General features: G+C 38.3%; 2 protein-coding genes across 2 annotated transcripts in view; one reads left to right on the top strand and one right to left on the bottom strand.

Annotated features, from left to right (window-relative positions):
• Nucleotides 1-5,233, bottom strand: part of LOC130265466 (cryptic protein-like) — a 6,048-nt gene extending 815 nt beyond the window's left edge. Inside the window, exons 1-6 of the mRNA XM_056514566.1 lie at nucleotides 5,146-5,233; nucleotides 2,674-2,776; nucleotides 2,440-2,489; nucleotides 2,148-2,324; nucleotides 1,152-1,266; nucleotides 952-1,061 (exon numbers count right to left, since the gene is read on the bottom strand). Coding sequence (XP_056370541.1) covers nucleotides 952-1,061; nucleotides 1,152-1,266; nucleotides 2,148-2,324; nucleotides 2,440-2,489; nucleotides 2,674-2,776; nucleotides 5,146-5,233 — 643 coding nt within the window. The remainder of the gene's footprint in view (nucleotides 1-951; nucleotides 1,062-1,151; nucleotides 1,267-2,147; nucleotides 2,325-2,439; nucleotides 2,490-2,673; nucleotides 2,777-5,145) is intronic.
• Nucleotides 5,234-42,451: 37,218 nt separating this feature from the next.
• Nucleotides 42,452-123,724, top strand: LRRC2 (leucine rich repeat containing 2). The gene is given in 9 exon segments (XM_056513638.1): nucleotides 42,452-42,538; nucleotides 54,193-54,338; nucleotides 66,481-66,691; nucleotides 80,433-80,598; nucleotides 94,260-94,396; nucleotides 115,122-115,267; nucleotides 117,397-117,552; nucleotides 119,362-119,498; nucleotides 120,721-123,724. Coding segments are annotated over 8 exon segments (1,128 nt in total). The 5' UTR covers nucleotides 42,452-42,538; nucleotides 54,193-54,213; the 3' UTR covers nucleotides 120,771-123,724.
• The last annotated feature ends 20,455 nt before the right edge of the window (nucleotides 123,725-144,179 follow it).

Raw genomic sequence — 144,179 nt, 5'->3', positions numbered from 1 at the left:
GGGTGCAAATGAATCTTGAAACCCTTTAGGTCTGCTGTTTCCTTACCCTGCTAAGTAGTTATGTTGGCACAACTGAAGAAAAGCACAAGACGGGATTGAGATACTGAAGAGAAAACATTATTAAATCCTTATCAGTGCTCTCAAGAATATGAGAGCAGTCTGGATCAGTTAGCTCTCCATGGAAAATAATATTAGTATAGCAATTCTTTAAATCTTTTTTAAATGCTAGTTAATACACCATTTCCAAAAATATTCAACCATTTATTCAAGGAATTTCACAGGCTGATATTGAAGGCTTGACTTAAAATGATAATAGTGCTTTTGAGGAGACTAGGTGGCCTTACTTTACACTGATCAGGATACTGGCTACATAATTTTTTTGGTGGAGTGTGTTCAGTCTTAAAACTCCTACAACAATATTCTGAAGATTGAGATAGAGATCTTAAAAAATGATTCAGATTAGGTTTGTGTCATTTATGTACGATGATTGATGATTCTGTGTGTTAAGTAGACACAACATTTCCTCTAATGTAATACCAGTTTTTACTTCTATCACAACAGTATACACTACTGTTTTTTCCTCTTTATCTATGAAACATGTTTATGTGCTTGGATTTAGTTTTATTGTAGAAATTGTTCCAGTTAAACGGGAAGTAACAGATGTACAGATTTTGCAGAACAGAGAAGTATTTAACCTCTGTAATCTTCAACTATAATGCTGGGAAATTTCCAGTTTACAGAATTATGAACATCTGAAAGTGTCTTATGTGTTGCACTGTACAGTCACGAGCAGTGCTGTTTACTGTCTCACTGATGCATTCTCTGAAGCAAAGCAACCCACTGTTAAAGTCCAGCTGGTGCCCATACAGCATCCTCCCAGTACCCCACCACTGCAGAAGGCAATTCTGTCACCCACGGAATAAGAGTGTTTGGTTTCATGCCATTTCTTACCACAGTTTCCGCGCATTACTTCAGAGAGACAGTGCAGAGTACCATAGCCACAGCGACAAAGCCAGCAGCCCTTCAGCACCCAGAGGCCGTGGGGAATGCTGCCACAGCTGCTGCCAGCAAGGGAGAGAGACATTAGGTACACAGGAAACAGCCACCCAGAGCACCCCACCCATTTCCTTGATTTTGGCCTGGCTTTTTACCCTAGCCGCTCATCGTGTTCACAGTATCTGCCACTGAAGTGCTTTAGGCAGGCACAGAAGGTCCCCAGGATGCAAGTCCCTCCATTCTGGCAGCAGCGTCTGTTCAGTTTCTTACCTGCAAGACAATATTGCAGAAGTTAACAAGCATCTCAGGGGCTCTGAACCTCACCTTTTCCTCACTTGTTCTCTCAGGTCTCTGCAGTTCCCAAAGTCTCTTAAGGATATCTAATTTTATTGTCTTTAGAGACAATAAAATTATATGCCTGTTAGGAGTGTTTGTTCAGCTAAACCCAGTTTGTTTAGTTAAGGATTAGAAACAAGCTACTAGGGATTAGAGGATGTTGAAGAAGCAAGCCTGGCAAATTCTGTGGCAGCATGTGTTCGAGTGAAATATTTCACTTTGACAGATGCACGTTTCAATTACACTAAGAAACTGGGCATTTTTACTGGGAAGTGATGCTTATTTTTGAATAAAGAGGTTTTGTTGCTAGGAAGTTACTTGGTTTTGAGGTGGGGAGAATGCTCCCTTAAGCCTTTCTCAGAGTCCTGGGATTGAGCACCAATCTAAAACTTTATATATACGGGAGGAAACAGAATATGTTTTTTTTTTTTTTTGTTTGTTTTGTTTTTTTTTTTTCCCCTGTTAGTACTGTTGCTTTCAGGCAGCTCGAACCTTTTTTGTAAAATTAACATTTTTATGGTCCTGAAATACCGTGAATTTTAAAAAATGAACAGAATGTGACAACATTTCACAGATGTTCTTGTAAACATAAAGGGCCAAACACGTCTTCATTCTTAGTACGCTTTCCTATTTTTCCTTAACACATTTTGCAACTGAGAGACCTTCAGTTCTACCTTAAATTTTTATCACCATTTACGAAGTAAATAGGGTAAAATTTAAACGGGTGACCACAGAAAACCAATAGGCTGGAATCTTCCAGCACAATAGTTAGAACATGACTATACTATATTTTTAAAAAAAGAAATGTTACCTACTTTCTGTTATTCCAGTGAAAGGTACGAATGACCTGGGACTCTGTTGCTTTCTACTTTCATAACTCTGATTCATGTCACTGCTCACATTTATAAAGGTCCCTTCGTTCTTGGGCTGCTGCTTTTGTGCCGTGGCATTGAGACTTTCCACATCTTCTTTACGTTCTTCTCTTACAGGACCTTGACAAGAAGTGCAAATATGTAAGGGAAGCGTAGTTTATAATAAAGAAATGCACATTGTAAATGCAGAAAAAAAAACACGGCGGGGCGGGAAGAAACATGAAGTTTCCCTTACCTTTTTCTGAATGAACAGCCTGCCAGACCAGAGTCACAGTGAATAGAACTCTGGGAAAAAAATTAAAAAAAAAAAAAGAGAGAGAAAGAGAGAAAGAGGAAAAAAAAAATCAAACCAGAAATTAATTTGTGCTAATGCGACACAAACACTGAAAAGAATGGTGAGTTTGTGAAGTTTTAAAAGGAATAAGCACCCTTGCCTAGAGAAGGTCCCCGGCATCTCAGGCAAACTTACCTAACGTGATTTGCCCCGTACATCGTCCTGCAGCCTGAACCAGCGGTGAGGTCCTGCGGGAGAGCTTGAGCAGAAGGGAGATGTCCAGAGCCCGCAGCTGGGGCTGTGGCATGCGGCAGAACTCACAGGGTGGGAAGAGAAAGCGGGACTGCCGGAGCGCTCCTGCTGCCGTCCAGCTCACTGCTAGGCTTAGTCCTCGGCTAGGCTGAGCCTTGCCGGGCGCCAGGAGCATCCCAGGGGACTCCTGGCCAGCCCCCGATTTACATGCACTGCTGGAGGGTGGAGCAAGGTGAGGGCATCTCAGCAGGGGGGAGGACTCAGAGCCCATCAGCTCCACAAAAAGCCCACGGCAGGAAGATCTCAGGTCCCGTGTGTCTCTCAAGACAGAAGACTTTGTATCACCATTCGTAGGGAAAAGCGAGCAAGTGTTCTACAGAGCAGCAATAAGTGTATCATAAACTGAAGCAGGTATAAATAATAAAGGTTAAAAAGCCTCAGCTCTACCTACATGCCTACAGGTCACTGCCAGGGTTTTCCACCAGGGATCTGCTTTATGAGATTGTACTACTTTGCAGCAGAGATCCTTAAAACCTGCTTTAGAGATTTCTATTAAAAATACTGGGAAAAGCAGTATAAGGTCCTTGAGGGAGGATTGTTGTCTCATCAGTGGTGTTAATAACATTTTGAAACATTTTCTGAAAATTTTTACTGTTAGTAAAATTAGGCCCATTGGTGGGTATTCCTAGTCTGAGTTTGTGCAGTATCAGCAGATACCTAGATATTATTTACTGTGTGTACTGAAATGGGCTAGGACAGACTCACAGAGCTTTTCTTTGGCTCAGAATCATGAGCAAAAAGACCTGCAGCTGGGCAGTGCTAAAAAGGCAGGTCTGGGCAGGCTTTTCTCATCACACTCCCACATTTTGTACCACTGAATGCATGTGGCCTTTACTTAAGTTGTGGCAGGAAACTGCAGCAATACAACCTGTTTTATTTTGGAGGAGCATGTAGAAGAGGGATGTTCTCACTGTGTCACTGCAAATCAAGCTAGTACAAATTTCACCTTGGCTAGATACAAGATCACATCAGAAGTATGGGCAGATCCTCACTGAAGAAATGGCTGCACTGACTAAAGACATTATCATCCCTTGTTTCAAAGTCCCTGTGGCTGTCACTTGTCAGATTTACCCCAACTGAACTAATGGTTTGGAAGCTGTGATAACTTCTTATCCAATTTGGTACAAAGGCTGGCTTAATTTACAAAGACAGCTGTCCTAATTAAAGTCAACCCTCTTGGCACTAAAGCAGATGGAGAGTGTTTTGAAGACATGTTCTCTTACACAACTGTACACAGCATGGGTAACAAGCAAGTGAAGTTGGAAGTAATTGTGAAATTAGAAAATTGCTATCATGGAAACACTGGGAAAAGTCATACAACTGGAGCACTGCAATCAAGACCTACAAGCTATTCAGAAGTTCTTTATCTCCAAACTGGAGATGAGTGGATTTGATGGATGGATGAGGGACACTGCCATGGATAAGGAATTGGCTGGCTGGCTGGATGTAGCCAGAGAGTTGTGGTCAATGCCTCTGTGTTGAGATAGATGCCAGTGATGAGTGATGTTCCTCAGGCTCTGTTTTGGGACAGGTTGTGCAGTGTCTGCTGCAATGACGTAGACAGTGTGCACCCTCAGCAAGTTTCCAAATGACAAATCTGAGCAGTGTAGTTGACACAACAGAAGGAATGGATGCCATCCAAAGGGATCTGGACAAGCTTGAGAATTGAGCCCATGATAACCTTGTGAAGTTCAACAAATCCAAGTGCAAGGTGCTGCACCTGGGCTGGGGCACTCCCAGACATGAGCACAAATGGGGAGTTGTTGTAGGAAGCAGCCCTTACAGGACGGACTGGGGGATTCTTGAGGGTGAAGAGCTGGACATGAGCCAACAGTTCATTTACTGCCTAGGGGTGTATCCAAAACAGCATGTCCAGCAGGTCAAGGGAGCTCCCTCTGCTGCACTCTTCTGAGACCCTACCTGGAACACTGCATCCAGTTCTGGGGGTCCCCAGCACAGGAGGGATGTGGTCCTGTTAAGAGTAGGTCCAGAGGAAGCCACGAGGTAGGCACAAGGGATAGATGCTCTCTCCTGTGAAGAGAGGCAGAGAGATTTGGGGCAGTTCAGGCTGGAGAAGGCTCTTGGAAGACCTCATTATAATCTTCCAGTACCTTAGGAGAACTTGTAAAGAGGAGGGTGAGGACCTTTTCATGTGGTGAGATAGTGACAGGACAGAAGACAATGGCTTTAAACTGAAGAAGGGCAGGTTTGGATTAGCTGTTAGGAGGATATCCTTTACTGTGAGGGTGCAGAAGCACTGGTATAGACGGCCCAGAGAAGTTGTGGATTACCTATCCCCAGCTGTGTTCAAGGATGTGGATGAGGCCCTTAGCAACCCAGTGGAAGGTCCCTGACTATGTGAGGGGGGTAGGAACTCAGCAATCTTTGGAGTCCCTTCCAGCTCCAGCACATTCTGTGAGTCTGTGATGACATGATCTTTCATGTCTCCTGTGGGTACACTGGTCTTCAACAAGTGGACAGAAGAGCATTGCTGAAGATTTAAAATGGCTGTTTCCACAGGGAATGCTTGCAGGGAGTGCTCTGCAGGGCTGCACCAATCTTAGGGGATAAAGCATTCTCTGGGCTGCTACAGTTATTGGCTCCAATTGCTCTAAGTTAAATCATTTTCTTGTAGATACAGGCTAATGCTTTATCTTCATGGCATCTTGTTTCATGGTGTCCTTTATATTTGTTACTAACTTAAACAAATTTAGATGAAACTATATTCTTGTTCCAGACTTTATTGAAGTACCGTGGCCTTTAGAATTGAGAGTCTGTGACATACACTTGTGTGCAATTCAGCTAATTCAGCAACTTTTATCTTAACGTTTGTGGGCAAGATGCTTTGCAGAAAGTGTGTTATGATAAAAATCACAACGTGCTAATTTAGGAAGGGATTTTTGTTTTCCTATCTTAAATAGCAGCAACTTTGAAGAGATTACTCTCACCATTATGCTGTCTGCCTCCACCTGCTGTGATTGACAAAGACTTCTAAACTAAACATGCTAAAGTTTAGGTGCTTGCTTAGAACCTAAGTATCATATTTTAAAGTACTGTCATAACGACAGTTACTGTTCTGAATTAGGACTATAAAATGTTTCACACAAATAAAAAAGATGTCATTTCTGTATTCAGAAAACATGTATGTATTATCCACACCTGAAAAATACTCGGACACACTTGGAAAATACTTACAATTTGAACAACTCTTGTTTTCATTTGGGCTCTCTAGCTGTATAATGGGGCTGGTATTTTGACTTTAAAAAGAAGAGTTGCAGTTACATTTGTTCTAGGGTTGCTTTGCTCGTACATTAAGAAAGAAAATATTAATTTTCAGTTAGATATAATTGGTGGTATCACTTTAAGTTACAATATTCAGGTGCTTAAATGCTGTCATTTACTATTTAGCTTCTTGCTTCCCCTCTCCATAGATGGACGGGAGAAAAACTACAAACAGAGATAAGTAAACACAGGAACATCATACAGTGGCACTTTATACTAAAACACAGTGTCAATATAGCTCTCTTGGAGAGTTTTTTGGGTACCAAATTCCCAGCCCTATACTGGAGACAATACAAAAGTACAAAATACAGCTCCTGGGGAAGAACTATCGATCAGTTTTCACACCCTGTGCCATTTGCTTAAGATCAGAAGTCATTCCTGTAACTGCAAGAGCTATCAACCTGGGAGAACTGTAAAGCAGCCTGCAGTAAACATTTCTTGCTTTTGATACCTCTTTTCTTCCCTCTCCCTATAGCCTCACCATCAAGGCAAGCAGAGGAGGGGACAGAGAAAACTGCTGGAACTGCTGCTGCCTGACCGCAGCAGAGGTGAGATTGGTGTGACACTGCAGAAAAGTGCTGCTGTTTGTTGTTGACAGGATCTGCCAGAGAGTGATTGCTTCTGCCCAGGGATTGGTGAGGAGCGGCAGTGAGGGTAGACACACTGCTTTTATCAGCATGAGCAAGATAAGAGTGGAGCCAACCAAAGGGCTGGTCCTGAGCATTTCAATCAAGCCCTGCATACACAGGAGATGGCTGACCAACAATTAGGGGTGTTCAGCACAGCAAATTCTGGCTACAGATCAGCTAGCCTGTGTGGCCAAGTGGGCTAGGAAAATGTAGTTCTGCGTTATTGGTGCACAAAATTCCTCTCTAGCTCATACCAGGAACTATAGGTCTGTGGCCTGCATCTTCTGGCACTCTCCCAAAATGCAAGTGAACCTCTACACTGAGAGCTGAAGTATGGATAATATGTGCTGGGTTTTGGTGTATTAGTGTTTCATACCAACTGTATTGCTCTGTAGACACTCTGTATTTCTGAAAACTTGAGGATAAATAGATGTCTAAAGACTGGACGTAGCATTGGAAAAATCAGAGGCAGGGATGAAGAAAATGTGAGTGTCCCTGATTTCTGGGAACCCTTTGAATAACAGCTCAGGACTTGCTCAACTATGGCCAGTGCAGCCAAAATATCTGCTGACTAGAAATCTTTGGATTCAAAAATTCCAGCTTTGGGTTAGGCCTAGATCTCTAATCATACTGGGCATTTTGAAATCAGCTATGCAGAATATTATGGAAAATAATGAAAAACAATTAGCCTACATGAAAATTTATTGAAATCTTGGAATTATAGACTTCTGTGAACCAAAATAGTTCTCTGAGGAAAGGGCAGACCCTGGGCAATCTAGACAGGGATGTCTCAGAGTGTGTTTAACTCATTAAATATTGATAATAGTGGATAGAAAGACCTAATACTAGCCAGCCTGAGAGTTATTTGTTTATATTTTATGTTCTTTGGCTTGATACTAAGGCTTTTGACATCTACCCAGTGTTTTTTCTTTCTAAAGACTATGTAAAACTTCAACACAGTTGAACTGAATGATTTTTTCAGTATCACAGAACTTTCTCAACACAAGCTGATCAGTTCTTATTAATGTCAGGAGTTTCCTGCAGGATCATGTGGAGGTTGCTGATGGTGCCTCTGCATTTCTGTGTGTGCATGCACAGTGTGAATGAGCAGTATGAATTACCCAAATAGCTTTTTGCGCTCCATGTTAAGAATGGCTTACACTGGCTTAGTTGGAATTGGCCACTAATTGACTTGAGAAAGTAATATTCAGGAAAGTTAGATAATCCATATTGTGACTGGCACCACTTAACTAGAGCCACAGCTCCTTGATGAACTTAAGCAGGATAAATGGCTGCTGTTGCTAAAAGGGTGAGTCCTGCTTTGTCTTACACCATGAGTCTCTCATGCCATCACTGCTGTTTGTGCTGCCATGAATGAGCTGAAGTAGGGAGTTTATCTGAATGAAAACTCAGCTTTGGAAAAAAAAAATCGTTTCTGCTGGATTTGTTCGCTGATGTGATTTGCCAGATGAACACTAGGACTGGCAGACACAGAAGGCAGGGAGAAGCAGCTGTGGCTGTGTGACAAGCAGACACTTTCTGTAGCTGAGCTAATTTATAACTGATTAAATTGACTATGGAGTGTGTAAATAGATTTAAGTTCCTATATTTAAATTGTTTTTCACTTCCCTAGAAAATAAACCATAGGTAATGTATTCATTGATAGGATGCTGCCTTCAATGCTCTCATCCTATTAGCATTAAACAGAGGAGTAGAGCAGTCATCCCACATCTCTCTGGCAACATGTGGGTGAAGTTTAGTTCAAATGAGATGGGAGCAATATTACCAAATGAAAGGTAACATCTACAGCTCTCCCTTGGAAAGTGTATCTTATGCAGATATCATACAAAGATGTAATGCACTGTCACAAATTTATAGAATAAATCAAGACTCAGAGCTTATGTAGCTTTTCCTTCCTTTAAGTCCAATGGTTAGTCATTAACAAAATGCAATATGATTTTGTGAAGATTTTGTAATGAAAATTAATGTGGTTCATGTCTTTTTTGTGTGGAGAGAAAAATAAAAATAAAAAGGAAAATTTGCCAGAACACATGGGAAGTGATTAAGAAGATCCCTGTTATCCTCCTCTGAGGGAAAGGTTCTTTGGCAAATAAATCAACACCAATACCAAGAGACTGGAAGACAGAGACTTTTTTGCTTCCTCTTCTTCTTTTTCGAGAAAAAGTTTTAGTATTTTATTGAAGAAAAACTTAGTAGTGAGGGAAAAGAAATTTTGCACAATTATTTATTTTGAATTTAGATAAGATGATGCTTTTAGCCTCCACAGACTCTGCAGGGAGACAGAAAGTTTTTTGCAGAATTAGTCGTGTTGTGCTGTAATTTCTGAGGACACTTCTCTTCCATGTGCTTTCTGGTGTGTATCTCTGTCTTGTTAACCATACAGGAAGTTATCTCAACCTCTCAGTTTGAGCATGGGCTCTTTGTGTCTGCATAAAACTTGAAAGTCTTGTGGTGTTGTTATGGGGCCATGTGGGGATGCAGTATTAGTGCAATCATGCACTTAAGCTATATTTCTCTTGCAAAATTACCTGAAAATCTATCTTAGCCATGGACAAAATACAATTGTGTGAGTTTAATGGCATATTTGACCTGGCTCTGCAGTCTTGTTTGGTGCTGTCAGCTGAAACTAGAGTGAAATTTTTACCCAGTGAAGTGATTCACCCTAGCAGTAAAGACAGAAACAGTTTGAAGGTTGAATGTCTGTCAGTTGTTTTCCCCACTGTTTTCATTTGGAAGTATTTCAGCGTGGCTTAGCCTGCTGTTAGCAGTGCTGCAGTAGGATACAGCCCCAGTAAGCTTTCTGGGTTTATGCAGCAAGTTACAAACTCTGAATTTCATAGCAGCCTTGAAGGAATCCCAGAGGAAGTGGTGATCCCACAGCCTAATTCAGGGAGGTAGATGCATATCCCAGGCAGCCATGAATGGAAATCTCTGCATAGATCTTGCATTTGATCTTTAAGCTAGTCAAATATGCTGCAAATTCTTTAAGATGAAGCTGCACATTAAAGCTGAAACAATGATAGACAGCTAATTCCCAAGTCAGGCATACACTGAGATTTGCATTGGTGTTAGTGGCATTTGACCTCTTATGGAGATGAATGCATTTGTTTACCTGGAATAAGCCTATCTGGTGGTGTTTTGTTTTGTTTTGTTTTGTTTTGTTTTGTTTTGTTTTGTTTTGTTTTTCCTCTGGGCTATTTTTCTAGCTTATGAGTTGAAGCATCTCAGCAAGAGGTCCAGTAGGGAAAGAGGGAGTGAGGGAATACGTGGCTGAGAGCTAGACATTGAAGGAAGGAGGTGGACAGGACACCTTTCCATGAGTTATGACCTATCAGGTTATCCTAAAAAATCTTCTATGCCCTACTTAATCCTTCTTTTCCCCCCTTACTTGAATTCAAATCCGAAGTAGAAAACAACTTGTATGCATATGCATACAAGAGCCACCTTACATAAATGGGTATTGCTGATGTGATGTAAGTAAGGAATGGGTGTGACAATTTGTGGACTTAACCTTCTAGGCACCAGGGCTAGCAGGCAAAAATGAGAGATTCAGCAGTTATTTTAATCTGTGGTGACAGCACCCAAATGTTAGTGTCAATTTAAATAGAAACAAACCACTATATCATAATCTGTAGTGCTGTCAGCAGGCCAGCCCTTCCTTTTGTCTCCAGCCTATTGCTACACTTGAGGGATCCTGTCCTTTGTGCCAGCCCGGGGCTGCAGCTTGGCCTTGGCCCAACAATCCAAAATGTGCTCTGTGTGACATTGTTTGCAGATGGCTTGTGCTCGAAGTGAGAGGTGTGTGTTGAAGCTGAACTTCTGCCACCTCATTTCTGCTCCATACTAGCTCGGGAACTGCAGGAGTTGAACTGCGGCTGTGGAGGTCAACCTCTCTAAAAAACCATGCATGCAGCAGATGTAGTATATATGTAATATGCCTGGGAAAAGCTGCAAACCCAAACTTTAATATCTTCATCCAGGCATTCAGAACGGGGTGCTGTCTAAAAGTGCAATTTCTAAAGTTTCTAGGTTGTGGGTGTTAGGCACACCCTGAGAATAAAAAAATCCTATGATAAAGAGCAAGCTATAAACCCCATGAAAGACATCTGGAATACAAGGGTTGTTTTAAGGAATGAGATTGCACAGAAGGAAAGGAGATCTCTCTCTTTCAGCACTTCTTGACTCCAGCATGCTGGAGGGCTGTATGCTGGCAGTAGGATCAGTGTAGGAGAAAGCAAATACAAAGCTGGGATCTGCTCAGACAGAGTCATGCTCTTAAGTACACATCTCAGCATACTGTTGACTTGCGGCATTAGTTTTCCCTTCTGGTTTGGGAAGAGTAATTACAGATTTAAAGAAAAGTGAATAGTGGCATTCCATAATCTGTTACTAAATTCAAACAGTAAAACTTACTCTTGTTTTTCAAGCTACATGGTGAGAGGAAACAGCTATGAATAACATAACTAATTATGACAAACTATGCTTGATGGCATTTGTTGGTTGAGAATGGATAGGTGGATTGTGAAAACCCAATATTCTAGGTACTCTTCAGGTTAGGAATGTAACACTGGCATTGTAGATAGTCATTCTACCACAGAAGCCAGTGGTTTTGGCATGAGCATTGTTAATATGATTCCCTGAAGACTGTAGGGTAGAAAAAGTCTGAGTCACATAACACTGGCATATTGTAAGCAGTAATATTAATGATGTGATTGCTGTAATGTTAAACATCCTGAGGAGGTATTTCTTTAACCTGGGAATGGTAAATCAAGAGAAGCTTTTTCTGGAACACAATCATTCTTGATGATGAGGACTATAAAGGGCACAAGCCAGGATGCCTGCTGCAGTTTCACACTGTGATATACACATGTATATTAGTGCAAATTTTTTTCTCTCAGGAAAGCTGATTTTTATGAGCTCTCTGACTTACTTCTCCTCTCATAAACTCTGTCTCAGCTGTGCTGCCAGATCAGTATGGACATCATTCACAGCAGAGTAAAGAATAAAGTTTCCAATTACTTAATCTAAATTTGGTCTTTTTACAGATCAAGCATAGATGGCAGCATCTCAAAAAAATTTGAATCTACATGACTGTATTCAAAGGAAATCTTCATTCATGTGCTCAGATTGTTTGAATATGGCACATCTGAACAGCTGAAGAAGAAAACAGAGCTACTGGAAATACGGTGATTTTTCAGTAGTGTTTACCTTAACCACCTTTAGGGTAAAAAAAAAAAAAAATTGGGACAGTTTAATAGATTACCACAGTGTCCTGAATCTCCAAGAGACGCAGAGTCCTGAAATGAGAGCTCAGTGTATGTGCATTTTGATAATGTCATTTTGTGTGTCTAAAAATGAAAAAGAAATAGCTGGGGAATTCTAGTGTGCAATAAACTTTATCTCAGGCAATGACAGCAAGAAAATATCTGCAAATTTGGGATGACTTTACAGTTTGAGTGTGTGTTTAACATTTATGGTGAAAATTGGCCTGGCTTAATTCATTTCCACTGGTGCATAATGGTTGCTCTGGGAACAGTCGTAAATTTCCTTTTTAAGTGAAAATCTACAATTTTCTCTGTTAAATCTTCCTGAGTTTACAGGGACACAGGAAGATTTCCAGAAGGCTGTGGCAGTTTATCATTTAGAAAACTGCCTTTCATTTCTACACATAAAAATTGACATGACAAAAGTGCTTTCTTTTCTTTGTAAATTGTGCTGATGTTTATCTAGTGATATAAAATCTCTTCCTTGGCCCTTTTTCTGGTTATGTGTGTATTTGTAATGGATTAAATCTATTAAGTGGGACAGATTCTGCTCACAAAAATGAAGCCGCAAACACTTGTGGGAGACAAGCACAATCCCTGATGTAGGTGAAGGATTCATATCTTCATGATACACCCTCTGATATAAGGAAGTGTTGTATTAGCTGGAGCTGATCTCACTGATACAGCCCTGTTCACCAATCCCACAGTGATAAATCTGTATCTGCATCCATGTGTCTTATGTGCTGTTGCCAAAATTATGGCTGTCTTCTTTAAACTACTGCAAAACATCTGGCAAGAGAATTAGCAAATTAGATGCAGACCTACATTAGTGCATGTATAGTCTAGCACTGCTTTCTGGGTCATTTTAGCACCCACATAATGTTCTGATCCAAAGCCCATATATGCATGTCTGACCTTGAGTGATTACATCATGATCATTTTTATGTGTCTTGTCTTCACTGCTATTTTATTCTGAGAGAGCTCTCCCCAGTTAGCCTTGTGCTTTCCCTAAAAATACCACAGCTGAGTACGCAGATATCTGCTGAGGTGAAGCCACATTGCTATGTTAACTATTTAGGCAGTGACTGGAGTTTCTCTGTGCTTGAATCACAAAGATAGGCCATTCCTCTTCTTTTGCCCTGTGTTGGGATTGGAGGCTAGTGTGTCTTCCTGCACACACGAAGGACCAAAGTGAGTTGTTTTGATTTTTTTAACCCCTTCCTACACTGACTGTGCTGGCTGGTCGGTATTTATCATAGTGGCTGAAGGCTCATCAGGATGTCCCAAGGTAAACCTCTCACCAGTCAATATAGTTTGCATTTTATGTTTCTGCTGGGCATTACTTCTCAGTTTGGCTGCTGTCAGCCAGGGCCTTGTCATTTTCTAGGACTCTGTTGGGGATAGATGCAGCCAGCTGCTGACAAGTAAGAAAGTCTCTGGTCTATAAAGCTTGTAGATCACTAGGTTCTCAGAGCAACACTTAGTGTCATGACTTTTTAAGTTAACAAGTGAGAATAGTGGAAATAAATACATTAATAAATAAATAGCTGCATTTCAATGCAATGGTCCACCTGCTGATCCCATTTCTTGATCTTCAGTCTGGTTGTTTTTCCTTCTCCTGGACTGAATTCTTCCTACCCCAAACTTGTCCTAGTATTAACATTTTAATGTAGTGGTGTGTATCCTTCTCAGGCCTGTGCATGGGATTGCAGATGTTGGTGGGTGTCTGTCCTTGCTGTCCTTCAGGCTGTGCAGAGGAGCACGGCCAAGAAGGGATCAGCAGAGGGTCCCAGGGGTGTACAGAGTCACTCTCTGCAAAGTCAGTCCAGCTCTTCATTAGTAACTGAGAGTTTTGCAGCATTAGGAGCTTTGGGGAAGCATCTATAATCTTCTGCAGATAAAAGGACCAGAACAGTATCTCATTTTATACAAAACAGCTCTTCCAATGAGCCATGCCCCTTCTGGTCCCTTCTGCCCACTTTGTCACATTCCTGCTAACAAGAGACTTTTATATATATTTACACTAAGAAGACAGAATGCCAAGCATCCTCAAAAAGTAATTTGGGAGATTTGGTCCTACAGGGCTCCCTTTTACAGGCTTTGAATATCTACCTCCTCTTGCAGCTGTCAAAAGAGTCCCTGTACAAAAATTGCCATCTCAGGAGGTCTCAGTCTAGCAACTCCTAATACTGGGTGGCAACATTAGACAAAAGTGTTGTCTAATGAAGAAATTATTCTCAAAAAAGAAAAATAAAAGAGAAATCACAGGGATTACTTTAGTGATGCATGGAAAGAAAAGGGCAATTAATATATATTCCAAGGTGATAAAACCTGTAGTCAGTATACTATGCTACTACATACACTAGAAATAGTTAATTTGTCTGTATTAGGTGAGTGGTACTTGATGCTTAGATCACAAAAGGCAATGCCAGTGTCATTAATGCTACAGGCTTGGTTTTGCTAGAGGATTCTACTATGCTTCAACACAGCTCTGAGAAGCTAGGTTTGCTGGTGTGATATTATCATGGAACAGAAAAGATTGAATGTGAGCCTTAAGTTGCCTGTGTCTGGTCAGCCTGAGCAAGAAAAGACTTCAGGCTAGAGGTCAGCGAAACTGTGAACAAGAACTTCTTGGTCTCTACTCAACTTTGTGTCTTGTAGATAGTGAGCTGTCTTTACCAAAAAAAGGGAGGTAGATTGACAAAAGGTTTTGCAACAGTTTATTTTCCAGTCCAATTGCTTTGTCCAGTCTGGTTTACAGCACAGCTTCCCAAATACTTGAGAAGAAAGGTGAATACCTGAGAGAAAGGTGAAGCATGCTGGGGAGATTGAAGGAAGGAGGAGAGGAAATGGGAATATTGATAGGTGTTGCTCCAGAAAGGGGAAAATGAATCTCTAGTAGGAATAAAAGACAGAAAAATCACAACCAAATTGAAAATAGTCAATTGCCAAAAATTCAAATAAAGAGTTGTTTTTGATCTTTTAAAAACAGAGTCCTATTGTCAATAGAGCTTATTCTGTGTAAAGTTTTCATTCTGTCAGAAGTTATGTCCATTCCCAAGTGTCCATTTAGCAGAAAGAAGACTCATCTTTGGAGGGAAAGATAAAAAATAAAATGCTCTGTGTTTATGACAGGTAGAATTTCTGGGCTTGCATAGAGTTACCTTCAGGCAACCATTCCACGAGGCTGACAATAAGCATGCAGTCTGTAACTATGTTTGTTTGGAAACGTGACAAATTGGAGAGGGCCTGTTTTCTAAATGAGATGCTGTGGAAATGTATTGTTTTGACAGAGTATTGTTCAGGAAGAAGGAGTCACCTTCAAAAAAAGGAATTAACTCGACAGTTGAAGCTCTCTGTTGGGATTTGTGAGACCTAGGTTTGAATTCCTGCTTTTTCTGATTTAGCCTAAGGACTGCAGTCAGACTTTCCCAAAATATAGTTTTAGTGACCTATCCCAAAAACTATCAGCTATTTCAAAACCTGTCTCTGCTCATCTGTTTCTGTCTTCCTCTATTTTTTTCCAGATTATTTTTTGTGTTTTTTAATAATAATAGTAAAAAAAAAGAGAAAGTAAATCCTTGGCTTTATCCTGGTGCAAGACAGGAATATGTTTTACATCACAACATTTGCGGGACAGGGAATCAATTTTCTGCCTGGCTCTGTCTGGAATATAATTATGGCAATTTTAATATCCTTAACTTTAATTCTTTTTATTGATCCTGTTATTGACCTGTGTCTGCTTGTTACTGTGCAAATACTGGCAAAGAAACTGGTAAAAAAACAACAGTTACCAGGTGGCACTAAATTAATTTTTAAAAATTTTCCGAAAGGAGAAGGAAAGAATTTTTTTTCTGTGAAAGTCCTAATCTTTTCCATTATCTTCAGTGTAATCTTCAGTCCCCAGTGTAATCATACCCTTTTGGTTGCAAGTATGTTCTAACTCTACTCTCAGATTCACACTAGTGTCTAAAAATTCTGTCTAAAAAGAACTGGGGGGACATCATAAGACAAAAAAATGTTCTATGTCCATTTTGAAATCATAATATAGGGGAAAAAGTCAGTAAAGGACACTGAACTGACTGCAAGGATTTCCATGGTGAGTCTGGGTTTGTTTTTCAATTATTACAACAGAATTAACTGTTTTGCTGAATGGCTGCAGAAGTCAGGGGTGGAAAGGAGGTAGGATATCCTCACTCTGACTGTGGGTTTGCACCTGATACAAGTTCAAGGATGGCTGCATCTGGGCCATTTCTGAGCTTCTTTGTTTCAGATGTCAGAGCATGTCTGGCATCCAGTGCATACATACCACAGCCCTTGGATCCCTTCTGTTTAAGTGTGCTTTGTGCATAAGTAAATGGGTTGAGGATAGATTGTCTTTGTCAAGCAACCTGGCAGATTGCTTCTCCTGCATGGCCAACATGAGAAAAAATTTCTATGCCCATATGTGCAGTCATACAGACACTTGTTTGTCAGAAAGGCACAGGTTTTTTCAGGATAGTCAAAGCCAGCTCTTTCCACAAAAACTAACTGCAGCTAAACTGTTGGATTTGAGCAGGATTATTTTTTACTCATTTTATTCTAGAAGAATTACCTCATTAATAACTAACAAGTCATTCTGTTTGTTTTCATGGTGGAAGTGAATGGCTTTGATACAAGCAGTGTGTTGCAAACACAAATGAATTAAACAAATGAAGGCTGGGTCACACCCCAGGACAAATTTTCAGAAGGGGTCTTTTTTGCTGCTCTGAGCTTTTGTCGCTACTGCCAGTACTTTCTTCTGATTTCTTTCCCTGTAGGCAAGGGAAGGTGGAGGGAGGCAAACTGTAGTGCAACGTAGGGGTTAAAGGATGTGAAATTCTATCATGTGCTTGCTGTGCACAAAGGTGACCAGGACTGTGCTCTCTGCATCTGGCCTTGGAGGTGCATTAGGCAGCTGTTTTGGGGAAAGACAAGAATGCTGCCTCAGCTGTGGGCACTGGGACAGCCACAGCCACAGCTCCAATGCATGTCTGTAGTCAGTAGAGATCAGCACTTAACTCACTGACAAAATGACAAAATGTAAAAACCAAAGAAAGGTTCTGTGGTTCAGAAATGCAGTTTTTCTGAGACCATGTGACAAAATATAAGATAAAATAATAGTGAAAACCAACAGAAGTCTTCAGAGGAAACAAGGGATTATGTTTGGTTGGAAGTGTAGGGACAGAAAGGCTAAAAGTAAAGTCTACAGGCAATGAAATTAAACCTAATCTGTTTGCCTCTCTGTGGGACCTCTGGACTGGTTTCTAATGTCTGTTTGCATCACATTGCTTTCCAAGGATGGAATTTTAAAATTAACTCTTGTTAATTATTTTTCTTATTTTGCAACTGCTATTCTTTGCTCCCATCATGAAAGATTTGTGAGTTGTGTGGTCTGGCTTTCTCACACATATGTTGTCTTAATTTTGTCATTATGGACAATAAAAAGAAAGTTATGAAATCCAGATTCAGCTCATTTCTGAATTTACATATTTGGAAAAGAGTGGGATAAGCAAAAAGGCTTTCTTGAAGTTAGCATTTTTGGTTTTATAGATTTTTTCCCTTTTGAAATTGTTGTTTGGACAAACCAAAACATGACAAATATCATGAGGAGAGGGATAAGCAGAAAATTTAAGTATCTTCTTAGAAATTTGAAAAGGTTAGGAATATTTTGGGTCTGGTGTGCCCTGCCAAACTTTTTCCATAGAACTTGTCTTTTGTAGTACTGATCTTCACACTCAGTTTAAAATCCTGAATTCATGAGGTTGTCTTCTTCTCCATCCATGCACCTCAATATAGGCAATGACTTATAAAGCATTTTGCTCTAAGCAGTGGTTTCCCTGAAAGTGGGAACACCAAAAACTTCAGAGCTGATTAATAGTCTCTTCTCTTCCTAAATGAGTTCAAATGAAATAGATATAAAATGCACATTGTCTTGGATATTCTAGTATATTTTGTGAGGCACAGGCAGGGTCACATGAAAATATTACCTTCTGGAATTGAAAGTGTCTCTTTCCCTTTTTTTCATCAGAGGGCAGTGGACTTCATATTCACTACATAATCAGAACAAGTATCTGTTCAATTACTGTGAAAGAGCCACCATGTGAATATTTATTTCATGCCTTTCAGGGCTCTGACATCTTGGTGTGGGAAATTACTGCCCAAATGGTAACCACAGTGAGCATAAAATGTGTGGGACATGCTGATCAGTCTGTGTAAGGAGTGGAAAGTATAGGGGCTATAAATTCCCAACATCACACACAGATAAAAGAAAATGGATTTGAGGGTGTGCACATCCAGGAGGTATCAAAAAGCCCTATGAGCTATAAAGAACTAGAAAAATTAGTCAGTAGTCCTTGTGTGGTGACAAATGTATGTATTTTTATCACAACTGTCTCTATGTAAATCAGAAAGAAATCTGTAAATGGATACAGGCAGAGCAGACCTCTGCTTTGAAAAGGAGTGCACTTAGCACCAAAGTAAATCAAAAGTATAACTCCCTAGTTCCTCACTTGTCCAGTGAGCTTTCATGCTGGCACAGCTTCAGCAGCTGCAGAAAAGGATGCCCCTACTGATAACCTCTAGCATTGTGCTTACAGCCCTCAGCTTGGGAGTGAGAGAGGTGAATGTGAGTTGCTCTGCTAAGAAACAGATTTTCCATTTCTAGATGAGCAGCTGTTTGCATAAAGATGGATATCAGAATCAAGAAATTATTTAAATGCAATCAGCTGAAGAGGTATGATGACATGATTCCCTAAAGAATGTAGTATATTTTTGTTAGCTATGCACATCAGTGTAATAGAAAGAAAGGGACAACCCAGTTTTGACACTAATCTAGGCAATGTTTGCCTATGAATAATGACAAGGAAGTCAATAACAGGTAGCCTACATTTTGAATTATAGCTCTTCTTTACACCTGTTCAATTTTTCACAATCACTATCTAATACCCAGGATGGATTTATATATAATTTCATTGTAGATAAATCTTTTTAGAGAGGAGTCTGTCTTCAGCTGGAGAGGTTAGCACTTTTCAACTAAAGTCTCTTGTGCTCTCAACTCACTTGACTAACTTCTGAAGAAGTGATTTGGTCTCAAGCAGAGGGAAATATGTGGAATGACTCCTGGGGCCTATGCACCTGATGAAACCTAGCTGGTACACAAATACTTTTATCCTAAGGGTCAAAATGGATGAAAATATAGAAGGAATAATTTTTTTTTCACTCTCTGAAGATACTGGCTGAGACATACTGACATAACCAGTAGAAGCAGGTATTTAAGAGTGGATTTTTCATTTTTTAAAGAGGGGACTTTGGCCCTCAACCTGCCCCTATCCAAACTTTTAAACTTCCTTAGAGGTCAGAATGAAATAAAATCCTGCAATAAGACTTTAATGTGGCTTTATACAACATTTTTTTAGAAAGTCTAAGAGCAGATTTGGTGTTACTGTAAATATGGAATGTTCTTTCTGAATTGAGTCCTGAGGGGCACTGTAGTAAAACAACACAGATCGTATTGCTCTTTAAGTTTGTGCAAGTTTTGCTGTTGAGGCAGACAATAGGTGCATCCACCTTGCCTTCCCCCAGGTCTAAGCCGTGTAAATGACCTTAGGGAAAAGCCAAGGCTGGTGCCAGCCTCAGTGAGAGGGTGTAGCATCTTCACACCGGGGCTGCCCTGCACGGGATAATACCTGTGAATCCTAATTCCTTTAGAGAGACAACTACCCGGCAGAGGTCTGCAGTCCTTGAGAAAACCTTTCTGCAGAGAAGAAATATGTGAGATATCTCAGCAAGAGAATTTAACTGATCAAAACTTTAAAGCGTTTTCTTGTTACAATCATTTCGGTGAAGGCTGTGATCACTTTATATTAATCCTTATGTGCTTTTGCATTTATACTGCAGTTAAGATACTCAAACTATTGAATTGTTCAGGAATAATTATGAACAAGTTTTTACTGCTGTAACTTAATCTTATTTAAGTTATTGGTACAGATTTAGTCTACCTGATTAGGCAACACATAAATATTAACTATGTAGGTAATATGGCATCTGTCTCCAAACAGCAGGATAAATTCTAATGACTTTCATCAGATGGATTCATTTTTTGGAAAGCCTGAACCAATCCATAAAGAGGTATTTAGAGTGATATAACTTGCAAAATCTCAGCATATATCATTTTTTCTCATTCTGAAGCAAAGGGTGAATGGGAAGGGAAGCTTTCTTTCCACTTATAAAATAAATACATTGCCATGAGCTAAAAAGAAAAAAAAGAAAAAGATTTTCAGTTCTAAAAAGGTCAAGCAAACAATTTATGTTAAGTCTCTACACCAGCATAAGCAGCTCAAGATGATCACTCAGCCTTTTCAAGAGACAATCAGCTCATGAGATGGATGTATTATCTATAGATTTATTTTTGGAAAAATGGCACTCATCAACAGACCCCCTGAGATCCAAAAATTTAAAAAAACCTACAAATCAGACAAAAACTGAACCAAATAAAAAAAGTATTTGCCCAGTGGAAAGAAAGATAATGTATTATTACATCAGCATACTATTCAGTTACGAAAAATTCAAAGTATGAAGCCAGTTGCAGAGATTTTGTAGAGAGTGGGTTAATTTTAAACATATGGGAAAAAAACAGACTTTGTCACAAAATATCCTGTGAGCTTGCAGCCTGGCACCAGCTCCTGCTGTGCACAGCAGGAATTTCCCCTGCAAACTAGAGCATATACTCACAAGACACTAAGGAGGATCAGAATTTCTCCTGATCTCCCCTTGACAAATACATATTACCTCTGGCTTTGTCAAGAGGATATAGATCAATCCTGAAATGGGATTGAAAAAAGCATTTATAAGCAACAAGATAGACATGGATTCAGTATTAAACATGCTAGTCCTGAGTTTTGCTAGCAAAAAAATTCACCCAAGTAGTTTAACTGAAGACAATCAAACATTCAAAATTCTGTAAAATCCGTCCTTTTTTCCTTCCTTCCTGCCTTCCTAGTGCAAAGTTCTGCTGATACAGAGATTTTCTATAGAAAATCTACCATAGGTGTAATCATACCAGCAAAACACTTTTCCCCCCTCGAGAATCATCAAAATCCATACTTGTATTTTCAGCTACCTCAGAGGGAGATAAAGCAATAGAGAATCCATGTCATGGCTAGAGCTGCAGTGAAAAAGTTGATAGATACTGCTGAAGGTAATTTTGTCAGGCAGCAAAACTCACAGGTCACAATGAGAAATGTATGAAAGAGTTTCTTCAGTGAGACCTGTGCTGCCAAAATCGCTCTAAGATCAGCTTTGTATTAGTGCTGGGGGTCTTTGCAGTCACTTACTCATGCTCACAGTGGTGGTGGTGCTGTATTTCTTGCTGGTTCTAGATGTTTGTTTATACTATATGTCTCTGTGATACTTTTTGGAGAAGCAGAAAGCCAGAACTTTGACTTTAAACCTCTTTTGTACCTTCACAAAGAGGTAGATTTGGTGTGAAGTGTTAGTTCTCTTCCAGGTTTTCCTCTAGTACATCACAATGAAATGAAAACAGTTCTGAGGTTTTAGTCAGAATCTCCTGCTAAAGCACAGTGTCCTGTGTCCTGAAAGAAATCGCCAAAGAAAGGGTTACCTCGTCAGAGGAAGCTTCTTTGCTTTGGTTTATGTCACCGGTATTGTTAATTACAGTGTCATTTCAGACAAGGCTCTAACATACCTCAAAATCCAGCAATGTAAGTTGCTTGGATAGCAGTCTTGCTGTTTAGTAGCACCTGCTACTATTGGACATCTGGAAGCCAAATCTAAACCTACAGAAATAACTGAATGCCTTGGTGTCAGTCTGTCTTCTCCTCTTCAGGGATGTCCACCACAAAAAAGGTCTGTCTTGGTTCAAGAAGGGCAGCAAGGCCCCTTTTGTTTTCAAATTTTTGGCCTACTGTATTCTTTAACATAATTATGAAATAACCCAAAGGCATGAACATGTTTTACTTTTTCTTCTGAACTGAAAGGAGGCCAATACCAAATCATCGGGGAGAATCGAGACCTAGTTATCCAAGATGCAAGATCGTTGGACCTTTCAGTTCACCTGCTGAAAAGACTGGGTCTGACAATAATTAATCAGCAGTGATTATTTCTGTTTAATATGCCTCTACTTGAATATTTGGGTGTTTTTTTCTGTTCTAAGCACTTGAAAAGAAAATTTAAAACTCCCATTTTTGGTTGCATGTGAGGCAAGATAATTGAACAGCTCAGAAAAGAGCCACAGACCATGACCCCATATTCGGTTTGTCCCACTGGGTAAAGGTGCTTAGTGCTAACATTTTGATTCAAGCCCCATCTCCACTTTAAAGCTTCACTTGACTGCTTTAAACAGAAGAGTGATTGCCTAGATGGATTTCCAGTGCTCCACAGCAGCAGTCTATTAACCTATTTAGATGGTGTCTAAGGTAGTAATGAGATTAGAAAGGAGAAAGGAAACTGGGAGGGAGGAAAGTCAAGAAACTCAAAAGCCGGTTGAAATTTTGGTGCTTTTTATGAAAGCACCAGAAATAAGGGTCCTGCAAGGGAGTGTGTCCAGTTGATATGAGGTAATCCTTCAAAGACAGTAATGTACTAGCTATAAGTCTGAAAGAGGCTAATACCAAGATAACACTGAATTATTAGAAGATGTTATGCATTTCTCTCCAGTGGCATCTCCTCATAGACTAACTGAAGCTCTTGGGAACACTCTGTTTGCAATAAAACTAGTTTTTCTGGATTACAAATCTGTACTTTCCAAACTTTCACTAAGGACATTAAGTACAAACTTACTTCAGCAATTAAATTTTCATCAAACTCCCAATTCGACAGCCACTGCCCCAGGGCAGAGCCACCGTTCTGGACTTCAGACAGTCAAGTGCTGCTTTCTCCAAGAGTACATTTTGTTTCAGAGCTATGCTGTCTTTGGATCCAAGTTTTGCACCTTTAAGGCAGTAGTGAATTTTAATTAATTCCTAATTTATCTGTTGTCATCTTCACAACAGTAGGATCTCTTTCTCCCTCTCTTTGTATTGGACCCATCTTTGTGAGATCTTGATGTTGTTTGTAAGCAAATGAGATGTTATTGTAAATCAGGTTTGCAAAACTTGTAGCTGCTAATTTTCAGGGAATCCCTTCAGGTCAGCAGTTTGGGAGTTGTACTGGAAGCTGGGATCAGAGCCTTTCCACAATAGGTCATTGTAGCTATACTTTGCCACTGCTTTGCTTAAAACAAAGGCCAAACATTCTACAGCCCTGCAGCAGGAGGCAATTTGTTTTTCATGGAAAACCACAGCCTATTTGCAGTTGTGAGCCCAAGCTATTGCCCATTACAGCCATTCTTAGAGAAGATTGCATGTGTACACACATGGAAAATTCTTCTGATTCACTTGGACTATACAAATCAGGGAATGGCCACACTTAGATCGAAATCAGCCTTGTTTAAAAATTTGCCACTCAGCAAAAAGTCCAGCAAGTCCTATGTTGTAAAAAAACTTTTACAGAGGAGATATTCTCAAAGATATCCTAAAAACAGAAAGTAGGTATCAACTGTGGACAAATGTGAAGTTTGAAAACTGGGAATAATTCAAGGAGTAACAGGGAAAACTTAAATTTTTTTTTTCCTTTTAAATATAAGCTCCTATTAAGAGGTAAATGTTTTAAGGGAGGCCCTGAGATGGTATGATTCTGTTTATTTTGCCATGATTGAAGTACAGACTTTGAGATAGCTAAAAGAGCAGGTTACACAATTAGATTTGTAAATCTTTACCGAATTGGCACATGCACGGCAGGAACTGTTTCTGACCATAGAAGGTGATATGTATACACACAAAAGTAAGCATGGCATTCAAATTAAACATCTTGATGAGGCAGGAGAAACAAAATTTTCAAGGTGTGAGAAATAGTCACCTCAGTTATCTGATGAAGAGTCATAACAAAAGTAATCTAGTTGTCTAGGAAAAAGAAGTGTTTATCAAGTAGTTATTTGAACTATGTGAGTGAGTACTGCATTATTTAATTTGACATTTTAACCTTTTTATCATTCATTGAAACCGGTATATTATAACCCTAGATTCTTTCCTAAAGAAAATATCTTTCAGTTCTTGTGAGGAAAAAACGCTGCTTAGGGAATTCCGTTGCTTTCAAGGAAGATAATCTGGGCAATTAGAGAGATACTAACAGGCCTGTCAGATGTCCATGAAAAAAACTGTGGATATTTAAGGGAACAATTATGTTCTCTATACACTGTAGAAAATGACATCCTGTGTAAAAAATCTCTATTTGTCTCTCCCCATCCCCCTTCCCCTTTTTCCCCCCTCACAAAAGAGTGTGAAGATCCCCGGATAGCGACTTGAGGTATACTGACAATCAGCTTGATTTTTCTATTACACCTTCCACAGTGGTAGATGCAGATCTCTGCAGGTACAGAAAAACACGGCATTAGAATAAAAATGTCATTCAGTTTCTCAGGACTGTTAAAACATCCGGAAGAAGCCAATATTGCTAGTTAGGTACTACTAAAATTTTCTATAAAAAGAAGAAAAAACAACCCTGAAATCACACTTTCAAGCCCAAAGAAAAGTGTGAACTTTCTGTTCTGCTCCCATTCTGGAAAGCAGAGCACAACGAGTGTGGAAATAACCACAGATGTTTTCTGTTGGTAAGGCACCGGGAAAGTATTTTGAGAATCTCTTCATCCTTACTTTATTTGAGAAGCCGAAATCAAAAGGAGGAATTCTTTCTGCAGTGAACATGCACATTTTCCCCTTCTATTCAAAAACCTTTTTGAGCCATTGGAATGCATTTCTGGCGGGCACTCAGGAGCACAGGGAATTTGAAAGGAGCTGTGAATAGCTGTTAACAGTTGCATTCAGAAGAGAGAAGATAGTGGAAGCTAGCAAAGCTAGAGCAGCAGTTTGTTCCTTACCTAATAGGCAAAAGTCAGATTTTTGGCTTTCTACATTGCTTTCTAAAAGAATCTGTTTATAAACCTAGTTTTTTCCCTATTTCATTGTTTTAGCAAGACCATTGACTTAGCATTTTCACCCTCAATTAATCAGACAGTTGTCCTGTAGTATGAGGTTTCTCCAAGACGCTTTTTTGGTATATTTGTTGTCCTTATAATAATGTTGATGTCAGCAGCCTTCTGCAACCTAGTGGCTTAGGATCCTGCTTAGTGAGAAAATGCACACTATATATCTGCTGTCTCAACCCCTAAAACTAATTTACTTGCCACAATCATCCTGAAATACCTGCTATGCTATGCAGAGTCCTACAAACACACTTGTATGGCAAGGAAACATTTTCTCTTTACCATGGATAACAGCATCACTGTCTCTGCTAAGCACAGAGAAAACAAAGTCCTTATTTTACAACCAGCCTATAGTAAACCAGTAGAACAAAGACTTCTCTTGAAAATTTCCATTATGTTTTTCATGTTTCTATGTTTTCACTGCGACTATGTCCATCAGTCACATTACCAGCCACAGAAGTGTTAAGACATCAAACTCCCCCAAAAACACAAAGTAAACCAACTCCCCAAGATACAAGTTTTTAATTTTTTCAGCAAAGCTTAGAGTTCAAAAACTTATTTGTAAAATTCAGTTGAAAATAGTCCTCCTCTCCTGAATCCTACCTTCACACATATATTTGTGTTTTGTTGTGCATTTCAGTACATTAGTTTTTGTGATCACCTGAAAGTTATAAATAGTGAATTTCCTTCAACTGTATGGAAAAACAAAACAAAACAAAATATTTTGAAATAGAGAAATACTGGAAATGTCTCTTGTACAAGGATTAGATTTCTTTTGGACATTTTTATCCTGTCCTGGGCCACAGGGCAGGATGATAAGATAACCTCTTGATATCTTGCCTTCCCTTTTTTGTAGCTCTGTAATTGCTTGATACTCTTGCAGCAGAAACTGAGAAACAGGGTTGTCCTTCAGTATTGTATTTTCCTTATGTTATTGCTTAACTCAGATTGAAGTGGGTGACAGGAGGAAATGGTTCTGTATCACCCTGTTTAGTAAAAATTCACCTTTGAGATCAGGGAGCTGTACTAATTTTTTGCCAGCAACGTTTTGGTGAGAATACAGGGAAAACTTGAGAGTCTTTTTCAAGTAAGAGTGCACCTTAAAAATTATTTTTAAGTGAAGAAAAGTTTGGTATCACCAAAATTTTAAAATATGATTGTAAAAGGCCGTTTCCCTCACTCGTTAGTGGCTTTTGCCTATCAAGGCTCTTCTACTAAAAAAATTATCTTTTTCAGACACAGCATGTATATTTCACTTCCCAAATTACTTTTCCCTTTTAAAAAATATATTCTTCAAGTGGTTGGAAAATAGGTCCTTTGAAAACAGCAAAGTTTGGCTAGTTGGCTTCCAGCATGCAAAACTTTTAATAGCTTTAAGCAGAGGTTAGTGGACACCCAGCAAGGTTACACATTTGTCATAACTAGTAGTTCTCCTTTGTATTAAGTTTTCTAAAGTGAGAAAGCTTACCATCTGCAAAAATACTTTCCTACAAGAATAACCCCAGAAAATTTGAGATATTTTGTTGTAATTATCTTAAAATAAGACAAATAATCTAAATTAATGACTAGAAACATTAAGAGAATTATAGAGGTCAAATATAAATTTAGAAATTAGATAGAGATGGAGAGCTTAGTCTTTTATCAACTACTTGAAGGGTAAAGAAATTTGTTCACAGTAAGCAAATTACAAAGGAGGGGCAAAAGTCACTAAGGCAATTAGTGTGCATTATTCAGCCAAGCTGCCACCATTCCTATGGCAGAAAGCTGCTCCAGTGCATAACCTTTAATTATAGGGTGGCACAGGAACTTACTGTCTGTGAGGCCAGGCAGAGGTAGCTAGGTTATACCTTTGAAAATACTTTTTTTCTGTTAGTACTCTAGGGAGAATCCAAAATTTTTGTCCTGGTGAGACTGCCCATTTCTGTGGATGCCTTCTGCTGTGCTCTTAATTTTAAAAACAGAAAAATATACTATTAGAGAAAAAAGAGAGGGGAAAATATTTTCAAATCTTTCCTTACACACTGAGTGGGCAAGCCCTTACCAAACACCAGTCCCAGCTCCATTGTGTCAGACAGCAGAAGCAGAACAGGAATCCATGACACAAAAAAGAATTTCAGCAAAGGCAAGAAGGACAAGTCTAAGTTGCAGCATAGGTGAGAAAGGTGGATGAATTCCTCAAAAGTTGTATGTATGATAAAAAATTTATCAAAAATTCATGTAAACAAAATTTAATCCACTAGAAAACAGAGAAATCTTTCCCCTTCAGCTGCTAAAAATATAAGTCAAGAGCACTAACAGAGCTGTAAAAAGGATCTTGACCTTTCTAGCCTAGTAGGGAGGCTCTTTATTCATCAGCCTTCCGTATACTTTGAAAAGGAAGGAAGAAATAACAGCATATTCTGTTGTCAAGTCCCTCTAGCCGCTGCTTACCAATGTCTGTTTTCAAAAACAACTCGCAGTGAGAACTTGAAGCAGCTTTCCAAATTGTGTCCTGTAAGGCTTAAATGCTGCTACCTCTGCTTTCCTGCCTAGCGAGTTAGTCAATAAGCAATTGAAAGGCAATTATCACCTGTCTCCATCCCACTCCCAGTATGGATATTTCCACCACAGCTCACCTGAGTGAACATATGTCACAGCAGATACAGGCTGCCAGTGTTTCTGGCACAGAATGCCCCAGTACTGCACACATTTTGCAGCAGGTGTCAGAGGCAGATGTATTTTCACTGATATTCGTGGAACAAAGATTTATTTATACCTACACAGACATAATTGCCCCAGGAACATTTTAGAAAGCCAGCAGGTTGTGAAATACGATTTTTGTGAATGAAAAAACCCAAATCTGTAACACATTCAAGGAAATATGTAATTAAAAACTGAAAACTGCAGCAATGAATTGAATGATTTCTCATATTCAAAAGAATCCTAATTATATTAAGTCTAGGATGTCTAACAGCGTTGAGTCATGCAAAAGCAGACAACTTTAATCTAATTCCTTCCCTTCCAAACAGGAGCCCTGGCCATTGCTTGAGCATGAGCTGTAATGAAGTCTTTAGTCTGTGCTTCATGAAATCACAGGATCTCTAGGTAGGCTTAAGGATCTGTCAAGTCAATACAAAACATGCCTTGTATGCTAACCTTGCCTTGTATGCAGATGATGCCTGCCTCAAGGAAATTTGCACCTGTAAAGTTTAAATTTGAACAAATCATCAGGTGAATGTCAGGCAGGTGGCCAAGGCTCTTTAAGCCTAACACAAGTAATCGAAGCTTTGTGGGCATTGTAAATTACACATAAATTGCCATGTCAAAGGGCCCAGCCCTCTGGGAGAAATAGTTTGACAATATGGATTTATGCACTCATTTTGCAATACAAGGTCAAAACACAAGGTCAAGGCAATAGAGAATAAAGGACTAGAAGCCATGCCTCCATTATATTAAAGAAAATTTCAAATGTGGTCTAATAAGCAGTCAATTCCACTACAGTTGAAATTAGTGGTGGACCTTTGGGTTACCACTGCTTGTGCTTTGAGTACGCCATCATCTGCAGCTACTTGGGATGGATCTCACAGGACTTGTGTGGTTTACTGAGTGCACAACAGAGTGGCTGTACTGCAGTCTTTGGAAAAAAAAAAATAAAATCTTCTTTTTCTCATGTGCAAAGTGGTGAGAAAAATGCGCAATTACTTGCTAGGCAGCTTGGGGCTGCACTTCAAAGACCACATACAAGTATGTCATAACTAAAATTTAACTCTGGGGTACCAGGATTCCTTGGTCACTTATGCATATAAGGGCACACACACGGAGACACACATACACATATGCACACACAGATATATATATATATATATGTACATATATGCATGTAAAACAAAAAATCTGTGGAAATGGAGGAGCAATGTGTCTTCCAAGTTGTACTAAGAACTATCTTAAAGTCATGGGCTGTCTTGCAATGCTTGTATAGTTTTTTTTCAACTTTCTTTTTTACTAGCTGCAGCTTCTCGATATTAAATTGAGCTGGCACTGTTGCAGGCCATTTTAAATTGATACTTGCAGGACAGCAAGGAGTGTGAAGCTGCCAATGAAGAGTCAATGAGGAGCCAGTGATAGCAGTTATCAGCTTCTCCACACAAATGTCCTGAGTCTTCCAGCTGTGTGAGTCTTTCCAAGTTTGATTAGAAAGGGATTAATTTTCTTTTACACACACACTCACACACACACACCCACACACACACCCACCCCCATACCCACCACAAACACACGTATATTTTAAAACATATATATAACTGAGCCGGTTTATGTGGGGTTGCCAGTTACAACCCTTCAGGCAGATTTACATTTGAATGTACCCCTTTTCCCAGAGCGAGCTGTGGTTTCAAGCAGCAGTGAAAATTTTTGATCGGACGTGCTCATACAATTTTACAAGCGGTTTGCATCCTTTCATTGTTGAGCCAGAGCTGGGAGAGGCCATGCTTCAACAGTGAAGCCAGTGAGTTGGTTATGACATTATTCCTATCACGCTGAAAATACAGGAGGCTCCTGGTGTCTGAGTGAGGCAGAGTTTTTTAAATTCCCTTGGTATTCATTGCTATTGATGAGATGCAGGGCTTTTGGATTAGGGAGGGGAGGTCATTCCATTTAATAGGGAATATGTGAGCTGCTCCAATCCAGTGAGCTGCTCCTTGTCATTGGCAGGTCACCTTCTCAACCCTTCAGAGTAACAAAACAAAGTGTTTTTTCTCTCTTTGGTCTGTGACTTGAATTGGCTCATTTGATATCAGATTGGGTGTTTCTCGGTCAAAAGCGGGGGAAGTGAGAAAGGGATTTGGAAAAGCAGGAGTAGGAATCACAAGTTCAGTTGCTGTCAGTTTACCCTCTTCACCAGACCGACTGAAATCAGCCTTGGGAATAGAATTAGCTAAATATGTAAAGACAAAATGATGAATCAAAAATCTGGGTCAGAAACACCACAACCTCTCCCATCTGCAATGTGATGAGAGAACACAGTTCCCACGACCTCCATGTGAATGTGCTGGTACAAGGACTGGCCAGCAGGCCAACAGCATGTTTTTATTATGGATAGTATCTGTCAAGATGTACTGCCATTTTGCACCAGACTGGTTAGACAACATAGGAGGGGTATGTGCTGAGGTTGCTGGAACTATGTATGTTAAGTTCTCAGTTGTGTAAACTGGAATTTATTAAACTATGCTTTTCTCTGTATGTTTTCTGTATTCTTCAGGAAGAAGGGTGCCACAAATGAATCAAACATGAGCAGTAATACACAGATCCTGCAAAGCTATTTCTTCTGTAATCCATGTTTGTATTTGCAATTGCTGAGGTTTAAATCAAAGCAAAAAAGCCTGTGTCAGTAAATGTACTGTGAGTTTTCCCCTTGTGTAGCTGAAAATACATTTAAATCCTAGGGGAAGATAGAGATATAGAGTGTTAAATGATCCTAAATTAGATACTGAAGGACCAGGACTCCAGAGGAAAGACTGAATGTCCTGTCTTCCAAGAATGTCTCAGGCAATTATGACTTAAAACAAATGTTACTATGATATTCTTTCCCATCTCCCACCCTGATGACCAACCCCCCTCTCTCCCTAATCCTCTTCTCTTATTTTAAACTGGTTTCATATCCTGCTGAACTGAACATAAAAAATGTTTTCAGTGATGAGGTAAATCCCATGCTGTGATTCTTGAGGCTGTCCTCTACAGGAGTTTTACTTTGATGACCCTTGTGGGCTCTTTCCGACTCAGGATAGTCTATGATTCTACCCTATGGAATCTCCCTCTGGCTCCCTGCTTTATTTCTTTTCCCTCATCTGAGCAGCCCACTTGTGCTGATATGTGGTAGATCCAGAAATCCTGTTATAAACTAATTGCTTTCTCAAGGAAGCTGCTAATATATTTTGCTGGAACTCTTTCTTCTGAGTTAATTATAAGCCACAGAGAGGAACTGCTTACTGGCAGAGTTGGTACAAGGTAAAGGATGGAAGTATTCACCCAGGAACAGAGAAGGAACTAGGACTTTAAAGGAATTTTCATATAGCTTGCTGTGCTTTACTACCAAGGACTCTCCAGGTTGAAGTTTGCTTGTGCTTGTCTCTTGCTTTGGACCTGAACATATAAGGCAAAAGGAACAAAAAACTTTATCCCTTTTGATGAAATTGAGCTCAGTTCACCCTATCTCATGGAATCATGCCTCAAACACTACATTCAGGCTTGGACTACATACTGTCATGGAGAACTAAGACCTCTATACACCTGTATGTGCTACTCAGACCTTTGCCTGAAGGCAGAAACTGCTATTGTTCACTTCAGGAGAAGACATTGGGAAATTTTAGATTTGACACCCAAAATCTTGCACCAGCAAACTGTTGTCTGTGTGGAACAGACACAAACAGGGAAATAGTTGTTCCTAAGAGATGCCTTGCATACACAGGTCAGAAATAATGTAGAGCAATACAAAAGTCTGATGTGTTCGTTTACTGATTTTTAGCTGATGATAATTGCAGAGGACAAGCACAGCACAGTAGATACTTCTCACTGTATTGGAACATGTTCAAGATACTAGCATCCACACTTTATCCAGCCCTATCAATATTTGTAGTCAACATTCATTATTAAAAACATAAGATTTCGCAATCTCCTCATAGAAGACAAAAGGATCTTTGAGATCTCTGGAGCTTTTCTGAAGACCCTTAAGCCTCCTAGAATCTGCTCAGTAGCAGTACAATCACTAGCTCTCTAATCATCAGTCCAAAAAACTTGTGCTTGGTTCTCTGAGAGTGGGACTCCAGTTTCCCAAGAGTTGACCTAATTTGGCTTTGCCACAGTCCTGCTTAGCTAGAGCTGTGTCTGTTTGGGCTCTTCCCTTCTGCTGCAGATCTCTCTGCTTGCCGGGGACTGCCAGGTGTGCATTTCAGCCACAGAAATTGACACTGCCAAAAGCGACGGGATATTTTTCCTCTTATGCTTTACGTCCCCAAACTTGCTGCATCTGGAACAATGCATGTACCAGTGACAAAAAAAGAAAAGGGCAGATGGACTTGTCAAAGAGAAAGCTAAAATGACTGAAGGAGGTCTAGCAGGTTTTTTTTTCTGACAGATTTTATCCCAGCTTCTTCTGCCTCCTACTGGGGGCCTCATGTAGTCCTCCAAGAGATTAAAAACAACTTTTAATTAGTCACAAAGTGTCTTTTCATACTTAAAAAAGATCTCGTTTTGGTGCTCCTCCACTACTCACTTCATGCAAGAAGAATATAATATAATGCAGATCTCAAATCTCTGAAATACAGTCTTCCAGTAAGCCTTATTAGATTGAATGTAAAACTATTTAAAGCACTAACTACCTGGGAATGAATGACAGCCAGAAAACAGCTTATCAGGTCCCATTTTTTTTGGCACCCATTGCTTGTGCCAAGCAAAGTGCTGTCTAAATCCTTTTTTTCTTCTCCAGTATAGAGAAACAGAGGTTTTAATTATTCTGTTTTTCACAGTGTATATTTTACTCTGTTCATTTGGTCCTGGCATCCTGCATGGTTCGCAATTATTGCAGAGGCATGAAATCTGACTGATATATCCTTTATTCAGTTGCTGTGCTTTTGCAGGTCAAGGCTGTGCTAGCCTTTGCACAACCAGCACAAACTGGCTGTGAGTAATTATGGCTAGAACACAGAGAGAGGGCTTCTCACCTCCAAACAAATGAGATGCAGGAGACTGTTTTTCAATAGCACTGGAGGATTTTGATCAGCTAGTGAAAAACACTGACTGGTGCCTGCAGTAGTAAGAAACTTAGGTTCAAAAGATCCTGAAGTTAAAAGGGTCTTCCCAAAAGTTTCACAACAGTGACTATCTAGAAAATGCTGTTCCAGTGGTATCTCTTCTTTTTAGGATATTTTGTTATACCCATTGTGGCACTTAGGCGCTTCATATGACTTTTTGGATCTGTGTTAGAAACCCGTGTCCTAGTATAAATGTACATTTATCTGCTGTTGGAAATAGTTGAAAGCATAACAAAATATTTCCATCAAAATTATCCTCTGTGTCTCTGATTTTAAGCATTCTGATGAATCATTACCAGTCCTACTGATGAGTTCATTGTACTCAGATCTGTTCCACCTCAGACATTCATCTATAAACCTGTAATACAGTTATTAGAGCTGTGCTAAAGGTTGGGTTTATTAAAACTTCCTTTCCAAATCAAAATGATGAATTTGGGTCTTAATGAGATAGTTCATTTAAACAAATTAAACACCATTTAAACTGTTTTTAAAAATCATTACATTCTCCTAGGTTAATTATTTTAAAGTTATTGTTTAATCTGTATGAATTGCCCAGACAGAAGAGGGTTCTTCATCCTTTCTTACAATTCATCTTCTGCTGTGATAAACTACTTGTCTCCACTTATAATTACCTTCTGTAATTGCCACTGCCCCTTCTTATAATATTTACTTGACAGACTGAAAGCTAATATATATTTAATGATTGCAGCACCTTTAATATTTGCTGTTGTCAACAATACAAAGCTCAACTGTGTAAAGCTATACTGGTAATGGATAATGCTGTTGCTATAGTGCTGCTAGTAGTGAATGGGTGTGATGCTTTCATCTGCAAAGGCTGGCAAGGTCTCCAAGTGTGTCCTCTGTTTGAAGACTATGGCACACAAGACCTGATGGTGGGTCTGTGTTATCACAGCAAAAATTAACATGCCTGTCTGAGCTGTTAGAACCAGTGCCAGTAGTCATCCCTGAACCAAAGTACCTGCCAAACCCAGACCTGGTTCTTCTGTAGGTGGCTGGTGAGAGTTCTGGAACAGGGTGCCACATCCACCCTATGTACTATTCACAGAGCCTCCCAGATCCTCAGGCTCTCCATGGCATGAAGATATATATCTTGTGGCTTCTGGCTGTGTGAATATTTCTGAATTGTGGGGTCAGCAAACTTGATATCTCATCCCTGCAGTATAGAGGTTCTTTTGCAAAGACCCTGTACTCTGTTACAGCTAAATATTTGATTCTGATAACTAGCTCCATGAGTCATAGAAGAGATGCCTGATTGTTTCTGGGTGAATTACCTTATCAATATTAATGTGTGCTAAGAATGTTCAAAAAATTAAAACTTCCCATTAACCACCTTTGATACTCCATTCTTAATCTTATTCTTTGTATTTCTTTCCTTTTAAGTAAAAAACTTGTATTCTGTATAAAGGATAATCATTAACAACCCATTGGACTGGCACAATTAAGATATTTCTCTTCCTTTCAGGGCTCTTCCTGCAGTCTTTACAACTGCAGTGTTATTATGGTATGTTTTGAGGCTGCACTTTCATTCAGTGAGATTTCTTTCAGCTCTTTTCATAGTATAGATAATGAAATAAACTATACAGAGAAGCACTACAAAATTAACTTGACTCTGATGGCACAAGATCTGCAGTGACCACAAACTTCTCGTTACACCCTAGATTGAGCTTTATTGCCCTAGTTTGAGCTAGCTTCTTATGTGTCACTTTGAAACTAGGAATTATCTTACTCATATGGGCTCCAGGCATAAGAAATTCACTTGAACTCTTTAAATACTTATTAGGTCAGCCCAGTGCAATCTAAATTTAGTGTATAATCAGTAGCATAGCACTGAGTTGAGAAGTCACTTAGCGATTTTTTTCTGTGTTTATCTGAAAGTTGCTTCTCTTGAAAGATTTCATATTTACACTTCCTCTGCTTGAAATTTGTGGGTATGGACCAAAATTCCTTTTCCTCAAATCTCTGTCTTCCATTGTAAAGTTATGAAAAGAATTTTAAAAAACCTCAAAACCTTTTGTGCAGAAAGGGGCCGGAAGAGGTGGCTGGCAGCACATGAGCAATAAACAAGTTTTAATAACTCTCAAGGAAAATTTTTTCTTTAAGTCACCTGGGTTACACCTTTATTGTAATAAACTCTTTCTTCTGGCTCATGTGCCCTTCAAGAAGTGCCTCCTGAGTCAGCAAAACATTAAAACTACCTAGCATTTCTGCTGCCAGCACAAAATAATATCAACAAACATGCTTCAGAGCCCCTTTATAGTCTGCTTGTACCTCAAAACAGCTGGTGGGAAGCAGGCAGTGGGCAATGTAAGGGCATTTGTTATCGTGGCAGGCAACCCTTGGTCGTGAGTCAGAATCCCAAAGTGTCTCTAAGCCTTTATCCCAGCCTCCTCTGATTAAACGTGTGTCAGAATGGTGATATGAGGTCAGATTACACCTTCTTCCCTGTAAAAAAAGGAGTAGGCACATGGAACTGCAGGCCAAATTTGTTTTCTGATGTCACAGTTTTTCCTTGCTCGCTGGCCTGACTTATGACACGCTCATGAGTTCTCACTGATCTTTTGTTTCTTGCGTTTTTTTTTTTTTGTTTAATTCTTTGGTGCCTCTTTTCCTATATTTAATCCAATTGAAGTTCATTCCCCGTACATCAGAGGCTCTGAAAAGGTCAGTCTTATTTTCTTTTTTCTTTTTCTGTTGGCTTGTGACAATTATTTTCAAGCATGAGACAGTTAAGGAATGCCTACAAGGCATGTGGGCTACAAGGAAAAAAAAAAAAAAGGAAAGAAAAAAAGGAAATAAAAGCAAAAAGAGAAAGTAAATATTGCGTTGTTTATTGGTGAACCATTTAATTTATTAGCGAGAGGTCATGAATTAAAAAGAAAATCTTCTAGTAATAGATATGGGGAGCCCTCTAAGCTGCATACTGTGTATGAATGGCTCTGTGGTGGGATGGCTGGGATGAGGCAGTCATGCCAGAGGGTTACTCCGTGCTCTGGTAACACTCTTGCATGCACCTGCACTCTGTGAATAGACTGCCGAAGAAGATTTTTCTCTGAGGCTCCATGTGGCACACAGGAATTAAGGAAAAAGCAGGTATTTGTATTCATCTCTCCATAGTAGCAGTATAGTGGAAGGCAGGGCTCAATACCACAACTGCAAGGAAGTGGGTGTCCTGTAATTCGGACAATAGATGGCACCCTTTGTTTCTTTCTTGAAAACACCATCTTCTGCTGAGGTTTCATAAAGCAGCAAGCCTGCAGGAGGAGGGTGGCAACAGTGTGTGTGCCGCTTCCTAGCCAGCTCAGAATAGGAGCCTTTCTTTGTTTTCTTTATTGTACCACAGCAGAAAGCAGCGGGGCAAGAGCCGTAAATCTGTGTTGATCCATGGCGTGCTGTGGTTTTCACAGGGTAGAGAGCTGCTTTGTCCTCTCAGACACACTGCAGGAACAGATTGCTGTACTGATTTTGTGTGGCCAGGTTTTGGTAGTGAGGGGCTTCTGTGAGAAGCTGCTGAAAGGTTCCTTATGTTTGGCAGAGCCCAATCCTGTCTGCCCCAAAGCTGGACATGACACTGGCTGAGGCTGGGCCCATCAGAAATGGTGGGAACGCCTCTGGGATAACAGATTTAAGAGAATTAAGGGTTATTGTAGATGCAACTGTGGCAAGAGAAGAGCAGAGAGGTGCAACTCTGCAGGCACCAAGGTCAGTGCAGAAGGAGGGGCAGGAGCTGCTCCAGGCACAGGAGCTGACGTTCCCCTGCAGCTTCTGGTGCAGCAGCCCATGGAGAAGCAGCTGTGCCCCTGCAGCCATGGAGATCCATGGGGATGCAGAGATCACCCACAGCCCATGGAGAAGCAGCTGTGCCCCTGCAGCCATGGAGATCCATGGGGATGCAGAGATCACCCACAGCCCATGGAGAAGCAGCTGTGCCCCTGCAGCCATGGAGATCCATGGGGATGCAGAGATCACCCACAGCCCATGGAGGAGCCCCACATCAGGACAGGTGGATGCCTGAGATGAGGCCCATGGAGATGATGCCGTGGGAAATCTGTGCTGGAGCAGGCTGCTGGAAGGATCTGCAGACTTATGGAAAGAGGAGCCCAGACTGGATCAGGTGTCCTGGTAGGACTTGTAAACCCAGGAGGGACACACACAAGAGAAGCCTCTCCTTGAAGGACTTCACCCATGGAAGAGTGACCCGTGTTGGAGTAGCTTGTGGAGGACTGTGGCCTGTGGGATGGACTCAAACTGGAGAAGTTTGTGGAGAACTCTGTCCTATGGTACAATCCCCACACTGGAGCAGAGCCTGCTCCCTCAACAGGGAAGGACTACTCTCCCTGAGCAGTGGGAGAAACAGCTGTGATGAACTGACTATAATCCCTGTTTCCATTTCCTTTTGCGGCAAGGGTGGAGGAGGTAGGGCTGGAAAGGAGGAGGGGTAAGGGAAAGGTGTTTTTAAGACTTATTTTACTTCTCATTATCTGGCTCTGAGTTTCTTATTAATAAATTCACTTAATATACCCAGTTAATGCCTGTTTTTCCCAGGATTAATCCACTAGAGCTGCCTAGCTGCCTAGTGTGTTGCATTTGGCAGCCCAATGGTCTGTTTTCACCTGAACTCCTGGAAGGCAAAGGTGACTATGAATGGAGCCGAGTTTTACTATATTTCCCCTCCTTCTTCCAGGTTTAATTGTCCCTGGAAAGCTATGAGTTTTGTCCCTTGATAATGCCTTGTTACACCTTGAAGAAGATATGCACCCCCAAAGAGAGCTTGTACTATTTCTCCGACTTGGCCTGGATGGAGGAATAGCTATGGTTGGCTCCCTTTAATGACACATCTAATGAGGCTGTCTCCTAAGCCTGGCTCCTACCAAAAAGCCTCCTGTTCTCAGCAATTACTGGTCAATCAAATGTAACACACATCTAATTTCTGTTCATTCACACCAGAGGGCTCCTGGTGGGTTCTTGTGTCTTTAATTTGTTGCACAATTAAATGTAATGAGAGAGATCAATAGATGACATGCCCATTATTTAGTTCAGAAAATGTTTCTTAAATGAGGTGATTCAGTTCAGATCAGGTAAAAGTCTAAGTAGCTCTAAAATGAATCTGTGGTAGAGTAAAGCTGTGCTTCCACTTACAAATGTGTGAATCATTCACAGAGGGCTGATCATCATATGTTAATTCTAATGTAAATTCTGATAGGGATCTTTGGGAATCTTTATAACCTTATTAACCTCCCTATCCTGGGAGGACCTCAATCAGTCCTAGCCTTGTTGTATACTCAAAGTCTGTGGTGTCTTGTACAAGTCTGGATTCTGAGTGCTGCATTCCTTCCTCACAGTGCCTGCACAATCCTTCATGAACTCTTATTTGACATTCATGATTTGAATGCCCTTGCACATTTACTGAAGGTTGACTTAGCTCTGGACAAACAGTTTTAATGAGTTGAAATTATTTTTAAGGCATTTATGAAATTTTGGGGACAGATATGCAGATGTCTTGTTGTTCTGTGAGAGCTGCTTATTCCCAGATCACCTGGGACCTGCAATTTTGAGGATTTCTGTATTAAGTTAACAGAACCTCCAATGAAGACTCTAAAGAGCAGCAGAGGATGTGTTTGTTTTCAGAAGAGCTGTGCAATCTCAACAAAAAAAAAAATATAAGATGAACCACAAGCCAAGCCTGTGGAAGCACCTGTGTGACTGCAGAGGCAATTCTCACAAAAGAACTCGCAGCACAGGTAGGACAGCAACATAGTGTGACTCAGAGCCCAGAATTATGAACAATACTTGAGACTCAACTCATCATACTAATGCTCCAGGCACATTTCAGAGCAGTCATCTCTGGGCTGTAGCTTTGTCAGGAGTTATAAATTGGATCATTCTTTGGTGCATACTGAGATTGCATCAGAAAGGACTGACCCCTTAATACTGAAAGGTCACAGACACAAGAATCCAACCTGCTGAAGTGATTTCTAATGTGACTTATGGATTCTGCAGTGTTATTACATTTACTCAGCAGCTCTGACAGCTCATGACTGAAAGCCATATGGATAATATGAAAACAAAGCAACAAGCAAAATGTTTTATTTTTGCTGAACAGTTTTGTTCAGTACATGATAAATTACTGTAGCAAGTTCTATTCTTTCTTCAGCCTGACTTTGTGTAAGTCTTTGCATGGACTTTACTCTGTTGTGTATTTATGGGAAATATGTCCCTAAAAAAAGCTGTTACTTATCAAGTGTTTCCTTTTAGTAGATATTTTGATTACAGCTATGCTAGAATCACTCTCTTGTCAGTCTTTTAGGTCTGAACTGCTGTTGTGTAGGTGCCTTGTCTACACAAAAGGCTGCTCCCAGTTCTACTCCATGCTAGGTCTTGGCTGCAGCCTGTGTTACCCAGACACTGACCTTAACATTTAGAGTTTTCTACTGACCTTAATTTAATTGCATATTGCTATCCTTAGAATGAACAATGAAAATAGATCAGAAAAACAAGCACAGATATGCTTATATGGCAATTATTTATACAGCAGATTATGTTCTAGTATTTTTGTTGCCTTTACTTTGTGAGTTTTCTGTAAAGAAGAGATTGAGTTAAGTAGAGAAGTTTTGCTACAGCTAATGCACAAGTGGAAAAATATATATTCCTTGGTTTATTTGTTTATAGTCAATTCTCATTTACCTCAGTTGGATTATCTGAGTAGTGGATTTGTCAGTTTCATGGGTAGAGGATCTGCTATCCTAGGATAGCACACTGATTCATAATCAGTGCTGTTTTGATTTCAGAGAGAATTCATCACTAGAAGCATTACAGCTGCTGCCTCTGGAGCAGCTGGCTTCAAACTACAATAGCTTGGGCAGATTTGCAAGCTGTTTCCAAGGCTTGGATGTCAGGGGGTCCAGGGCTGGCTCCTTCTCTATTTCACAATAGCTCCAGTTTATGAGACTGATGAACTCCAGCAGCCGAAATGGACTGGGTCTCTTTATGAAATGGTTGTTTTTGTATCACTTCCCAGGCAATGGCCCTCATCCAGGAGGATGATTCAGTAGACTGCAGTGTCATATAAGTACACAGATGCTGGTCAGTCTACTGGATCACCTGGATGAAGAGCAGCTCCTGTGGGAATGCTGTGGCACGCACACACGTATGAGCCAAGGTCAGTTTGGCACTGTCAGATGAATACTCCTGGTGATGAACATTCCTGATGATGAGCTGGGATGCAGGATGCAGTAGGCAAACACCTTTGAACAAACTGGCTTCTGTCACTCTAGCATGCCTTAAATAGATTCAAGCCTGCCAATGGATTTTGTTGTTAGCAAGCAAGCCTTCTGTCAGTTCACTGGCCTGAGCAGTATGCTGCCTACTGCTCCCTTGCTTGTGGTATTTTCATACTATGCCAGCATTTATGTACTGACTTACAGTTTTCCTTTTCCTTAGTATTTTTTGTCAAGTACACTGAGATCCACAACTAAACAATATTATGGATTCTGTCTCTCTCTCCTCTTTTTCTCTCTTCCTAGTCAGTCACTTTTTAATACTCCTCTAAATCTTTCATGCTTTTCCTCAGTTGTTTTTCTATCCATAGTTCATTTTCTTTAATGGGATAGCCTCTTTTTTTTATTTATTTTTTTAAAATTTTTATTTTTATGTAGGTGATGCCTACTTCATCAGCTGATCTTTTTTCTTATTCCTTTTCCAGCAAACATCCCAAGCCTCTCCTTGTCATGGGTAAGCTATCAGTGCAGTTGGAAGGTTAACTGATCTATGAATCCTTGTCTAAGGCCAGGGAATTAGCTGCAAGCTCAGTTTTCTGTTACTGAAACACATTTCAGTATTTTAACACTTAAAGAACACAAGACCTCTTACTTTCCTTTGCCAAAATCAGCACCTATATAGCAAAGGATGGATCCTGAAAAAGTGAGGTGGAGGTCACTATTGTCTTAATATAATTACTAATTAATTATAATTTCAGGTTGTCACATTCTGAACAAAAACACAGCAACATGTTTTCCAAGGCAGTGTGCACAAAAGCAGGATTAGACCATGCTTTTGATAATAGGAGGGATGCACTTTCCCTGCTTCAAAGTATTGTTGTCTTATTGTCTCTCTCACTGATTTCTTCATCAGCTCTGGTGGCTGAACTTTGATAATGCTCATTACTGCACCATACACCTATATGGCAAAAAACCATGCAAATTTTTAAGCAGTTGTATCAGAAAATAAAAATGTATTAGAAAAATTGAATGTGGTGATCACTATTACTGACGTTTGTGAGGACTAAGATGACTGAACAGTAACAATATGTGATGCAGGATCCTTCAGGCATGTCACCAGACCTTGAAACACACTGCACTGAAAAAGACCAAAGTGAATTCTGATACTGCCTCCTTCAGACAAGACAAAATGGAATGTTTAAGCTCACAGCTCATTACTCTACCATTCCAATATGACATGATTTCAGCAAGACCATGAAAACACAGCAATGTAAAACTAGTATCTGAAGCTTAAGCCAAGACCGTAATTAATGTTTATTGTTACTGGCAGAGACAAGAAATAAGCAGAAATTGTTGAAAAAACTTTTTTTTTTTTTTTTTTTTTTTTTAAGCTTAAACTTAAAAATAAGAAGCAATTTTAATTGAAAAGCTGAATTGTAAGAGAATTAAATTAAGGCAGTTCTTGAAAATATTTCTGAAGAAAAACTATTTTTTGAAAATAAGCCTTCCTTCCTTCCTTCCTTCCTTCCTTCCTTCCTTCCTTCCTTCCTTCCTTCCTTCCTTCCTTCCTTCCTTCCTTCCTTCCTTCCTTCCTTCCTTCCTTCCTTCCTTCCTTCCTTCCTTCCTTCCTTCCTTCCTCCCTCCCTCCCTCCCTCCCTCCCTCCCTCCCTCCCTCCCTGTGTTCCTCCAAGATATAGTCAGAAAACAGCAACCATTCATGCTGTATTGCCAGGGAGGGTCCTGATTGGCTTCTATGTCCGTGTCCATCTTCCCTCTTGCCCCCTCAGGACCCTTCATTTTTGCCCACAGCTCAGGACCCCACATCAGTCCCTAGAGCTTATCAGCCCCTGCCCTGGCAATGCTGATTCTGCAGCAGGATGGTCTCTGCCTGCAAACAGCCCTGCCCTTCTGGTCCTCTAGCAGTAAGCAGGAATATTGCCGTCAGTGGCAAGCCACTATCAGCAAGAAAAAGCAGAATTTGCTGTAAATCAATCAGTCATGCAAACTGCACGGTGATAGTCTGTGTAGATATGTACATATTTATTTTAGAATTGAATGCACATAGGAAGGAAGCCTGTATAGCCTGTGCTAGAGGAGATCAGACCATGTATGTATTTTTGTTTTGTTCTCCTTGCCCTTTTCCAACAAATGTACATAAGCATGAGTAACATTAGCTCTGTCACACTTTCCTTGAAGAAAATGAGATGCTATCCTAGCGCTGTTGTTTCCATCCTGTGTTGAGTCATGCCGTGCAGACACTTTATCCTGCCCGTTTCTCTGCTGTGGGACCACAGATCATGTTATCACTTTACAAATATAGCATATTAGTATATCTGGAAGGCCAGTCACGCTGTGGGGTTCAAACAGATCTGGCTGGCCATGAGCTATGCTGTGCTATAAACAGCCTCAGTGTCCCACACTGAATAACTGCAGAGCACACTCAGGAGCTCTGGACACTTGTGCTCTTTAGTAGTAGGTAAGTGACAGTTTTGCTGATTATTGTGTTTCTTCAGATGTGTGGGGTCAAGGTGGACAATGGCAGGAAATGTGAGAAGTAGTTATCACATTGCTGCTATTGTGCTGTAGATCTTTAATACATGTGGGACAAATAGCTCAAACAGAGAGCATTTAGTCCAAGGCAGTATGTTTGGTGGATATCTTTAAAGAGAGTGCGATTCCCCATGCATAGTTCCTCTAAACAGATTTACACTTGTGACAAATCCAAACTTTATAATTTAGGAAACCTTTCAAGTTCCACTCTGTGACTCAGTTATAATAAACCATGCTATTACATCTCAAGGACATATGCTGGTGTGAGAATGATTTTCAATAAAAAAATGGTTTGAGAGGTCAGTCATTTATCTTTGTTGTCTGTCAAAATTTACAGTGGAATTTAAAAAGAGTTATAGAACTTCAGTTACTGAAGGCTACTTACAGTTAATCTAACTGGCATAGGAAATACAGCCTGCTACATTTTTGTGAACGCAGCCTATCATTTAAAGTCAAATATTGTCATTATTGTTGTTGTTGCTACCACAAGTATTTATGTGCTATCATTGACATGTTACTTTTTGTAGGTTAAAAGGTACTGACCAGCTCTTTTCCTCTCAACAGCAGTTAACTGAGTACAGTTTCAAGGATAAGGGATGGATGATAATACTTATAAACCAGAGGTAGATCATACCAAAGAGTTCCATTCACTTTGCTCTCCTCAGAGAGAAGGTCAAAGTGGAGAATTATTCCAAAGGAAGGTGTCCAGATGTCAATTTCACCCGTGTCTCCTATTTACAGGCATGGGAAAGTTTTGTGGGAAAAGCTAAAGACACAGCTGTAGTGAGAGAACTGATAAAATACAGATGCCACCTCACGACTGTGTGGTGGGTTTGGGCCATTAGAGCTAAAACAACTTGACTGCTGGAGTAGTTGAAAACAGCATAATCTCTTGCATATCTAAATTAGTTATAATATATATAGCTATATATATATTATATCTTAAGTCACACAATTTAACATCTTTGCAATTGGCTATGACCATTTTACTCATAATAAGACTAATGACCTTGTATCTAACATTGGAAATAGGACTGCTATAGGTCAGGCATAGGTTTTTGTTCTCCTGCAGTAGAGGCAGGATTGAATTCTTAGATCAATATATATAAAATAGCCCCTGGGGAGCAAAAGAAAATGTTAAATTTTGAGGGTCTTTAATTAGTGTTGGTTAGGACAGAGAATCTAAAATAACATTTATGCTGTGGTCATTCACAGAGATAACTTCAGAGGCTGTACCCTCTAAGGATACATGAAAGGCAAGTAATAGTAACCTCAGTTCTCGGGAATTGTTCAGGAACCTTAGGACAAATAAGAAGTCAATGAGACACTGTGCTAAAAACCACAATGGATAAACTACAAAGTTTGAGAAACCTGAGAGTGTAATGTTATGCTTAATTAAGATCATCTAATTGTATATAAAATCCTCAGTGTTTTGTTCAGTGACAATGAATGCAAATTTATTTGCCATGGGTCTGTGTAGGAGAATTTAAGGGGGACCTCTCTAATCAGTTCTTAGAACATGCTTTTAGTTTCACAGGACTCTGTTGTATGCTACCTAAGAAATTGTTTACACCTGCTGACTACAGCTGCATTCATAGATTCAACACTTTTACCAATACACTTTTGAGCTGATTTTCCTTTCATAAGAAACAATCTCAAAATACATGTCCATTTCAAATACATCCTCCTCCTCTCAGTCTTAAGAGAATTAGACCTCTCCAGTAATACCAGTGGGAAAAAAAAAAAAAGAATGGATTTTTGTCAGAGACATCAGTCCAGTGTTTCATTAGCTTCCCTGTCAGTGGAAGAATAATTAGTCAGCTCACTGAAGTGCTAGGGGAATACATCTGTAATAAATCCCCTTGCATATGTAACATCTATCATGCTTGATGGCAAACATATTAGTGTTACAAGAGTTGAGAAAGTATAAGGAATATTGTAATTCAGCTGCTAATTAATCCATAATTAAAGACCTAATTAATGAATAACCCTGTGAAAAATTGTCTAAAAATCAAGATGTGAAGACTGCAGTGATAAAGAGGACTCTTGTTTGTGAGACTGGTTAATTTACATCTAGAATAGGAACTGATTAATGAAAACTGTCAGTAAAGTATTAAGCTGCAGCACTAGACAAAGAGAAATATGCACATAAAAATGTGTGGAAACCAAATTCAGCCCTTGCATATCTGTTTTTAATTTTATAGTGTTCATAGCCATTTTTACTGAAATATAGTGAGTAGGTTAATAAAAGGATTTATTTTCTCTTAGTTGTGTTGTGTAAACAATGCAAAAGTTATTTATTTGTGTATGAAAAAGGCTAACATCAGATTCTATTCATAAATGTCTCTTTCCTGAAATAGCTGAAAAAGAAAACAAAAAATGACCTTAATTCATCAAAGCATTCATGATAAAGCACCGTGATGCAGAAATACACTAATTTCTGAAATTAACTTCACTGAAAGTTGGACTAATTAATAGCTTGAAAGTGTCACTGTCTGTCTGTGTTTGTTTATGTAGGAGCCAGCTGGCTGAGACTGCACTCTTGAGAGAGCAGGAAGGAACATTTCAAACTCCCAAAACATCTGGGCTCATGTCCAAGTGTCGGGGCTGCTTTCTCCAGCCCTGGAGCAGCTTGTCTCCTTCCTCTTGTATTTGTGCTGTAGCTACATTTGTTGGATCTCTGGGGACCCAGGCCTTCATGGGGACCCCACGCTGACCCACTGCATGCACTGCCCAGGACCCAGCAATCACACGTGTGCATGTGTATGTTCTGAAACACAGCCTGCCTTGGATCCCAGACCTCAAACAATCACTGTCAAATCTGCCCTTTTGGCGAGACTAGTGACAGATAAACCAAACAAATTAGCAGGAAGGATAATTCCCTGCTGGTGTGGAACAATCAGAGATTGTTACTAGAAGCAAAACAAGGTAGGAGAGAGCAACTTCCCTCTTTGCAGTCCTCTCCCACTCCTCAAGTGTCACAGAAAAGCACTACCCCACTTACAAGCTGTGCCCAGTTAGCAAAATAGAGTTTTATGTGGTGAACATTGCCACCATCTCTATTGCTCTTTCAATCACAGCATGTTTCTCTAATTTAATCTCTTCCTGATAACATAAAAAATGTGTTCAGTTGCTATCCAAATGTCAGGTTTCCTCTGAATTATTTAAAGACTTGAGAGATAAATGACTTGATAATTCTGAAGCACAGTGTGAGTGAGCTTATTTCCTAAGAAATTATTTGCAGGACTGGTAGGAAATATTTCACTCACATTTTCCCCCATGCAATCCTGCCAGCAATATTCATTAGAGTGCAGCAGATCTCCCACAATGATTATCTGAAAGAAAAAGAGCCCAAGTTTAGCAGATTGTTAAGCAAATTGAAGAAACTGAAACATTAATAATTTAATAACTCACGTAAAACAGCAGAGGAAAGTATACCCAGTGCTGTTTTTTTAGGACAACCAGGTGCAATGCAGGAGAGCTGCTAACAGAGACTAATACTGGCTGTATCTGTAGTATCAAAACTGTGTTGGACACTTTCAGACTCAAGAGAAGACACAGGTCTTGTCCTACAACTGTGAACATGCAAGTTGGCCAGCATTAGCACTGATGTCAGCTACGTTCAGAGGACTTTAAACTCTACTATAATAGAGCCAGTGTAATTGTGACTTATCACTGGCTGTGTTCTACTCACTGCTGAGAAGACAGATAATGTTGGTAAACAGGAAGGAGCTGTAGAAGAGTTTGGTACAGTTAATCTTGGCGGACCACAGAGTTATCATATCTAAAAATACTTCTCTTGTGCTCCACTACTTTTCTTTTCAAAGAAGAACTTACTTGCCTTGTCTTTATTTTTTTTTTTTTTTATTTTTTTTTTGGTAGTATGCTTCTCAAGGTATCTATGCATTGATTGATGTATCTCAGATGCTGAGATAACTGCAGAAAGGCTGGAAATTTTCAATGAAGTTGCTGATTTGAAAAGCACTTTTTCTCTGTGGAAGGCCTTCCATCCAGAATTCAGTTCTGCTTTTAGCTCATGTATCCTTAAATTGTTTTTTGAAGATCGGGTTGTCCATGGCAACTTGCTGTGAAAGTGCAGGTGACTGAAATGAAACTCCTTCAAGATTAAACACCAGGAGCTGCCAAAAGGCATCCTAATTTTGAAACCTAGTTGTCTCCAGTGGTCCTCCATACTCATGTTGGTGACACTTCATCATTTTCACACTTTATATTAAGCCAAGGGGTGAAAAAAAGAAAAAAAGAAAAAAAGAAAAAGGAAAAAGAACCAGTCATCAAATGCCTGCTCAGAGTTCAGAGGTCAAGTGGAAACAAATAAGTGGTCACGAGATCACTGGCTGCTATCAAAGATGTCTGTGGAACCATCTGTGGCAGACCTGTAAACGAGGGTTGGAGATATCAGTAGCTGAAGGGAGCAAGGGCATTTAAGGCACAGCACACTAAACCTTTTCAGTTTTACTGAACAGTTGGCATCCGAAGTATGAATATATTTGTAACAACAACATGAATAACAATAATAAAAATATTAAAGATCATAGACTTTGCAAGGTAGTTGTCTTCTTTTCCATCCTATATGTTTTCAATGCCTTGCTGACGAGTTTCTGTTTTAGAGTTTCTGAATCCTCCTATTATTTAAAAAAGAATGTCTGATATAGGTGCTGGAGACCTGTTTGCATATTTTTAGGTGAATTTACACAATGAAATAAAATAAATGATAATATAAAAGCTAAAATAAAAATAATCCATGTAGATACTTAGGCAGATGCTTTTACTAGCAATGTATTTGGCATAAATATTATATCATTTAAATAAAAACATATGATGAGGATCATCCCTAAGATTATGGGGTTTTACCAGCTAATCCTCCAAATGTCTAAGACTATCAATATCCTTATAGGCATGAGGACTGTGTTTGATTTTAATAGGCCTATTTATAGATACATTTAAATGGATAAAGTTACTGCAAGATTAAGGAAAGGTGTTTTCTTCTTTCTAAGACCAGAAATTGCATACAAGTGTCTGTAAAGGCAATTTTTTTGCTCTATGTGTGCAGGGGCAGCTCATGGGAATAGGGCACCCAAACCCAAATGCTGCAGCAAAAGAATGTTCTTACATAGCAAACACTTCCTTTCACCTTAGCTGGCCCAGAGAAGTGGAAGATTATTAAACTCACTTGGTAAGAAGATGGGTCTCAGTGTTGAGATGGGGTCTGCAATAGGAAGAGTCAGAGAGAATTGCTTAGTAAGAGAGGGGCTCTTGGTTACATGTTCTTAACGAAGTCACAGGACCCTGGAATGATGAAATTGAGAATATTTTGCAGGCTATTGTATCTTGAACTGAAAGCGCATCCCTGGAGAAGGAAAGCATCTGTGGTTGATAATGTAGAAGGAAAATTTTAGTTATACAGGCTCCTCTGATTTCCTTATTGTGGAAAACAGGGACAGGGTTGACATAGCCTGCTGGTTGAGGAAGAGACATTGCAAAGGCCATGGTGTTCAAAGTGACTTTTTATTCCCTCTCTTCCTAAAAAAAGAATAAAGAGAAGGAAGGAGTGAAGCCAGAGAAAATTTCTTTCCTATGCCACTAATACAAGTTTCTCTCATACACTCATTTCTCTCATACAAACTCTCATATCACTTTGCAAAGTAATGAAATGCGTATTAAAAAAAAAAAAATTTTTTTAATTTTGAGATGATTTTATTTATTTATTTATTTATTTACTTATTATATTACCTAAAAAATATTTCATTAAATGTAATGTGTAGCTGCTTCTGAAGAGGAAAAAAAAAAAAAAAAAAAAAAAGAAAAAGAAAAAAAGAAAAAGAAAAAAAAAAAAAGAAAAAAAGAGATATCCTGAATGGCCAACTTTGTTTCTGAGCTAATCGTTACAAAGAAGACAAGATCAGCTTGACTTCCCAGAATGTTGCCTTTTAAGGATATTGATTAAGGTCTGTCAGATCACTTCTTGGGAGATGTAAATAGCTAGGGATAAGATTATTTGCTTCTGTAGATACAGACAGAGAATTTGTTTCTCTGTATAAGATTTGCTTGTGAATGACATTGCCATCTTTTTGTGCTCCTGAATCTCTTTTCTCCTGGGAAGCTCTGTTCATTAATTATCATAAGTTACTGAATAGCCTTGTTTTGTCATCTCTCTCACAGATAACTCAAAAGTCTGATAAGTGTTATAACCATGCATTATCTAAGAAAGGTGTGTTGATGATCTACAGCATAATTTAGATGCAGATGTTACTCAAGTCAAGATGACTTTAAGTGGTAAACTCAGTGTAGTTATGAAGTAATTGAATGCAGGTCCATGACTGCTTTTGTGGTCAGGACTTGTCCTTAATGAAAGCAAGGTTGCCTGTTTCTTGGGTAAGAAACAATTTTTTGTTTTTCACTTACTGCCGTATGGGTGGGTCAGGTTATCCTCAGAAGTGTGACAAAAGCCTGTCCTTAATGATTTTGTGTAAGTATGGAATGAGAGAAAAGCAATGCTGCATTACAAAATGATGGGGAAGTTGGAACAGGAGGAGTGCTGCAGGATGTAAAGACTTGGGTCAATTACTATATGACTGCTTTGAGCAGAGCAGTCGGACAAGGTGACCTCCAGAGACCCTTTCTAACTTCACTGTGGCTTCTGACAATGGACAAAATGATAATAGCACTTACCTGTGAATAACCTAAGTGTGGGAGGAAACACATCTGTGCTCCTAGTCGAAGGGAAGAAGTTAGAAAAAAGTCTATTATTGAGACTTTTCTCTATCCAAATGTAGCAGCTTACCACCTGTGAATAACAGATGATAGCTTTGAGTTTTCCTCTACAGGCCTAATATGATGTTTGGAAGAAAGAAACTACCGCACATGAATTTGAACATGTATTTCTATAAGCTGAAATCATTATTAGCAGTTGCTTCTTCTGTCATAAATTCTTGCCATGCATGAGTAGGTATCTGAAGAGCCTACACTTAGTATTGGTTAAGCCTAGATTTAGCCAATTTTCCTTTCTGGGCAACGTATCATCAGGAAAATGGTGGTGCCTGAATTTTGGCATATACACATTCTGCCATCATATGTATCATCTGCTTGATACTTCATGCCCATTCTTTAGACAAGGGCATAGGATAAAGCAACTACCCAGTGAAGATTGCTGGGTGACCTTTTCAGAGTTGCAGATGTTGAAAAGCATTTCACATTTGTCCATTTGTCCTGATGCATATTTCTAGAGCCTTAGTCATCCTGTAATCTGATCAGGATTTGTGGCTTTGCTCCTTCTGAAGAGATTAATTCTGAGCTCCCACCTCCCCCCAAGTTCCTCCTCTGCGTGCTTTTACCATACAGGAAAGCCCCACAATGCCTTGCAGCTTAGTGCAATATGTGGATAAAATGAACTTTTCCAACCTAGTGTTTAATAAATCAGTGTCTCAATAAAGAACGGATGACTTAACCTGTGAGATGGAAAGGTGAGAAACAAGTCAAGGAAAAGGAGCACTTTCACAGTCTGCTCAGACTCTATGTTGATTAAGGCCATCTAGTTCCAACAGAGGTCAAGTGTCCAGCTGCAACTTCACTGACTTGCAACAATTCAGCTTCTGCAATAGCCTTTCTACCAAAACACACTTCTATGAATTGGTCTATTAAAATGAATTAGACCCTGCAGAGTGACTGCTGGTCTGCAGTTACTGTGAGGGTTGAAGTCCTTGTCACTGGGTTTCCTTCTCCTGTAAGCAGAGGTGAACATTTTATTTTATGAGGTAAACAGTTCCTGTAAATTAGTAGTGAATAAGTTTTAGAAGGACAAACCTTTCCACAGAGAATAAGGTCACTATTTTAATTACACTGTTTTAATGGGGTTTTGACTCAGCTGTTGTCAGCTGTTAGTTCCAGACAGGTTAGGAACTATTTTTGCCTCATTTTTAGTGTTAGCAAAGATAAACAAGCAATAGGTGCATCTTTATGAACAAAGATAACATTTTATATAAATATCCGAAGATAAAGAAGACTATGTAAAAATAAAGATACTGGTCCCTGACCAGTTTCTGAGCCAGTACTTGTTGGTATTTGAAAGGGCCTTTCTTACTGAGGTGACTAATCAGGTGAGCAGGTAGGAACCTTTGCTGTGGATGTACCGATGCATAATTCTTTTTTGTCCATACTGTGTATTTTCCAGAGGACATGAAGGTGTTTCCTTGGCTAGAACAAATTTTCCTTTATGTGTTATGTACTACAGAGGGATGTGTAGGTGAAAGGAGGTGAAAGAGAAAAGGGACAGTTGCAAAGTTGCAAGGGAAAAAATACAGAAGGGGGAATAATTTCCCCTTTGTCCTCAATATTATAACAGGAGGACAGATAACAAATAGCCCCAGCTGAAGGACACAATGCTTAGAAAAAATGATCACAGTAGCATCTGTAGCTTTCTGAGCACAATAATCACATCTGAGGAAAAAATCATAGATATGAGCTTGAAAACACACAGGAAAGGGAGGATTGCTCTTTAACTGATAAGTAGATGGTCAAACAGTGTTTTCTTCTACTGTGTTTTTCTTTCCCCTCCTGAACTTATAAATGGCATAATAAATGTGTTCTGTAATAAAACCTCACACAAAGTTCCAATAACTGACTTTTCTCTGCTAGTAATCCAGCTACATTTCATGAGAGCCAGCATACTGTGATGATTGTACCTCCACCAGTGAATCTGAGCAAGAAAGCATAGTTTCACCTCCTTTATCAAGGTTTGTTTGTGTAATTGCATTAGAGATTTAGTACGTGACTAATTTCCTGTGTTGGCACTGAACCGCTGTAAGGAACACCATCTTGGAAGTCATGCTGTGTTTCACACAGAGAATCACAGAATGGCTTGGGTTGAACAGGACTCTAAAGATCTTCCAGTTCCAGGGGAAGGATACCTTTCACTGGGCCAGGTTGCTCAGACCCCCATCCAGCCTGGTCTTTAGCATAGGTAGGTAATTCACAGCTTCTCTGGGCAACATGTTCCAGTGCCTCACTACCCTCACAGTAAAGAATATCTTCAGAACATCTATCTGAAAGAGATAAACTATCTCTTTCACTTTGAGTTCAGTTGAAACCATCTCTTTCAGGCTGAGCAATCTCAATTCTCTCAGTCTCTTCTTGAAGATGAGGTTTTCCATCCTTCTAATGTCCTGGTGGTCCTTCTCTAGACTAGCTTCAAAAGGTGCATGTCTTTCCTGTGCTGAGGAACACAGAGGAAGATGCAGCACTCCATGTTGGGTCCTCATGAGAGTGGAGTAGAAGGGAAGAATCCCCTCCCTCATGCTGCTGACCACTCCTTTGGATGCAGCCCAGGAAGGACATATTTGGCTTCCTGGGTTGGAAGTGCCATGGCTGGGTCATGTCCTGCCTCTCAGCCACCAGCACCCCCAAGTCCTTCTCACAGGGCTGCTCTGATCTGTTAATCTCCCAGCCTGGGTTTTAAGGGGCTGTACTGACCCAGGAACAACAGCTTGCCTTTGGTCTTCTTGCACTTGCACTTAGTGCAGAAAGTTGCATTTGTGCCTGTTGGGCAGTGGGAAAATAAGTGGAAAATTCCCATAAGCCCAATTCTCAAGCTTGTCAAGGTCCTTCTGGATGACACCCCATCTTTCAGGTGTGTCAACAGCACCACTCAGCTTGGTGTCCTCTAAAAATTTGCTTGAGGGTGATCTTGATCCTTTGGTACATGTCATGGTGCCAATGCAGACTCCTGCAGGACACTACTTGTCACTGATGTCCTTCAGGAATCCAAGTCATTGACCACTACTCTCTGGATGTGACTGTCCAGCCAATTCCTTATCCGTCCAACTGCCCACCTGTCAAATCCATGTCTTATCAGACTAGAAAGACATTATATCTGTAGCCCTTCCCTTGTCCACAGATGTAGTCAGTCCTTCATAGAAGGGGACAGGGTAGGTCAGGCAGGACTTGCCCTTGGTGAAGCCCTGCTGGCTATCACAAATTATCTTCCTGTTCTCTTTGTGCCTTAGCACTACTTGTAGGAGGATCTGTTCCAGGACTTTCCCAGAGACAGAGGTGAGGCTGACAGTTTGGTGATGCCCAAGGTCCTCCTTTTTAACCTTTTAAAAGATGGGTGCAGTGTTTCTCTTTTTCCATACACCAGGGACTTCTCTTGACTTCCATGACTCTCCAGATATCAGAGAGATTGGCTTGTCAACTGCCTCAGCCAATTCCCTCAGAACTCTGATATGCATCCCATCAGGCCCAAAGAACTTACATATGCTCAGGTTCCTCAAATGGTCATGAACCTGATCTTGTGGGAGGGAGTTTTCTCTTGTGGTCCACATCCTGCAGTCCACCCAGTCAGGACAGTGGGAAAAGAGGTTGCCATTAAGGAATGAGTAACTAAGCTTTGTCCTTGTCCACTGCTACCAGTTTTCCAGCATTTTATACCAGAGGAGTTACATATCCTTTGACCTTCCTTTTCTGGCTGACATCAGTTTTTGACTGCATGGAACCTGATATACTGATCCCAAGCCTTTGACTGTTGGAATGTGTTTCCATACGTGTCGTGGATTAGGAATGGTATTTCCCAGTTTGTTGTTCCTACTCAAAACACACCAGACCATGTGCTGTGCTCTCACTGCTTGCCTTCCCCTGTAGTAGGATCAAGAGAAGAATGGGAAGCACAAAAAGGTAAAGATCATGGATTGAGGTAAGAATGATTTACTAGAAACAGCCATGAAATAAAAAAAGTCAGACAGTAAAAACTATAGTAATAAACAGTGTACGACAAGTGAATGATTCACATGTGATTGCTCATTATGACCTGGCATTATGTGACTGTGCACTCCAATAAACTGAAAAAGGCAGGTGTGACTACCTCATCATGTGCTGAGGTGAATAACCTCAGGGTCCTGACTGTGACACTCCCAACTGCTGCAAAGTCAACCCTGTTGACTGGCCAAAATAAGGACATGTTTGTTAGTGGGGACCATGATGTGTTCACAAAACCTTCCCCGTGTCTTTGCCTTGGGTAAATTTGTGTGTTGTGGGGCTGGTCTTTCAAATATCTTCCATTGATAAGCACATACTTATAGGAACACTGGAATTTCACAAATTCCATTGAAATAAGATAGCTTGAGGTCGTAAAGATCAATACACAACAACTCCAGATGAAGTGCTTTTGCATGATTTAAAATGAATAAATTCTTTATGAGCATTCATTTTAATATTAGTCACAGAAATTATTAAAAATGCAAAGCCTTGAAAGCTATTTTCATCAGTGTTACTTAATCAAACCAGTGATTTTTGCAACTCTGTCTTTATCTTGAAAAGGAGAAGATGTAAGGAATACAAAAAATGCAAAGTGTAGCTGTTACCATGGATTTTATGTAAAAGTCAATTGTGTGCCACATTGATTACTGTCAGCACAAAACCCTAGATAAATTTGGTAAGATGGAAAACATACTATGTTAATATTTCCTATGACTTCAGCTCTTTTCCCCAGATAATTTTAATGAAACATGGTAGTTTGGATATTTGTTTTTCTTATTATTCCTTTTCTGAAGAGTTGTCTTGTTCTTGCAGGAGAAGCTTAATGTCAACAATATGGGGCATCAGGTGATAATATTTGACTTTTCTGTCATAAGAGGACTCTGGGAAACTCGAGTTAAGAAGAACAAAGAACGTCAGAGGAAGGAGAAAGAAAGATTAGAACAAAGTGCATTGGAGAGGTAAGAAAACTTGTGCATTGCTCATTTTAACCAAATCTGTTCTTATTATCCACTAACATTGCTATATACTAAATATAATAATTATAAATATATATATAATAAATATTATGGATATACGAAATAATAATTGATTATTGATGTTTTTTGGTTTGAGTTTGATTTCAATGACATCTTACTTCCTTTCCTCATATGATAGTAAGATAAATGTGGCACAAACAATACTTGTGTTTCATTAGTTTCTGCTCTTTCCTATGCATAATATATATGCATAATATATTTTATTGTTTACCATAAAAATAAATTGAAGAGAAAAATAACATATATATTTTATCTTTCTATTTCTCATATGCTGCATAAAAGTATGGATTATTAATTTTAGAATGTGTGAACACATGCTCTTAAGTTTCAGTATTAAGAAGTACTTTAAGAATTTTTGTTGTGTTGACAGGAGAAAGAAAAGGAGTTATATTAGTGGACACATTTAATTGCTTCTGAATAGGCAATAGCAAAGAGAATAAGAATTGTTAGGTTATTTTTTCTCGTTGGGGTATTAAAGAAGGCCTTGATATAATGCTTATACTCAATGATAATTTTATTGGTTTTATTATATTGATTTTTTTAAAACGATAATTTGCATCCCATAAGATGCTGTTAAATATTAAACTGTGTTGGCAAGTTTGGAAACATATGACTTAATCAATTTCCTCCCTCTGAGAAGAGAAAAAATAGAAATCACTTTCTATTTTAAAAACAGAATGCACAGGGTTAAACAGTGCCCTTGTTTAAGAACATAATTGCATTGAACCTTTGTGTGGTGTTCCAGTGCTCTCAGGATACCCTCACTAGTAGATTCTCACTGCCAGTGCAGCTGGTCTAAGAGGGGAGCAGGGTAATAAAAAGTCTAGCTGTCCTTTCAGTGGGACCTTTCTCTTCAAAACATCCATAGCAGCAGTCTTGGTTTTCCCATCCCCACCAAAGCTCACATTAAAAACTCTTATCCTAACCAAAACAGAAGAAAAAAAAAGAAACAAGAAGTTCACCCTCCAGACTGAATTCTCTAGCAAGGATAAGCTTTCTTTTTGGTGTGAGCTGTGCCCTGGTTTCAGCCAGGATAGTTAATTTTCTTCTTAGTAACTGGTACAGTGAGGTGTTTTGGATTCAGTATGAGAATAATGTTGATAACACACTGTTGTTTGGATTGTTGCTAAGTAGTGCTTATGCTAAGTCAAGGACTTTTCAGCCCCTCTGATAGTGAGGGGCTGAAAAAAGAGCTGGCAGGGAGCACAGCCAGGACACCTGACCTGAATGTGATATTCCATACCATAGAATTTTATTCTTGCAATGTAAATTGGTGGAGTTGGCCAGAGGTGAGTGATTGTTTCTCAGGAATCAACTAGGAATGGGTCAGCAAGTTGTGAGCAGTTGTATTCAACATTTGTTTCTCTTGGGTTTTCTTTCCCTCTTTTCATTACTATTACTATTATTATTATTACTATTATTATTATTATTATTATTATTATTATTATTATTATTATTATTATTATTATTATTATTACTATATTTTGCTTTGTTTCTATTATTAAGCTATCCTTAACTTACTTTATTTTTTTTTTTTTGTCTGACTCTCCCACCGGTCTCACCAGGGTTTTGGGCAGTAAATGTCTGTGTGGCACTTGGTTGCCATCTGGGGTTAAACTATGACAGCTGAGGGAGGGATGTTTGCTGTTTCCCTTATGTTAAAAAACACAAGTGAAAGGATTTGGGATCGAACTTGATCAAACCTTATTTCTCTCCTAATGTGGACACCATGTCAACATCCCCCTGCCACTTCTTCTTGTTTGTTTTGGTTTTCTGTGGTGCAGAAGATAACTTTTGGTTTCACTAGTGCAAAAGCAAATGATGCATGGTAAGTTCTCCCTGCTAGAGGGAAAGAGGGTAGCCTTATGTCCTCTGAGGTAGTTAATCTGAGCTGCCATGGCTTTTATCAGTAGCATATGTTAAGAGTAAGTTCTTACAGTGACTTGTATTTTCCATGAAAGCAAGGCATTCTCCCCGTTTTCTTCTGCCTGTGATTAATTGTTGTAGACACACTTCCATCTGAAAGAGTGGAGCTTCACTGCTTTTCCTGTGTTTTTTCCATTGTCTAAATTCATTCTCTTATCTTCCTGTACCACTATAGGAAATTTAAGATATAATGCACAGGAATAAAAGCTCCCAGGCACACTTGTTGGATGTGCAAAGGATTTTTGTTATCTTCCTTTGAATTGCAATTTGCATATTGTATTTTGAATAGCTGTGTGTCTTCATGCAGTCAGATTGCCTTCCAGTTAGTTCTATTCGTAAAGCTCCTGGAAAAAAAGGAGGAAATACATTAGACTTTGTCTCCTGAATATGAATGAACAGTGTTACACTCACTGAAACAAATGGCAAAGTTCATTTTTGTTCTCATGGTGCAGGCCTTATAGAATGTTCAAAGCTGATAGAGTAATGGTCAAAGTAATAAGAATATTAGCAATAAAGTGCCAAATTCAGTTAAAAGAAAATCCTTTTTGTTTTATGAGGTGTGCAGTGACCACTAGCATTTAGGTCCTAAATGTCAGCTCACAAGTTATTTCTTAAGTGCTTTTCAGTGGTCTCAAATGTTGGACCAAAAAAATTTGAGAAAACTTTACTTGTTATTAGCTTGAAAGTGCAAATAAAATTGGATTTCTAACTAAATAATAGAAATAATGTTTCTGTGTATAAATACATTTCATTATTTTATGGAGTTCTGCATTGACTAAGTTCAGGTATTATACTCAGGGATTAAAATTTTGCTATTGTCAGGTAGGTCCACTGACATCAATGCAAATTCATACTGTGCCACTGTACAAAAGTATTTTGGAAGCACTTTGATCCAAAATTATAATTCCCAGAAGACATTTAGAGATAGGACTTTCCTGAGATGAGGACTGCATACTGGCATTTATGTTTAAGGTTCTAGGTATTTACTTTGGCCAGAAGTCAGAGTGAATTCCTAAGTAGGGTTGAAAATAATAATTTCTCTGCAAATACAATCATGCAATAGAGTATGGAATCTGGCCTTTGGGGCTGCTTTGTTTTATCTTTTTTCTTTTTTTTTCTTTTTTTAACAAAACACATATTTTCTCAAAGAGGTTGTAATTTAGTAATGCCTTTGGGATTGTGCAGTTCCTTGATATGCTATATTACTATGTAAAATGACCTGATAATATACAGTGAAATGTAGTATGCATTATTTGAGGACAAAGTTCCCATTAACCTCTAGGGAACTTAGTTTGCCTTGGGGCAAGTAATTTAGTTCATGCAGCCTCATTAAACCTGTAAGACAGTTTTTGACTGAGGGTTTTCTTAAGATGAAAATCTCACAAATCAATGAAAAGCTTCAACTGCACATTAATTGGTGAGGTCTTGTAAAGATTTTTTTACGAGACAGATGTTTAAGCAACTGGCCAGTGGAAGCTGATTCTGGACAGCCAACTACTGAGAATACTGGCATTCTGAGATACTGGTATTAGATAAATTTTTGTGGATTTAATTCAGTTTGTTTTCTCTTTGGTTTTGTGGGACTATGAAACTATGGCAGTTTAAGGAACACATGTAAAAGAGCTACTGAATATAAAAGAAAAAGCAATGGAACAGTATTGGATAGGCTTATTTTCATTTTATGCCATGTTATTGATCCTGTCAGACAAGCCCATTTGAAATCTCCCATAGGATATGAACCACAAAATGTTACAAAAAGTGTGCACTGTCCTGAAATTTCCTATATGTTTATGAAAGTGCATATTATGGAAAGAAGTTTGTGTTTATAGCATTGTTTTATATTTCATCTTCTAGATCCTGGTAGTGGTGAATAGTCTTTTATTGTTATCCAAAATCCTGAATTTTTCAGATGACCTTAATCTAGTATGATGATTTTTTACATTGAGATCTCTTTCTTGTTTTCTTTTTCAGTCTTATTTCTCTTTTTCTTTTCTTTTTCTTTTTCTTTTTCTTTTTCTTTTTCTTTTTCTTTTTCTTTTTCTTTTCTTTTTCTTTTTCTTTTTCTTTTTCTTTTACTTTTTCTTTTTCTTTTTCTTTTTCTTTTTCTTTTTCTTTTTCTTTTTCTTTTTCTTTTTCTTTTTCTTTTTCTTTTTCTTTTTCTTTTTCTTTTTCTTTTTTTTTCTTTTCTTTTTCTTTTTCTTTTTCTTTTTCTTTTTCTTTTTCTTTTTCTTTTTCTTTTTCTTTCTTTTTCTTTTTCTTTTTCTTTTTCTTTTTCTTTTTCTTTTTCTTTCTTTTTCTTTTTCTTTTTCTTTTTCTTTTTCTTTCTTTTTCTTTTTCTTTTTCTTTTTCTTTTTCTTTTTCTTTTTCTTTTTCTTTTTCTTTTTCTTTTTCTTTTTCTTTTTCTTTTTTTTTCTTTTCTTTTTCTTTTTCTTTCTTTTTCTTTTTCTTTTTCTTTTTCTTTTTCTTTTTCTTTTTCTTTTTCTTTTTCTTTTTCTTTTTCTTTTTCTTTTTCTTTTTCTTTTTCTTTTTCTTTTTCTTTTTCTTTTTCTTTTTCTTTTTCTTTTTCTTTTTCTTTCTTTCTTTTTTTTTTTTTTTTAAGGGAATAAGAGAGAAAGTTTACAGTTAGATTTTTTTTTTGAGGGATTGCAACATGTTTGTTATTTGTGTGAAAAGCAGGTAAGATAAATCTGAAGGCAAACAAATTAAGCATTCAAGTGAGGAAATGCCAGAGCTGTTTGCCCAGATTAGCTATCTAAATCTTTGCTGCGAAATGGCACAGCCTCCTCTGTCCACCAACACATATGCAGCAAAAATAAAAGTTTGTTCAGCTACCTCTTCAAGTGTCTCTTTTATAAAAATTTGTTCTCAAAGTCTGGCTAATGAAAAATGCATGTTTTATTTTCTGAGTTATATACTCCCTGAATATGCAGGAAAACTACAATTTGCAGGCAGACTTTTTTTTCTCTGAGAGGTCACATGTTTGTTTAATAAAAAAGATTTGTCTCTATCTCTCTGCCAAACTTCAGTGTTATAACTCTATTTGTACCTGAACTAAGGTTTTATTTGTTATGTTTATCTTTATTCTCCTACTCAATACTCAATGCAGAACTTTTCCCAAGCTAGTCAAAAACTGAAGCTTTGGCCCCAAACACAAATTATAGTCAACGGTTTTGGTTTAGATCTGCAGCACTAATAAATATATTAAGTTATTTGCCTTTGTTTGCAGGCAGTTGTGCATACAGACCATGCATCTAAAGAAATGCAAAGAAGTGCATTGTAAGGTAAAAGCCAAGGTTCAGCCACAAGCCTTTAAAATGCATGGAAGAGCCTGGCAGTGACACTGAAATTGAATCAATCCAATTGAATTTGAAGCAAATGTTACTCATCCATCAGGAATATTATTCTGGGCTGAGCTCCAGTTTTACTGAGATGCTTCTCTAAAAATTCTATAGGATTATTTAATGATCCTGCATGGGTAGTGATTTTGATTTAAACATTGCTCAGGAGTTCTAAACTGTGTCACCATGTAGTGTCCCAGTCAATTCTTGTGTCCTGGTTTAGAGGGAGAAGTGCCATCTGACAAAACTTCCTTTCCTTACCTAGGAATCATAGCTTTTCCCCAAAATCCTCTAATCAGACATTGGACAGAAGTACCTGCAGAAGGAAGAGCAATTGGAAGAAACCCAGTTACTCCTCATTGTTTCAATGCATACTTCTTTTCCAAGCTCCTTTGAAAGGTCCAATCACTGAGTTTATTGTAGAGCAACTGTTTGCATCAGGTTGATTAGATTCATAATTTTGTTGCAGAGAAAAAAAATTTCAAACAGGGAACTCCCATGTCCTTGAAAAGAACTCTTATTCTTATTCTTATTCTTATTCTTATTCTTATTCTTATTCTTATTCTTATTCTTAATAATAATGATAATAATGATAATAATGATAATAATGATAATGATAATGATAATGATAATGATAATGATAATGATAATAATAATAATAATAAGAATAATAATAATAAATAATGCTGTGAATCTTTTTTCTGAAGGTATACTCCAGTAGTGAAGTAGTATTTGGGAAATGATTACCTAAGAAGGAATACAGCACTAACCAAAATGAAAATACTTGAATCTTCTATTTCTCTGCTGGTCTTGTTTCATAACTATATTGTTCTGGAAGCTTATTGTAAATAGGTAATATATTGGAAAATATATTGGAAAACTTGCCAGAGTAAAATTCCTCTATACCACTTACATCTGCCTATGAAATTTGACTTTTTTTTTTTTTTTTCTTGGACAGACAGCATGCAACCAGACTTTTTTACAATTAGTGGTACTATTTGAATGATTGCTATTTGAATGATTGAAGAGGAAATATTGTAATAGTTAGCTGAGTTGGAACCTTAGACCTCATTTGGGCCTTTTGTCCAAGAAAAATATTTTTTGTGTTCATACTGAGGTCAAATTAGGCCTGACTTAATTATCTTCAAATTTTTAATTGAAGAAAATAATTATTGTTTCTTTAATCTGACTTCAACTGTTTGATCAAGGCCTAGATGAAGATGAAAATATCTTATTGTTAAATACTATTAAAAAGACATGAACTTCAGGAGAGCTGTGGTTTTGTAACTTATCAGTTATATGTGGAAATGAGTTTCTGGAATATCATGAGTCTTTAAAGTGTCAAGACTGGAAATATAATTTCTCTAAAAGTATAGTAGTATTTAGAAGATAATTTTATTTGTGTGGATTTTTTTTTTCTTTTTGCCTCACTGGTTTAGATATTTTTCTTCTAGACCTCCTCCCTGAAGATTCATGTAATAGCCTCCAGATATGACAAACGTGGAGGAAATTCTGTCTAATTTGAGGATTGTCACCAAATGAAGACTTAAAAAGGTCTTTATTTTCATAATGATCCCTCAAAAAGTACCATCATCTCAATTTTTTGACAGTGACAGAGCAGAATGACAACCATGTAGCCAAATAGATCCCTTTGGTTTGATCTTAACTGAGCCTGCAAATTTACAGCTTTGTAATCTTCTCTTCATGATACTTATATCTGGCTTGATATAAGTTGTAGCTCCAGGCCAGTAAGGCTTATAATGACTAGTCTGGGTAGTACTCGAGGGTACAGCCAGGTGTTGTAAATTATTAGACCCTTTGCCCCTGGGAAATACAAAGTTTTCATACTGCGATATACTGTACAAAATTCTGCACTTTTGTTGCTCCATTATTAATTCACCTTCCATCTGTTCTAAATGTGCTTGTACACAATACTTGCATTCCTTAAAAACCTAACAGAGCACGTTACTGTAACTTAATATCTGAATGAAGAGGAAATTTGACACAGGATTTCTGTATCTGTGTGCAATATACCTGTTGAATTCCCTGGTAGGTTTAATTTTTAATCCCTGTCTTTCTTCTGAGGTTAATTATTTCACTGACTGATTTGCTTAACAGCTATTTTTGTTGTATGCCTTTTATTTTACTTGGCTAGCAATGACCTACCTCCTGAGTTTTGTGTTTTGTAATGTCATCAGAAGACTGTGAGAGGGCAGTTTGGTTTTTCAGCTTTAATGTAACTCCCTTAGCATTTTTGATACTCCTTGTTTTGAGATAGTAAAATTTTAGATCTGAGACCTCTACTCTAGTGTTCCTGGGATCTACCTGACAAAGACAGCCCTGATGACTAGTAATGCAGCTTACTTTTTATTGAGTTAGACTTTTTGACCTCTTTTTTCTGTTGTTTAAATTTTTAGCATTCTTAGAATTTATACTGTGAAGAATGAATCAGTCATTTTTGGGCTTGAAGGAAGAGCAATGAGTACAAAACCTGCCCATTTTATAGGCAACTTTTTTTCAGTGCACTGAATTATGCACTGAGTTAAATAGTTATTGCTTTGATAGAAAATGAAGGAATTCCACAGAAAGGAGAGGGGCAATAATGCAGAGTAAAGCTTCACAGTAGGGCAGAAAAGCTCTGTGTGGAGGACTGGAGCATGTGAGAAAGAGCAGTACAACAGTGGTAAATTTTGGAATATTTTGAAAAAAAGAATTCTAGGTATTTGGTTCTATAGTCCTTATGGCTTCTGCCTTTTAATTGTTCAGATAATTTTGTTCTCTTCCGTGAAATTCTGTTAACACCTTCCCCACACCACTTCACTTCCTAGCCATACAGAATTTTATAGCTATATAGATATAATCACTGGTAGACAGGTTTTGGATCAAAATATGAGGAGGTGGTTTGGGACTGTTTATTTTTCATAATATATGGTTTTTTTTTTTATAATATGTGAAAATATTGTTTTGTAGCTTTTTCTAGCAATCTCTTGCTTGCAATATCCATACTCTGCTGTGTTGGCAGTTTCTGGGGTACAAATGAGAGATTGAATAGCTAAGATCAACACTAAAAATTGAATTGGCTCATGTGCCAAAGAATTTGAAAGATTTTTGAACTGTCATGCCTTCTGATATGAAAAACTCTGTCATCTGAGCACTTCTAGACTGCAACTGATGGGGATACCCTTAGCAGGGCTGCTTAGTGAAATCAGGTGTTTGGATATCTCTCCCTCTGTAACAGATAATTTAGAAATATTAGCTACAGCTTGTTGACATATCACAGTGTGGGTAAAGGAGATGTATCTGCTTTAATCTATTTTTTTGTCTTTGTCATATCAAATAAACTCAGACAAGGTTTGTGGAGGTATTGTGCATAGTTGGTGGACTCTTCCTTGACTGTACTAACAGCTTTAGTGCACACTAGGGACTCCCTGGGCTGAATGCTTTTCTGTCTCTCCAGTTTATTTTTTCTTAACTCACTTACATATCACAGCTTGCTGTGACATTAAACATTCCACAACGCAGTAGACACTGAGAAAAACTGGGAGCTTTATTTCAAATATATTTTAGCATTCTTACACGTCCCCTATAAATACTTCTAATATCAGGGATTATTCCAGATGTTGACTTGAGAAGTGCATTGTGATCTCTCTAATGAAAACTGAAGCCAAGAATGGATAACATTTCTGCAGCTCTCAATAACTTCTATAACTATTCCTTCATTGCTCCTTTAATATTTTGAGAAGTTATTGTTCCCATCATCTCTGTGAAGCATGACATGATAAGAATCCTTTTCCTACTCATTTGTATACCTGCAGTAACTTAATTCGCTTTTTTTGGTGTTTATCAGAGCTTGTGTTTCCTTCATTTGAGGATAAATACAATTTCATATTTTAAAAAAATATTTATGTAATTTTTGAAAAAAGGGATAAAGAGATCCTTACTGTCTTTTCATTGGAATGTACTTAGTCTGAGTTTGTGCTGTCTTCATATTGTCTGTCAACATTTTATCCAGCGAGCTACATTTTAATCATGCTCACTGTTAATTCACCTCCTAAAATATTTGTAGAAGGTGCTTTTCTGTATTTTATAAGGATGTTACTTAGGAATACATTGCAGTGATTATTACAGAAGGGATTTTCTGCAGTTCTCTTATGTTCCATGTGTAGCGTGCTGTGCCTTGAAACTCTTCTCTGGTGGTCCCTCAGGCTTGCTCCTCTGATAAATGGTTATATATATTTTCCAAAAGTGTAGAAAGTGCCTGCAGTGTGCCCCTGTGCTCTGTGTCTTTGCCATTGCTCTGCTCTCTGCTTTTGAGTCTCTCTAAATTTCTCTGAGTGCCACAATGTATACAACTCACTCAATACTTTTCTATCTAGGCATGTGGTTTTGCTCTCTAAAGACTTATTTTGATAACATTAAGTCAACTATGACTTTTAATCTGGGCTACTGTATTTGCATAAGAGTACTCTGCAATGCAGCTTCATACCTTGTTATAGGCATCCAAAAGCTATTTATTTCAACAAGATTTTGGGACGTGCTTCTTGTACCTAAGTTTTTGACTGATTTCTTGTATGATGCTTAATACCAGACATTCTGGTTTTAATCCTGGCAAATCTGGGGACCTTTTTGATGGAGCCATGGCTTTGCTGGATAGGAGCAAAGCAATTAACATCATCTATCTGGACTCAACACAAAGCGTTCAGTGCTGTCTCACATGACATGTTTGACTCTAAATAGGGGGTCATGGGTTTGATGGATGGACTGCCTGGTGGATAAAGACCTGGCTGGACGGTCACATGTCACATGCAAAGTGTTAGACAATAGATCCATGACCAAGTGGAAACCAGTGAGGAGTGGTGTCCCTCAGGAGTCAGGGGTGGGGCTGATGCTGCTCAGCACCTTTGCTTTGGTGACAGTGGGATTGAGGACACCCTCAGCAAGTTCACTGACAACACCAAGCTGTGTGCTGCAGTCATGCTGGAGGGAAGGGATGCCACCCAGAGGGACCTTGACAGGCCTGAGAGGTGGGTTTGTGCAAAATGCATGAAATTCAACAAAGTGAAATGCAAGGACCTACACCTGGGTTGAGGCGATCCCAGACACATCTACAGGCTGAGCACAGAACTGATTGAGAGCAGCCCTGAGGAGAAGGACTGGTGGATAACATTTGACAAAAACAAGAAACATGAGACAGCAATGTGTGTTCACAGCCCAGAAAGCAACTGTCTGCTGGGCTGTGTCAAAAGCTGGTCTAGGGAGGTGATTCTATCCCTCTGCTCTGCTCTTGTGAGACTCCACATCCAGCTCTGGTGCTCACAAAATAAAACCATTGAACTGTTTGAACAAGTCCAGAGGAGGCCATGAAGTTGATAAGAGGACTGGAGCATACCTCTTGTGAAGACAGGCTGAGAAAAGCCTGAGAAAGCTTGGGTGGTTCAGCCTGTAGAAGAGAAAGTTGCTTGGAGGTCTTATGGCATCCTTCCAGTATCTGAAAAAGGGCCACAAGGAAGCCAGAGAGAGTCTCTTTATCAGGAGCTGTATGGACAAGGGAAGATCACTTCAGACTGAAAGAGAAGATATTAGAAGAAATTAGATTAGCTATTACGAAGGAATTCTTAACTGTGAGGGCGATGAGGCACTGAAACAAGTTGCTCAGAGAAGCTGTGGATGCTCCATCCCTGAAAGTGTTCAAGGCTCATTTGTGGCTGAGGGGAGAAATTGAGCAACCTGGCCTTGTGGAACATGTCCCAGCCCATGGCAGTGGGATTGGAACTAGATGATCTGCAGCATCTCTTCCAACCCAAATAATCCCATGATTCTATGATTCTATTTCTTGTGACACTCTTTTTTACATCTTAGCATTGTAGAGAAGAATTCCATGATTAAGTGGTAATACATGTAAAGGTTTTGTTACTTCCTGTTTGAGCTTTATAAACTTGCATGTGTTTCTCTAGGACATGATGTATTTACTTCCTATGGGGGTACTTTATTCTGAACTTTGTGTCTTTCTTAAGCTCTTAGTTTTCTTTAATCCTTTAGATTCAGGTTTCTATCAGAGGATGGAGATGACATAAATGAGTCCTATGTACCACAGGATATAGAATTCAAAGTGTGATGTCAGATTTATGATACAAGGGGCTCTGCAGAGTCTTATTTTGGCGTAAGGAAGGCTTGCTTCTGTTATTCAAGAGGTTCTTTAATTGACTAAGCTGAAATAAATCTCTCCTAACTACAAGCATGAGCTTTTGAGAATGCTTAATTATGCCAAACTGAATTTGTACCTGAAGTTATATGAGAAAAAGCTTACCTTGGAAGTGATGTAAAAGTTGCACTGAAACTGAATCTGAAATCTGTTGGCACATGATAACTTTGACCTCGACTTCTAAGAAGATATTGGTGTAAAAATTAAAATAAATCATTATACTTGAACAAGGAAGGGAAGGGTAAAAAGACACTTCTTACCATTTTTTCTGCCATAGAAAATATTTTCATATATCACTAGGTATTTGATTTTCTTTATGCATATAACCTGTTCTGTGAGAATATATTTCCTATCCCAGCAAATTAAAGATCATAATTTTTGCTCTTTTCCATAACAGTTTGCTCAGTCTCCACTTTTCTGTTGTTCTCTGGGTGTCAATATATAGCTTTTTATATATATATATATATTTAAATAGGCAATACTTTGGATGAATAATTATATTTTGTTAAGTTCTTCTGCAAACGCAGATTAAGCTTTAGAACTTATCTGACATATTTTTTCAGCTGATTCACATAAACATTTTTTGACACTATTTCAGGATAAAACAGGAATGGAATTTGATACTAGAGTGCCGTAAGAAAGGTATTCCTCAATCAAAATACCTCAAGAATGGCTTTGTAGACATCAATGAGAAGAACCTGGAGACTCGTGAAAAGACTCCTCAGCTCAAGAAGAGTCATGCCTTGTCAGATGGAGTAAATAAGGAACAAAACAAGTTTATTTTTCAGCTTTCTGGAGAGCAGTGGACGGTAAATATAACAGAAAATATGTTTCTGTTGGCAAAGAGTTTGGGTGTCTTAGACTGTATCTTTTAACCTCCCTTTTCTTTTTATGGCAAATGCATATGAAATCGTTGCTTTCCCACAGTGTTAGAATTGACCAAAGTATTTTTACCTCAGCCTGAACTAGTGGTTTAGTTTTCAGGTATGTGTATTTTAAATTCTCTGCTGATATATGTAATTTATCTCTGAATAATTTTGGTGTGGGCAATAATATTGCAATAAGGTCTCTTTCTCTAACATTCTCCAATGGGTGAAGAGAGATGAATATAATATTTGTTGGCTTATTGCTGTCTTCTACTAATCAGAGATCTGTATTCTTGCTCTAATGTTGTGATCACACTTTCTCAAGCTCTGCTCAGTTTAAAACTGATATTAGCATCAATCCACAAGGGTCTAACTGAAAAAAGCACATTTCACTTGCAGATAAGTTTGATGTGAAATAGCAGTTTGCAGATAAGATGTGAGTAACTCCTGGCTTGAAATTGAGCAAGTAGTGAGTTAGAGTTGTTCAGAAACTTTCTGGAGTTGTAAAAGCTTTAACTGAAATATATTTGGAGAAACACTACTTTATTAATGATAATGTGAGATTAGAATTTTTAATTTCATGTAGTATTTTCATTCCAAAAAATATAAGTCAGAACATTGATAAAAAGCTAGAATTATTTTTTGAATGACCTGAAGTGAAACTTTAGCTTATATTTGATCTTGAATCTGATGATATTTTATTTTTCAGTTTTCTTTTTTTTTTTTTTTTTTTTCTTGCTTTAACTTTCCTCTAAATAAACATACAATATTTGAAATTTCAGGGATATATAAAACCCTGGTTCCCATTCAGCTCTACAGAGAGACTTTCTTGAAGTCAATGATACCTATCATTGATCTGGTAGGACTGATTGCTGAAGAGCTATCACAGCTCTTCATTCAAGAACTTAGGTTTTTGAAAATTATGTTTAAGATGCGTCGTCAAAACCTGCATACTTCTGGGCATTGTAAACCTTAGTTTAGAGGTACTTTAGAAAAATAAAAAGAGAGATTGCAGCTCCTTAGACATTGATATAGTAGTAACTGCAAATTAAACTTTTCTGTCGCTTATTATCTTTTGCCGAACCATTAAAATTTTGCTATGTCATTGTAAGCTAGGCTTTACCTTAGGAGGCAAAGTCAAACACACATTTTGTTCTGTTTTCCAGAATATTTAATTTTAATCTGATACTCTGAAAAATGCCATTTTAGAGAAATTGGTGTAATGCTGCACATATTATGCCACCTTGAGCAGCACATACCTAACCACCATGGGTTTTGATATTCTGGTCTCCTTTTATGACCAGGTGACACTCCTGGTGGATGTAGAAAGGCTGTGGATGTTGTGTCCCTGGATTTCAGCAAGGCCTTTGGCACTGTCTCCCACAGCACACTCCTGGAAAAGCTGCAGCCCATGGCTTGGACAGGAGCACTCTGTGCTGGGTTAGGAACTGGCTGGATGGCTGGGCCCAGAGAGTGGTGGTGAGCAGTGCTGCATCCAGCTGGGATCAGCACCAGTGCTGTCCCCCAGGGCTCTGTGCTGGGGCCAGTCCTGTTCAGTATTTTCATTGATGACATGGATGAGGGTATTGTGAATTTCATTAGTAAATTTGCAGACTACACTAAGCTGGGAGCATGTGTCGATCTATTGGAAGGTACAAGGGCTCTGCAGAGACCTGCAACGATTGGATGGATGGGCAGAGTCCAGTGGGATGAGGTTTAATAAATCCAAGTGCCAAGTCCTGCATTTTGGCCACAATAACCCCTGCAGTGCTACAGGCTGGGGATGGTGTGGCTGGACAGTGCCCAGGCAGAAAGGGACCTGGGGGTGCTGGTCAGAGCACTGACCATGAGCCAGCAGTGTGCCCTGGTGGCCAAGAAGGCCAGTGGAACCCTGGCCTGGATCAGGAATAGTGTGGCCAGCAGGAGCAGGGAGGTCATTCTTCCCTGTACTCAGCACTGGTGAGGTCACACCCTGAGTGCTGTGTCCAGTTCTGGCCCCTCAGTTTGGGAAGGACATTGAGACACTTGAATGTGTCCAGAGGAGGCAACGAGGCTGGTGAGGGGCTGGAACACAAACCCTGTGAGGAACAGCTGAGGGAGCTGGGACTGTTCATCCTGGAGAAAAGGGGACTCAGGGTGACCTTATCACTCTCTACAACTCCCTGAAAGGTGGCTGTGGTCAGGTAGTCAAGATCTCTTTCTCCAGGCGGCAAGTGACAGAATGAGAGGACACAATCTTAAGCTGTGCCAAGGGAAATATAGGTTGGATATCAGGAAAATGTTTTTTACAGAAAGAGTGATCAAGTACTGAAATTGTACTGGGAAGTTGGTGGAGTGTTTAAAAAAAGTTTCAGATTTGGCACTCAGTGCCATGGTTTAGTTGAGGTGGTGGGCTGGGTTGTACTCTATGATTATAAAGGTCTCTTCCAAACTTGTGATTCTGTGATTCTGTGTGGTTTTTTTTTGTCAGATGCTCAGTGTGTCCGTATCAAACAGACATCAAGTCTCATTGTCCAGCTCTAGCTTAGTTGAAGTGGGTTTCCTCTTTCAACAACAAACTGACAAAGTTCAGATGTGTGCAGACAAATCACAGCTGATATTTTTAGAGATCAAAATTGAAATGTTACTTTCTAACAGTTGTCTGTCTAACAATTATTTTAAAATTGTGAAAACTCATTTGACTAAGTTCTGAAAGAAGTGTATATCCACTCACTGCAAAAATTGTTTAAAGTTTTCATCTGTTATACAAATCATACCACTTATTTTGCTTTATAAAAGCTGAACCAAAGACAGAATCAGATACTGTAGTCTTTTCCTCTATTACTTTCTCACAAAAGGAAAGTATTCACATTTAAGAAAAAGGATTTTCAGACTATAAACTCAGTGCTGCACAATCTGGCAATTTGCACATGAGTAAAATCTGTGGACGTATGACAGTTTTCTCAGAGAAGTCTGTATGTTATGTAGCTGGGAGCTGTGGGTCAATTGTGGTTTAGGGGTTTTTTTAATGTTTTTTTTGCACACACAAATACATCTATGAGTTGAAAGTTTCAATGATTAAGCACTCAGGGACTAGGAGAAGTCAGAATTGGGATTACCTGTGCAGATTTATAGGCACATAACCAGCTGGATTTGCTGTTGACTGGCCACTTACCATTGGCAGCAGCAAACAGCAGAGCTCTGTAAAGTATCCATTTGGGGACGAGCTGCTGAATCTTCTATCTTCCCTTTAGCTGATAAGTATTTCTATTATGTTTCCCCTTTTCTCTCATCAATGAAGCAGTAATATGTCCTCCAGACAGTTGATAGCTAAATCTGAGTAGGTTGTTGGTGTGACTTAGAGGTTTAATTTTGAGAACAAGGCATGCTTCTGAGCTATACCATTTCTTTTTATGGATGCTAGGAACCTGTCTCGTAGAGGAGCAATCCCCATTATAGGGATGTGGCTTTAACGCGTCCTTGTTTTAGGTCTCAATGTCAGAGTGCCCTGGTTATCTAGATGGTAAAACCATAGTCTGGTTAGAAAGAAGCTTTTACTTTCTCTCCATATTCATATAGCATCTGCCTTACTGATTTATTGTTGAGTAGAAGGTTAAAAAGTGATCTTGTAAGATGCTCTATGATGGAGTCATAGCATTGTTTAGGCTGGAAAAGACCCTTAAGCTCATTGAGACAAACCATTAACCTAGCAGTTGAGGGATGTAGTCAATGCCTTTGGTCATGCTTTGCCATGAGGCTATCTAGTACCTGGAGAACGTGGTCTCTCCATATCTCTGAGGATACCTTTCCACAGCCAGAGTACTTGTGGATAGGTAATGATATTCACCCAGCTGCAAAAGCTTGGGATAGCTTGGGTAAATATTTTGAAAATAATCTGCATCATGCTTTTTTGAAAATAACATCAGACCTTCTTCTGAGAACCTTAGTAAAAGTGAAAATCAGAGCAGATAACATATTTTGAATCCCTAATAGGAATTCCTTCCTTCGAGACCTTGTGCCACTTTTTTCCCACCCCTCAAATATCATTGATATGATAATGCATTTTCATTAGGTGGAGACCCACTGTTCCTTGTGCTTGTAAAGTAATTATTTTAACACATCTGAGAAAAGATAAAGCTCTTTGACAGCAACAAAATAGTGAGGGGAAAAAAAGAGAAATAATTTTGTAATAATTAGCCTTTAACACTTTTTGGTTTATTTCTCCTTTTAGTGTTTGTGACTATGGGTCTCCTTAAAGGCATATATTTCTGTAAAGAAGATGAATAGAGTGAGTGATTTATGGATTTAAGGCCAAGGAATTATGACACAGTGTTAAAGTAGACAAGGGAGCAGTGCAGTTTGTGCTTTTAACAAAGCTGGAGTGACAGTGGGATCAGTGAAAAGAGACTGGAAATAAGAAGAATCAAGTACAAATCTTGCTTCTTTCTTAGAAGCAAGAATAACAGTCTTAAACATGACACAGCTAGCACTGGGTATGCCTTGAAAGGGATAAGTACAGAAATGAAAACTATTTTGATGCCAGGAAAACAAAAGAAGAAAATGTTAGATTGAATGGCACACTACAGTGTTCTGTGCAACTCACATGAAAGTAAAAAAATCACACAAAAAATACTAGGTTAGACAAGTAGGCACAAAGTAGTAGCTAAAGAAACTAGAACTTAATTTTACAGTGTATGAATTCTGAAAAAAATCTATTCTGTTTATGTAGATCCATATTTCCTTGTAGATCAACAGCCCTGGAAATAGAACTGGCCTTTGTGCTTGAAGAGCAAATACTCAGCAAGTCACTGAATCTGAAAGACATTTTGTAGCTTGGGTTCTAGTTTAGCCCTGCCTATTCTTGTAGTTTGCTTCAGCCTGTGGGCAGTGGTTGATAACTACACTTATGAGATAGTCCTACCTTTATCTGTCAAAGCTTTGTCTGGGGCTGCTTGACAACACCCTTAAGGTTCAGAGGTCCTTGTCTCCCTTTTACATACCAGATAAATATTTTAGGCTGTACATTAGGGAAAATTCTTCACAGAAAGAGTGTTTGGATACTGGAATGGGTTGCCCAGGGAGCTGGTGGAATCACTGTCCCTGGAGGAGTTGAAGAAAAGAATGGATGTGGCACTTGGTGCCATGGTTTGACAAGGTGGGGTTAGGTCATAGGCTGGACTAGATGATCTCCAAGTCTTTTCCGAACTAGTTAATTCTGTGGTTCTGTGGTTCTGTGGTTCTGTGACTCAAGTGTCTACCTCCCATGGGTGTGCTTTTCTGCCAGCTGGGGACAGTAATGAATTATATGCAGTATATGCAGTTAGGAAAGAAAAGAGCATACAATAAAAAATGGGCTGGTCTCTTAATCATAGAATGGCAATTTGATATTGTGAATTAAATCAGACAGGTTTTCTCTTCTCTTTTAATAAAAAAATGGGGAGAATCCAGCTGTATTGCCCAAGAAGTGAGTCTCCTAAATCTTCCTGTGTTTATAAAACACTTGGGACTTTAAAAGCATGAGAATGGTGTGTTGTACCACAAGTAATTTCAGGTTCCCAAGGTATGTTTCAGAAACATAAAAGTATTTATTTGAGAGTTTTACAGGCAAACACATTGTGAAAAAAAAAAAAAATAAAATATATGTATGGATTATGACCTTTGAATTGTGTGTTTGAATTAGATGCCTAGGAAAAGAAAAAAAAAGCAAAATTGATGCAACACTTGAGAACCTCTGTATACATAAACATGTATCTACTCAATTAAATTAGTTCTTCAGAGAAACAACCATTAGAACTAGAAACTGAGGCAAAATAATGCCATGAATATTCATACGAATTTTAAAATTAAATCACTTTAACTCTGTTTTTCCCCTCTGAGTGTTTACTTTCTGCTGTTAATTAATGAATGTTTATTCTCTAGTGAATCAGTGAATTTTAAATGTTTTCCACAAAATATTGAGGATAAACAAATTTTTTAACGTTGTGATATCAATATTGGCAGAGGAAGGCTGATGATGCTCCTCAAATACATAGTAGAACTGTTCTTGGCTATGCTGCTTTACCTGAGTAGAGAATTTGGATACATATCTACTTAAAAAAACTTTAATGTTAGATGTGCAAATAAGTGAGTGGTGGTAAAATTCTTTACTCACAAATCATTATTTTCTTGCATTTAATTTCCTCACAGAAAAAGGCAACAAACTGCTATATTTGTATTTATTCTCACAGTTTTATTGTCTGGCATAATATGTGTTTTCACTGAGAAAAGAAAAGAATCAGTGAGGTTTGAAAAGACATTTAAGGTCATTGAGTCCAGCCATTAATTAACATTAACATCTATGTTAATAGCCCACAGAGGAGGAGCATGGGGGCTCTCCTGCTCTGCCTGTTGGCATGGGCTTTGCCAGAAGTCCTCTTTCTCTCAAGAAGCAACAGGCACAAGTGAGGTTGGAAAATCATCCTGTTTTATTGACATGTCCACGACCCTGCTTCCTTGGGATCGTGGTGTCCCACCACAGATTTGCAAATGTTCATGGTTAAAAGGAATGAAAAAAACCAGAGGGTTCAAAAAAACTCACGAAGTTTCATCAGCAAATTACCTTTCCAATTCAATATTAAATTCCTCTGCCTAAATGAAGGTGCAAATGTGACCAAATCCTGTTACAAGAACACTCATTTTACTCTGTGTACCAATTTTATTAAGATATGGGTAAAAAAGAGTGAGTTTGGGAGGAGGGAGAGAGAGATACAGAGTTAGAGGGGATAGTACAAACAGAAAATAGCTACTAGATAGTGCTAGTTTAAACTATATGATGCAAACGTTATTAAGCCTTTCCTTACACCACCTTTTTACTTAAATTTTGATCATAGCCTTTGATCATATACTTCATCCATGGTGGTGATGTGGACATACCAAACAGAGGGAGAAAATAAGAATGAAGCAGAAGAGATAATGCAATAAATCATATATGAAACAATTGCCATGTCAATCATCAAGGAAATAAATCCAGTTAGCAACATCATTCCAAATTACAGTAGCCATGAGCCCTACCCTATGAGTTCTCATGATCAGAGTATAGACATCAACCAGCAGGTGGGCCTCCAACCATTAAATCACTCATTTGGCTTCATGGATTGAAACAATTCTGCAGCTTAACCAGCTAGCTCTTTCATCTTAGTTCATGCTTCTTTAATGGAAATAGAGGCATAATGAATGCTAATACAACATTCTGAGTTGTGTACAACTCATAATACATTTTGTTCTTTTAAGTAATTGATTTTGTAAAGCCTTTTTTGGTACTTGTTGGACTTGCAATTTTAGTTCTCCAGAGGCATATATTGTCCAATTGCTTGATACATGCATTTGCCATGTGATGTGGTCTGATAACTATATATGGTGTATCTTAAATCTCAAAGCTAATCTGAACCCTCAACAGCTCCTCATCTTGCAAATTCAGGCTCAAATACAGTCATCAAACATATTTAGGGAGGCAATGGGAGCAAATTAGTCTTTAACAGATAGTGGATATGAAGGATTTCACAAATACTGACTGTTGGATATGGGTCCAGTGCATCTTGGCTTCCAGGAACTGGGCCCAATGTCAAGCCATGGGGTGAAAAAGTCCCAAGTTAGGCCTATGGAGTGTGTGCTTGGGGGTGGTAACATCCCTGAGTGCTTTGTCATAAGGTACTATATTGGGATAGAAGTGCAGAGATAACTGGCTATGGGCAGAGATCCTCAGGTGGCCTTGCTCCTTTTTTATTTGTGGCACAGTTACTTGCTATAGTGAGGTTAATGTCTCAGCAGGGACACAAACATCATATCCCTTCCCAAGAATTTTTTTCTCTGAAGCAGGGCACAGTTTATCCTCTGGGGTCTTTAACCCTAAACCTCCAAGTTGCTCAATAATATAGTTTTGAATATGTCCCACTTTACCTGCATCTGGGCCCCCAATCAATATGTCATCAATATAGTGGTGGGTCCTTATCCCCTCGTCTACTGGAATTGTAGATAATTTTGGGCTAGGGTAAAATGTGTTAGCATGAAGGAGTCCTAGAATCCCTATTGTATTTGTATTTCATCTCTTCCATGTGAAAGCAAAACAACTCCAATGGCTCTCCTGAAATGGAACAATAACATACATATCTTTCATATTGGTGGTAGCTAAACTTGGATGAGCTTCCTGTATTATGGCAATTAACTTAGCAACGATAGGCACTGCTGCTGATAAGGGTGCAGTATTAGCATTTAATTTTCCATAATCCATGGTCAATACCATTTTCTGTTTGGCTTTTTTAGCTGGCCAAACAGAATAGTTAGAGAGCGAAGGGAAACAATTATCTCCTTTTTCTGCAAGTCTAATATCACATCAGAAATTCCTCCTGGACTTGACAGGAGGTACTTTTTATAGAGAGGTTTTCTTGCCCTGAAGGCATGTTTCTCACTTGCTGTGCAAATTTATCATCATGCACAGTCCATTCTTTCAGATGTCTCTGGAAGTGGGTTGGAAGCCTTTGGGGGTTTTGGGTGCCTTGATATCTCCCTACAGTCCAAGGCTGCATCTTGGCCTTCTGCCTGCACTTAGGTGGTACTGTGTTCTTCTCTCTGGAAGCTACAACAAGCATGTTTGTCCCGGAAAAGTGCTGCTCCACTTGGGCCTGCACAGCCTACTGTGTGGCAGTCTTCTCCAGCCACATCCTGTTCTTTCCCATGGCATGTTATTACCAAAGTTCCTCAGTTATTATCAACAGTTCTTGTCTTTTATTACCACAATACTTGTCTGGATCTGCAGCCATCCATGTGTTTATTGTTGTTTGAGACATACACATTAGCCCCTTGTCTTCTGGGATTTACAGGGTTCTGCACAGGCTTAGGGCCAGCTACCATCTCCAGAGATCCACCTGACGTGGCAGAGGGATGCTACAGCTCTGGCTGTCCTGTGATGCAGGGCTCCAGAAAATCCTGCACACACAAGTGCCCTCCCGAAGAGGGGGCCTGTTGTGTGGGGACAGCCGTAGGTGTGAACCTGCTTAGGATACACTCAGATGCCTTCCTGTTCCACAACCACTAACTCTTCCTCCAGTGATCTCTTTGGAGGCGATTCTTTCACTCACATCCCACATATCGTCAAGGTTGAAAAAACATTCTTCCTCCCAATCCATGTTTTCATCTGGGCAGGACAGCAGATCCAGGTCATAAGAAGGCCTGTTATGGACCCACCTCAGCAGACCCAATTTGGTGCTCCAGCTGTGTGCAGTTGACCGTCCCAGTGCATGGTAAGACCTTCTTCCTCGGTACTCCAATTTTTTTTGTGTGCTGTCCTCTTTCTGGGACATCTCTTGGTCTCTGTTATCTTCCCAGTCTTTCTCCCTCTTAGCCAAGATCTCTGCCTTGGTCACTGATGATGATAGGAATGCCCATGCTGCCAGTTCTTCTTGCTGCCCTCCCCATGAAGACACGGGATTCCATCTGGCTTGATGTGGAGGATCTGGGGATGACCAGCAGGGCCTGGGTGAATTGCAGCTTCCTGGATCTCTCTGTCTGCTGCTCTGGATGGTGCTGTCATCCTCATATCCATCATTTCAGCCACCCAGAGAGGTTCATTAAACAAAGTCAAAGCTGAGCCCATTTCTCTACTGCTTAAGGTTGGCTACTGAGGTGGGATACTCCATTGTTAAAGCCCCAGTACTCTGACCATTCCTGTTCTGTGAGGGGCAAGGGAGACTTCTCTTTTCTAGCACTCCAGCTTTCGTTTTCATTGTGCTCCACTTGAGACAGCTCTTGGGGGTTGTAGCATCTCAAGCATTCCGTCTCCTCTACCAAAACCTTCCTCCTGGTCTCTGGTACTTACTTGCAGGACTGCCCCTCTTCTGCCCCTGCCCCTTGCCTGCTGAGGGTGTGGGCTTCCAGAGGGCTTGGCAGGGAGCTGGGGGTGGGCAGCAGGGGCTGTGTGCACAGCTCCCTGGCTCTCCACCTCTGCTGCTCTCCCCTGCTTGATGAAGTCAGAAGCTGCTGCCTTGGCCATCTCTTGAGCTTCAGCGGTGAGAGGCACATAGCATTCCTCTGCCTGCAGCGCTGCCTATGGCTGCCTGTGCTCCCAGGCAGGAGGAGAAAGCTGAAGGGGAAGAGGAGGAGGAAGAGCTGTTGGTCTCATCTCCCCAGTCCTTCACGCTGTGCCTCTTTGGCAGCCTCTGCCACTGAGGCATCCAGGGGAGATGCTATCTCCTGAGGAAAGGCTCTCCTGGGATTGACACTCCGGGTCTTAGTGCTCCTCAAGTCACCTCAGGCTCAGGGCAGGGCCCTACATAACAGTGGTCTCTGGGCACCCTGCATCACTGAGGGCCCAGAAATGTGCTGCTGCAATGGGACCACACCCAGCACCCTTGTAACAGCGGGGTGGGATGCATGGAGCTGGCTGGGACAGGGTGGACCAGCTGGAAGCAGCCACTCCTGGCATAAGGCAGACCCTGCTCTTTGTCCACACAGAGGCTCCAGCTGCCCTAAGCCATCCCCTCCCACTCAGCCCCAGTGCTTGTGGCCCTGCTGAGCTCAGCCCAGCCTGCCTGCAGCTGCCGGGGTGCCACCAGCCTGGCAGCCAGCGGCTGGGCAGGGATGTCTGGATGCCAGAATCAGCTACTTGTTTTTAGAATTGCCTTGTTACAGTTTAGGGCTTGCCACCCACCAACCCTTTCTGTGCAGAGCTGTAAATTAGTCAAAGAACGCTTGTGTATGTGTCAGCCTTTTACACACTGGGTGGAAGACAACACATTTGTTTTGGGAGAACAGGGGGGACACGGGGGCAGTGCCAGTGCTGTGCAGGGGACCTGCAGCAGGGAGTGCCTGGAACAAGTTTCATTTTTTCTAAAGAGTGGGAGATTTGGGTCCAAAATTTTATTTTGGCCCATGACGGATTAAAGTATAGAGCTGGAAAAGAAACTGAATTTAAACTTCTTAGAGCTTTGATCATAGTTTTAGCTCAGGCTCAAGTCTAGCAGGTGAATTCTCTCCAAATTCGAAATATAATCAGCAGTGGTTGTATGTTTGTTATTTATTTCCTTTTCAAACTTTTTCTCTTCTAAAAATCAAACAAGTTTGAGGTATTGTTTTGCTGTTAAAGGCAAAAGACAGGCTATCCTGCAAGTGTCAGTCTTCATGCAGCAATTTATCAGCAGGCTGCCAGCTTTAGCATGGCAGCAGAAGATTACAAAAGAACACAAGAGAATCAGAGTAAAGCAAACATAAAGCTTGTGGAAGTTTCAGTTCCCATCCCTATCTAGTTTGTAATGAAGCAAAATATCACATCTGTTTATGTTTCTCCAATACAAATATAAATGCATTTTAAAATGGGAAATACCAAAAAAGCACATAGCAAAGAATTTGCATGCTTGCATTTGCAAAGTATAAATATGATCATATGATATAAAGAAATATTCACAAGAAAGAGAAGCAAGATGGTAGTTGGTAGAGGAACAGAATCTACTTCCATTCTTTTGAAGTCATGTCTAAATTTATTTCTGCTGCTGCAGAGGTATATCTTCCTGTGCTCTATATGTGCAGATATAAAGATTAAAAAAAATCTTATATATTAATAATAAACACACTTTTTTGTATTTTGGCTTAATTTTTCTGAAATGATGAATTAATTTGATCATTATCTGGTAGAGAGCCTTGTGTGCTGCACTGTTTCCAATGTATGAAGGAAATTTTGTGGAGTGCCCCCTTCAGTGTGGGGGAACAGCATGACTGTTGGCTTCAGAGGAGAAAGGGCTGTATTTGCCACCAGAGAGCTGGAGATTGTGTGTTGTGACAATAAAGTGCAAAAAACCACTAGGTCAATAAACCTGCACTTGGAGAAATAGAGTGGAAAAGAGTGTCTGTTAATAAAACACCTTTTCCCATCCAATATGGTTATTCATCTCTCTCTCTGAATTGTAGTTCTTCCCTACAGAGATATCTATGACACCCAGCTAAATACTGTCCTCTGTGTGCTGAATTTTCCGTTCTTTACAGGTAGGAAAGACAATACCAATTGAATTTGCTATTCTCATTTTATTTTGCTGCAGAAAAATGTGCAGCACTGAAGATGAGAAATAGTAACTAATTCCAGAAAGTTGGAGAGATTTCTCACTACCAGCCCTGAGGCATTTGAGGCATTTTAATTTTTAATTGTCATAAATTGGCAAATAGAGATGATGGATCACAATGCAGTACACACACACACCCCTAACCAGAAAGTGAATTAAGAAATTACACTATCTGCATCAAATATGGAAGGGAAGGTAGCAAGGCAGAACAACAATATATAGTTTTTATGTCTGCATGCATAAATTTGAAAAGAACTGAAATGAGAGGCAGTAACAATAAAAAAAAAAAAAAAAGGCTTCTGATCGACAGTCCAGTAAAATTACTGTTAGATATTTTAATTTAACTAAGAGTTAAGTAGCACCATTAGTAATCCAGGAATTCAGCATTAAACAAAAAAAAAATCAAATGCATCATTCTTAAAATTGTCTTGGGAGATCTATGAAATCTAGAAGAAAACAAAGGAGAGGGCAATATCCTTGTTATAAAAACAGTAATTCCTACTGTGTCATATTCTTCACACAAAGAAACAAATCTAAAATTTATAAAAGAATCAAAGGCTGATACTTTCACATCTCTTCTTACAGAACAATGTTAGTGGTAGAACCTCTTCCAGATTATTTATTCCACATGTTACCAGTGCACAGTGTTATAAAACCTAGGACAGACTGGTAAATTATGCAATGCATAAAGAAAGTGGAGTTTAAATCATCTGACCTTCCACTTTTGGAATTGATTTCTGTCTGCTTCAGGTTCAAAGAATTTGGTGACATAATTCAAACAAAGACTTGTACATCTGAGTACCAATTAATTAAAGCAATTTTGTAAGAATCAAAGGCTTTATAAATTTAAATTTCATTCATGTATTGAAGACTTTCGATAAATAGAATAATCTGAAAATTACTCAGAAATTAAAGGAAATTTCAAAATTTCTGGAATTTCTAAAACAAAGGATTCTGCATGACTAAATAAAAAATTGCTTTCAAATATGGACTGATTTAAAAATAATTTTTAAAAAATTTAATTTTTTTTTTTTTTTCATTCTAAGGATTTCCTTAGAAATCCTCTAAATTTTTTTAACATTGCTGCAACATCTTAGGAAGTTAAGCCAAGTGATATATGTGTGTAGTATCTGAAATGGTTTATGCTTCCTCTTGGAAAACAAGTTTTGAGACATTGGCAGGTATTCAGAACAAAATCACATCTTGTTTTTTTTTCTTTTCTTTTTTAGCAAACCCTGTGTAGATATTCTTTATGCATTCTTCTGTTCTGTGCTGCATTTTACTGCATCTTGATGTGTGAATTAAAGCACTGAAATGTATTTTAAAGAAATCCTCCATCTGGAAAAAGGAAATAATGTGTGAGACACCAAACAGATTGAGTTCTTTGGATAGATTTCTGTTTTAGAGCAAATAATTGCGTTAAGAGTTAAAAAAAAAATGAACATGTGATGAAGACAAGCTGCAATGCTCTTCAAAAGCAGACAGCTTCTGTAGGGCTTTGGCAAACGACAATTCTACCTCAAGATAATTAAGGCAAAGTGCATTTTTCTCCCTATTTGGAAACAGGGTAACAAAATTCTAACTTCATGCTTTCTATTTACCTGCTCTTATTTCATTGACAGGAACTCCCAGATTCCCTAAAAGAACAGATCTATCTGAAAGAATGGCATGTATACAACACATTGATACAAACCATTCCAGCCTACATTGCACTGTTTCAAGATCTGAGAGTACTGGAATTGTCAAAAAATCAAATCAACCATCTTCCATGCAGAGATTGGTGAGTTGGTCCAAGATACTCAGATATTTATACTCATACCATTTAATGCTATTGAAGGGAAATTAATATCCATGGATATTCTTGTTAATTTACTGATAATTGTCTTGTTTACACTGAACAGTCCCCGCTACATGTTTATATCTCTCTGGCTTTAATTATATTTGCTAAATTGTATTGAGAACCATTAATATAGTATGGGAAAAAGCACATTTTTGTTATCTGATTATAAGACAGCTATTGCTTGTATTCAAGTAGATGGAGAGTTATTTCTGAGAACAGGAGGTGTTTTATATTCCTTACAGATTAAGAAAAACAGAAGTATTACGGAATTTTAAGCCTTGAACAAGATGAATTGAAACATAAGATTGTGGGGAAAAGGAACCAAAAATAGAATTCTGCAATAAATACATATTTTAATTTTTTAAAGGGTTCAGTAATGACCTTAATTTATAAAATATATATATCATAGAGTAGTTGATTAATAGAAAAATTTGGATTGGAAGGGACCTTAAAAGTCATCTAGTTCCAACTCCACTGCTGTGGGCAGGGACACCTTTCATTAGACCAGATAGGTCTGGGCCCCTTCTTGAACCTAGCCTTGAATGCTCCAGGGATGGAGCTTTCTGGGCAACCTGTGCCAATGCCTCAACACCCTTATGGTGAAGAATTTCTTTGTAATATCTAATCTAAAGCTGCTCCACCTGGTGTTATAAGTTTTAGAGAAACAAATTCTTAATGCATAAATACTTTGTATTAATGCTTAAATACTTAAATACATTTTAAGCTACATAACAATAATTTTAATGCCTGCCTGTCCTATGTTTTTTGATCTTACAATAGAAAAGCTTGTTTGAGAGATTGTATTGGTATTGAGAGGGATTTACTGCTCTTATAAGGAAAAATATAGCTGTGGCATATTTGAAAGCTGAAGTACCTGGGCAGATTGTGTCTCCGGTGCTGAGCTCATACACCCAGGTACACTAGTAACTCAGCCTTTGATTTTAAATATAGTAGTCCTAAACTTTCCCCATGTGTGCCATTCCTCATGTACACTAAGAGATAAGAGACTCTCTCTGAAAGACTTCAGTTTTTCTTCAGATGAAAGACTAAAAGCTCCACCTCCCTTGATATCATAAGTTTAACTAAGGGAAGAGGGAGAAATAGAAACAGAAATCTGAGCTAGAACCTTCTACTGTTTTAGTATTCTATTAATCAAGTAACACACATGCTTTTGATTTATTTACTAGCACTGTATTTTAGAAAAAAAAAATTACATAGACATCAAGATTTATTTTATAGTTTCAGCCTGGCATCTAAACACACTAACAGATCATAAACAAGACATAAGCAGGAGATAATGGACATAAAATGAACACTAACTATTTTATCAGGACTTTGACTGCAGAACTCAGATAGGTCAGTGAGTTTAATGGACAAATATCTTATAAGATGTAGTTTGGAAGAAAGTGGAAATAGCATGGAGGAAAGGGGAAAGGCTACTAACTTCCTGCCAGAGGAGACCCTAAACCATTAAACAGAGGGGTTTAAAAGGTTGTTGCTTAACAAGTGAGGCAGGTAGAAGATGAAAAATTTTTCTTCCTTTCACTGTTAATGAAAATGATCCCTAAGAAAAAAATGTCACCAGTGCTATTAAAATCTGTTTCTACAATAAAGGCACAAACACAGATCTCAGAATCACAGAATTAAGATTGGAAATGTCCTCTTAAGATCACTGAGGCCAATCATAAACCTATCCCCACTGTGTTCATCTCTGTACCATGTCTGTAAATGACACATGCACACATTTTTTTAGCATTTTCAAAGATGCTAATTTAACCTGTTATCTGACTGGCCTGTACCAATGCCTGGCCAACCTTTTAGTGAAGAATTTTTTCACCAGTATCCAATCTAGATGACCCCTTGTGCAACCTGAGGCAATTTCCTCTCTTCTTTCACTTCCCCACTTTTCTCATGGGAGAAGAGACTGACTCTCACCTTGTTACACCCTTCTTTTCAGGCAGTTGTAAAGAGTGATAAGGTCCCCTTCCTTTTCTCCAGGAACAGCACCAACTCCCTCAGATACTCCTCATAAAATCTGTGCTCCAGACCCTTCTTCAGCTCTTTTGCCCTTCTCTGGACACTCTGCAGCTGTGGATTAGTATTCCCCAATTTAATGTCCCCACTGATGCACTCCATACCATGTGGCACTCTCTCATTTCTCTCTCCCTCTCCCTTCCCCTTTCAGTGGTGTGGAGAGGAAAACTTGAGGCACAGAAGGTATAGATTATGGGTTGAGATAAGAACAATTTACTGGAAACAGCTAAAACATCAGTTACAGAGCAAAGCAGTGATACCCAGCCACACTTACTTGACCAGAAGGCAACCTTTCTCCCAGCCCTGAAAAATGCTGAGGCAGTATAGAATAACCTCTGGGTATTAGCAATGCCCCCTTCTGGCTGCTGCAAAATTTAGTCCTGTCCTGGACAAAACCAGGGCTGAACACAGGATTTGAGGTGTGGTCTCACCAATGCTGAGTACAGTAGGACAATAACTTCCCTGGTCCTGCTGGCCACACTATTTTTGATACACTCCAGGATGTCTTTGGCCCTGTGCACAATGCTGGACCATGTTTGACTGGCTTTCATCCAGCACCCCCAGACCCATTTCTGCCTGGCAGCTTTCCTTTCCCCCAAGCCTGTAGTGCTGTATGGGGCTATTGTGACCCAAGGACAGGAGCTGACTCTTTGTGTCATTGAACCTCAGACAATTGCCCTCAGCCCATTGATCCAGCTGGTCCAGATGACTCTGAACATCTTTCCCACCCTCTACTAGATGAGTCCTCCCACCCAGCTCAGTGCTGTTGGCAAAGTGACTTAGGGGACTCTCGATCTCCACATCCTGATCCACACCCTGATCAAAGACTCTAAACAAGGGTGGCCTCAACACTGAGCCCTGGGGAACACCACTGGAGGACAAGTAGGTTGTTCTAGTAGAGGGTAATGTAGAGCCTGTACCAAACCTTTTTTTGGGAAACAAGGAAGAATGTCTCATTGTTTCTAGTAGCATCACTGTTCTTTCAACTGCATTAAAATGATGGGATTTCTGCTCATCAGTAGCTTTTATGTTATTCCCATTTATTCACTTTCCCTCCAATATGTTTATTCCACTAGCTTATATCCATGATTTCTTTCTTTCAGTGTTTTTGTTGCTGTTTTTTTTTTGTGTAAATGTTTGCCTGGGAGGGCCAGAGAATGTTAGAAAATACTTTGTTGTAGGGCTTCCCTCAGACACGGTGTTATATCACTCACCATCCTCCTCTTACCCAGGAAATTTTGTTCAGAAATTTTGTTTTTCAAGATTCATTAAATCTAAACAGTCCTCTTTGAAACATAGATTTGAACATTAGTCACTGCATAATAAAATTAACAAATTCGCTAAGCCATTGATACTACTTATACATAATATATATAATATACATAAATAATATGTAGATGTAATTTATATATAATTCTACATCATAGTAGTATTTCTAGCCTATCCAGAAACTGATGCATAATCACTGATGTAGTCTAAAAAGAAGTAATACATAAAATCACTCCAAGGCTGTGTACCTGAACTGTTCAGCATTCTTTTGCCAAAACTTCCTGATGTTTTTCAGTCATACTGAGTGTTGTATGTTGATAAGCCACCTATTAATGAGGCAGTGGAACTGCACTTTTTGTTATGGCTAAGATTAGAGGAGGTTTGTCTTAATTTGTGTAATGCTCTCTTGTTTACATGTAAGGGGGTGTGCTTGCAAATAGCTCTACTTTTATTTCATTTACTACATATGAATACTGAGATGGATATAATTGTGTATTGGAAATGTTAATTATTTTCGTAAGACAATATTTTGTAAAGGTCTTGGATATTTTGAAGTTTTTGAATACTGCTTCTAAATGAAACCTTTCATATTTGAAGTATGCTTATATCAACTAAATTTTCATAAGGAAAATTATCAATGTGGACTTGATTTGGGAGCTCTATCTAAGCAAAGAGTGAGAACTGAGTGTTAAATCAGAAGGTAAGGTGTCTGGAAAGGTTAAGTGCTAAGGTATTCATCATTTTGTCTTCTGCTTACAAAGCAGCAATAACTAGGTAAATATCACAGCTAAAATGTACTTGAGAGCAATGACAGATAGTTGATGCTGGCAGTGACATGCATCTTGTTGAATCTTTAATCTTCAGACAGAATTGAAGTCAAGTTTAGATCAACAAATCATCTAGCAGAGGATAACCTGGTGAGCCATATTATGACAACTTTTGATTCTCACAAGAGGTAAAGGTATGAGACAGCATGAGGTGATAAGAATATTTTCAATGAAAAAAAAATTATTGCTGCAGTAGAAGCTTCTGGACTTCTGGAATATTGAAGTTCATATTCCTGTTTTACCAGATTTAGAAGATAATGCTCCACTCTGAATTGGAGAGAAGAGTTGAATCCATTATCAGATACTTCAAATCACACTTTTATAGTCACAGATGTACGTGAACAAGAACAAATTTGTAACAGAAGACAGCTAAGAATATATTTGGTTTGATAGTTTCTGTGTAATAGAAAATATTTTAATGAGAATCTTAAACGAAAAAGAAAAAAACGAAAAAAAACCAAACCTGCAGAATGGAAGTGTCTCTCTTAAAATGGTTTGTCTTGGTATAACAGAGAGAGTCATGAACGGGGTGTAGCCAGGGGATTTTCTTTTCTGAGCAAGATTACAGCTCTGACTTTGGCTATGTGGCTGCAGTGTAGTTGCTCTATATAAAGTAGTCCTTGTGCATTAGTAATTGCTATAACTGAAACTATCCAACAATATATTCTCATAATTACTTTGGAAGTAGTGAGCTGAAGTTTCATATGTTCCCAAAGCCTTTGTGCTGGCATGGAACTGTAAGGTTATATTGGGAATTTTTTGTCCCACAAATTATCCATTATACTTCTCAAAGATCTCTTAGTAAAATATTTTGCTCTGTCCTCTCCTGTTTTTGATTTTCCAAATATTTAGGATTCAAAATAACTGCTTTTGAGACATACTTCATTAAAAAATCACAGAGAATTTTTGTCTCTTTTCTACTGTACAGTATAAAATTTCCTTTGTGCATATCATTAATCCAATTTTCTAGGACTCAGAGGGAAAAATAATTAGTAATTCTTGATATCTAAAATAGCTTTTCCTATTAATAAGATTCCCAGTGTGTTTTGTGTGTTTCCAAGAAGAAAATACATATTCTTGTCTTACATGCCTGTTCTGAGGAACTGCAGACTCATCTATTACCTTTGTCATTTATTCAGTGTTATTTGTCCAACAGCTCAGTCTTGTAAGAAACGGAGCAATATTTTGTTTATATCCCCCCTTTGAAGAGGCAGTATTAAACACTGGTGTTGCAAGTATTCATGAGGATATTTTTTTCTCAGTTTTCAATGGCACCCCCTCTTCTCACGCTTCCTGAGTGGATGGCACTGCAGGCAGGGACCGGGGGAGTTAAATCACTTGTGTTGCAAGCAAAGGTTCATGACCACCTGAGGAATCTGAGTATGGGTGTATCTTTGGGAACTGATGAGATTCATCCCAGAGGCTTGAGGGTACTGCCTGATGTAGCCACTAAGTCATTCTGTGACATTTGAAAAGTCATTGTGGTCAGGTAAAGTCCCAGGTGACTGAAGGATGGGAAACTTTTTACCCATTTTAGAAGAAGGTAGAAAGGAGAACCTTGGGATCTGCTGACCTGTCAGCATCATCTCTGTCCCTGGGAAAATAATGAAATAGGTCTTCCTGAAAGCTATGCTAAGGCTCACAGAGATCAGGGGCGTGGTTTGAGAAAGCAACATGGCCTCAGTAAGGAAAAGTCCCTCCTGATCAACTTGTTGGCCTTCTACAGTGGAGTGACTTTATCCACCGACAGGAGAAGGCCTCTCATCTGTCTGGTCTTTGTAAGGTCTTTGACATGGTCTGCCACCACATCCTTCTCCCTAAAGTGCAGAGGCATTGATGTGATATGTGCACTGTTCAAAGGATGAAGAATTGGCTAGGTGGTCTCATCCAGGGTGTACAGGGCAAGAACTCAGTGTCTGGATGGCTGTTTGTGAGAAGTGGTGGGCCTCAGGAGACTGCATGGGAATAGCATGCAGTGCTATTAAGTGTCTTCATCAATGATTTGGCCAGCAGGTTTGAGTGCACACTCAGCAAATTCTCAGATAATACCTGGCTAAGTGGTGTCGTTGACCTGTTTGAAGGATAGGTTGACTTGTCTGTCATCCAGAGGAACCTGGACAACCTCAGGAGCTGGGCTCATGTGAATCTCATGGGGTTTAACAAGACCAAGTACAAGGTGCTGTGCTTGGGTTGAGCACACTCTCATATCAGCACAGACTGGGGGATGGACAGATGGACTGAGACTCCTGTGAGAAGGACTTGGGGGTGCTGGTGGGTGAGAGGCTGGACATGACCCAGCCATGGGCACTCCCAGCACAGAAACCAAACGTGTCCTGGGCTGCATCCAGAGCAGCGTGGGCAGCAGGGGAGGGAGGGGATTCTGCCCCTCTGCTCTGCTCTGTGAGACCCCAGCTGGAACCCTGCATACAGCCCTGGGGTCCCTGCACAGGAAGGATGTGGAACTGCTGGTGTGATATCGGACAAATGTGATTAGAGGGATGGAGTGCCTCTCCTCTGCTGACAGGTTGGGCTTCTTCAGCCTGTAGGAAAGAAGCTCTGGGGAGACCTTCCAGTGGCCCTTCAGTACCTAAGGAGGCCTATTAAAAAGCTGGTTAGGAACTTCTAACAAGGTCTTGTAGTAACAGGACAAAGGGTAATGCCCATAAACTTAAAGAGGGTAGGTTTAGATATTAGGTATTCTTCCCTCTGAGGGTGATCAGGTTGCCCAGATAAGCTGTGGTAACCCATCCCTGGAAATGTTCACCACCAGGTTGGATGGAGCTTTGAGAACCCTGGTCTAGTGAAAGGTGACCTTGCCTATGGCAGTGGGGCTGAAACTAGATGATATTTAATATCCCTTCCAACCCAAGCCATTCCATAATTCAATGATTCTACGCTTGCAGATTAATGTAAAAAGTTGTCTAGCATTTTACTCCAGTTTGCACAAGTGGATCTGCATTTGCATTGAATGGGATCCTTAGATAATAAAGGCAATCTGCAGCTTCATCTGAATTTTGTCTCTGACACCTTGTTAGGACCACTAATGTAGGCTTGTGATAAAGGTGAATTTGTACTAAAATTATTAGAATGCTGCATTGCTTACAAGAAATTAAAGAATTTAATTACCAATTCAGATTTTTAAAAATTAATTAAAAATTTTAACTGTGAATAAATGCAACAACTGGACACTGGATTTCCCATCTAAAGAAAAAATCTCAATTGAGAAACTTTCAAGGAGGCCATGGATGTAATTTTGGTTTTTACTGCCTCTCCATAGAAAACACAGAGATGTTAGCTCTTTAATTCCATAATTTACATATTTTATAAAATGAAAATTCAGTGACATTAAACATAGTTAAAAGTGTTATTGTACAGCAATAATTTTACTATTACTACTAATTCAGAAGTTGTGCTTGGATATTATCTGAATGTATATGTGGGAGTCAAATCCTGCTCTACATTTGTGCAGTCATGGAAGGGATGCCACCTCCTCACTCCCCACCTAAAGCTGCCTCAATGGCTGTATTACATGCTCATTAAGCCTGATGTTGACTGGGCAGCACCAAAGATGGTGGAGAACTTCTGCACTAAGGAGAAATAAATAAGCCCTAAGATGCAGATTTCAGAGTTGTGAAAGTCCTACATACTATCTTACCACTCTTTTTATTCCCCTTCCTCCAAATGACAATATCCATGGTATTTGAGGGCTGTTTTGGGATTCATCCTCCTACCAGTTTGTGCTCCTTCAGTCAAGACACAGGATTTGATACTCTTTAGTTTTCGTGGTTGTTTTTTATGGTCAACATATTTGTGCTCTCTTTCTGACAAAGTTAGCCTAGCAGATCTCACTCTGTAATCTGAATTATCATTCTAACAGCTCATATAGCCTAACTCTATCCTTATCTACATTGTGGGTTGTAAAAAATTTTAAACATTTATTTAGAGGAAGGAGTCATTAGATATGTGGTGCTAAATGGAAATCAGGTTGAAATAAAAATTTTATATAGGAAAAGCAAGTTGTTCCCAACTCATTTGGTTTCTATCTTTTGAGAAGATGGTTGAGCTAAAAAATGAATGTTCAACTCTAACAGAATGGACTTTGATGCCACAATTGTAAAAATGAACAAAAGACTTGTTAAGCAGAGGCAAAAATATGTTTATTTGGAAAGAGGTGGTGTTGATCATGAAGAAGGTTATTTGTGGATTTTCTCAAGGATCAGTCTTGACTTTATCACTTGGCATTTTTCAGGAACAGAGTTCCTCAAATTTTCTAACACTGTATGTCTGTGTGTTGTCACTGCAAAATGGGTGGAAATATGGTAAGGCTGATGAGCAGATAGACTTCTGAAAAAATACAGAGATTAAATTCACAGTTGCAGAGCTCAAGGTCATGTATTCAGTTTTCGTGCAGCGTGTCAGAAATCATTAAATGCAAAAACTGAAGAAATGAAATTCCAAATCTAACAGTCACAGGAGGACTATCCAGTAATTTTAGATGAGAACAGATGCAAAATAAGTCCATTAGGACCATTTAAGGAGGGTAATTTTTATTTTGTCAACAGAGACTAGAGAAAATGGCTTATCCAGGCTAGTAAAATAAATTCTGAGATGTCTGTTACCTATAAAAACATCAGAAGTAAACACCAGGGAAGGGAAAAAACCTGTTTAAAGATGAGCTAGATAAAAGAATGAATGGTTATAAAATTTCTACAAATAAATTTAAGCTAGCAATCTGAAGATCATTCCAAATAAATGAAATTATGAAACTCAGAAACTTCTTATAACAGCATAACAGCAGGAGATGTAAAATATAAACTACTTTTCAAATGGAATGTGAGAAATAAAAAAAATATGATCATGTGAAGTGGTCATGCAAGGAATTTATCCAGGAGATCCTGGTTAGTCTTATATATGTCTTATCACCCTAGAGGGCGTGTTAATACTTGACTACTGCTCACATGTCAGGAGGTATAACTTAATCCAATGAAGAGCCCAGAGGTGAAAAATAGCTCCTATAGAATTCCAAGAGATTGCTCCCTGCAGGCAGATCTTGGCAACCTTAATCCCATTCATCTATGTTGTCCTGAGTTTGTTATGGAAATAAAATTCAGTTGCATGACTCATGCTTTTTCCCAGTAATTGTCATAATCTTAGTAACAGCAATTACTGTAAATTGACTGTAGAATCTGTAGTGCCCTTCTGTCTGTTAAAGAGAGATTATATATCACAAGAAAAAAATGTTATACATTTTTTACTTGTCTTTTTTCCTTATACCTGCAAACCATACTGGGAGCACTGACACACGTTAGGTGCTGAGAAAGTGAGAAGCTGCACTTGAGTCCATCACACTACCTAGAAATGCTGCTGCATTTTTGTGATTTCTTCATAAATGGTTCTGCTCCATGTGTCTAATGCATTGTGGATGACCATCTCAACAGAGTTAGACAGGACAGTGACTAGCATGTTGGTAACACCAGATGCCTTGCCTAGTGGTCCATTAGTAGTTCTCGAGAGGTTCGGTTCTATTTCAATTTCAGTGACCAAAAAATTAGCAGCTACATCTGTTGTGGTTAATGCTTATATACAGCTTGCTCAGTCCCCTGCAGTCCAGACTCCTGCAGCAGGATGGGGAGAGAAAGGGAAAGGCAAAAGCGAGAAAACTCATGCATCACCATAAAGACAGTTTAAAAATAAAATGTAAACAAGCCAGTGATGCAAAAGCACTCACTGCAAATTGATCCACATTCAATCCTTAAGCAATAAGGACCTTGGAAAACTCATTCCCATTCTGCCCCTGTCTCCAGCATTTACTGGTGAATGTGACATTATATGCTACAGCATATTCCTTTGGTCAGTGTCTCAGCCCTGTCCCCTCTCAGCCTCTTGCCCCCTCCTAGCTGACCCACAGGGCAGCAGAGTGGGAAACTAAATTTTTTGCTGTGTTAACACTGTTCAGTTGTTACCACAGCTTGGTCATAAATCCAAAACATAACACCATATGAATTGCTATGACAAGCACTAATTCCATTCCAGATAGAACCAGTACAATATTCTGGTGCTGAAAGAACAGGCAAAACATTCCAGGGCCATTTTGAATAAATGTTGGTTTTTTCATTCCAATGGGATTTGCTCTCCTTTAACAAGGGATTAATTGATTGAGGTAGTAAATTGTGAATTTTCAGATTCTATAGTTTTAAGGCATTTTTGTTTCAGTGATTATTTTGTTGCAATGAAGTGTTAAATTCATGGTTATAACACTTAGCACATGATGTAATATCTTCATCTACCTTATGATACTAAACCTGTTGAAGTTTCCTGATAAGTAGACTAAACTTCTATTGTTTTTAGATGCTTAAAAATATGGAAATAAGGTTGTTCACACATTGACACAATTAAATTAGTTTTATTACCTCAATAACCCTTGTCAGATAGAAGTGTACTGAAAAAACACTGTCTGATGTAGTCTTACAGAAATCTTTTTTTCTATTTTAACTAAACCAGCTTACTCTAAAGGAAAACAATTTCACCATCCTAAAAGTATAGCTGAATTTTGAAATACACCTCAGTTTCTGACAGAGCTAAAACTGGAAGGAAGCTGGGTGGAAAAATTTATGCTTTTCCTGGTTGAAACCTGTAGATATCAATATAACAGTTCTCAGCATATATGCTTTGTCTGCCACATATGAGATAATTTGGATGGTCCAGTCATCATTTGAAGACAATGTTGTGTCCAAGGAAAATTGTGGGATTTATGTAAAATGCTGTGTGATCTGGTGACTGCTAGTGTTTACCATCGAGCCATGTCTCTGGCTCTGACAACAGCAGGGAAAAAATGTAGGACTTTCTATTCCCTATGCTTCTTCTCTGTCCTTTTCTGTGGAAGCACCAAATAGCCTCTGGTGGATTCCGCAGATTGCAAAAGATGAGCAACTCTAAGCCAAACAATTCTAAGCCAACCTTTGCTTTGGAAGAAGTTTGACTAACTGTTAATGTCTAAACAGTAAGATCACTATTATGACACTGACTTGAGGATGTTTCGCACTCTGCAATGTCAACGAAATCTAATGAAGCACCAGATTCTTAAGGAAAAAAAAACCAGAAGACTGATTGTTGTGATTTAGGAATGATACCCCTTCAAACCATGCACCACTGCATCTTGCCCTCTGGCTTTCCCCTTCTCCTTTCCCTGCAGCACTCTTGTCAGACAAGATCACTGCCCCACCTGGTTTCAACAGATGATGATAGAATACATACTTATGGTTACATCCTGCATTGCAACCCAAGACAACTCTGTAGAGGAGAATGGGAGGAACAAAACACGAGGATTACACACTAAGAGAAGAAAAAATTACCACAAACAGCAATAAGTTAATAAAATCTACTGTAACGACCACAATACTAATGACACAAGTTACTAGGAAGACACGATTCACACAGAAAAGATCTCGAATAATGGAAAATTAATCAATCAAATGGCTCCCTCTGCCATGGTTACTTGACTGAACCAGAACTCCTTCTTTCTGGAAGAAAGTCTCTTTCTTCCACTCCTGCCTCTTGGTCATGCCTTTTATCAACTACTGGAAAAATTAGCCCTCTCCTGGCCAGACCTGAGACTCTGATTGATATAAGTTTTTGGTTGCTGTATATCTTGTCTTGCTTCAGAAATATCTAGTCTACTTTGAGAGCCTGTTGACAATGATACTGTTCTCTCCCAGTTTCCAGCTGCTGAATTGCATTTGTGTTTTTTACTTCTTCATTTCCTTCTGAATTCTGTATTCTGTCTCTGGGTAGAAGGGAATACTACAGAAAAATAAATGGAGCAGAATATTGTAGATGATAGCAAGCTGAAGTATATACAGTTGATATCCTTTCAGGAAAGGATGCCATCTAGGACCAACTTGACATGTGGGCTCATGTGAACTTCATGGAAGTCAACATGGGAAAGTACAAAATCCTACAAATGTGCTGAGGCAATTAGTAATTATCAGTAATTACTAATTGAGGTAATTAGTAATTATCAGTGCAGACTGGGGGTGAACGGGTTAAGAACAGCCCCACAGAGAAGAACTTGAGAATACTGGTGAATGAGAATTGGATATGAGCTGGCAGTGTGTATTTGCAGCCCAGGAAGCCAACAGTATCTTGAGTTGCAGCAAAAGAAGTGTGACCAGTTTGTTGAAGGAAAGGCGTCACTGTGCCACTCCACCTGGAATACTTTATCCAGTCCTGGGGCTTCCAGAGCAGGGGAGACATGAGCCTGCTGGAATGGCTTCAGTGAAGATTGTCAGAGGCTGTGAAGATTGTCAGAGGTATGGAACACTTCTATGAAGGAAAGCTGAGACAGCTGGGAGTGTTTAGACTGGAGAAGAGATGGTTCCATTAGCACCTTATTAACACCTTTCAACATATAAAGCAGACTTAGGAGAAAGGTACAGGGAGGCTTTTTAGCAGTGCCTGTACTGACAGGACAAGGGACAATGGCTTTAAATGGAGAGAAAGTAGGTGTAGGAAATTTTTTGTGATGAAGGTGACATGACATTGGAACAGTATGCCTGGAGAAATTGTGCATGACTCATCATGGAAAGTATTCAGTCAGGTTGGGCAGGGCTTTGTACTAGATGATTTTTGAAGGTTCCTTCCAAATAAAACTATTTGTGATTCTGCAATTCTGTGTATCATTCATATAATACATGATCATGTAATACAACTACCAGATTTTCCAAAAAATGTTCTCATTTCATTATATATTTAATGGTTCCTTTGTTAACATGCCAGCTATTTGATATATTCAAATTTCTTCTTCTTCAGTTTGGTTATATCACAGAATAACCTGCATTTTTTTTTTTCAGGATATTGTATTTTAATTACATTTCAACCCTTCTTTTGCTGACAATTATGTAATGTTATGAAGAAACAGAAAACTTGGTTACTAAAAGTAGCATAGAATATTATAACAGCCTAATTAAGCCAGTAGATATGATAAATCACAATGAAGAAAATAATTAAACACATGCAGACATCCATTATATAATCACAAGTGTTCAATGCAGGATACTAAAGACAGAATTCTGACGTAATAAGTTTAGTAGGAGTGATTGCTCCCATCAAAGAGGTATAAAAGCTGCTAGGATGTGTTCCAGTTGGCAGGCAAATTTTCTACAGTGGCTGAGTCAAAAGCCAACTTTTCTCGTTTCAGCTGAGGTCAAGAGATAACTCATCATTGGAAGAAACAAGATATTTGAAAGTCCTTGTTTTCTCCTTTCAAACTCTCCAGAAACACTGCTGATTAAGGGGCATTATTGCCCCTCAAAATGTTAATGATCACTGCAGAAAATATTTATTAATCTCATTCATCATCACAATAAGGAGCCTTTGCTTAATTGAGGATACCTTTTATTTTTGTTTTCTGTATTTTCCTTTTTTTTTTTTTTTTTTTTTTTTTTTTAAGTGCACTGATTTGGATTATCTTACCCTCACAGGCTGCTTAAAAAACCTCAAAGTGCTCAATGTGAGTTTCAATAATTTGAAGGCAGTTCCTCCAGAATTGGGTGATTGTGAGAATCTAGAAAAACTGGATTTGTCTGGAAACATGGAAATAACAGAGCTCCCATTTGAAGTAAGATAACAATCTATGTTTGTTTCCATCTTTTTTATTTGGCTTAAAAGGTATTTTGTCACAGTGTTCAAATCTTTTCGTAACAGGTTAAATCATATTCCTTGCAGTTTCCAAAAATAATGTTTTAATAGTAATACAATTGAAAATGCCTTAGAAGCACTTAAATAGGGCCAAGGTATATTGTTTTGGTTTCCAATTGATTAAATTTTACTTGTACATATTCTGTTATATGAAGGAGGGCAGGATCCTAAAGAGTGTTTGGCCATAGTAATAAGCAAAAGGCTGCAAATAGGTGTTTCCTGTAAAAATGAAGTGCATCTTGATAGTGAAATTCACATACACACTTTGTTCCCTGTGTCTGTTTTCCTCTAAAAACTGTATGGAGAGTTCTATAAACAGCACTGCATTTTGCTTCGAGCACAAATATCTCTCTGAAAAGGATATTACGTGTGAGGAATGGCATGAATGTATAATAGACTGAGAAAAGAACTCCCAGGCATGCACTGACATTATTTTTTTTTCTGTTGGCTGTATAACTGCTCTCTGCCACAGCTGCTCTGAGACTTATTGTCAGGGAGAAATAAAATCATTGGCTGATACCTAACCACAGTTTTAGCTGTCATCTGTATTTCTCAGGTTTTTAATACCCTGATTTCTGGGGGGTGAATAGAGGGATCTTTAGGGAAAAGTGTCAGGCTCTTCTTTACTGATTCCTGCTTTTTTTCTAAACATCTGTTACTGGTGATTCACAGGCAATATTGGAGTGGATTAAACTTATGTGAGATCTGATTTAGCCCTGCTTATGTTCACTTCTGAGGAAAGTAATAGTAATTAATTTTCTCTCCTGACTTTTCATAGTAAAGTAGTTTATCTGAGTAGAATTGCTAAACAATTGTGTGAACGAAACTGAAACAAAGAGTGAACCTTCCTACTGTAAATGGGCATGGAAAAGAAATTCTAGCAACAGAATAAGCAATGCAGATCTCCTTTCTCTTGCCTCCTGTCCTTTGGATAGGAAAACCAGCAAATGAAACAGATGGAATTTAACAGATAGAATTTAACTAGTTCCATTAAAAAGGAATCATAATGGAATCAGAAAATCATATATCCTGAATAGGCAAAGGAATTGAATAAAATTTTCTAAAAACAGTGAGTATATTCAAACCTGTGGATGGTAAATTTATCCCCAGTCATTGCTATTTTAAAATAAACTGAGTGTTTTCCCAGTTGCTTACAGAGGTCTTGTAGTGCAAAGATTTACCCATGTTTATGCATTATGGGCAGCCTTTGCATGTAAACTTGCCTGTGCATGTAAGTCTTTCCAGGGCTGAACCTGAAAGACTGGTGTTTCTTTTGGAGAGCTCAAAAATATTGTTTCCTTCCAAAAGTATCCTCTTCAATAAGATTGAAAACCACAAAACTGAATGTAGGTTATGGCCTAATGGTTCGCTTAAAACCTATGGAAAAAAATTGGAGCTGTGCAAATAACTTTATATAACAGTAAAAACTGCAAGCAACATCAAGTTCATACGGTACAAAAGGTCAAGAAGAAAAATGTTGGCATTATCTATTATGTTTCTCTGGAGGCTGAAACTCAATTTATATTTGTAGTGATCTGGGAGGTAGGCTACACAAGCTCTTATGATTTATAATTTATACTCAGTTTCTCAGAATCAACATTTCAAGGGCAGCTTTGGAAGCTGAGCATACAATTAAAGGAAAGCTTTTGTTGAATGATGTGAAATGCTGCAAGGCGTTTGGCCTTTGACATACCATGGCTCATGTTATTCAGAACTATTGCATCAGTATCCTTCTGACATAATAAGTGTCTAATATTGACTCTCAGATAAATAGTTATAGTGATTAGTAGGTAACTATTTAATGAATTAAAATTTTGAAAAAGGGAAAACAGAAAGACAGTATTGGGCTAGCTTGAGATAATAGCAAAATGCCTACCTTCCTGATTCCTTCATTCCCCTCTTCAGCATGATATTGGGAGAAAACAATTTGAGAAATTTCATGGCTCAAGATAAAAGACAGGGAGATTTTATTTCTCCTTTACTTGTATAGGTGAAACATACTCTACTTTGGGAAGGCTAATTTAATATTTGTCAATATATATCTCATTAGTAAGAAAGAAAAATACTAAAAAAAAAATATTTCCTGCCCTCTCTCACAAGGTTAACTTTATTTCAGATTCCATCGCTGAGTAACAAAGAGTGGCAAGGGAAGTTACAGCCAGTACATAATGGTTTATAGCTGCTTCTCCTTCATCCTCACACTTATTCTCCCCTTGTGTGGGATCCTCATGTGCTGAACTTTTCCTGGAATATCCATCTGCAGCAGCATGAGTCTTCCATGAGCTGCAGTGTGGAGATCCACCATGCGGCACCTCTGCCTCCTACTGCTTTGACTTGATATTCCCTCTGTTCTTTCTCACTCTTTTTATTTTCCCCCTTTCTCCAGTGGATTTTTTTTCCTCTTTCTTAAATCAGTTTTTAAGAGTGGCACCACATACTTTGTTGAGGGGCTTTGCTGTTTCCTGTGCTCAGTCCATTGGAGCCACCTGGAATTGTTGTCATTTGGGGCAGGCTCTGGTGTCTTCTGCTGAATGTCTTCCCCTAAATTCCCCACACTGCCAGCACCCTGTCATGGACAAGCAACACAAGAATTTATGATCACAAGTTAGATTATTTCACTTTTTGTCTAATAAAATTGTTGCTAACATCCATTAATCCAGTAAAATGCTCATAAGATTTGTCACATCTCTCATATGGAGTCAGTAGTAGGAATTGTTTTGGTAGCAGAATGGCTTCCCTTTATAATATAGGAAGAAAGAGAAAACTTGGCAATAGAAATAATAGAAAAAATAACATAGAGTGTTGATAAAAATATTTCCTGTTTATCCTCTGTTAGGAATTTAATTTTTTATTTGACTTTCAAATCATTAAAAGTTTATTCTGAGAAGATTAAGGGAGTATGTGAGAATGGCATCAGTTTTCTTCTGTGTAAAACTTAGTAAAAAGTAATAAAGGCCAACTGCAGCCCAGTAGAAATTATTAAAGTAGAATTATTTAAGTCTAATTTTGCCTTAGGTTTTTTTTTTAGATAGAGTTGTGTAAAAAAAGAGCCAGACAGACACCCCATCCAAAACCATGACATTATTCTGTCTAAATGCACCTCATGGAGTAGCTGTATCAGCCCATTAGGAGCATGTCCAAGTGCCCTGACTTTTTCAGTATTTCTGTTTGGGTGTGCTTTGGAACTGTACCTTAAGGGACGTGCCTTGTGCCACAGCATCAGGAGGAAAGCACATTTCTCACTTATCTGTTCATTTCTAGCAGAAAGCTCTTTCTCTGTTTGTAAAGGCTACTTTCAGCACTCTGTAAGACATCTCACTAAATCTTAAAATGAGGTAATCTGATGCTACATGAAAATAATTGAGGTTGTGTGCCTTATCTTTTACTTTCTCAAGGCTTAGGGCTTCATATCATTCTATATTATGTCCAAGAAAAAGCAATCTGTTTCAATGCCTAGTTTTCAATTTTTAAAAATTTATTCTGTTTATTTTATTTTTAGATATTAAAAAGTTACATTTAAGATCAATATTTGATTAGTATCAATTGAAAGTAAAATTCAGCAGAGAAAGTTTATGGATCTACAGTGGAGTTCAAATCTATATTAGCCTCACTTGCAAATTAATAATGTCTCCTTCTGGATATGAGTGAAAATATTAACTGAAATAAAGTATAAATATACATATAAGAAAAGTCAACCTACATGATGTTATGTTTATGTAGTTGGCTCTTCTAGACCTCAGTAGCCAAGTTAGGCTTGGGGCACAATCCTGCCTGATACGACACATGTAAGATTCTCAGGTGGAGAGGACTTTGTTCTTCTAGCTGAGATGCTTGGAGAGGCATGCCCTGAGCCTTATCCAGTCCCTCTCTTACTGTAGTGTGACTATGCTGGATACTATATATTAGTAGTTACAGGGGGAAGGAGATGGATGGATTTATTTCCAAATTGCTTGTATATTTTGTGTGTGAATTTAAGAATTAGTATGAAACTGGTGTGTTTTAACTGTTGGATAGAACTTTGTTCACTATTATCATCATACAAGTTATGTGTGGAGGTTCTGTGGACCTCCAGGTGCTCTAAGGCACCAAACTCTGGAGCTCTTAGGCTCCTGCTCTGAGCTCTTAGGCTCCTACTTCATCAGGTAACCTTAAATTAGCAAAGCAGCTAATGGTTAAGAAGGTTATTTATTACAAAGCACACCTTATTACAAAGCACAGTCTCAACAGTACACAGACAAGCAATAGCAAACAGCAATGGCAAAAGCAATGGCAACAAAGCAGAAAGGCAAGAAAGGCAAAAGGCAAAAGGCAGGTGGCTAAAAGCAACAATTGCTAAAAGCAACAATGGCTAAAAGCAACAATTTTCCTGAATACATACTGTTATATAGGATTTTCCCAACAAGCTAAGATGCAAGCTCAGACCACCACTCCTTAACCTATTAGAATTCTAGTTTCTTAGCACACCAGGTTACGCATACACTGTCTTGTTCTATCTAAAAAATGCAAGCAATATTCTTACTGTGGCTCTATTATGTCTAAGTCCTGACTACAACTGTGGTCCTGGAGCCTCTACTGGAGATATCAGTATGTTTCAACCTTCACTAGAACACTCACTGCTACTGTGGCATTTGAAACCTTTCACTTACTGCAAGCATTAGAACTCACTCTAAAACTTATTCAATCCCTGCACTCTGATTTCTCTCTGAAGAATTCAGAGAGAGATCCCTAACTCACTGACTCCAACAGTTATGCAATAAATTTCTTCTTCCAGGAAAAATCCTTTTTATAAATAGTATATTTTCTGATAAAAGTTTGTAGAAAAACAACCCTGACCTTGTTTCCAGGTGTGTTTTCTTCAGAAAGTATTACTTTCTACAGTTATTTACTGAATGACAGAATTAGAGTTTTCTGTGCATGATATTTCAAAGAGACAGCTTTGTTGTGGATTTCTCTTTTTTTCTGCCAATAATGTTGCTGCAGCCAACAGTATCTGTGTGACCCAAAGGAACTTCAATGAGAAGAGAAGGAATATGAAGGAGTTCTAATTTCCTCCATCCATACCATCTGGTACTGCACATGCTGTCAATCACAGGACAGGCAAGTCATTCCACAGTACCACGAACAAGACAGAAATGCTTGCGGTAGATGTTCTCATACAGAAACAAATGAAAAAGTTTTTTTTTTCCAAGTTATTCTGCCTTGAACAGTGCTCAATATTACATCTGAGCAGTCCCAGTAAGTGATCAGAATTTTTTCTGTATTGTCTGGGTAGCACAAAGTGAAGGAATTAGAGACTGTTAAAGCATATGAATAATTTGTCAAGCAGAGTGAGTATCTATGAATGCCTAAATTTTCATGTCAATCCTGTAAAAACTGATCTTTGAAATTCATAGAAATTAAAAGGTTATGCTTCATGGCTGCTTTAACACACTGTGATTTCAAAAGATCAAATTAAATCTTGTATTTCTAATGCACAGTTTCAGCTCCATCCTTATATAAGCAAGCATAGACAGGAAGACCTTTCAAAATCATAGAACTGTAGAATAGTTTGGTTTGGAAAGGATCCATAAAGATCATCTAGTGCAATGCCCCTGCCATGGGCAGGAACATCTTTAGCTAGAACATGTTTCTCAAGGCCCTATCCAGCCTGACTTAGAATGTTTCCGGGAATAGGGTATCCACCACCTCTCTGGTGAATCTGCACCAGTGTTTCACCACCCTCGTTATTGCAAATGCCTTTCTTAAATGGTCTAAATATTTTAGTTTAAAAACATTACCCCTTGTCCTATCACAATACTAAAAAATGTCTCCATCTTTCTTGGAAGCCCACTTTTAGAACTGAAATGTCACAGTGAGGTTTCCCTTGTAATCTTTTCTTTTCTAGGTTAAACAACCCCAGCTCTCTCAGCCTGTCCTCACAGAGCAGGTTTTCCATTACTCTGTTAATTTCTGTTGTTATCCTCTGGACTCCCTCCAGCAGGTCCACATCCTTCCTGTGCAGGGACCCCAGGGCTGGATGCAGGGTTCCAGCTGGGGTCTCAGAGAGCAGAGCAGAGGGGCAGAATCCCCTCCCTCCCCTGCTGCCCACGCTGCTCTGGATGCAGCCCAGGACACGTTTGGTTTCTGGGCTGGGAGTGCCCATGGCTGGGTCATGTCCAGCCTCTCAGCCACCAGCACCCCCAAGTCCTTCTCACAGGGCTGCTCTGCTCTGTCCATCCCCAGCCTGGGCTGGGACCAGGGGTTTACCTGACCCATGTGAAGCACTTTGTACTTGATCTTATTAAATTTCTTGATATTTACATGGACCCAGCTCCTAAGCTAGTCCAGGTCCCTTGGGATGACACTGCATCCCTCTGGATGACATCACATCACATCACATCACATCACATCACATCACATCACATCACATCACATCACATCACATCACATCACATCACATCACATCACACAAGTCACCCAAACAGATCAACTACGCCACTCAGCTGAGTGTCATCTGCAAATTTATTGAGGGTCCATTTGATCCCACTGCTTACATTATTGATTAAGAAATTGAATAGCACTGAGGCACACCACTTCTCACCAACTTCCATCCAGATATTGAGACACTGGCCAGTACACTGGGGATGAGACCACCCAGGAAATTCCTCATTCACTGACCACTCCAGCCATTAAATCCCTGTCTCTCCACCTCAGCGAGAAGTAGTTTTGGGGAACCATGTCAAAGACTTTACAGAAATTCATACAGATTACTTGTGTAACTCTTACCTTTCCTGTTGATGGAGTTGTTCTACTGCAGAAGGCCACTAGGCTGAGTAGGCAGAACATTTCCTTGGTGAAGATCTGCTGGCTGTCCTGAATAACCTCCCAATCTTCTGTGTGCCTTAGCATACTGTATTGGGTTTGTGTGGCCAGGTTTTGGTAGTGTGAGTGCCACAGGGATGGCTTCTATCAGAAGCTGCTAGAAGCTTTCTCCAAGCCTGGGAGAGCCAGTGCCAAGGCTGGTCTGGGCAGAAATGGTGGTAAGGCCTCTGTTTTATATTTAAGAAGGAAATAGAAGTTATTATGCAGGTGTAGTTGTAACCAGAGAAGAGTGGGATGAGAACATGTGAGAGGAACAACTCTTCAGACACCAAGGCCAGTGGAGAAGGAGGAGGAGAAGATGCTCCAGGTGCCAGAGGTTCTGCTGCAGCCCCTGGTGCAGATCATGGTATGCCCCAGCAGCCCATGGAGGTCCATTTTCTTCTTTCATTTTCATTTTCTTCTTTCCCTTTAGTTTGACCTGAGCTCCCTGCTTGGCCATTCCAGCCCCTGGTCATCCTTGCCTGATCATTTATGCCTGGGGATAGAAAGATCTTGCACACTGTGGAAGGAATCCTTAAATATCTGCCAGATTTGTTTTTCATCCTTGTCCCTGGCATAAGTTTCCCAAGGGATTGCTATTAACTAAGCCTTTGAAGAGCTGGAAATTTGCCTTCCTAAAGCTCTGGGTCCCGACTTTACTCTTCGACTGACTCATATCCCTCAGGGCTTTGAATTCTATCAGTGCATGGTAACTGCAGCCCAGGCTTCTGATCTATGTCATCAATTAGCTTACTTGCATTGATGACCTACATGTCCAGGAATGCATCCCCTCTGGAAAAGCTTTTTATGGTCACAGGAGTTATAACTGGTGCTATTTCTCTGCTTTGCTTACCTGAAAAATATAACTATAGATAGTTGTCTCTTAAATTGTTTAAAAATGCTAACAGGTGTGACCCTAAAAAACCCCCTGACATGACTAGGGATTTAGCAGCTACTAACATTAGTTACCTATGGTTTTCAAATACAACAGTATCCAGAACAGACATAAACATCCTTTTATACATTAGTATAATTACAACTGATATTTTAAAACTGAAGTTCTACAACTGGAAAATTTTCAGTCTCTTTTGTCCTCTTTTTGTTTGTCTGCCCAGCCCTCTTCATCAAAGCCATGCATTTAGTAGGAAGAACAGAGGCACAGGCTCTATGTGTTTGTGTGGAGGCTTCAAATAAACCCCCACTGGGCATTTTCATGTAACTTGTTGTCTTTGTGATTGGTGACTGACACATCTCAAAGCCATTACCTGGTAGGTGGGACAATAGCTATCTCTATAGAAATGTAAAATATTAGGTTGTTTTACCAGCACACTGCTTTTCAAATCTGTATGCTTCCAAACCTGTCTCGTTTCATTGAATTTGTTTTTTTCTTTAATGCGTGTGACAATTATGAATAAAAAATGCTATCAAATGTGCAGGACATTAACTTCCCTGGGGTTTCACTATCCAATAAGGCACTGGAAGGACTCATCCGTAGGTCCCTCCTGTCTTATTAAATGGGACTATAAAGAATCTGTTAAATCTTTCCTTCTGTAAGATTTTTTGTAGGTTGCAAAGGAGCTATGTATCATATTCGTAAAAAATTGAATTTTATTTGTGGGTTTTTTTCAGGACCACAAAGCAGAGAGGAGTGCTGTAATAAAGGGATTATTTTGGTACTGGGAAGCCAGCCTTTGGAAAATTTTTCATTTTAAATCTCTAGGAAGAGTCCAATTGACTGTTATTGGGCCAACATTTCTGTAGATATGTTTTTCAGTCTCAGAAATCTCCAATTTCTTGGCTTGGTTGCATCTCCGTTAGACAGGATTTAATCTCATCCTTCTTTGTTCAGGACTTATATTTTCTTTGAGTTTGCTTGAAGCTCATGATAAGTTGCTTTCCCATGCAGTTGGTCAAAGTGTCAATCCATGCAAAACAACAGCTGTGTTATGGAACTGGTATAAGATGTGATATCAAACACTAGCAGGAGGGGTGTGAAACCCAAAAAAGCAGGTGCAAAGGTGTTAGGTGTCAGAAGAGATTCTCAGAGGCCTTACTGCTGCAGGAGCTCTCACAAATGTTTTAATAGTTGAGGGGCTAAAGAAGGACATGGATCTATGTTAGGAAATAGGATTATGCAGTTAGGCATGGGAAAATGTGTCAGTTGATCCCACTCTTGACACTGTGCTTCCAAAGCCTTCTAATTAATATAGCATCATTTTAAAACCATGTCACTATCAGAATAAGTCAGCAGCTAATAATAACAGTCCACTTCACAGGAGATCTGACCCATGCTTACCTCCATGCTGGGGTGCTGTGTCCTTTCCTTTACCTTTCACGTTGGTTCAGTAAAAGTAATATCACCTTTCACAGCCTAAAATGTTTTTGTAATAGGGAATGACAGACAAGTAGTTGTACAGCATAAGGGAAGACTTAACAATGACCAAAGGGGCATAATGTGAACATTAAAACATGGCTATATCATTACAAACAGCATTAATATAACTGTAAAATAATTCAGTGGTAAGAAAGAGTATTTGGTACTGTTCCAGCTCTGCTTTCTCTTTGAAAGCAAAATAGGCTTTCAAAATTCTACTAATATATCCTCCATTCATCTGTGAGATAATCTGAGGCAGATTTTATATAGCTACTAAATAGAAGCAGAGAGCAGAACAAATACATAGCACATCAGGCTTGCATGTTTTGTCTTGCAGAAAAATGTCTCTGGTGCCAACATATATGAATTGATGAGAATCAAAACAGGGTTATAGTTGAAGGGAGAGAAAAGCATGCTATTTATTTTTCCATAAAGTGCAGATAATGAGAGGTATTATTTATTCCTTAAGAAGAATGAAGTTGGAGAGTATAATTGAAATTAATGTGTCTAATTTATTAATGAATATATTTCTATCAGCTGTTGACTAATTATAGGTTACACAATTGATCAACTCTTCACAGCTGTAAGAACACTTGGTAAGGCTGACTGTAATTTTTATTCATCATCATTGATCAGTGGGAGAGATATAAAGACAGAGATAGCCTGATCAGTTGAAAGCAGACATAATCCCAGCATTTTTTAATCTCATATAAAACTCAGGTAAGACCTCTGCCTTACTGGTCCTGGACAAAAGAACTTAGAAGTATACCCAATGTGAAGTGGAAGAGATATTCAATTTGTGAGGGAATTCAAAGAAGGATATGTCCCACTGGCTCCTGCTTTACATATTGAAGAGATGCCAGCAATCAAGCCTGGACTTCTGTCACTCTAAACTGCAGTTCAAAGCAGGGTGAGTTCAGGTTAAGAAATTAGTGGCTGGACAGCTCAGAATAAATACAAAAAAATGGAGACATTTCTTCACTTGCTGTTTAGACTATCCATCTAATTCACTGTTTTGATTTGTCATAGAGCCATTTACTACTGATGGAGTTTAGGAGATGTTTAATTTTACGAATTATAAAAGCAAATGTCATAGAGGTCATGGAAAGGTTAAAGCACAGCTTTGTAAAAACAAGATTTCCAGACTTCTTCTACCTTTTACTTTACAAAATCAACATATTTTTTTTCTTTTTTCTTTTTTTCTATCTATTTTTAATTGACATGAGTTTTTTTACATTCCCCATTGCCTGCATAACTGTAGCCACATCAAACTGTTGCTTTCTGGACTAATGCAAGGTGACACTGGCAATCTTGGTTGGCCAAATTCTGTGACACAAAATTTGAGCTCCCGTGTGCCAGTTTACATGAGCACTGTGGATGTTGGGTGTATGTCTGAAGGGTTTGACAGTGGTAGCAGAGGTGCTACAAGTCTCTGGATCGCATATTTGCATCACCATTTGCTGTTCTTTTCTGCCACTGTGGTTTCCCTTTGAATTCACTCCTTTCAGTGAAGAGAGGTGTTTTAAGGAGAGGCCAGGCTACTTCAAACTGCCTTTAATATAGCTGAAATATTTTTTATTCTCAGATATAAAATGCCCTTTGAAATAGTGGTTAGAGGCAACAAAAAAGTTATTGAGATTAGATGGCCAAATATGATGCTTCAGAACTGTAGTATGTAGGACTGCATTTTTCAAAAAAAAAGGGAAGAAAGGAGGAAGTTCTAAAAATATACGGAATCGTAAATCTCAATTAATTTCATTGCCATAATTAAGGTCTTGATCTACTTGTTATATTACATACTTGGAGTGGTCCTCAGCTTCTCACGACTAGAAATCAGGAAACCTGTGTTATACCTTCTCTGCTGTACATTTTCACCTTTGTAAGTGGCTTCCTGCCACTGTGTTTCTGTTTACTTTTTCCCATTTGCCTGCAGTGACTATTAATGGCATTGAAATAACACAATAGAGAACTCTTACCATGTGTTTTTAGAGCATTGCATCACAGATTTATTTGCAGTTTTTTCGTGCTCTGGTAATGATGATAACAGTACAGTAATAAACCCTAAAGTTCAGATCTGCTTTATAAAAATTTAAACTTTTGCATGTTTTGACATTTGAAATCTCAATAAGCAGTATTATTCTACAAGAACATTCTTGTAGAATGTAGAATATTCTACACTGGTGAGGTGTTTGTGCTGTATTCTGAGGTTGAAAAAATTTGAGCTGTGCTGGTTTGGAGTCTGGCATAGAAATAGAGGTTTTAGTTATTTTTGTAAATGTCAGTTTCCTCAGAATTCTGCAAAATTATTAAAAACCATATTGTCATTGCATTATCTATTGTTCATCTCTACTATAATTTACCTAGAGAAAAATTGGGAATTTTGGTATTTTGTATGTAATGTTGTTTTGCTTAGTGAGAAATAATTTGGGATTAATTACTGTATATCCCATTACATATATATACAACTATTTATTTGCTTTTTCGACCATTAATGCATAGTGAGCACAAGACTTTCACAAAGTTATTTTTTTCATTTTTGAGTCTTTTCCCAGGTTTCTGTCAGTTTAAGAAATGTTCTTGCATTAGCTTGTACTTCTCAGTATTAGGTTTTATTTGCAGTTGTGAAAATCTTGACAGCTTCAGATGCATGCTGTTAATAATAAATGTTACTACAAAGTGTTTGCTCAGCAGTCATACTTTCTTTAGTTATATTCATGTTTTTATATGCTCAAAGCATTATATAGATATTTGTAAAATGTCATGGTCACAAAAATATTATCTGATATTGCACATGATATACAGAAATACATCAAAATATTTTGTTTTATTATTAGAAAATTACTGGGGCTATATATGCCTCTAGCAGCAATATGTAGCTAAACAAAGATAAGTAGCTTGGACCCAATCTGAAGGGAATTGAGTAGTAAAACATCTGTTTGTAAGCTACTTATATTGATATAGGGCATAGAAATAAAAGTGTAAAATGTATCTGAACTTATACTGTTTCAGTACCATGAAATCTGATTCTACACAATTTATCTTCTGAACAGCTATGCTGGGCCAGGCCAGATGACTGATTTTGTTAGCCATTTTTTCCTTGCTGTTTAAGAGACACAGGACAATATTTAGCAATCTAAGGAGCTTATGGAACAAGTCTTCAGCTGCATTTGTGCCTATATCTTCCTGTGCTACTCTGAGCCAGTGGAAGAGGTCTTGATATAATTTAGACCTAGCAGCTTCCCAGATATACACGAGCCTCTTGGTTGCACTGAAGACCTGGCCAGATATATTCTACGCAGGCAGGTGTTCTTTTTTTAAAGACCATTTCAGCAAATGCTTCATTAGTGTATAATGGGAAAAAACTAATCAGCCAATCAAATAACCAATGGAAAAAAACAAGGAAAAGATAATTTCCAGACTTTTCTGTAAAAAGCAGATGATGTTTGTAGGCTTGCTATTGTATCATCTCTACCAAATATTATATGGCTGAGTGGAATTACGAGACAGCTGCTCTCCAGAACACATCTCTGTAAATTTCACATAAGGTTACTTGGTCAGACAGGATGGAGTAATGCAAAATAGCAATGAAGCACTAAGAACTGTATGATTTCACAGCCTTATGGTCTTAATTGCACCTCTTAGACAGTAGTCAAATATCTATATCTATCACTGTAAACACAACATATGTGCCATTCTTTAGCTTTCTTGTCCAAGTCAGGAAATGACCTCTTGCGTATCTGATTATTTTCCTAATATTAGCTTTATTTTCACTTTGTTTTTGCATGTCAAAGCAAGACATAAAAATTACTAGAAATACTGTTATAAAATAGGGAGAACTGAATCTTTTGGGAAGAGATATAGTCAAAATTTTTCCTGTTAGCTTTGTCACTTCCTGAAAGAAAGTGTATAAAACCCATGTGAGTCTAGCAGCACTATAAGAAAGGATGGAAGAGCAGGGAGAGAAAATTTCTGTAAAAATTGCTGTAATCCTGCCAAGCCACTGGTGATCTGCTGTGTTAAATTGTTGACAGAGTCCTCAGTTGTCAGTTTGCCTACCATCAGTGTCATACACATGCAGTCTGTGGAGTTAAAAGAAAAACAATTTTTATAATGGATATTTTGCATCAATATGCTGGACTATTTATGTCCAGTTCTGGACCAGATATGTCACAGTGTGCAAAGTAGTTTTATCTCCACTGTGAATTTCACAAATCTGGGGATATCCTTCATGAAACACCTTCTTCAAGAAAAGACACATCCAGATCCAAATTGCAGGGTTCTCCCGCTGGTAGGCAATTATTCACACTGCTGTATTTCTCAGCACCACAGATGGCGAGTAATGCTGGCCGTGGGTTTATGTACAAAATCACAAACGGGGTGGGACTGCTGAGGAATGCTCCTCGAGCTGCTTTATTATAATTTTTTCTTTCCTCCCAAGATCAGTCTTGTTACATGGTTGGGACAGTGGGAAGATGCCAGCAGCTCATGTCCTCAGCAATGGCCACAGAACGTGGTGTTACAATGCATTTTAAAAGTTTTTTGACAAATCACAAAAAAACACATATTGACAGTAGCTCTATCCAACCACTATAAGTACACATACCTTTGGTTAAGACAATGCTTGCTTATTTCTAATACAATTCCTGCTTCTAAGCCTTAAATACAATGCACAGAGCTCCATTATTAAGCTTAGACCTTCCTAATATCTTGCTAGATATCCTTTTCTGCAGCTTAGAGAGTTATTCTAGCCAAGCATTAATACACAGACCATTGCTTTATTTGTCCTTGCTTTCCACATCTCATAGAACTTTTCTGCTGACATGCCTTATGCTTTTCACTCTGAGGCCTGCTTTTTTGCAACTTTCCCAAGACCTTCTGATTTTAAGGATTCCCACAGCAAGAATTTTGTGCATGGCTGATTTCTGTCTGATATTCCATGAAAGTCTTTTTTCGAAACTTATCAGGCTATCTCTGCTTGACCTGGTGTAGAGCACAGATTGTTGTTGTTCCCAGTCACAGCTAAACTAAATATTACTAAACTAACTATTATTTCACCCAGCTAAGGTGAAATAATTTCATCATCAATCACCAAAATGGGGTGATTGCAACAAATTAGAACTACAGAACCACATTCTTACTTTCATTTCTATGATTTTCTGTCTCATTTTTCCTAATTATTTATTTTGTGTCTGTCTGTATTGTATAATTACTTTGTTCTTTTCTGCTGATATTATTTCTTCAAACATCCCTGATAATATTTTCCTTTGAAGTGAATGGTTACTATTTTATCAATGTAAAACAAAATAGTCAATGTATTGTAATTCTTTATTCGAGCTGTCATCTTTGTTTATAGTATATTTTTTAAGTTGCTACAGAATAAAATTTCCATATCTTTTGGATATTTTCCCCACACTCCATTTTGGAAAACAGTGATTTATTCTGGGTTTCAGAATGAGCTCAAATGAGCATACTCAGTTTTTTGAAACAGAAGGGTAACTTCACAGGGAGCATTGTGTTGTTGTGGCAAACCAGAATCGTTGTACATGCTTAAATCATAATTGAGATGGCACCATCTGAATAGTATTTCTTCAATTGCTATACACCTTGAAGCAGAAGTGAAAATGTTTTTGGCTTTGTCTCTACTCTGTTGTGAGAGTAAACAATATTGGCAATCTCTTGGTGAAGGGACAGAATATATCCTTAAAGAGTCTTTGAGACATTCAAAGACACTTTGTCTCCAAACATGCTGGATAGGTCAGTTAATATCCACATGCTACTGACATTGCTATTCTTCCTCTTCTAATGATTTTGATTGAAACATATGAAGAGTGCACTCCCAAAGTGAGCTACTGGACCTATTTAAATTGATGAAAAATCTTTAACTGACTTTTGATAGAACCTAGTTTTCCTTTCTAATGTGTGTCCTAAATTTACAAGTTTTGGAAATTTGAGTATGAGATGACTTAATGATGGAAAAGCTCAATAATATATGCAGACTATGTCTAGGTGCAGCATCAAAGCTATGAAAATTTAATGTAAGTAATCAACATAAATTATTTTTTGAGACAGAAGACTTGTTTTGGCTTTAGCCCAGGATATCATTAATTGAGTACTTAATTAGGTACATGTGACTCTTCTGTTGGCTTGGAGCAACTCCTATACTTAGACTAAAGCACACAACCCACATTCTTAGGGATTTTGACTGTATGTCAACAGTCCTGCCCTTATCGTTATGTGGTTCTTCAACCACCTGTGAATGATCAATGCCTGATACTTTTGTGGACATTGCATGTGTTGCATATATTGTGTATTTTTATGAATATTTAATGAAACTGATTTCCTCTTTTTTTTTTTTTTTTTTTTTTTTTTTTTTTTTTTTTTTTGTAGAGCTAATGAAAGATTTGTGCATACAAAAAAACCTTCTTTAACAACAAAGTCCCTTTCCATGAACTTCTAATGCTAAGATTATCATAGTTGTATTTACTCTATCAGACACTAAACTTTTGTTATTTGGATGATGAAAGGGGACAATGTTAAACTTCCAAATGGTTTGCATAAGGATTTCGGTGTCTGTTGGTGGATGAACTCTACAAAAGGTTTAGGATTTTAGCATTGAAAAATCAGAATGATGCCATCATGTGAATGGTGTCTTTCACTTACATTTCTTGTGTAAAGCTTACCAAAACATCACAATCCAATCAGTCAGAAATGCTTCTGCCCTAATTAAGGTGCAAACAGCACCATATACTGAAGGCAACAACAAAGATTTTATTTAACAATCAATGTGAGGTTGAAAGAAAGAAATAGAAAAGGCAGAGGAGAGAGAGAGAGATATAAAGTAGAAGATATTTTCCTCCACTGAATCCAGTAGTGGCCCATGGGTCGTTAATCACCCTGGGCTTCTTGGTGGTGGTGTTCCTAAGGCCTTTCAGAACCCTTCACTATTTATACATTTTAGCAAAGGAAGGAATTAATGATGATTGTTCTCTTATTCTGTTGGTCACGTGATTGCCTCTCTTCTAATGATAATAAGTCCACACCCTTAGTTTTTCTCTTCTTTTTGGTTGGTGGGTTTCTTGGGTTGGTGAGCTGTGAGTCAGTGCTGTGATCTTCTGCAGGAATTACCTTTTACCCAGATGGAGATGATTTCAGCACAGTTGCAGAGTTGGCTTCCCTTGAGGCACATAAATTCTGCCTTCTTTGTGGTCATTATCAGTGATAGATTCTTCTCCCCAAGCTTTGTTCACCTCCCCCATGAGATAACACTCAGACAACGGCACCATCTTTATCTAATCTCAAGCTCCTGGGCTGGTGGCTTAATTTACTGTCCATGTTCTAGGTATCCACAGAAGCCTCTTCAGAGGGGTTTTGATTGTGTATGCTGTCCATACATAGCTTGGGATGAGCTTTGTTTGACTGGTGATAAGCATACGAGCAGTGGCTTTACACATGTACTATAGTGCGAATTTTTTTCTGGATGCATTGTCCAGGATGTACTATTGAGATCTCACCTCCACCAGGCCTGGAGTTAGTGCCATCCTGTCACTCCATTACGTGCTTATGCCTTTCATCTCATGGCAACTCTTAACCCTGGCCTAAACAGCATTTGAGACAACTGTGCTGTTTAAGGCATTGCACAAGGCACAACCAAATGAAGTGCTGTTGGATTTCATATATTTTTGGGCTTCAGAAGGTTTTATCACAAAACACATGAAATTATACTCTGTTTCTTAGCCACTGGCTTTGTTATTGAATGCCTTTGCCTTACCAAGTTTAAGAGTCCAGTTTAGGAGTCTGAGGGTGAACTGGGCTATAAATATACGACTATATCTTCATGAAAGGTATCTTTTGCCTCTAAAGATTCTTTTACTTAGTTTCTGTAATTGATGCTTTTATCCATGAATATCAGTGAGATTATAGAAGAGGTTACACTTAGCTCAATGAAAGAAAAGATAGGCACTTGGTTTGAAGTCATATCTAAGTGAACAACTATGAAGTTTGCTCTTAAGGTGATTCTTTCTCATATATATCCTACTGTGTTCAGCAGATTAATAATGAGTGTCAATCTATGAGAAACAGTATATGTGATAGCCTATACTACTGAAATGGTAAAAGTTTACTCTGACTTCACGTCTGAAATTTCTGGGCAAAACTGCATTTGTAATGCATGGATAGATATTTCTAGGTTAATCCTTTGCATATCTTATGTATTGACTTTGATGGGTTTCAGTTTCTGTTATTTACATGTCAATGAAAAATATGGTATCTAACACAGTGTTACACCTTTTAATGTGTTGATGCTGAGCAATAGGCAATTCATGGCAAATAAGCATGTAACCTATGCCCAAATCCCTTTCACAGCAAAAAAACCAGAAGAAAAATAAAACCACATCCATTAATAAAATAAAAATTCAGTCCCAGAAATATTGTCCTTTTTTTCAAGTGAGGGTTTAACTGCCAGAGAGAAAAAGAAGCAGTGGGCCTCTACAATGTTACCTGGATTAATTCTATGAACAAAATTATGAATATATGGTGCATTTTGTCAAAGAAAAATGAAAAGAATGATTAAATATAAGTACCACAATAAGTCTGTCCAGGTAGCTAGACTATTAAATATGGCTATTTTTTTTTTTAAATGGAACTTGCATAAAGCCTGTATAGTGATTGATTCAAAGTCACGTCATAAGGAAAAATAGTAAAAATCAACATCATGCAAAAATGAATGATAACTTAAAAATTATATGAGAGCCATGCTTGTTTGAAAATGAAATGTTGTAAAAGGGGCAAAAATCCATCAGTCCTTTAAGAAGAAATAAAATATGGAATGCTTTCTTTAGAAAATATAATACGCAGCTGCCATAATTTCTAATGCATCATCTATCACAGGCATTTTTTTGTAGCATATCATGAAGATATCAAATTAAAAACTCTATTAGGTTTCAACATACTCTAGAAAATGGACAGCTTTGTTAAATATTACCTTAAAAGTACACGTACTGGGGGCTTGCAGCATACACAATATGACCATGGCTCCAAATGTTCTGTAGCATGCTGAACCAAAATTTGTGTCGATAGACTAGATGGCCTTGTGTTCTGTTTGGACATTTTTATGGGAAACTCCTGAAAATGTTTATTTTAATCTAATCAAGTACTGAAGTATTAAACCGATCTATATACCATACTATTTGAAAAATGCAAGAAACAGCTATATTTCTTAAAAAGGTAATACTGCTATATTAGATTGCTTGTAATATTTAATTTAATAAAGCACTTTCTGGGAAGACTAGTGGAATAAATATAAATTTACTATCTAATCTTAGTGTTACCAAGTTGTTTCAGTGTCAGAGGTGACTGATTGCAAAAGCAAAGTGTTTAGGAACTTAAGTGAATAGTAAAGAAAGTGTATTTTAACATATATCTGCTATTCTGTATTTAGAGGACAGATCTGCTCTTCTCTGGGGATGGTTTGAGAATATTTTGGGTGGCATTTAAGCCCTTGAGATCTTGCAGAGTTTTTGGGAGGAGAATTTGTTGAAATGCATGTATCAGAGTTTTAGCAAGTTATTCTGAGTTTAGAGAAACTTGAAATGTTTGCTTGGGATTTGAAATTGTGATGATAATTTGAAACTACAAAGTTATTGCAGTGTAAAGATAGTTCTAGTTATTTTCTATACTGTCTTGTGGCTACAGTCTAGAAGACTAGCTGTGCTTTTGTTGTTGGATGAGAGATTCTGTTTTTCTGGAAAATAAGATACAACATCTGGAAAATTTACAGAATATGACTGAAAGTTCATTGCTTTTATTCAGTCCCCAAAATGATAAAATGGAAAGTAAAACGTGTCACAATAAAATGTGTTTGCCTGCTCTGAATCTGTAATGGGATATATCCATGGTGATGTCTCACCAGGACTGTTTTAATACAGTGGGGGGAGGTTTTGAAATTATGCTTTGACTTCAGGAACTCTGGGCTTCTCTTATGTTTTTGAAAGATAAACTTCATTGTGTAGTAATTTTTAATAGGATAGCTTCAGTAAATCTCCCTGAAAATGTTTATCAAGATATGAGATTTTGCAGCTTATGAAGTAATAGCTAGAAAAAAAGTAACAGCAGGCAAATAAAACTCACACAGCCCCAAACCAAATTAGAAATGCACATCCCAGCAAAACAAAACCCAAAAACCCAAAACGAAAAGAATAACACCCAAAAATCCAAAAACCCAAACCTAAAAACCCCACAAAAAAACATGATCAAAAAGTCTCTAAAGAAACTAACTCTGTCACATCACCTGCTGAATGTGAGGATTTTAAACAGCAAGGGTTAAATTGAGGTGAAAGTCTGGCAGTATTGCAATCAAAGGGAGCTTGGATAGATAATACAAAAAAACTCCAGGTCTTAATTCTTAATAATTAAAAAACAATTGTCAAGGATTCAGAATGTATTTTATTACTTTATAATTTTTTCATATTTTATCCTTCACATGTATTCTGCTCACCTTGGAAGTGGAAAATGTGTTTGGTTTGAGGTTTTTTTTCTATATTCTAAGGTACCTTCAGGCAAAGCCCACAGAAATTATTTGCTACATTTTTTCTGTATCGTGATCTGTAAAACGTGATAGTGATGGTGACTGATGATTAGAATCTCAGAAATACAATTTTGATTCTAAAATACTTTATTCATTAACATTTATACTTCTTTGCTAGCTGCATGGTTGTATGAACACTGGTAGAGTGTGTAATTGATTCACTACACAGAGCTCTATTTAACACATTAATTTCTTTAACAGGTATATTTTACATTTGTACTTAATCTTCATTGCATTTAGTATTACTTTAAAATAAAATTCCTTTGAAAATTATTCCAATAAAAATATCTAGTGAACTTTATTTTAGATTTACTTTGCAGTATGGAAGATGTGTTTTTAAAGATCTTTGAAAAATTTTGGACCAAATTATCTGTTGTCTTTAATCAATAGTTTCATTTTCTTATCATGTCGTAGTATTACACTCTCAGTGCACAGTAGAGTTATAGTGAAGGGAATCTTTGTAATTTTGATAGGAGTTATCAAATCTCTGATTTTGAGAATAGTAACCTGGTATCTATTAGTTATAAAAATTGTCTTTTGTTACCTCAGAACCAACTAATTTTCTGGTTCCAGACTTGTCATCTAAACCTGTAGGATTTTAAAGAATAAAAATTTCATTCAATCCCCTGATATTGTTAGAAAGGTTATGAACAATTTGGGAGGTAGGTATTTCTGAATTACTTTTTTTATAAAATGATGACTAAAAGATAAGGCTGGCAAAATGGTTGAGTAAAAAATAATGAATTCTTATCTTTCTAAGTGCTTTTAGAGGAATAAAAATGGTTGATGAATGAAATGTCTTCTTGTATTTGCAAAAAGTAACTAAAATAAAGCACTACTTTTTTCTAGCTAAGTAACCTGAAACAACTCACATTTATGGATGTGTCAGCAAACAAGTTCCATTCTATTCCAATTTGTGTACTCCGGATGTCTAGTTTGCAGTGGTTGGATATCAGCAGCAACAGCCTGAAGGATCTCCCAGAAGACATAGACAGGTAGTTTATGTTTTAATTCAATGACAGGTATAGGAACTCTTAAATGAATTTAGAAAGTAACAAGCTTTCTGGGATACAGTTGATGGGAAGTCACATTTGGAAATGTATCAGGTATTTTTGCATGCAGATATTTTGTTATTATAGATGGACTGGGTCTGAGAACCAAAACTAATTTTACTACTCATTGATGGCAGTCAGTTAACAAAATATATTTTTTGCTGCTTTTGTCATAATTTGTCATTATATTTAGACATGGTTTTTTTGGGAAGTTCACCAGATTAACTCTGCCCCAGTTCCAGCAAAGAGGACTCACCATGTGGAATTGGCAGCATTAACTCTCTGGAGGGTGGATGGGGAGGAGGAAAAGATGAACTAAAGCATATTTAAGTTACTCAAAGAGCCTGAAAAACTTTGTTAATAAAGAAGAAAAATATTGGTAAGATCCCACTGACAGTTTTCCCTTCTACTCTGAGGTATATATGAATATGTGCGCATGTACTTACTCTCCCAGTTTAGATAACCACTTTGAACTAGTTTTTAAAAAAGTCATGCTAATCCTTTTAATGGGACTTGTCAGCCTGAGAAAGCACTTTTCTTATCCCTGAGCTTATCTATTCTCTCTAGAGTGCTGCAGTGACTTGTTACGAAACTTGACATAACCTTCAGTGAAAAATCCCAAACATATTAACTAAATTTTATAAAAAAAATATTCAGCATTATTTTTTTATCTGAGAATAAAAATCACTGAGGCAGAAAAAACTCAGCAGAAAACTCATTCACTCCTAACTTTTGCAAGGCCTTTTTTGCTGGGCAAAAAGACTTTCCTGGGACATTGTATAATCACAGATTATTCTGACAGCAGCGCTGATCTTAACTTGTGTTAGTAATTCACAACAAACAACATAAACTTGTCATTTTTTTCTGGGAATCTGACCAGAGATTTAATTAACTTTAAAGAGTTTCTAAGAGGGCATTCTTCTTATAGGGAAGGATACCCTCTCAACTTAAAGAACTTTTTTCCCTGTAACCTATATTCCTTTATAATCAAATTATTTCCTGTAACTTATATTCCTTTATCATTAAATTATTCCCTTTCTACATTTAATCTTCTCCATTTTGTACTGAGTTGCTAGATTTGATGCTAGAATATCATAATCAGTCTCCGAAAAGAAAAGGTTTTCTTTGTTTCAGTTTGGGTTTGTGTGCATACAGAGGCCTAAAATATGTCAGGATATCCCCACATCAGTAAATGTATACTCTCATTCAGACTCATTATTTCAATGCCTGTGGTGTCAAGGAACCTCTGTGAATTAACATTGTCTGTAATACCATTACAATAATCTATGATTAGTAAAGAAGTGTTGATAGTAATCTGAAGTCTTACTTAATATTTGTACCTGAATTCAAACAAACCACATGGGCCTGATCAGCATGGCCTTCCAACAGTGTTTTAGGAATGGACCCTTCCAGTTAAATAAGACAAATTTGTTTCATCAATTTACTATACTTTTTGTCTTGTACCTAATACAAGGAATAAAGGCAAAGATACAAATTTCTATTGCATTAGGAAAAGCCAGGGGAAATAAAAGTTCCTCCACAAAACACTGTCATTAAATTGATTTCATTGGGACAACTTGCAAGAGCTTTTTGATGAGGAGCTGGTCTTTCTCTTGCTCCCCACAGTATTAATTACTAGTGAAAAACAATACATGGAGATGCACTGCCTACCACAGACAAACCTAATTCATGGAAGCCACCATATGGGCAAAGGTGCGAGCTGGTGGCCTCTATTTTTCATTAGTTGCAGGATGCACATGGTGAGGCTTTATATCATGTTCTGTCAGCATTTTCTGTATGAAAGCACAGTAAATTTTCTAACCTTTTATCTTGAGCATGCTTCTGATTACTTGTCAGAGGTACTACTATAATGCTGAAACAGTACTGGAGATTTCCATTAAAGTTGATGAAATTTCATGAAAGTAGTGTTTGAGTGACTTTTTAAGGAGGCAAAGATGTTGCATGCAATTGCTCCTGTTATACACAGGATTAAGTCAGTATTACTTTCTTGGATAGATGTTCCTGTTTGAAATAAATATTTTACATCATCTCTGTCATTGACATCTTTACAGGTTAGATGAATTGCAGACACTTCTCCTACAGAAAAACAAGTTGACTTATCTTCCACGAGCTCTTGTCAATATGCCAAAGCTCAGTTTGCTAGTTGTCAGTGGTGATGACCTGGTTGAGATACCCACAGCCATCTGTGAATCAACCACAGGTTTAAAGTAAGTAAAAGTGAGAGAGAAAGGGAAATACTCTTAAGAAGATAAGGTAAGATACACTCAGGAGAAATGTTTTCACCAGCATCAGTTTCCACAAATTCTGATCCAATTTTTATCAGAGTGGTAAAGGGGACACTAAAAAGATTGAAAATTACAGAGGATCTGCAGTTTCATTATTTTAGTAATGATTTTCATCATTACCAGTTACCCACATTGTGCATCTGTATGTCTAAACTGCTATTTCTGGGTAGACTGGGTCATAGTAGCTCCAATTCTGGAGCTGCAAAACCATGTTTCAGAGTGGGACCAGTAGCCTGGAAGCTAAGTGCTGATAAGCTCAGTGCTGACAAAAGCATCTTGCTGGGAAAGGGAAACATGGGTAAAATGTTAAATGAGGCCACTTGCATTTCTTTGCTGTGAAATACCACCTTACTGCTGCATGCAGGACAAGACTAAAAGACCTTTTAGTCTGCAATTACAGAGATATTGCATTTCTGCAGGCAGTGTTCACGTTTTGATTATGGAACCATTTCAGGCTCTATACTGGGTCTGGCTCAGAGTGGAGTTACCTGTGGATGGAATGACTTTTCTTTTCTTAGAGCTGTTCTTTGCACTGGTAACTAGAAAGGTGTTGATAACACATCTGGCATTTGCTGAACAGTGGTGGCACAGCATCAAGGCTGTCTCCAGCCCTCCCTTAAGAAAGCACTGCAGGCTGAGGGTGAGCTGGAGGTTGGGGGGGACACAGCCAGAACAGTTGACCCTAATTGTCCAAAGAGACATTTATACCATACAGTGTCATGGTCACATATAAAGCTCAAAGAAAGGAGACAGGTGGTGGATCATGTATTAACTGAAGTTTTTGTCTTCCAAAGAAACCAACTACATATCCTGAGTCTCTGCTTCCCCAGGAAGTGGCTAGATGTTACCTGCTGAGAAGTAGAGAGTAATTTTTTTTTGCTTTGCTTTGCTTTTTTTCTATGCATAGGTTTTACTTTTCTCATTAAGCTTACCTACAATTTTTCATCTGCTATTCTCCCTTGTCTAGTTGAGGAGAGAGGCAGAGAGGCAGAGAGAGGTGCTTTGTGGGCATCTGGGCCAAACAGATGAAGTTAGCTGATCACAAACTCACAGCAACTAATCAGATTTTTAGAATGACATATGATTTGTTGGAACATTTATTCTTCTGAAAGTAACAAATTTTAATTTTTTTTTCTCCTCCTTGGAGTGAAAATCAGAGATTTTCAGAATGCTATGCACTTATTTGAACATTGTATAAGTTGTTTATGTAACCACCTGGGTTTTCACCTGTAAAGTATAACTTTATGAAATTTGCAATTACAAAGTAATTCATGCCCTGTCATGTTTTGTGAAAGACAAGTAATGTAATAACCAAAAAGGGGAGGCATATATTTTCAGCTTAATGATTCTGGCAAAATTCCAGATTGCTAGGCAATATTGCTGGGGTGGACTTCATATTGCTCTTTAACAAATGGGAAAATTACAATGTAGTTGGTCAGAAGTTCTGTAATAAAGAACTATACCTGTTATTGCAAAGAATGATTTATGTGGATAGATGGATAAAAGATAAACCCGATCATATTTATGTGGAAAGTGGATTATAGAGAAAGTTCCATTTGAAATCTGTATTTCTAATAATAGATGTGTCCTAACTGTGCCGTAATGCAAAACTGAGCTAATGTTGTTCACAGTTCTGCTTCTGGCTCTGGTAGCAATTTCTAAAGCATCATCCATGATGGCCAGTGATGTTCAGGTGCCTGTACATGTACTTGTGTGTTAATCTCTCTCTAGATTTGTAAGTCTCAAGGACAGTCCGGTTGAAACAATTGTATGTGAAGACACTGAAGAAATTATAGAAAATGAACGTGAACGTGAGCAAGTTGAGAAAGAGTTTATGAAAGCATACATTGAAGACCTGAGGGAAAGGGGTATGTGTAAATGTGCAGTGAGCTCCCTGCTATTATCTTGGGTATAAATGCAGACATACATTGTGAACATTCATTTTTAAAAGGACAAGTAACATACCTTAAACTCTAGTTGTCTCTTATGGTATTAGATAAGACTAACAGTGAAATGCCAAATCTGCTTTGTTAAAAGTTTGCACTGTAATTAAGACCCTTGGTATCGAACAAATGTATAAAAAATTAATTGTGCTTGTATGTGCCTGAACCTTAATTGATTGATGATGCACACAAATAATATTCTCATTCTCTAGATTTGCTTACTTCTCTTGGGGATAGTGTTAGTGATTTTGAATTCCTTAAGAAATGCTTCTTCTCCTCAAAAAGAAGCACAGTGTCTGTACGAAAGCCTCACTGTATTGGGGGAATATTCTTTGACAATATTATCTGCTTCAAGGTACTATTTAACCACTGTACAATTGTAGAATACCTGACTTTATCTTTATTACATAGCACCTCAAACTTTACATTTTACTTCATGTTGCTATTCTGTTTTATATTTACCATCATTGAGAAATTCTCACTCTTGAGCACGCTTTAATAAGATTTGTTAAGAAAAAGGCGAAAGTTTCCCGTGAGACAGAATAGCCCATAGGCTCATTTTAACTCCTTTAATAGTTTGTGTGTAGAAAGGACTTTTTGTGGAATGAATCTTACAGATTTTCACTCCTTACATTGAATTTAAGTGCTTTATACAGTGGTCCTACAAAACCTGCTAAAAAAGAAATATAAATAAAGGCCACAGGATGTGGCTTCATGATACTTTTCATGTTCTCATGCCAGACTTCTGTTGTTAACACCTGTAAGCTGCACATATATTGAGAATAGGCCAGCTTTATGCTCTTCTGGGGCAAAGCAACTCAGGGACATAGTTTCCTTCCTTCCTAGACAGAACTTACCTCCCTGCTTTTTATGAAGAGTTTGGATCATGAATCATTTTTTTATTTCCTGCTTCTAAACTTCTGTGCTATAGATAATGCCAATACCTGCTTTTGAAAAAGAGACTGTAGAAGGAATGTCTTCTATAAAATATGAACCAGCAGAATTTCTGAAAGATAGCACAGAGATCATTTGTAGAGTACCTTTGAAACAGGACCAAACCAAGCTGTTTCTAGCTAAGGGCCCCATTTATTTGTGCTGGATTACATAGCTAAAATCTGAGATTTATTTATTTTTTCTCTTTTTGCAGAGTCTACTCCTTCCTACACTACAAAAGTAATGCTCAGTCTCCAGCTCTGAAGATTAAAAATCTCTATATCTCTACTGAACATCTGAATAACTCTCTTTTTATCCACCTGAATAGTAAACACATGAAAATATAGATGGCCACAATGACATCAAAATCATATTGAATTATTTATTTGTTTCTGTAGTCATTTCAAGTAACTACAGATAAAACAAGGAGCAGTAGAACTTCATAAGATGCTGTTTCACATTTTTAGTCAACATGTTTATTTTCAAGTTCAGAGGAAGAGCCACTAATTTGCATGTAGACCTGCTGAAAATAAATATGCACTGCAATTAAGTATACACAGGCATAGCTGAAGAATGAAGACATTGTATGTTGTAGTTGAAACAGTGAAACACAAAACATGCTCTTAGGAAGAGATTTTATTTTATAAAAGGGGATAGACTTATTTAGAAAATGAATGTAATCTGTTGTTTTCTTAAGACCAAACACACATGTAGGTATTTACAATATTCAAATGAGAAGACACCTGTAGTTTGCATTTGCATTCTATTCTGCAAGAAAATTGTCCTTGGAATTTTCAGTTTAGATAAGTTTCAACAACTTTACACATAGAAACAGTAGCAGCTCTCCTTTTTTTTCCAAGCATATTTTAAGCTTTTATCTGTTTGCAAATTCAAGTACCAATGTGATTGAAATTTCTGTGCTAAGCAGTCTTATATTATAATAAGCAAGATTTTAAGGCACTAAGTGTTGTCAGCTAATACTAACAGCAAAATGGTGATGCAGATCTTCTATTAATGGTTTCAGATCACAGGATTTTGTGGACATTTCGAATTTTCCAAGTTGTGTAAGAATGAGTTTGCTGGTAAAACATTATTTTGCTTGTTATTTAATAATCTGTTTATGTACAATTATTTAAGTGTAGAGTTTCAGAAACCTAGTTTACATGTCCTTTTTGTTTAATAAAGCAATCTTTGTAATCTAAAAAGACTTGAGACTTTGAGAATTGAGACTCAAATTAGACTCAAATTATAGAATTTAAATGGTCCTAAACTTATGAGTTCCGTTAGGTGAGACAATATTTGAATCTTTTTTTTTTTTTTTTTTGTTATGGATGAGCTCTTTTCCATTTTATGCAGTAGATTGTCACTTAAGTAGCCATATTTAAAAAGCAATGAAGAATATGCTCCTCAGGCTTCTGTATAGAAAAATAAATTTGTTTTCTTTTCTTTTTAACATTCTAGCATTCAAACTTTTAAAAGAAAAAAAAATAAATAATAAGTGTGTTCTTTATTCCACTTATAGTATTCTGCAGTTATATTACTATCAAAATGAAACTCACACAAATTAGTCTCTAGGTGTTAATGCAGATTGTAAGCAAGTTCTGATCTAAGGGGAAGTTTAAAAAAATAAAAATAGTTGACATTGATCTGAAGCAGAAAAATAGAAGACAATTTTCTTATTATTATGAAGAAATTGAAATAGGAAAAAGTAGTGTCAAAGAATTTTAGAGAAATTAGGCTTAGTGAAACTATTCTACCATACTTTTTAAAACTGAAATTATAAATTTACTTGATTAAGTATTGATATGTATATAAGAAACTTCTGTAAGACATCTGTTCTGATATTGCTAGAAATTCTATTTCTAGAATTCTGTCATAGTCTAATATGATCCAGTGAAAATTTTAAGAATGGAAATCACAAAGTCTGTGTTTATAGAATGGAGTTGTAAGTACAAAAAACTAGAGATGCAAACACAGTTAACAAAACAAAAGTGCCAGTGCAAATTCTACTATCAGCAGTATTGGATATAAACAGAAAGTACATGAATAGAGAAGTTGTATTGTATTCTTAGCATTGCTTCTAATTTGACTCAAAAATTTTTTGCTGTTCACAGATAAGAGTGCCACAGATAATTTGGGGACAGAAACAAAAAGCTAGCATAAATAAAACCCATGCATTTTAAAATTCATTGAACAGCATTGTTCACAAATCAATATTTACTTGTCAATATTTACAAATGCAAGATCAATGTCTAGAAGCAGGATTTTTTAATGCAGCAGGCAAACATAAGGCAGAGGACTAAAACTTGAATTCACATGTCTGAATTAGAAACAAAAAGTCTGTTTCTCTGTAAAAGTAACCATGAGATGACTTATAAAACACAAATTCTCAATCACCAATAATCTTTAAGTTAGAATTAACACTTTCCTGAAAGAAATCTGTAGCAATTAAGTCATGGAAAGTGCAAGGTCAGTATTATACAGGAGGTTCAAATAGTGTTCTCTAACTTGACTTCAGACATCTGTCAATGCAATTTTCAAGGAATCACAGATTGATTCAGTTGGAAGGGACATCCAAAGATCATCTATCCCAATCCCTCTCTCACAGACAGGGACATCTTTCATTAGATCAGGTTTTTCAAAGCCCAGTCCAAGCTGACTGTGAATATTTCCCATGATGGGGCACCCACAACATCAAGTGACTGACCAGCCTTGTCATAAAATTTCCCTATTTCAGTTTCTTACTGAAACTCACCCTTTGTCTTTTCTCTAAAAATCCTGCTAAAAGTGTCTTTCTGCAAGGTTCTCTTAAGCCTATTTGTATTGAAGGGCTGCAATAAGACTTCTTTTCTCCAGGCTGAACAACCTCAACTCTCAGCCTTTCCTCAAAGGAGAGGTGTTTCAGCTCTTTTCTCAAAGAAGAGGTGTTTCAGTGATTTTTGTGGCTGTCCTCTGGCTCTACTCTAGCAGGGCTATATCTCTCTTGTGCTAAGAATGATGCAATACTTCAGGTAGAGTCACAGGAGAGCAGAGCAGAGACTCCCCTCCCTTGACCTGCTGGCCTTGCTCCTTTTGTTGCAGGGTAGGGCTGGTTTTCTGGGCTGCAAGAACACATAACAAGCTCATGAGGTCTATTTTACATTCATTAGTATCCCCAAGTCCTCCACAGGGCTGAGAGCTTTTAATCCTAGCTCTTGTAGAACATTACTTCCTCAAATGTTATCTGTAGGTAAGAATTTTTTTGTTGTTGTTGACAGAATTTGTTAAGTACCTTTGTTTAAGGGGAAGATGGTGTACAACAGTCTCCATCACACCTAAGACATGCAGTGGGTAATGCCAGCTGCCAGCTGTTACTGAAATACCAAATTTCAGTGTAATTTCATTTGAGTCATGCTTCTATGTCCTTTACCAGAAGTTGTATTTCTATGTCCTTTACATATTTATCATATGATGTTAAATATAACTTTATTAGAGTCCTCCAGTGTAATAAAAAATATGCATATCAAAAGGTACCTCATTTTGAATTAGATCTAATTGTATTGCTTTTATACCTCACCTATTTTACTAGCAATTATAATTAAAACAATTGTTTTTCACTAGAAAACAACACTACCAAAGAGAACACTGTTATTGGCATGTTTAATACTTTTTCAATTTTTGAAAGCAAAAAATTTTATGAATGACAGCAATTTGGTTTACAATGGCAATGTATATTATTTCCAAGCTTCTGATGTCAGGTACTTAGATACCTTAAGGAAAATAATGTGGTTTTTCTTCTGTACTGCATTTTCTACAGCTGCCAAATGCTACACCTACTGAAACTCAATACTTTATTCTACTTTACAAGTAGCTGCTATTTCAAAGCAGCAAGACTGGGAGGAATTGAAATGTGCCTTCTGGAATACTCATGGGCTCAATGTGCAAAAGTAAATCAGAAAATCACATTTGATTTTGTTCCTTTTCCTTATTCTGCATTGTGGCCCTGTTCCTAAAGATAGCATATTATGAGCCAGGAAGACAAACTTACAACAATAACAAATAACCTCATATTTAACTAACGAATGCCTAGGAATAACACAGTCTTGCATAAGATATTGGCTTAATTTACAGTTAACACTGTACAATATATTCTTGTTTTCCTCCCTTGAGCATTTATGAAACATCAGAACTGATTTACTATGCTTACTTTCTGCAAAGGAAGCACCAAGCAAAATGAAAAATGGAACGGCCTTTTCTTAATGATAGGTTTATAGGATCTAGGTTCTGGTTTGTGGAAGATTTCACAGAATCATAGAATGGCTTGGAAAAGACCTTGTAGATCACCTGCCATAGGCAGGGACAACTTCCACTTGACCTGGTTCTCAAAGCCCTATCCAACCAGGCAATGAACAATTTTGGGGATGGGCATCCACAGCTTCTCTGTTCTAGTTACTCATCATACTCTAGAATTTCTTCTAATATTTAATTTAATTCCACTATAAATTTTAAAATGGTTCCCCATTTGACCTAAAACTATCAGATTGTATAAAAAATGACTCTCCCTCTTTTTAAAAGTCCTGTTAAGGTAGTGCAAGCGTGCCATAAGATCTCAGCAAAGTCTTCTGCTCTCCTTGCTGCACAACCCCAGCTGTCTCAGCCTGTCTTCATAGAAGACAACCCTCTGCTTGTGTTGGCCTTCCCAACAGGTCTTCATCTTTGTTGCTCTGAAGACCCCAGAGCTGGATGCAACATTCCATATGGGGTCTCATAAGGACTGGGCAGAGGGGGAAAATCACCTCCTTCAACATGCTGGACATGCTGCTTTTGATGCTGCTCAGGACACAGTTGGTTTTTCTAGGCTGTGAATTCACACTATTTACTCATGTCCTGCATTTCATTCACAACAACTCCCAAGTCCTCATCAGGATAGCTCTCAATGACTTCTCTAACTGTGTTCATATCTGGGATTGCCCTGATCCAGGTACATCACCTAGCACTTGGCCCTGTTGAATCTCATGAGGTTCTCATGGGCACACTTGTCAAGGTTGCCCAGGTCCTCCTGGATGGTATCTCATTCTTCAGATGTATCAACAGTACCACTCAGTTTTGTTTCATCTGCAAACTTGTTGAGGGAGAACTTGACCTCACTGTGTGTAAATGAGACATATTGAAGAGCACTGGTCCCAACACAGAGCACTGAGGAACATCCCTTGTCATCACCTCCACCTGCACATTGACTTCAACTCCCTGGATGTGTCTGTCCAGTCAATTCCTTACCTGCCACACAATCCACCCTTCAAATCCCAGTCCAATTTGAAGACAATTGGTCTTCATTTTAGAGACAAGGATGTTGTGTGGAGCAGTGCCAGAGGCCATACAGAAGTCTACATAGATGACATTGGTCAGTCTGTGCTTGTCAATGGTTGCAGTTGCTCCATCATATAAAGCCACCAGTTTGCTCAGGCAAAATTTGTGCTTAGTGCTGTGGTTGTAGGAAAAATGGGGTGTAGTTTCTAGGACTGTTTAATTCTGTACCATCCACATTATTTTGAGGCCTTGGTTCAGCTGTGGCCAGAAGCAGAAGGGTTAACATCTTTGGGCTTGAGGGAGTTTTCTGTATCAGCCCAGCTCATTCAACACCCTCTCTGCTAATGGCAGTCCCTGTGCTGGCTGGCTCAGGTCACTTCCTTGTCTTTTATGCACCTTAAGACATTTTCTAGAAGGATCTGCTGCATGACCTTCCCAGGCACAGAAATGAGACTCTCCAGTCTGCTGTTCTCTGTGTCTTCTTTTCTCCCCTTTTAAAAAATATGAGAGTTGTTTCATTTTTCTCCAAGCATTGGAGACTTCACCTTATCACTATGACTCTTCAAAAAGGATGGAGAAGTGCTTGGCAACATCACCACTCAGGACTCCAGATACATGTGATCAGGTTCTGCAAACTTGTGGTTATTCAGCTTCATCAAGTGATCTCAGGACTGCTTTTCATTGACAATGGAAGGGAGCTCACTCCCTCATCCCACCTAAATGTTCAGGGACTTGAGAGACATGACATGCCTGGTGGTGGGTGAAGATTGAAACAGAGAGCTTTTTGAGTATTCCATCCTTTTCTCTATCTGTTTATACCAGATTACCTTTTGCATCTAGAGATGGGAGTATACACTCTTTGGAATTTATTCTCTGACCTACATACATATTGCCCCTTCTGGGCTGGAAATCTTCTCACCTTTTGGGAGAATCCTTCCCTAATTCCGTGGCAATGATTTACAGGTACTTCGTTGCTGTTTCCTGGAAGTGTTGTTGCTTCCTCATTCCTTCTGACACTTGGAAATATATCCCTTTCCCTTGCTAAGTATGATTTAAAAGCTCTGCCAAGAAGTCCAGCCATTTTCCTTCCCAGAACATGCTCAGCTCGCCCAGTCAGGTGAGGCCCATTGACTGTCAGCTGTTTTTTCAAGGGTTCATCCTGGATCATAGAAGCCAAACCCTGAGCATGGCACCTGCCATGCAGTAAACTGTTCTCTTGATCCATTAATCTTCTTTCTGGGTCCCCAGTCTCCAGCTAGGAGTACAGAGGAGAACACTATTAATGGTTCTGATCCCTTCAACACCTTTCTGAAGGATATGAAGCCTCTTTTGATGCTTTGCAAACTCCTTGTTGCAGCCTAATTCTGTGTGGAAGAGTAGGAGTTCATGGGAGTCCTCTGGTTTTACCAGGTGTGGCAGTCTCTTTGTGACATTGCAAATGTGAGCCTCCAGTAGACAGCAAACCTCTCTAGAGGGGTCCAGATGGTAAATGAGTACCTCAGTGACTCTCAGTGGGAAGTCAGCAATTACTAATAGTGTTCATGCTTTTTTGGTGTCACTCCTTCTGCACAGATTAGCTCCTGCTTCATAAGGAACGGGAGGAAGTTGGAAAATAAGGGATTTTCCCCTGATTCTGAGACCTTGTTTGAACTGCTCCTAACAAATAGAACTGCAACTCAGCACAGCTCTGGTTCTGTACTTCTAGAGTAGCTGCTATACACGGAGCAGTTCAGGAGGAGTCTCCTCTCTTTTCAATAGCTGATTCTGCTACTTGGGCTGATTCCAGCTGTGACTACATTCTCGACTGCAGCTTGCTCCCTTCTTCACTTCACTGGTCCATTAACAGCCATGGTATTGCTGAGTGTAAATAGGGGGTTTGCATGGTGCTTTCATTATCTGCTGACTGTCATTAATATGAAAGGATCATTACTGTCTCTTACTGCTCCCTGGAACTTTCTGTTTTCTTGCTACCAGCTGCAACATAACTACTCAAGGTTCAGAAAAATCTTAGTAAAGATGCTTTTTATACCTAAAATGAAATTGTATCTTAAACATGTTGCCTTGGCTAGGTTCAAAGTTTTTATTCTTCATTAATGCTTCCAGCCTTTTCCTAAAATCAACAGTGATATTTATAAAGTGATTAAATTAGCTGTCAAATCCTGGTGAATAGATCTAAAAAGAAAAATATCAGCTTAGAGAACTGAAAATACATTTTAGTCTATACAAGAGCAATATGTGAGTTCAAATTTATACATACAACATTGCATTTTCTTTTTCATTTGTTACATAGGTTCAAACAATTTGAAGCACAGTCAGCTTTTGAGCCTGTGTATTATGTAATGACATAAAATAATACATTTGCAAAAACCAATTTATTAAACTATAGGGCTCTAACTTGATAAAATGTTATTCAGTGTGTCATTCTTATTCTGTGTTTACTGATTTCCAAACTGTAATGATCTGTCATTGGCGGTATTTATACAACTTTCTGCCACAATAAGTATTTGAAAATAAGTTGATCCCAAACTTGTGGTACTGCACTGACCCCAGAGAAGTAGGGCAGGTCATCTGTTTGCTCTGATGGCATTAAGAGAAGGTGAATTTGGTGATCACATATTGGCAACTTCAGGAACCACTACTTGATGTAACCAGACAACTAAAGGAAATTAAGCATTTATTAAAAAAAAAAAAAAACAACCACCAAAAAACCCTCAAAAACAACAACAACAACAACAACAACAAAACAAAACAAAAAAAAAAACACAACCAAAAAAACACCAACCCATCAACCAATCAAACAAACAAAAAAAAAGTCAAAAAACAAAAAAACACCAAACTATGGAAATATGTCTTTGTTTTTAGATTTTAAAGAGGTCAATATTGCCAGTTTTACTTTGTAGCTAAGGAAGCTGTCTGTCAAAGAACATGTTGGCATATTACAGTAGCTTGTGATTCAGGAATGAAAGTTTAAAGAAAGCAATATTTTAATTGCATTGAAGTGATCTTTGATAGCACCTTGATATGGATAAAAAAAATATATATCTGCTTCTACAAGTAGGCCTTAGATATGCTAGAAAGCCTTGCTATAAGGAAGCTTATGCTTAGAAGATGTCCCATGGTTCCTTTTCCCTTTTGGACTAGTTTAAGGATGTATTTTATCAAGGCAAAATACTCAGAGATTTCAGTTTCAGAGTAATTGAGAAAAGACTTCCCTTCCCTTCCCTTCCCTTCCCTTCCCTTCCCTTCCCTTCCCTTCCCTTCCCTTCCCTTCCCTTCCCTTCCCTTCCCTTCCCTTCCCTTCCCTTCCCTTCCCTTCCCTTCCCTTCCCTTCCCTTCCCTTCCCTTCCCTTCCCTTCCCTTCCCTTCCCTTCCCTTCCCTTCCCTTCCCTTCCCTTCCCTTCCCTTCCCTTCCCTTCCCTTCCCTTCCCTTCCCTTCCCTTCCCTTCCCTTCCCTTCCCTTCCCTTCCCTTCCCTTCCCTTCCCTCCCCTCCCCTCCCCTCCCCTCCCCTCCCCTCCCCTCCCCTCCCCTCCCCTCCCCTCCCCTCAAGAAGTTAATTGAGGAGAAGTGTAAATCTCTGCACTTGAGGATTAATGACACCAGCCATGCCCAGCTGGAAAATAACTATTCAGAAGCTGCTCTGGGGGTCCTGGTAGACACCAGGTTGTACATGAGTCAGCTGCAAGAAGACAAGGGCATGGGCTAACAGTATCCTGGGCTACATAAAGAGGAGTCTTGCCAGATGACTGCTAGATGACTGCTCCTGAGCATGGGGTGTTAGACAAGGTGATGCCAAGAGATCCCTTCCATCTTCCACAGTTCTTGACCCAGGGACAGGATGGGTATCCTGAAAACAGTTTTGCTTCATGTGGCTAATTTCAGCACTGCAGAAAGTTTATTTTCATGGCCTGATGTGCAGGCTCATTATGGCAGATTTATTGGAAGAGTGCTATCGGCAGTGTTGTCAACTCTGAGATCCATAATATGAAACCTGTTTGAATGTTTCCATAATGCAGTCATGTTCAGAAGAGAGAAAATTAAATATCTTAAGTCATGGGTGAATACTGTCTGACATTCATCAGCATTTATGGATATTGCAAGCAACTTCAGTAAATGGAGAAATTTGGTCTGTGCAGCTCTAGAACTGCTTCACTGTCTCATGGAATGAGTACCGCTGCACTGTGCATCAGATGTTTGTATCAATAGATGTGAATATTGTGAAGAAATTCAGCAGATGTTTGCAATGATCCCATTTACACACGTGGGAAGTTTTCTCTGTTGCATATTCCTTCCTGCTATATGGTGAGAATCACAGACTGTTAGAGTTGAAAGGGACCTGTGGAGTTCATCCAGTCCAATCCCCCTGCCCAGGCAGGGTCAGGTGACACAGGAACAATCCAGGTGGCTTTTGAATGTCTTCTGAGGGGGAGACTACATGACTTCCCTGTGCAGCCTGTTCCAGTGCTCTGCCACCCTCAATGTAAAGAAGTTCTTCCTCACCTGTGGAACTTGTGTATTTAGTTTATCTTCATTGCTGTAAAGAGTTGGGCACCATTCTCCTGTCACCCACCTTTGAGATATTTCTAGGTGTTAATCTTTTTTTGGCTCCAGACTAAATAGGCCCAGCTCCTGCAATCTCTCCTCATAAGAGAGATGCTCCAGACCCCAAATTATCTTTGTGACCCTCTGCTGGACCCTCTCCAGTAGCTCCTTGTCTCTCTTTTACTGAGGAGCCCAGAACTGGACACAGCGCTCCAGATTCAGCCTCAGCAGGGCCAAGTAGAGGTGCAGCATCACCACCCCCAACCTTCTGGCTGTGTGTTTCCTGATATAACCCAGGATACCCTTGACCTTCTTGGGCACAAGGGCACGGATTGCTCATGGACAACTTGTGATCCACCAAGATTCCCAGGTCCTTCTTTGCAGAGCTGCTCTGTCTGTCTGTACCCCTGGTCTGTGCTGCCACTTGAGGTTCTTCCTCCTCAGGTGAAGGAGTAATTGTCTTTGAAGAAGATCTGTATAGCCTGTTAGTAGAATTTACTGTTAAAAGTATGATCTTGGGACTACATCTGATTTGCTCTTAACTTAGAATTGTAGAAATGGCACAATAAATGCTTTGTCCTGTGTTTTACAGTACTCACTTTTTTTTTTCCTTTAGTACTACAAGGATTTATAGTAAAGGCAGGCACTTTTTCACTAAGTAAACAATTGAATCTCTGTCCTTGGATGCTACAGTTTTGTTAGAGGTGTTTTGCTTTTGATGTTGAAAAAAATAAAAGTGAAGGAAAAGCAGGTTCTTTTCTGTACCTAAAATAAAATCAGAAATACAAGTAGCTCTGAGAAGCTCATGTCAATAAGTAAAATAGTTTTAAATGCACAATACCAAGTGAAGGTGAGAAGAGTTTCAGATGAAATCTCTGAAGTCACCAGTAGGGTATCTTGGTCAGACTTTTCATTTCTTTTTGTAGTGTTATGTCAGCATAATTAGTTTTTCCTGTTGCTTTTGGCCCCCTCGGGGAGCTCATGTGGATTAAATTTTTTGCGTGTTTTAATTCTGACAAATTTTCTGTCTGTTTTACAGTTTCTACTATGACAAAGGGGTTTAGTAAAGCATTTCCTCTGAAATAAATGTTCAACAAAGTACAGCCTTGCCTCATTAGCAACCAGCTTGTGAGGAGGTTGTAGGTTATCCATTGTAGGTTATCCAGTTGTTGGCTCCTGACATTTTCTGATCTATTTAAAATCAATGTAGCAGATACACATGGGAAGTGCCACAGTGAACTATCAGAATAACAATTGTAAGTGGCACCTCTGTAATACTGGAATAGGAGAGAACTCTGGAAAACAAAATGTCAGCCATGTTCATGATACTTAAGTATTCCATTTTACATACAATCTTCTGGGAATTGTAGTCCATTCCTCATGCTGTGTGCAGTTACTAATTTCAACAGCTTTTGTATCTGGCTGGTGGTTTCAATTTCCTTTCTCAAAAGCTCCCAATGAATTCTTTATGATCTATTTCTACTTTTTATTTGAAACCCATATAGATATAAAAATATGAGAAAGAAAGAAAGAAAACCCAAAGCAAACTAACCACTGACAGAGAGTTCACTGATCATTCCAATACTTATTTTGGAGGGAGATAAAAATTTCTGGACAAATTTTCCATTGACATTTTTAATTTAACCAAGCCATATAGATTACTTAAAGGGAAAACTGGTGAGTATTATTGTATTCTCAACATTTTTTAAAAATAAATTTAAGGCTTTAATTTTTTGTACAGCATCAAAGGTCAGCTGATTGGAAGGGAACACTGATGTATTTGTACTTTGAAATATGGTTCAGTGTGTTTCTGTCATCCAAACTGCAGATTTTTTAAGACCTTCCACTTTTGTGGCTTTTTTCTCCTATCTAATTTTCTAAATTTCTAGGAGGAGGCAATATAGGGTATTTTCAGGATGTGAATGGAGGGAAAGTCTTGAGGCTTTAGGAAAGGCAAAGTCTGAGAAGGTTTACAAAGCAGATTTCTCTAGGTGGTTCTGAATTAACAAAAAGTCTTCTATTGTTTGAGAAGCATGATTGGAGACTTGAAAGTTTCAGGAAAGTTTTAATTTATATTGCTGCATCTGGATCTGAAGCTTCAAAGTTTCCACTTGTTTTTTGGTTAGTTGCTGTTTTAGGTGGCTGTAAATACTAGAGAGAGAATAGTTGCATGGTACATGAGAGCAGAGTTTTGGAAAGTATCAGAAATGTACATCTTCAGCCAGGAATACCTTTTAATTTCAGAATATATTGGGCTTCTATTCACTCTCTATTAATGTTGCAATATATAAACAGGTCTGCTCTTCCAAGTCTGGAAGAATATCTCAAGGAGCTTTTTACTTTCAAAGGTACTGGAATTTGTGTGTGGATTATGCACTTCTTCCTTCCTATAATTGCTCTGGCTATCTTGTCAATTTAGAAATTGATTCCCTCCAGATTAATGTCTTTTAAAATGTAAGCACAATTTTAATCTAAACTGCAAATAGGGTCAGTTTTAATGGAAACTAAACCAAGCAATAAAGGAACAAAATCAACAGATTAATGAAAACTAGGTTAGTACTGTATATTTTGAAATTGTGTTCACAATTACAGTCAAGGTAACTTCTTATCAAACACCTTTATCAGGTATTATTTTTCTTTGTTTTACCTTTTCATTGTGTCTCACCCTACATTTCACCCTTAAATTTTTATTACGTATGTATTACACAGCTTTAAAACACATTTGTATTTAAGGAGACTTTTTGTCTTCATTCTGACTAAAAGGAGCATTCTGGAAGCCTGTGTCCAGATACAGCAACAACTGTGGCAAAAAGCGATGTACAGACAGTAATTAGAATTTAACCTTATCTGCCTATTCCTGCAGGTAAAATTTCAGCATCTGTTGGCAAAAAGCAAGGACTGGCTAGCTGTCAGAAATCCTGTAATGCAGGGACAGTAGAGGCTGTAGAACTTTTTATAGTTTTGAGAGGGATGGTAAACAAAGTAGCATTTCGCAGTCACAGAGATTGTAAAAAAGACCGTATGCTGTCAGCTCTAGTCTTTGTAGCTCTACATTCAGTATGAAATACTTTTATTAATTTATCAGTGGTCTATGAAAAAGGCATTCCTTCCAACTCGTATGAGATTGGCAGATTGGCTTTCTGAAGCTCCAGAAAGATTTTTAGCCCAGATGATCTACCTGCTCCTCATTTGTGTCAGCTCAGTTTGCAAATTAGCGAGTTCTCTTTCAAAAAAATCTATATATGAAGAGGTACTACACTCTGGGAAGCAGGAAGGTAATTTTTTTTTTAATCTCCTGCTGCTCTGTTTGTGGGAAAGAAATTTTCATTTTAGAGAGGCTGCACTTCTACATGGAAAGCATAGCAATTACACCTGTTGGTAGGAATTGGCATGGATTAGTGTTCTTCTGTCTTTCGTAATGTGAGTAGGAAATTTGGTATTGTAGCCATGTCACACACACAGATGCTGAGTAAGGAGTCTAAAGGTAAGTGCAAGGCCATTTCCAGCTCAGCCAGATACAAACTGCTCCTAGTTTGTAGGGGACCTGGGGGACCATAGAGGCTGTCTGTAAGGCAATAGTGGGACAAGTGGTGTATCTGGATGATTTTTGTGGTGACAAGGGAGCTACCTACTCATATATCTTCTGTCTGACAGCAGAGTGCTGAGGAAATGGCAGCTAAGAGCAGGAGAGACTTGATTTCTGGTCTGGTTGAGATGCTTAATGTGACATATTTTTGGCACCACAAGTGGTATGAACAAAGAGGAGGTTCGAGTAGCTGGAGCTGACAGACACTGTCAGATATGGGAGACAGGTAGCAGCCTCCAGCCCTTCTCCCCACTGTTACTCTACACATTGGTCTTATTCCAAACCCTGGGGGAATCTGGCTAACTGTTCCCACACAAATCCCCACATACACAAAGCACAGCTCCCAGCCATCCAGTAGTCTTAAATTCTCTTACTTAAGCCTGGTTATTGTGGTCCTGCGAGATGCACTGACAGTCGGGTGCTGGGAGAGCTCCTTGGTTCATTGGCATTTCTTGTCCTTTCCTTGCCTGGCTGGAGAAAAGATGCAGGGTCAGGATTGGCCTGCAGCTGCTGAAAGTGGCTTGTCCAGCACAAATGCTACATGTATCCCTGTTTGCCTTATCCTTGGGATTGGTGTTATGGCCCGGAGGCACAAATATATTTGTCACACATTTCTGTTACTTCCATTTCACAACCACTTTGGAGAGACTTTGATCAAATTATTAGGAATCACGTTTCGTAAGTATACTTTAGAATGAAAAGATTTTACTCCCCAGTTTTAGTGCTACTGAAGATTACTGTAATATCTAGCACTTTAATATAAAACCTTTCCATACATTAGATTTAGAAAGGTTTATTAGAAGGGAGGCTAAGGCATTGGAGTGATTGATTCCATATAATTCATGCCTTGGAAATCAGTGGCATTTTGCCAAGGGAAAACATTCCCACAATCTGCTTTGACTTTTGATGTCATAGTATAAATTTTCAGGAAATTACATACACTCAATATATACATTTATTTCTTTTGCAGTACCAAGCCTTAGGCTAGACACTACTCTGCATTTTAGCATCCGTCCAGAGCAGTTTAGATAAAGAAAATAGCATTAATTTTATGTTCACATAATTTTTCTTTTTAATCAGGTGTTTGAGTAGAACTGCTGAAGGGAGAAGACTACAGCAGTGAGTAAACTGTAGCAATGATATTGATTGAAAGGGATTATTTGGCACAATTAATGAGTTTAAGGTATCTAGATGAAACTTCTAGCTCTGTGGAAAAGACCACCAAGTGCACTGAAGGTGCTTCCTCTAATTCTGGAATCCTTAGAATGACAAAAATAAATAAATATAGAATGACAAAATAAAAAGTAAAGTGAATTCACACTATCATCATCATTATATTGCATGCAACTTTTTGAATAGTACTGGAATTGCACAAATGTTTCACTTTGCTTTCAGCTTGCACATTTCCAGCTGCCTCCTCCATTTCTAAGGGGCAATGTCTTTAAATTAATAAGCTCTAAGTATCCTGTGGATTCTATGTACTATTTGGACTTGTAGTGGCTGTAACTATAATGTAAGTACTCTTTGTAAGTAAGTGACGATTTCTAACCAAATTATTTTACAGACCCTGCAAATGGGCATCTCACTTCTGAGACGTTCTCTCACTTCTGTAGAGTGTCTCAGTCTCACTGAAGCCAACTTTCATTAGAATACTTGAAGCATCATTCTTAGTAACTTTTCTTCTGTGAGCTTTCTGAAACTTGCTAATTCAGTTGAAAGCTGAGATTTGTTTTCAGAAATGTATCCAATCTCCTCCTCTTTCCTCCTTACCCCCTCACTCTCTCCTTTCCACACCAATTACATGGAGAGATCTGCAGGAATTATCATGTGATAGGAGAAAGGTAGAGGAGTACTATGTGATTATTACCACAGCTTTAATGTCACATATGATGTAACATGACTTATGTAATAGACACATAAATTTCACAATGTTATTTTACCTTTTTTTTTTTACAATTAAAAAAGTTACATTAATATTTTCCTTGTTTCAACCATGCAGACCATATATATGTTCTTTTTTTCTCCCCTAAGTTTGCATATATCTTTAGTGCATTTTTAGCTATTTTAGAAAACTACTATTTTCTTGCCATATGATGTTGAAAATGTAGTTCTTTCTCATAAAAGAAGTTATAATCTTATATTACTAATACATTTGGGGGAAAAATCTGAAGATTTCAAAAGAAAGCAGCCATTGAATTTAGATCCCCTTTTAGTGTTAATTTCCAGTATGTGACTGGTGTGACTCTTATGGTGGCCTATGCAGGGCCAGGAATTGTACTCAATGATTCTCATGGGTCCCTTTCAACTCAGCATGTTCTTTGATTCTATGAAGATGAAATGTCTTATCATTCTGAAGTAAATATAAATTAAGAATCTTAATTTTTTGTGTCATCATAGACACACATAGTTGCTTTATTTGTCTCATTGAATTTGTATTGTATTTTCAAAATGTTCAAACACACTTTTTTCACAAGGAAATGCAAAGGGGAAGGGGAAAGAAAGGTAAAAAAAGTCAAGATTTTCCAGTGAATACATTAATGAGAGAAGGTAAGCAGTGGAGAGGAAATATTAAAGTGAATGGACAGTGCAAAAAATCATGTAAAGTCATAGAGTGAGTGTAGTGGGTTGCCTCGGCAAACATTCACCTGTCTATTCACTCACATTTCCAGAATGTTGACAAGCTAGAAAGAAAGAGAGAAGACTCATAGATAGAGGCAACAGCATTTTAATAAGGAAAGTAAAAGGGCATGGAAAGGAAAATGGGGAGTGTCTGCTGCTCCCCAGAGGTTCCTCCCTGGGAAGCAAGGCAAAAGCATCATGCTTTTTGGGAGGAAAAGACCAGAACCACAAAGATTCCCTCCTTCCTCCTGTCCCTGAACTTTCATTGCTGAGTGAGATGTCACATGGTGGAAGATAATGCATTGGCCAGAAATGGTCAGCTCCTTTGGCTGTGTGCCCTCCACTCTCAGAGCTCACAGGGGCAGAAGGGACAAAGCCTTAATGCTGCGCAAGCATGCACTGTTCAGCAATAGACAGCACACAGGTAATCTACCAGCAGTGTTCTAGCCATGCACACAGAGCACAGCACACAAAGGGCCACTGTGTAGGAAGTAAATTTCATCCTGGCCCAAATCCAGTACAATGATAAATACAAATATCAGTTAGAAAAATTAATTTTATGAAGTCTTTACATTTCAGAGTAAATTTCAGAGTTTGGTTAGTCAGTTGAATATTAGATTTTTTTTTCCTTTTGAGCAGGAAAATAAAAAGCACATACAGTGAAGTTTTCCAATTCTCAGAAGTTAATCAGCTTGTTACAGAAATTAATTTTGGAGCAAGAGAATCAAGTGTTTTGTTACGATCGGTATCATTGTATTGCTGGGAGTTGTCACCAAAAAGGAAATGGGAATTTGTTGCTAAACTGTGGCTTTCTAATTCACCTTATAACACTACCTGTTTGAGTAATGTAAGCTTGTTTAAGCGCAGTAAGCCTCAACCACACATCTTTCTTGGCTTTAAAAATTTAGCCGGGAGGAGCGACCAGGAAGTTAGAAACTAGCTTGCCCTTTTAATTAAAAAACTTACAAGGTGTAGTTTAAAATCCCCTTTAAGTGTTAATTTCCAGTACTTTCACTGTCTTTGCCATATATTACTGTCAAGGTCTTGATTGCTACTACTTTTGGAGCTGGGGAGGTTTTCTCTTTCCTTTTGCCCAGCAGCCTGGTACTGCTGCTGATGCTGTGTATTTATTAAGGAGGTTTGCAAAATCTACAGCAATATGAAAAGCAAGATAAGAAAAAATATCTGCTTTTTATCTACTATAGCTTTTAATTAGTGTAGAAGCTAAGTCATGTTTTTAGGTTGCCATTGTTAGTGCAAATATCAAAAATAATGTGTCAAGCATGACTAGGAAGGGATCTTTTTCCTGTATTAAGAGTTGGTGTACCTTGAATCCCGTATTCAGCTTTTGACTCTTCACTGCAAGAAATATTTTGATGTGCTGGAGCAAGTTTGGAGAAGGTCATTGAAGCTGGGGAAGGGTAGGGAAGGCAAGTTCTATGAGTGTTTCCAAAATACAGCCTAAAAAGCAATCTCATTATAATTGTAATTTTCATATTTGGGAGCATGGCATCCCTCATTGTGACACCAGATACACAGGGGATAGCTTCACCTGTTTTACATGCTGAGTATGGAAAAAGCTCCTGTTTGCATACTATATTTTACATATATATTCATAGGTTTTCCCAGAAGAAGCATATATGTGACAATAACTTCCCCAAAGCCATTAACATATATTCCCTTCCATCAGCACATAGGTTCTTCTGTCTTGGGAGTGCTGTTGGTGATTCTGGTGATCAGCCACCTCGCAGTTGGGTGACCACATGATGAACTGGTGCTATTTTTCCACATTAGGAGTGAAGTTAACATTTCTGGTCTAGTTCATTATTTTGCAAGTCCTTAGATCGATGAAGTGTCGTTTCTTATTCCTCTCCTTGGTTAATGCTTATTGCAGCTTTGGATTGTACAGTTCCATGGCCTCATGATTTTGCAAAATTATCATTGTATTAGCCCATTATGGGCAAGCAATTCTTCACCTGGAAACATGAGGAGCAGTTGAAGGAGCTGGGATTGTTGAGCCTGGATAAAAGAAGGGTCAAGGAGGACCTTTCTGCTTTCTACAGCTACCTTAATGGAGGCTGTAGCCAGGACAGGGGTCTGTCTCTTCTCCCAGGTAATAAGTGACAAAATGAGAAGAAGCAGCTTCAAATTACACCAGAGAAAGTTTAGGTTTCATTTTAGGAAACATTTATTCACTGAAATGGTGTTCAAACATTAGAACAGAATGTCCAGGGTAGTGGTGGAGTCACTGTACCTGGCAGTGCTCAAAAGGAATGTGGGTCTGGTAGTCAGGGACGTGGTTTAGTGACAACCACAAAGGGGTTAGTTAAACAGTCAAACTCAATGGTCTTAGAGTTCTTTTTGAACATTAACCTCAACAATTCCATTATTTTATGAGTATATGAACTGCAGATTTCCAGGGTCACTGCACTAAGTTGTGCAATTAAGAGGAAGAGGGATTTTTTTTACTCTGTTCTGGATTATACTTTGTTTTCAAACCATCTTGAATGAAAGAAAACAAGTGTTTTATATGAGCTTTCAGATAAGAGTGGAAATAGATTTAATTCATAGCTTCTGCTAAAATAAATAATACCTTCTGCTAAATCTACTGCAGAAACATTCAATTTAGTAAGATTAAGTAGTATAAACATGAGTAGGGTAACACTAGTATAAGGCCAGTGGGAAGTCACTGAATATCACAGGCATTAAAATATCTGTCTTGTATTTAAATTCTTCTGTTTGTTAAAAAAAAAACAAATAAAATTGCTTCAATTTGAAAAGAGAAAATACCTTCCTTTTAAAATTGATATAACCTAACTCATATGTTGTATGATACACATTCAAAATAACAATTGAAAGTGAAACTGGACAGAGGAAAACAAAGATTTTCAAAAAAATTTATCACAACCCAACACGTAGGAAATAAACTACAGACAGCAAAAAACCAATATCAACCTGATAGTACATTCACTATTGATCTTATAATGTTATTTCAGTTGCCTTTAGATATATTTCAGTTACCTAAACAGAAATCATCCTGTGGGTTTATTTAGGCTTTTGTAAAACAGACAAACAATCAAGCAAACAGGTGAATTAAAGGACAGACCTCTTTTGGCTAAGTGTGTGGAAGAAATTTCAACAGAAGAGTAACAGATGCTAAAGGTAAGGACAAAGCTATTTTTCTCAAGCTGGGAATCCCTACATCATCTGTGATATAATGTACGAGGTGCCACTAAAGGTTAATAGTCATCTTTCACTCAGGGAAATCTTTCTCTGTTTTTCCAGCTCCCTGTCCAGCAAACAAATACAGACTATATGTGTATTTTTGTAATCTGGTTTCTATCTTGAGTCTAGCACAGTCTCCCTTCTTTTTGCTCCATGGTTTAAGAAATGTCTGTAACATCTGACAAGTTTACGTGACTTCATTAATTCCCTTCTCTTGATTGACACTCAGGGGATTGATGGCATTGATTCCACATGAGCAAAAAAAAGAGGGGTGAAAACAATATTTGGCAGGAAGATAAATTATTTAGAAAGTAGGATAGTTGAGCTGAAAAACCACAGTGAAGTTTTTGCTCAAAGAAAACACATCTGAAATAGAGGAATAGAGTCAAAACTTTCAGGATCTGAAGAGAAACACAGAAAATCATATAATTTTTTAGTAGTTAGCTGAAGATTAGTTCATACTCTGTTGTGAGGCCTCTAACAAAGTTTTTAGTCTTTTTAGTTATGGTAGGAAAAGCATGACAGGTTTATTTTTTCTATTACCTTTTTTTTTTTTTTTTTTTCAGAATTTTTCCGCCCTATCTCTTCTTAATAAAATTTAAAAATAGGCAAAAATAGCATTTAACTTTTAGACATTCTTTTTATGCATTTGTGAAAGTTAAAATCAAATTAAATAGGCCAGGCACTTACCTGCTGTAACTGGAGGAAGATTACACCAGAAAACATTATTTAATCCCATCTTTGGGCAAAAAGGTTTTGCACAAGCATCTGCCACTAAGTCTGTGGGTGCTGGTGTGTAGCATAAGCAGAGTTTGTGAGACTGCTGCTCCACTTGCACCTTCAGTACTGATAAGGAATTGATCAGGTCTTCATGACCTTAGGGGCAGTCCTGACTCCAAGCAACATTCATTCTGCTGAGGAAAGGAGGGGAGGCAGCGAGGTGAGGGTGGTAAAGGCTGTAATTCTCTAAGAACTTTTATCTTGGTTCCATGTCTTAATGTGGATTGCACAGCACACTGACTTATTCTTCCATTGCTCTGTTTCTAGCTATTGAAATTGATGTAGCTCCATTTCAATCAGAAGCTGTGTAGGCTTTTAGGAGCTGAGGATTTGTACTTTATTCTGGTGCATAGAATGAGATTTTTCATGGGTTTCATATTTCTGTAGACTCAGGCTTAATATGCTACATCTATTGCCCTGAAATTACTCCATATTTTTGGTTTATATACAGTGATATTGAGATATTTCCTCTCAAGTACCTTAATGCTGTGCCATCAGTGACCCATAATTGTATGTTTATTTCTCAATTATGTAAATCCTTGAACTCTGACTGAGAAAGGCTTGATTTGAATAATTATTTGACTGTTATTTCTGAATAACCATGAAGTGCCTATCAGATATTTTCATGTTAACTTGCTGTAGACATTGTAGACATTGCCACTCCCCTAAAGGACATGACTTTTTGTTTCCATGCCTACTATGTCCTCCTTTGCCTCAGAAAATTAAATGCAACTTATCTTCAAGAAGAAATCACTATTTCAGAAGAGGTAGAAGAAATAAAGACTTGACAGCAACCTAATCAATGAAGACTGACTGGGTGATGAATTAGTGTGTCCTTCTCTATAAGCCCTTCCTTTCCTTTCTCTCTCCTTCAGCCCTCTGATCTAGAGGATCATGTTGTGCATTTGAAGAATGCAGCTGGTTTGTATATCAAAAGTCTCAAACAAAAAATCACAAACCAAACCAAAAACCCAGAAGAAATTAGAATAAAAGGAAATTGGTTTCAAGCCATGTTTAGGGCAAAAGTTTTTGTATATTTAAGAAAAAGAATTCTGTGAAACCAACAAACTGCATGTTAGATGCTAGGTAGTAGTTGTAATAAAATCTTTTTATGGAAGCTGAAATCTTCAATTTTGATGTGATTAAAAATGCCTTTCACATTGTGAAAATTCCTGAAAAAATCTGATTTAAAAAGGCTATGTGAATAGTTTATTGTTTTCCCCAGTCCATCAAAATATGGTTAAACTGATAGTTTTTTGTTGCCCATCTGACACTGATTAAAAACAATCTGTAATAACTTTTTTGTCATTTTTCTTTTAGATGGAATTGTGTCTTGGCATTTGCTATTAAAAAATGCAATTAAATCAGTAAAAACCTTGTTTAAAGATAAAGATTATCAGCTGTTTCCAGAACCTGTATTACCTACAGCTTAAAGAAGTTAATGAAAATGGGTATCAAGAAAGAAAATGTTGTGATGCTCAGGTCTAATGACATATGACACAGTAGTCAGCTAACCATACTAAAGAGTAAGATGTCTGTTGATAATGTTCATAAGTTTTGTAGTATCAATTCATAACATTCTAATCAACAAGAAACTGAGGTCTTTTTGTTGAGAGGTGGACTGCTTTTGTATGCAAAATAGACTGAAAATTTTGATACTGGTACCAATGTTCCAAATAATCAAAAATATTATATTAATCTGTGGCAGAATTACAGAATTTTTGCTAACAGCTATAATCACAAAAATTTTTGATGTTGGACTCTCACTAACAGCTCTTTTGAATAATTTGTCCTTCAATCCTAGAGATCACGACATTCAGTTTAATCCTATATGACTCAAAATTTGTAGTTCTTTCCTACTGTGTTGGGGTCTTGAGTTTATGAACTGAAAAAAGTTTATTAACTTAAAAATCTGTTGTTGCAATTGCATCTTGCAGCCCCTCTATTGTAAGAAGTTTATTGCATGCAATAGGAAACAGGTCTATGTGATGAATGTCATCCTTTGCTAAACCTTTGGCCATCTTTCAGTCATAAACATATTGCCTGAGGTCCTGTCAGGTACTTGTTTTTTCATTGTATAAGACTTCTTAAGGGACCATATTTTGCCTTTTATTTCATGCAATTTTTTAAAATTTGGTGACATTATGTACCGTCAACAGCAGGAGAAGATTTCCATTGCAGCAAATTGAACAGGATGTTATTGCTGTTGTTATGCATGCTGTATGTACAATGATTGCACTTAGCTTAAATTTTAATTGAGCAGAGAGAGAGAGACTTGCTTGCAATTAGCAAGACGGTTTTTTCTTCCTACTTTTTCCACTTTCAAAAGGCTAACCAGACATGCAAGAGAACAGTTTTCATTTATTCTGAAGCGGGCACAAAATAAATTTTCCTGCTTTAATTATCACTTTTTTCAGCAGAATTAATCCATAACATGAATTAGTTACTCTGTAGGTGCTCCTCTTTTTAGAAAATATTTCCATATTGTTAAATTGGTAAAGAAGAAATTAAAGAAGGAAATTTACGTTTTTGAGCATTAAGTATAATCACAAGTTAAGCCACAGTTTTGGTTGGTGTTTTGTTTGTTTGCTTGTTTACTTTCCACCTGTGCTTCAAACTCTTCTATGTAATTTTCTTTATCGTGTGTCACTAGCTTCCAATTTCTCCATCAATGTGATGATGACACTGGGGCTTTATCAGTGTGATGATTTGCCATATTTTGTTCAGAATTCTCTTTGTTTTGCATTCATGCAAGTATGCCTGTGAATTCTGATGTCAGAGAGAACTACCACCTAAAACACAGCACTTCAATTTATAGATATAAAAGATCAATTCATATTCAAATCACGTAAATAAAAATTGATTTTAATATGTTCTTTGCTTCAAATAGTGGCCTTCAGGTGCTAAGTATGAGAAACTTATATCTTCCAGGGAGGAATACAGGTAATAAGTTTGTCTATTGCTTCAAAGTGACACATTGTATAATCCCTGTTTACGCTGTACTTAGGAGGTCTAATACATGTACAAAAAAATTATGGTGCAAATATAGTTACAAAGCCATGAAGCTGAAGTATCTCATGTTTCTTTCTGGCACTGTGGCTGAAAGTAAGATGCATTTTTATCAGGTTTCCACTGAACCAGACAAATCTTAACGGGTTATGAAATAATTCAAGTTCAGACAGTGTAACACAGAGACTTAACAGAGTTTATTTTCTGTACAAAGAAAACCAAAATATCTTACGTATAATTGCCTTCCCAGCTCGTATTCCTTTGAATGCAGTGATCAAGGAGATTTTTTTTTTTGCTGTTGATTCTAACATATGGTTTCTTATTTCTCTGCTATCTCCTGCTGCGTGTTCATTTAATAGGAATATCAGAAGGTTTAACAAAAAGTATTTATTCTCAGAAGAAAAAATTTAACTCATGACATGAAAAGAAAGAACTACTGAAGCAACATAGGCTACATATTAATGCCTTGGAACAAGAAGTGAAAGATAAAGAGCAAGTATTTTAAGGGCCACAGACGACTATGAAATTGCCCAAGAGGAGCAGGCTACAACTAATTTCAAAAGCATGTGGTAGTAACTTGCTTTCACAAAAATTTTCAAATTAAATGGTGAACTTCTGAGTCCTGAAT

This window comes from Oenanthe melanoleuca, chromosome Z (genome assembly GCF_029582105.1).
Source record: "Oenanthe melanoleuca isolate GR-GAL-2019-014 chromosome Z, OMel1.0, whole genome shotgun sequence".
NCBI lineage: Eukaryota > Metazoa > Chordata > Aves > Passeriformes > Muscicapidae > Oenanthe > Oenanthe melanoleuca.
Note: the sequence above shows the minus strand (reverse complement) of the source record. Positions and strands in the feature narration are given on the sequence as shown.